This window comes from Heptranchias perlo, chromosome 6 (genome assembly GCF_035084215.1).
Source record: "Heptranchias perlo isolate sHepPer1 chromosome 6, sHepPer1.hap1, whole genome shotgun sequence".
Classification (NCBI taxonomy): Eukaryota; Metazoa; Chordata; class Chondrichthyes; order Hexanchiformes; family Hexanchidae; genus Heptranchias; species Heptranchias perlo.
The window spans coordinates 46947364-47056813 of record NC_090330.1 but is presented as its reverse complement, the minus strand read 5'-3'; the positions used below and the strand labels follow the sequence as shown (position 1 = coordinate 47056813).

The 109450-nt window shown below is 41.0% G+C and overlaps 2 protein-coding genes and 1 long non-coding RNA gene across 3 annotated transcripts in view; 1 reads left to right on the top strand and 2 right to left on the bottom strand.

Annotated features, from left to right (window-relative positions):
• Positions 1-6405, bottom strand: part of txndc9 (thioredoxin domain containing 9) — a 13844-nt gene extending 7439 nt beyond the window's left edge. The window contains exons 1-2 of the mRNA XM_067986241.1: positions 6298-6405; positions 316-537 (exon numbers count right to left, since the gene is read on the bottom strand). Of these exons, the coding sequence (XP_067842342.1) occupies positions 316-504 (189 nt within the window). The 5' untranslated portion in view covers positions 505-537; positions 6298-6405. The remainder of the gene's footprint in view (positions 1-315; positions 538-6297) is intronic.
• Positions 6406-14003: 7598 nt separating this feature from the next.
• Positions 14004-107961, top strand: eif5b (eukaryotic translation initiation factor 5B). The gene is made up of 24 exons (XM_067986239.1): positions 14004-14137; positions 20018-20122; positions 20222-20315; positions 25599-26244; positions 29517-29731; positions 39053-39203; positions 40180-40284; positions 51859-51951; positions 55008-55079; positions 55349-55665; positions 56776-56883; positions 63467-63577; positions 63768-63835; positions 65681-65822; positions 73444-73575; positions 75045-75227; positions 77602-77763; positions 80215-80346; positions 81705-81836; positions 81930-82006; positions 86981-87145; positions 87654-87792; positions 87996-88157; positions 107197-107961. Exons 1-24 carry the CDS (start codon positions 14103-14105, stop codon positions 107302-107304), a joined length of 3654 nt encoding a protein of 1217 aa, XP_067842340.1. The 5' UTR covers positions 14004-14102; the 3' UTR covers positions 107305-107961.
• On the bottom strand, positions 86787-99397 carry LOC137322969 (uncharacterized). The gene is made up of 3 exons (XR_010963263.1): positions 99172-99397; positions 97019-97118; positions 86787-89942 (listed from the first exon to the last, which is right to left on the bottom strand). It is a non-coding gene; the product is annotated as an uncharacterized lncRNA (long non-coding RNA).
• Positions 107962-109450: the final 1489 nt, after the last annotated feature.

Sequence of the window (109450 nt, the reverse complement as noted above, 5' to 3'; positions counted from 1 at the left end):
AAATAAATCAGTAGTTTAAAAACTGAAATGTTCACTGTCAAGAGTTTTTAATACTTTAGTTTATATTTCAATAGCTATTTGATGAACTCAGGAAAAAGAATCTAATCAAGAATAGATTTTAATTTAAAAAGTCACTTCCTCCCCTAGTCAGCATACAGCATAACTCATTAATGCATGCAAGAAAAAGCAGCCCTCCACCACCACAATCAAATTAATGTAAAACTTCTTTAGTACTACAAAATAGTATTCCGATTTGCTAATATGGTGCTATTTGGTACCAATACATGGATGTGTTTGCTTAGTGAAAATTTTCACCTGTTTCTGATGCTGTGCTTTTTTCATTGATTCAAGCCTCTTTTCTCGGAGTTGCTCCAGTTCATCTGTATCCATCTTTTCATATTTTTCAATCTCTGTATCCAGATGTTGTTCAACTATTTCTGTTGTCTGCAGCATTTGATGCTCAAGGACCTTACTGAGCATAGCCACTGAGGGGTTACTTGCCATACTTGTGAATTAGGAGTACACTGTCCACAATTCCTAAAAGGAAAAAACAGCCAGGCATATTTGTTTAAACAAAAATTAAGCATATTACAATAGTACTGTTTACATTTATTACTGTCTAGTAACAGTATGTCCCCAAAATTAGGTAGCATTTTTCTAATTCCACAGATCCTCATTAACAATTCCAACCATCTAATTAAAAGACTTCTGTATAGTGCACATTAAAAATGTTTAGTGCACAAAAAAATCTATCACACACATTATTCTGATTGATTCTCAGGCAATTTAAGCAAATTAACAACATTAACTTCAATATCTCTGCACATCTATGAAAATAATTTCCTTCCTTCCCCCAGGCCAGATCTTTCAGTGGGCATACTGGTTCCCCTTCAGCCTTTACCATTCCTATTTTCTTCATTTGATTTGTTCCACCCTCAACTGCTCCATTTTAAAAAATTCTTCCCTCCTTTAACTGCTGTTCTTTCTTTCTTTATTTATTTATTTCCAGTGGGGCTGCCCTCCCCCATTGAGTGGTGGTACTTGTTCTCTGCTGCTGTTCTTCCATTGAGTACTGCCAGGAAAAATACCTCAAAAAAGGAACTACTAAAAGGGCAAATTAAAAAAAAAAGACTGAGGCAACAAACAAAAGGGTTAATCTCTTTTAAAATCTAGTGTTAATTGCTATTAGCTTAAGTAAAATTAACTGTTTAAGTTAAATTTTAAACTTTAAATTTTTAAGTTTCTGTCAGGCTTAAGCAGAGACAAACAAGCAGCTCTCCAGTAGTTAGTTAATTAGTTAGCTTGATTAAACTGGTTCCTGAAACATTAGCAGTGCAGTGTTGACTTATCTGAGTCACAAACAGTATAAATACAGGGGCCTGTGAGTGCAATTGGCACTGAGTGCAGCGGGCACAGAGTGATCAACTTGAGAGTTCGGTAAATGTGGGAGTTGGGGAAGGAGGTGCTCCTTTGCTTTTCCTAACTTTTTCCACAAAGCGGTGGCGGCGGACCTGAGCAGCAGCAGACCGAGGCCTGAGAGTGGGGATAAAAGCAGCAGCGGACCTGCAACAAGAGGAAACTGCAGTTTGACCTCACAGGTGAGGCAGGCAAATGATTGGTAGTGTCACATAACTACATTTTAAAAACTAACCTTAATTTTATAAACTAAACGTGGTAAATAATTGGATTAACACTAAACTAATTAATTAACTAAAATAATGGGAGAACAGGCGATGTGTTGCTGCTGCAATATGTGGACGTTTTTGTCCAGGGCAACTACATCTGCAGTAAGTGTCTGCAGCTTGAGGAACTTCGGCTCAGAGTTGAGGAGCTGGAGTCCGAGCTGTGGACATTGCGAGACATCAGGGAGGGAGAAAGCTACCTGGACATTTTGTTCCAGGAGGCAGCCACATCCTTTAGAATTGACACATGGTCATGGACAGAAGGGAGTGACTGCGAGTGAGGCAGGTACGAGGATCCAAGAGGTAGTATTCCCTGCACTTGTCCAATAGATTCGTGGTTCTTGCAACCCTTGTGGACAAGTGCGGGGACGATGAGCACTTTGGTACAGGAAGCTGTTCAAGTTGGGGGAGTAAAAAGGAAGGTGGTTGTAGTAGGCGACAGTATAGTTAACGGAGACAGACACTGTTCTCTGCAACCAGGAGCATGAGTCCCGAAGGCTATGTTGCCAGGGTTAAGGACATCTCCTCCGGGCTGGAGAAGAATTTGGAGTGGGAGGGACAGGATCCAGTTGTAATGGTCCACATAGGTACCAACCTTATATAAGGTATTGGTGAGACCGCACCTGGAATACTGCATACAGTTTTGGTGTCCATACTGAAGAAGACATACTTGCTCTCGAGGCAGTACAAAGAAGGTTCACTCGGTTAATCCCGGGGAAGAGGGGGTGGACATATGAGGAGAGGTTGAGTAGATTGGGACTCTACTCATTGGAGTTCAGAAGAATGAGAGGCGATCTTATTGAAACATATAAGATTGTGAAGGGGCTTGATCGGGTGGATGCAGTAAGGATGTTCCCAAGGATGGGTGAAACTAGAACTGGGGGCATAATCTTAGAATAAGGGGCTGCTCTTTCAAAACTGAGATGAGGAGAAACTTCTTCACTCAGAGGGTGGTAGGTCTGTGGAATTTGCTGCCCCAGGAAGCTGTGGAAGCTACATCATTAAATAAATTTAAAACAGAAATAGACAGTTTCCTAGAAGTAAAGGGAATTAGGGGTTACGGGGAGCGGGCAGGAAATTGGACATGAATTTAGATTTGTGGTTAGGATCAGATCAGCCATGATCTCATTGAACGGCGGAGCAGGCTCGAGGGGCCGATTGGCCTACTCCTGCTCCTATTTCTTATGTTCTTATAACGACATAGGTCGGACTAAGAAAAAGGTTCTGCTGAGAGTTTGAGCAGTTAGGGACTAAATTTAAAAAGCAGAATTACAAAAGGTAATAATCTCTGGATTATTACCTGAGCCACGAGCAAATTGGCATAGGGATCAATAGGATCAGGGAGATGAATGTGTGGCTCAAAGATTGGTGTAAGGATAACCAGATTGTGTCAGGAAGGGACAGAGTGCACCAACAAATTGGGTCCAGGTAAGAAAAAAATGGTAATAAGACAAATAGGGCCATAGTACAAAAAAAAGTTAAGATATCTAAAAATGTTAAAGACAAATCTAAAGGCACGGTATCTGAATGCAAGAAGCATTCATAATAAAGTAGATGAATTAACAGCACAGATAGATGTAAATGGATAAGATATAATTGCGATTACAGAGACATGGCTGCAGGGTGACCAAGGCTAGGAGCTGAATGTCCAAGGGTATTTGATATTTAGGAAGGACAGGCAAAAAGGAAAAGGAGGTTGGGGTGGTGTTAGTAAAGGATAAAATCAGAGCAATAGGGAGAAAGGATATTGGCTCAGAAAATCAAGATGTAGAATCAGTCTGGGTGGAGTTAAGAAGCACCACAGGGTTGAAAACACTGGTGGGAGTTGTCTCTAGGCCTCCAAACAGTGAGGAGGAATTAAAGGAAATTATCAGTAAAAAAAAGTGCTGGAGAAATTAATGGGACTGAAAGCCAATAAACCCCCAGGGGCTGATAATCTGCATCCCAGAGTACTAAGAGGTAGCCATGGAAACAGTGGATGCATTGGTTGTCATCTACCAAAATTCTATAGATTATGAACAGTTCCTGCAGATTGGAGGATGGCAAATGTAACCCCACTTTTTTTTTAAAAAAGGAAGAAAACAGGGAACTACAGACCAGTTAGTCTAACATCAGTAGTAGGGAAAATGCTAGAGTCAATTATAAAGGATGTGATAACAGGATAATTAGAAGATATTAACAGGATGAGACAAAGTCAACATGGATTTATGAAAGGGAAATAGTGTTTGACAAACCTACAGGAGTTTTTTTTGAGCATGTAACTGGTACAATAGGTAAGGGAGAACCAGTGGATGTGGTGTATTTAGATATTCAGAAGGCCTTTGGTAAAGTCCCACATAAGAGGTTAGTGTGCAAAATTAAAGCACAAGGGATTGGGGATAATATACTGGCATGGATTGAAAATTGATTAATAGACAGGAAACAGAGAGTAGGAATAAATGGGTCTTTTTCAGGGTGGCAGGTGGTGACTAGTGGGGTACCGCAGGGATCAGTACTTGGGCCCCAGCTTTTCACAAAATATATCAATGATTTGGATGAGGGAACCAAATGTAATGGTTCCAAATCTGCTGACAACAAAACTAGGTGGGATCGTGAGTTGTGAGGAGGATGCAAAGAGGCTTCAAGGCGATTTAGACAAGTTGAGTGAGTGGACAAATACAGTATAATGTGGATAAATGTGAAGTTATCCACTTCAGAAGGAAGAAGAAAGGCAGAGTATTATTTAAATGGTGATAGATTGGGAAATGTTGAAGGGACCTGGGTGTCCTTGTACACCAGGTACAGCAAGCAGTTATGAAGGCAAATGGTATTTTGGCCTTCATTGCAAGAGGATGTGAGTACAGGAGCAAGGATGTCTTACTACAGGTATACAGGGCCTTGGTGAGACCAACCTGTAGTGCAGTGCAGTTTTGGTCTCCTTACCTAAGAAAAGATATACTTGCCATAGAGGGAGTGCAGTGAAGGTTCACCAAACTGATTCTTGGCATGGCAGGACTATCGTATGAGGAGAGATTGGGTCGATAAGGTCTGTATTCACTAGAGTTTAGAAGAATGAGAGGAGATCTCATTGAAACGTATAAAATTCTAACAGGGCTAGACAGACTGGATGCAGGATGTTTCCCCCAGCTGGGGGCTCTAGAACAAGGGGTCACAGTCTCAGGATACAGGGTAGGACATTTAGGACTGAGATGAGGAGAAATTTCTTCACTCAGAGGGTGGTGAACCTGTGGAATTCTCTACCACAGAAAGCTGTGGAGGCCAAGTCACTAAATATATTTAAGAAGGAGATAGATTTCTAGACACAAAAGGCATCATGGGGTATGGGGAGAGCGCAGGAATATGGTATTGAGGTAGAGGATCAGCCTTGATCATATTGAATGGTGGAGCAGGCTCAAAGGGCTGAATGGCTTACTCCAGCTCCTATTTTCTATGTTTCTATAAGGAGGAAAAATTTTTTTTCCCAACACTCAACTTTCAGACTACTCCATTTTTCTTTCACATTTTTACCATGACAGGATGACCTGTTACAAAACACTCAAAGCCTCCTTCACTAATTAGAAAAAACACTAATTAGAAAAAACACTAAAGGCTTCAACACTAAAGCCACTATTTTTCCATGACACTCAAATTTTAGGTTCAATATACACTAATCAAAATGGATAGATTGTATTTTAGGTTCACATGGATCTACAATATTTTAAAAGGAAGTTCAAATTTTACCAAAAGCTAGGATTTTGATTTAAATTTAAGATATGGGGGTTCTTTCCATTATTTGTGTGGATTCTTGACATTTCCCCCCACATTGCAGGGGTGAGATACTAATTAATCATGGAATAACCCATAATAAATGTGCCAATAGACTTGAAGCCTAGTGAAGTCCGGAGGAAAAAAACTAAGTTAAATTAGTCTGTTAATATTTTAAAAGCAGTATCTCAACCAGAACTGCAACTATCAAAGCATATTCCTACTCTTGCCGTATCCATACCAACCTGATGTGCTCATTTTAGTAACCACACCCATATCTGGAAACGCATGGAAGTGAATTTAGACACTATTAAATCCGATGAGTCCAAAGCAGCATCAGGGGCAAAACTAATTGTTTGAAAGATGCGGCGTTAAAACCGCATCCTATATAGCCCCGTGACACGGGCTGTGCTGTACAAGTTACGGAAAGTTCAGATTGTAACTATCAGATTATGGTTCGAGGTATAACCCCGCATTACTAATATTAAACGAATGAGAATTTGTCACTGGTCACTTCTACTACTGCCTCAGGGGAGGGAGGCACCTAACCCTCGGTGCGACGGAGAACCGTTTGATGGGCTGGGTTGTAATGGGAGCGTTTCCGTGGGCACCGTGAACTGAATATCGTTCACGGCGCCCACGATGACGTTTCAACTGCCATCGCTCCGACCTCTCCAAGCTCAGCCTTCGCCTCGCAGCGGCCCGCGGCCTACGCCTCCCCCCCCCGCTCTAACGTGTCGAGAAGTTTCAAACCGCGCCCGCTCAGTACAGGCCTCAGCCCCAAAACACAAAACCCCCCCGCTCTCTACACATAAACACACCGGCCACACTTCTCATCGCCGGCTCTCAGCTGCCCTGGCTCGCTACTTACGCTGCTTTACTCCAACCGCTTCCACTTCTTCCTGCGTCACAACTGCGAGCGGGTCTGTGTGCGGGTTAAAGGTCACTCTCGCTCCTAACAATAGCTGGAGGATCGGGTCAGACAGGAATAAAGCGCCGCAGGAGGGGGCGGAGTGCGCTCGATATCCGTCCTTTAGTATTATCTTTTATATTTGTGTCCGAATCTCTACCGCCGGCAATTTATTTCAGCAGTACATTTTTTTGGTATTTTATTATTTGTGACTTTTTTTAAAAAAAAGGTGGAGTTAACGCCATAATTACCAAGTCCGCCCCTTTCTCAGTCTATGGTAATTTCCGTTTCTCCTGCAAAAAAAAATCTGGTGACACGTTTGAAATGCTGCCCTTAAAGGGGGACTATTACCTCATAGTGTAAAATAGCTTAGTACAAGTAGATATGTGAAATTTTAAGTAATATTTTCCTTTCCACACCCATGCACGAATTTATTGTTGGCTAGTCCGGGGTGTGGTGTGGTGAAGCGATTATCATTGAGCGGATAAAGTAACATTTTTCAGTTAATAGAAAACGCCTATAATTTTTGAAGCCGACACGAAAAAAAACTTAAACAAGGCAAATTAGACGTTTTGCCGGTTGTATTTATTATGCAGGTTGTATTTGTTACACATGCTTCTTGGCCTGAAGTGTACTCCGGCTGTATGTCAATGATTATTCTGAAGAATGATAATAAGGAAAAGATCATTCGAGGCTGTTTTTGAAAACCTTAAAGGATTGAAATTTGAAAAAAAAATAGGTGATCCGAATATATTGTGTCCAATAACATTTGAAGAGAAAACATAGGCTAATGTTTTGGGTAAAAATCCTTTACAATTGGAAATAAGGCAAACAAGCCACTCTGCAAGAATGAACAAAATGAAGATGGGAAGGAATAACAAGTAAACCTAGAAAAAACTTGGAAAAATGCTGTTGATCAAGTCATGCATAGATATAACAGACCTCAGGCTGTTCTTCCTTCTCTTGTGATCTGTAGCCACACAGCATCTTTGAGGAAATTAAAGTTCAATACCTTGTTGAGATACAGGAGAGCAGGACAGAAGTGGCGGAGGGGTATGGTCATGAAACAGATTTTGTATTTGATTTTAATTGCATTGGAGAAGGTCATCAGTGGGCCACTGAGACAGTGAAATGTCTTGACTCCCCTGGGACATCACTTTCTTCCAAAGCTGAACAAATCAGCAAGAAATTGTCAGTGCTGAACAAGGCCTTCCATTCCTCAGTAGTGTTAACACTAGGACAATCGATAAAATGGGCAGTCAAAGAGATGATCAGATTCTTTCCAGATGCCAGGGCACCCATCTTGACTCCAGTGATGTTTGATTCATCAATGATCATGTTAAAGGCACTCTCTCCCACATCTGCTACCAATGTTTCTTGCAGATTCAATCAATATATTTTCTTTAGGGCAAGTTGATAAGGTGGTTAAGAAAGCATATGGCTTTGTAAATAGGTGCATTGAATACAAAAACAAGGAAGTCATGTTAAACCATTACAAATCACTGGTTAGGCCTCAGCTAGAGTATTGAGTATAATTCTAGGCACCCCACTTTAGGAATGATGTCAAGGCCTTGGAGAGGGTACAGAGGAGGTTTACCAGGATGATACCAAGGATGAGGGACTTCTGTTATGTGGAGAGATTGGAGAAGCTGGGATGGTCCTCCTTAGAGCAGAGAAGGTTAAGGAGAGACCTAGTAGAGGTATTCAAAATAATGAGGGGTTTTGATGGAAGCAGGGAGAAACTGTTTCTTCTGGCAAGTGGGTCGGTAACCAGGGGTCATAGATTTAAAATAATTGGCAAAAGAACTAGAGGGGAAATGAGAAACTTTTTCACAGAGACGGTTGTTAAGATCTGGAATGCACTACCTGAAAAGGAGGTGGAATCAGATTCCATAGGAACTTTCAAAAGACAATCGGACATGTACTTGAAGAGGACTAATTTGCAGGATTATGGGGAAAAAGCTGTGGGGTGGGACTAAATTTTACAGTGTAAGAATATGGTTTAAAACTAGGAATAGTCAAGTGTCCCATCGCACATAGCACCCCAGATATTTAACAAGAGAGCGACGTTGAAGGTGGGGGGGGGCATGGTTCATCATCTGCTGTGTAAGCTGTCCTTGTTTTCACAGAGAACAGCAGGGAGGATTAACCTTCTCTGATCTAAGGAGGACCATCTCAGCTTCTCCAATCTCTCCACATAACAGAAGTCCCTCATCCCTGGTATCATCCTGGTAAACCTCCTCTGTACCCTCTCCAAGGCCTTGACATCATTCCTAAAGTGTGAAGTCAATATTTTATAGAATAGATAACATTAATGTCAGAAAGTGGTCTACATCAAAACAAGAGATGAGGTAACCAAAGACCTATGCATTCCTCAGAGGAACAAACAGCTGGTAAACAGAGATGAAGGTTGAGGTCATTAGTTACGCTACCTAAAACAGCTTATCTTGAGTTGCCAATGTGGTGTCAGCATGGTGGGATGACTTATGACTGGTAGATAAGGCCAGAGATGCTTACGTACAGAATGTAGCAGCCGAATAGTATAAAGATAGGGCATGTTCCTTTCCAAAGGTTGGAGCTCTCGAGAGGACAGTCGGAGGTCCATAGCTACAGGCAGCCTATGGAGGCCAAGTCTGATTGTCTTGGGTCCGCGGGAACCAGGTTGTATTACTTGCTTGTCATATATTATAATCTGAAGACAGTTGTATTATAACTATACTGTTGTGAATCGTTGTATTAAAGCTTGTTGTTTAATAACCACTCGTGCCCGAATCATGAGGAAAGTTATTGTTGAAGGAATATTGTTGAAACAACTCTTTTGTTGCGACAGTAACAGGAAAATCTGCCAACAGACAGCTCTTTCAAAGAGCTGGCACAGGCACGCCGGGCCAAATAGCCTCCTTCTGTGCTGTAAAATTCTATGATTCTATCTTGCACTTTGTACAATGCAATTTTAATTTTTGGAGAACTGTTTCATGCTTGCTGAGGAATGACATCAGGCAAGCTAAATGGTCAAAGGTAATATTTAGCATTTTTGTAATTTAAACTTCTGATGTAGTGGGCATCAGAACATAGCAATATGCTATGTGGTGTTCTTATTGCTGAATACTCTGGGATGATTGATACTTCTTTGTCTTTGCATGGTCTGGCAAGTCCTTTTCTCAAGCTTGGAGAGTCAATGTATACACCCTGCAAAATAGTTCTCTGGGGATGGTCAGCAATCAAGTTGAAGCAAAGAATAAGAAATTTGAACAATTTCTCACAAGCACTACTTCAATTTCAGACACACAAATATTCTACTCCTTATAGGATATTCCACCAAGTCAAAAAGTAAAATTTAAGTCACAATAGCAATCAACATTTATTATTCCAATGTTCAAAATGTTCGCAGAACACCTAATGAAGGACATCTTAAAAGTGGGAGCAAGTTACTGGGACATTGGGCTTAAACCTACACTACTAAGGTTCAATATTATAAATATATAGGTAATTCAACTCTACAGGAAAAAAATGTCTTTCACTAGTTGGCAAGTTCTACACTAAACTCTACAGAAAAATTACAAATGAAAATTATAAAATAGGCTGTTGGCAGTGGTTAGTTTCAGAAGTTTTGACACGTTTATCCTGATATTTATTACCAGTGGATTATTTACTAAGTTATACGCTCAGTATCAATATTACTATCAAATATTCTTTTATACTATTAAATTTTCTTGCTAAAATCAAGATAATTTTGATTTACATTTTTTTATAACTCTCCTTTGAACTGAACACACCTTTCCATACAGGTACATATTTCTGCTTGTACTGAGGTCCAAATGTTGCAGTATGCATCAGGGCATGTTGGAATTCATACAGAAAAAGATAGGTTTCCTATCTTGTAAGGTCTTATTCAATCTTCCAATGATCTGCATCCTCCCATTAATGTAAGATTATACTGTCACCTGCTGAATCTGTATTGAACATGTAGTTTGGGCAATTCACCTTTTGTATCAAACATGTATCTGATGATTGTTAACCAATGTATTGCTGTTATCACACCTGAACCTTGACTCATTGTACCACAGGTATTGGTGATATGTACCTTTTGCTACCCTTCTATGAACACCTTTATCCCTTTAGTACTAATTAAGCAAGTATATAGTAATTAACCACATAAGTTAAAATTGGCCAAGCTTTGCAAAAACCCTTAGAAATCCTTTAATAAAAAATATAAAACTGCAAGCACAGCACATAAGCTGCAACCATAGATACATTAACAAGTCACTCAGTCATACTCATGAGATAAGAACCTAACTATCCATATGAGACAATAAAACCTTAGAGTCAGCAGCCTGGGACCTAGACAGAAGTATAAGATAATAGACCTAGAAGTTGATGAAGGTGGCCTTAAGAGAAACACAACAGGAATATATGGGGGGCCAGCCTCGTGGGAATGGTGGTAACTGGTGATTGGTCAATCAAAGGAGTATGGCATTGGTGGGGCTACTCCATCATCCCCTGTCCATCAAAGGAAGAGATAGGAGTAGGCTGACTCATCATCCTTTGTCTGAAAGATGCTCAATCGGCCACCAGGTCTTTTGGAAAGATCCCAATAGGGTTAAACACCTACGTCAGTAACAGCCCCTGTGCCTGTCCTCAAAAGTGGCATAAAAGAGAGACCCCTTGCGAGAGTCAGGTTGTAGGGGACACGGATGGGAGTAAGGGTTGACCCTGGAATGAAACCAGGCATGCCTGAGGAGAGAATCCAGATCCGACAGGGTCAGAGGCCTACAGCGGAAACTTTGCCCCTAGCAAGGGGGCAGGAAGAAACGAGGAAACCCCAGGTGGGGTAAGGCCAAGAGCTTTCAGCAGTATCGACGGAAGAGATCCCAGGCGGAGTGACTGTCAAGACTCCTGTGCGAAATGGGCACGCCCTGTACCCAGGACGAATGATATGTCTCTTGTTATGTACTACTAATTACAGCTTAAGCACGCATAGTGCTGAACCTTGTGTGAAACTTAATAAAACTCCACTGTACCATATTGGTGTCACATCGATTATTGGCAGAGGGGTAAAGTTACCCAACAAAAATTTCCAGACATCTTGCATAAAGTGAACACCAATAGATATCCATTTAATGAGCTGAGCACAAAGGGGTTGTGAAGAACCAAAATAGCAGCAATGTGATCTTAAGCAGGACTGGAGTTTAGACTTCTAACAAATGCTGTAGGTATAGTCAGCCTGGACTCAGCGGTAGCACTCTCACCTCTGAGTCAGAAGGTTGGGTTCAAGCCCCACTCCAGAGATGAGCACATAATCTAGGTTGGTACTTCAGTGCAGTACTGAGGGAAAGCTACACTGTTGGAAATGCCGTCTTTTAGATGAGATGTTAAACAGAGGTCCTAACTGCCCTCTCATTAAGACGGAAAAGATCCCATGGCATTATTCGAAGAATAGCAGGAGAGTTATCCCCAGTGTCCTGGCCAACATTTATTCCTCAGCCAACACCAAAAACAGATGATGTGGTGATTTATTTAATTGCTATTTGTGGGACCTTGCTGTGCACAAATTAACTGCCATGTTTCATACATTACAACAGTGACTTCACTTCAAAAGTACTTCATAGAATCATAGAAAGGTTACAGCACAGAAGGAGGCCATTTGGTCCATCGAGTCTGCACCGGCTCTATGCAAGAGCAATCCAGCTGGTCCCAGTCCCACTCCCTCGCCCTATCCCCGTAGCCCTGCAAATTTTTTCCTTTCAAGTACTTATCCAGTTCCCTTTTGAAGGCCATGATTTAATTTGCCTTCACCACCCCCTCAGGCAGTACATTCCAGATCCTAACCACTCGCTGTATAAAAAAAGTTTTTGCTCATGTCACCTTTGTTTCTTTTGCCAATCACCTTAAATCTATGTCCTCTGGTTCTTGACCCTTCTGCCAATGGGAACAGTTTCTATCTACTCTGTCTAAATCCTTCAGGATTTTGAATACCTCTATCAAATCTCCTTGCAAACGTCTCTATTCCAAGAAGAACAACCCCAGCTTCTCCAGTCTATCCACTTAACTGAAGTCCCTCATTCCTGGAATCATTCTAGCAAATCACTTCTGCACCTTCTCTAAGGCCTTCACATCTTTCCTAAAGTGCGGTGCCCAGAACTGGACGCAATACTCCAGTTGTGGCTGAACCAGTGTTTCATAAAGGTTCATCATGACTTCCATACTTTTGTACTCTATGCCTCCACTTATAAAGCCCAGGATCCCGTATGCTGCTTTAACCGCTTTTTTAACCTGCCCGGCCACCTTCAACGATTTGTACACATATACCTCCAGATCTCTCTGTTCCTGTACCCCTTTTAGAATTGTGCCCTCTAGTTTATATTGCCACTCCTCGTTCTTCCTACCAAAACATATCACTTCGCATTTTTCTGCATTAAATTTCATCTGCCACATGTCCGCCCATGCCACCACTCTGCCTATATCCTCTTGAAGTCTATCACTAGCCTCCTCACTGTTTTCTACCCTTCCAAGTTTAGTGTCATCTGCAAATTTTGAAATTGTGCCCGGTACACCCAAGTCCAAGTCATTAATATATATAAAGAAAAGCAGTGGTCCCAGCACCAAACCCTGGGAAACACCACTGTACACCTCCCTCCAGTCCGAAAAACAACCGTTCACCACTACTCTATGTTTCCTGTCCCTTAGCCAATTCTGTATCCATGTTGCTACTGCCCTCTTTAGTCCATGGGCCGCAATCTTGATGACAAGCCTACTATGCGGCACTTTAATCAAACGCCTTTTAAAAGTCCATATACACCACATCAACTGCGTTGCCCTCATCTACCCTCTCTGTAACCTCATACTTAATTGACTATAAAGCATGATGTGGAGATGCCGGTGATGGACTGGGGTTGACAATTGTAAACAATTTTACAACACCAAGTTATAGTCCAGCAATTTTATTTAAAATAAAATTGCTGGACTATAACTTGGTGTTGTAAAATTGTTTACGACTATAAAGCAGGTTGTGAAAGTTGCTATAAAAATGCAAACTTTTTCTTTCTTTTATTCTAGAACATGACATCACACAAGATAGGGACTATTAATAATAATTTGTAATAAATTGTGGAACAAAGATTTTCCACTTAAGTGTTATATCAATCAATGAATGTCCAACTGGAACTGATTTGAACTATCTACTACTGACTGTGGGAGACCCTATTCTAACGACTGTCAGTTGGAACGATTCTATCTCTCCCTTTCTTAAAAGATGTGGAGATGCCGGTGATGGACTGGGGTGGACAAATGTAAGGAATCTTACAACACCAGGTTATAGTCCAACAAATTTATTTTAAAATCACAAGCTTTCGGAGATTATCCCCTTCGTCAGATGAACTGACGAAGGAGATTCATCTGACGAAGGAGATAATCTCCGAAAGCTTGTGATTTTAAAATAAATTTGTTGGACTATAACCTGGTGTTGTAAGATTCCTTACATTTTTCTTAAAAGAATTAGCATAATAAAATAGGATTTGAAACAGCATTTTTTTCTCTCTCCAGCTTGAGTCCCGTCTGTCTTACATCACTTCTTTCTTCCCCTCCCGCTTCTTCCGCCAGAATGATTGACACGTCGTACCGACAGGTGGAGGTTGCCGTTGCAACCAATCAGAATTCTGGTCTCGGTGTGTGTCATCACGTCGGTGCGCAGGCGCAGACTTACGCAACTACCATATGTCTGAAAGAGATTTTAAAAAGTGACAGAGTGAGAAAACAGTGCGAAAAAGATGGGAAAGAAACAGAAAAACAAGAGCGAGGACAAGTGAGTGTTGAGCCGTCAACAGTCCCGTTTATTCGCAGTAGAGAAGACAGGCTGTCCAAGAGGGAGGAAGCATGTTGCTAAAGCTGTTGACTCTCTAGGCCGCTGCCTGACCTGCTGGGTGCTGGTGCTCGAGTGCAGAGAAGCCCATGTTCCTAGAACGAACGTGACGCAAGAGCGGCAGGCTGGCGTGCCTCTGATTGTGGTTAACGTTACTTCGTTCTGTGGAAATGGAAGAATTCCAGGCTCTCTCCTCACCTCGCTCTCTCTGACCGTCATTTACATTTTCTAATGGACCTGATGATTATAGATTTAGGATTTTGCTTCCACAGATGACATCCATCCAGTATAGAGTGGTAATTTTAGAAGTGGATGTACTGTACATAATGTGAGTTTTTCCCCTAGGGGCATCAGGGGCCATACACCTCCCCAGAAAATGTTTCTTTTGACACTTCATTTGGTGCATTTTGAAGCAGACTTTATATATAAGTCTGCATCACAACTGATTTTATGTAGGTTAACACCTCTGTTAAAGTAACAGACAAAGAAATGTTATATGAGCACATTAGATGTTCACCCACTAATGTTGCCAACAGTAATTTCTAGGCTCTGGTCTTAAAATTACATGCAACCAAAAAGTAGGCCTCCAGAAATAAAAAGTTGGTTCACTATGTATACCCTTCACTATACCCAAGCATATATCAATTGCCACATCTTTAGGGGGAGTAAAAGTAAATGTGTAATTAGATTTTCCTTTTTTCTGAATCTTGACCACATTTCAGTTTTCCTTTCAATGAAAGGGATGTAAAATCTGTGAGGATTACTGATTGGGTCTTTCATCACCCAGTTTCCAGAAGTGAGACTATTAGAAGAAGTACAGGTATTTCTGTTTGGTGAAGCTTGACTTTTACAAGTGCAGTTTTGATTATTCTACAGTTGTAGTATATTTAACCTTATGTTCACTCTGACTGTACCTGTACTATTTAGTAAAACCATGGGAAAATATTTTGCTCTATGTTAAGAGGTTCCAGTATTAATCAAATTCACATTAGTGATATGTGATTGGGCAGGAATGACCCAGCACACCTTGTGATCCACATGTGGCACTTAAGTGCAGTTTCTTGCACCTATCATACATTCAATTCTGATGTGAAAAATATAAATTAGCCACCAAAAAGCCGACCATTTTCTTCCATTCTGATCTAGTTAAAAATTGAATTAATCACAGTATCAAATAGTTAATTTTAGTCATAATATATCTGGCAGCAGGGCCTACAGTGTGCATTTTAAACAAACTGGTCATACAGCAAACTATATGACATTGTCACGACCATCACGAGCACAAACCCACGGTATGCCTCCAATTTCTTTAACAGAAAAGAAAACAAATACTGTTACTCAGAATGGAGGTATTGCTCAGATTTTATGAAACATGCTGTCACCAAAACAGAGAGTGAATGAGAGACCAAAGAGAGATGGGCAGTGAGAAAGATAGTAATATGGTGTGTGTGTGTGTGAGAGAAAAGGAATGAGAGACTGAAGAAAGGGCAGTGAAAAAGACTGTCCATGTGTGATACATGTAGAGGGAGAGATGAGGAAACCTGAAGCAGGAGAGAAGGAGGGGGTGCATGAAAGAACAATCTGGATTTCAAAAAACAAAGCATATCAAATGTGCTAAGTTTAAAAAAAAAAGTTTTTTTGTGCTGGTTGTAGTTTACAGTAACATTATTGAACTTGCTAGTATATATCGTGTTTAAAACTTGTGGCTTTTTGGAAGGGGGTAATTTCTTTTTCTGGCTATTGAGCTTTGAAAATTATGCTGCTCATGATGGGGTATTCTTGTAATTTTCCTCTTAAAGTTTGGTGAATAATTTTGTTCTTGTCTCCACAACAATTGACACTACTTAATGGGGGTATGATTAACACAATTTATTTATGTTGGGTTTCTAATCTCCAGTTTTGTGTTTTCATGTTTACCTGTGGTAACAAATTGTTTTGTGGACAAATTTATGAAGACTAATTTAGTTCAGAGGACAAAGCTTTAAGCAACAGCTATTTTTGTGTGTGTGTTGGTGGAATGAACTACAGTATCAGAGAGAGCGAGCTATGGGAATAGGGCAGGAAAGTGGAGTTGAGGTAGAAATTCAGCCATGGTCTTATTGAATGGTGGAGCAGGCTTGAGGGGCCGTATGGCCTACTCCTGCTCCTATTCCTTATGTTTTTATGGTGGAGTTTCTGCTGCTGCTGCCTTTGCCTTTTTGGAAACCAATATCTCTGCGACTGTATCCTTTTCAGATTTTCAATTATAATCTTTTAAAATTGTAACTATTGTAGAATGAGGCATTAAGGAATTACTAGGGGTCAACTGTGGCTCAGTGGTAGGACCCTTGTTTCTGAGTCAGAAGGTTATGGGTTCAAGTCCCACTCTAGAGACTTGAGCACAAATCTTGGCTGACCCTTCAGTACAGTACTGAGGGAATGCTGCACTGTCAGAGGTGCCATGTTTCAGATGAGAGGTTAATCCTAGGCTCCTGTCTGCCCTCCAAGATGGATGTAAAAGATCCAATGGCACTATATGAAGAAGAGCAGGGGATTTCCCCCGGGTGTCCTGGTCAATATTTACCCCTCAATCAACATCACTAAAACAGATTATTTGACATTATCTCATTACTATTTGTGGAACCTTGCTGCGCACATATTGGCTGCCATGTTTCCTTCATTACAACAGTGACTATACTTAAGAAAAGAGTACTTCGTTGGCTGTAAGCTCTTCAGTAGTGGTAGATAGGGGAAGGGAAGAGGATTGCAGCTGAGCCTTGCTCTGACCATACATGCAGTTTTCAGCTTGGGTCATTGGATAGCATTCAGGAGTGAAAATCCCAGCTGATATTGCTGCTCCTTACCTAGGGGTGTTGAGGCCAATTGTAGTGATCCTGCTGATACCCTGATTGAGATCTGGAGCCTTTCTGATCTGTACGTTTTAATTTCAGATAAGGCAATAAATTAACCAACATGGCTATGAGGGGAGCTGATGCATTGTTTATATATTGTCACTTCTAAACTAAAGCACTTGGCAATTCTTGCACAAATTACAGTCAGATGTTTTGTGAAGCAGGTTCTTTCAAACTTGTGATCATTAATAGTCTGCTAGAATCCACTTTTAGGTGAAAACCAGAATTGCCTCTGATCAGCTACACTGGAAAGTAGAATAAACAGGGGCTGGGTGGAGGGAGTACATCAGAGTGGTGTTTGTCCTTATTGTGATAAATTCCTTTGATTAGTTGTCCATCTATGAAGCACAGAGTGGAAGTAATGTGCTTCCTCTAAGAAAGAGTGAAAAATGTGCAAGTTATCCCATGCTATTCTCCTGCTCTTTGTTACCATTTATTAATATTGGCAATAGCCTGGGAGCTCCTGACCTTCATTTTGGTTGCAAAATGATGTCTTTTATGCAGGTTGGGTAGTGAAAGAGGAGACATTGCATAGTGCCCCTCATGTAAAAGTAAATACGAACAATGACGGACAGGAGAAAACCCTCTAGTCCACCCAGCCTGTCCCAAAATGTTTCAGAGTACATAACAAAGAGGGTTCTGAGCAGGAAAAAGGAGGAAAAATTTTACAGGGGAGGGGAGGCCAAAGGTGTAGCCGAAGAGAAAGTTATTTGGGAGGCTTCGCAAGTTATGGAGAGAAATGGCAAGACAAAATGGTTTTGGGAGAGAATTCCAGAGGGATGTAGTGACAAAAGAATAGCTTCCAAGAAATGGGTAATGGAAGAGCCATCCATTGTCAAAGGAGTGGAGGATGCATGGGGTGGGGACATATAGCTGGAAAAGATTGCTCAGATAAGGCAGAGCAAGAGCAGGCTATACTAGATTTACTAATGAGTAATGACTGAGAATTAGTTAATCTAACAATAGGGAACATTTATCTAACAGTGATCATAATATGCTCGAATTCAATGTTAGGTTTGAAAAGGAGAAACAGTTACCAAGATTCTAGATTTTGGTACAGCAAACTTTAACAGGACAGCAAAGTGGTCAAAACTGTTATCAGGTAAAACTACTGATGACCAGTGGGAGGCGTTTAAAAAAGAATTTAGCTTAATACAGGACCAGTATATACCCCTAAGTGGCGAGAGCACTACTTACCAAATAAAACAGCCATGATTGACAAAGAGGTGAGAGATAACATAAAACTAAAGGAAAGAGCATACAAAAGTACAAAGAATAATGTAGATCCAGGGGACTGGGAGAGACATGAAGCACAGCAAAGGAAGATAAAAAAGATGCAAAAAGGGTATACGAAAAGAAACTTGTGAAGGATATAAAGATTAATACAAAAAGTTTTTACAATTATATTAGAAGAAAAAGGGTATTGTGGGCCCTTTAAAAACAGATGCGGGTAATATTGTAAATGAAAATAAAGAAATGGCAGACTTGTTGAATAATTACTTTGTGTCAAGGCTTCATAGTAGAGCAAGAGGATAATATGCCTGATATTCCAGGGAAACTAATAATGAATCAAGAACTGGAACTCACTAAAGTTGATGTAAGCAAGAAAACGGTATTAGAAAAAATAATGGCACTAAAGACTGACAAATCCCCAAGACCTGATGATTTCCACCCCAGGGTTTTAAAGGAAGTAGATGAGAAAATTGCAGATGCTTTAGCCATAATCTTCCGAAGTGCACTTGATTCAGGAATTGTCCCTTTAGATTGGAAAATTGCAAATGTAACTCTGTTATATAAGAACTTGACAGAAACCAGGAAATTATAGACCTGTTGGTCTAACATCTAGTTGTGGGGAAGTTATTGGAATCTATAATGAAGGAAAGGGTGACTGAGCACTAGGAGAAATTTGAGCTGATTAGAGAGAGCAGGGTAGATCATGTTTAACTAACTTAATTGAATTATTTGAGGAAGTAACTAAGTAGCTAACAGGGGAATGTCTATGGATGTAGTTTATATGGACTTCCAGAAGGCATTCGATAAGGTTCCACATAAGAGACTTAGCTAAAATTAAAGCTCGTGGAATTGAAGGCAAATTATTTATCTGATTGGGCAGTAGAAGATAGAGAGTAGGGATAATGGGTATGTACTCTAATTGGAAGGAAGTGACTAGTGGTGTCCCACAAGAGTCTGTGCTGGGGCCTCAACTACTCACTATGTATTAATGACTTAGTATTACATGCAAACAATATTAGATTCAATACAATATTACAGACACTATTACAGTCTCATAGCTATAGATTTTAATAAAATAGATAAGTCTCTATGTCGGTAAAAAGATCATCTGACCCTCTAATACAGTTTTGTCAATTGCCTTTAATGTATGATAATATCTTAACTCCATACCTTTATTTGGTGTATGGTAGTACATACTGGGTATAGGATGATCACTTACGTGTTCTGTATGGCTCATGTATGTCTGTCTTGTTGCTTTGTCTTAGGCTTTCAAATTAAATCTGCAGCTATGCTGCACTGGTAATGACAAAGCCAATTTTAATTTCCTAACCCTGCTAATTGGCATGGTGGCTGTACAAATGTTGTAAATTTCCTACATGAAGTATTTTGCCAGGTACAAATATCTTAAAGCTCCCTTATGATTATGCATTCTGGTATTGTCTTCTGTGAGATGCATATAATTCTATGTAGAGATATGTTGCTTCATTGCTTCAGAGTAGTAATATTTCATATTACCGTGTAAAGCAAATTGTAATAATTGGTATAAGAAACATTAAAAGTACATAAATAGCACATAAGACTTAATATGGATTACACCATTACACCCATCAAGAATAGGAGATCAGATCATGTTGCAATGCCTCTTAATAGTGGCAGACTGTGACTCTTAAAAAAATTCTATATGTATTTTTGTTCCTAGTGCCAAGGATGATATTGACATTGATGCATTGGCAGCAGAGATTGAGGGAGCTGGAGCTCCCAAACCTAAAGCAGGAGGCAAAAAGAAGAAAAAGAAAGAATTTGAGTAAATATTCATTTGGATTTTCTTTTGGGTTTGGTTTTGTTCTTGTGATTTTTACCTATGTACAAAATGGTTGATTTTCTGTTTATTCTCAAATTCCAGGGAAGATGATATACTGAAAGAACTTGAAGAGCTTTCTTTAGAGAACCAAGGAACAAAGGATCATAAAGAAGCAGCTAAATCTTCAGCAGCAAAAGTAAAGGTTTAGTTTTCTAGTTTTGCAGTTTTGATTGACTTTTGCCCTGAAGTAAACAATTATTATACAAATTGTGTGTACAAGAATATAAGAAATAGGAGCAGGAGTAGACTGTACGGCCCCTTGAGCCTCCTCCGCCATTCAATCAGATCATGGCTGATCTTCGACCTCAACTCCACTTCCCCATATCCCTTGATTCCCCTAGAGTCCAAAAATTTATCCATCTCAGCCTTGAATATATTCAATGACTCAGCATCCACAGCCCTCTGGGGTAGAGAATTCCAAAGATTCACAACCCTGAGTGAAGAAATTCTTCCTCATCTCAGTCTTGAATAGCCGACCCCGTATCCTGTGGTTATGCCCCCTAGTTCTAGACTCTCCAGCCAGGGGAAACAATCTCTCAGCATCTAACCTGTCATGCCCCCTCATAATCTTATATGTTTCAATGATGCCACCTCTCATTCTTCTAAACTCCAAAGAGTATAGGTCCGTTCCACTCAACCTCTCTTCATAGGATAACCCTCTCATCCCTGGACTTAATCTAGTAAACCTTAGTTGTACCATCTCTAAGGCAAGTATATCCTTCCTTAGATAAGGAGACCAAAACTGTACGCAGTACTCCAGGTGAGGTCTCACCAATGCCCTGTACAATTGTAGTAAGACTTCCTTATTCTTGTACTCCAACCCCTATGTAATAAAGGCCAATATGCCATTTGCCTTCCTGATTGCTTCTTGTACCTGCATACTAACTTTTTGTGTTTCTTGTACGAGGGCGCCCTAGTCTCTCTGAACACCAACATTTAATAGTTCCTCACCATTTAAAAAATATTCTGCTTTTCTATTCTTCCTACCAAAGTGAATAACCTCACATTTCCCCACATTATACTCCATCTGCCACCTTCTTGCCCACTCACTTAACCTGTCTATAGCCCTTTGCAGACTCTTTGCGTCCTCCTCACATCTTACTTTCCTACCTAGCTTTGTATCGTCAGCAAACATGTATACATTACACTCGGTCCCTTCATCTAAGTCATTAATATAGATTGTAAATAGCTGAGGCCTAAGCACCGATCCTTGCGACACCCCACTAGTTACAGCCGGCCAACCTGAGAATGACCAGTTTATCCCTACTCTGTTTTCTGCCTTTTTAATCAGTCCTCTATCCATGCTAATATATTACCTCCAACCCCGTGAGCCCTTACCTTGTGTAACAACCTTTTATGTGGTACCTTATCGAATGCCTTTTGAAAATCCAAATGTACTACATCCACTGGTTCTTCTTTGTCTACCCTGCTAGTTACATCCTCAAAAAAATTTCAATAAATTTGTCAAACACAATTTCCCTTTCATAAAACCATGTTGACTCTGCCTAAACATATTATGATTTTCTAAGTGCCCTGTTACCACTTCCTTAATAATGGATTCAAGCATTTTCCTGACGACTGATTTCAGGCTAACTGGCCTGTAGTTCCTTGTTTTCTCTCTCCCTCCCTTCTTGAATAGTGGGGTAACATTTGCTACCTTCCAATCCACTGGGACCATTCCAGAATGGAGAGAATTTTGTATAAGCTGCACGGCTATTTTTGTTCTAGAAAAATGACATTTTGTACGTTGCCTGAGCTGAGTTTCCGATCACACATCCTGTTCCTCACAAAGATCACTTCCATCTCTGTAGCATCACTCCGCCCCGCCTCAGCTTGCTGCTGAAACCCTCGTCCGTGCTTTTGTTACCTCTAGACTCGACTATTCCAATGCTCTCCTTGCCAGCCTCCCATCTTCCATGCTTCGTAAACTTGAGCTTATCCAAATCTCTGCTGTCTATATTCTAACCATGATGTGGAGATGCCGGTGATGGACTGGGGTTGACAATTGTAAACAATTTTACAACACCAAGTTATAGTCCAGCAATTTTATTTTAAATTCACAAGCTTTCGGAGATTCTCTCCTTCCTCAGGTAAATGTTCAGGATCTCCTTGAAGCCTACGCATTTATACATATTGAATAATACATGGTGTTTACAGACTGCCCCTACAACTACAATATATTCTAACCCGCAGCCAATCACTTTGTGCTTGCTGACCTACATTGGAGTCTGGTCCACCAACACCTCAATTTTAAAATTCTCACTCCTTCAGACTTATAACCCTCCAAGAACTTTGCATTCCCCCAGCACTGGCCTTCTCTCTGCTGTTGTCCAGGGAGATATTGTAGCTTGCAGAAAAGGTGCAACCAGAAGTTTAAAAAAATAGTAGACATGACTGGGAAATTTGGTAATGGTGAGGATTTGTGAGCAAGGAGGTAGGAAAGTTGAAGCAGTATGTAAAGTGTAGATTCTGCCAAAGTGGCAGAATTGTCAGGAAAATGGGATGTTGCAACAATGGAGTTGCTTTATATATGCTGTATTTGTACTTCTAATAAAGGCTAAAATTAATTTATGTACTAGATTTTACAATAATCTACAATCGCAATTTGCCTTAATGAATCAAGGATTTTGTTTTACTGGACCTTAGCCACAATACTAAAAAGCACTGGAAGCCACTCTTTCAATGGCCTTTCTACCACTCTTCCATTCTCTTTCATTCACTCATTCATAGGAACAGGAATATGCCATTCAGCCCCTCGAGCCTGTTTTGCCATTCACTGAGATCATGGCTGGTCTGTATCCTAACTCCATCCACCTGCCTTGGCTTCATGATCCCTTAATACCCTTGGCATTCGATCATGCATCATTCTCTGTCAACACAATTTTAGTCCCAAATACACTTTTTTAATAAAACTATTATATTTGACATTTAAATGTCATATGTTATATATCAGATTAGATGGTACATAATAAAACTTAATTGGTGTATATGACCCTACATAATGGAGTTATGAGTCTGAGGAGAGTACTTTTTTGTCGAAGTACTCCCCATTATATTATATGAAAAACTATAGAAATCAGTAGAAATTTTTAAAAATATCAATTTCCTTGCATTGACCCCCAAAGTAAGCTTCTCTCTTTGCTCGTTCTAGGGGTAACTTCAGTTATGGAGGGCATTCCAAAGTGTCTCCATTGTGGGGGTAGGGGGGTACAACTTCAAACCAGCCTGGGATTTACTCTGGAACTGCCCAACCCTGGGAAATCATATATAGTCTGAGAATGAAGTATTTTGGGATAAAAGTTTTGAATAATCCACATTCCTGTTTTCCTCCAAGATTCTTAATTCAGGAGGAACATGTATAAAACCTTGATGTATAGCTTGTTCTGATAACCATCCTACTTTTTAAGTGCTGACTAGCTTGGTTTGTGTCCACTTTGGAATATCTGTACACATTTGCAAAGGTCAGATAGTGAGCTTTAGTGATAATCCCAGTCCTGCATAAAATTGGTTTATCATCTTTCTGTGCTAGCAAGGTGAGTTTAGTCTCTATATGGTTTAAAAATTGTTAAAGTTTCTTTTTTAACCATTTTGATTTGCAAGCTGCACTCTAGGTAAAGTAATGAAGCTTCATTATACTCTGAGCTTCAGTTTTTTAAAAAAAAATGACAAGTGTAGATAAGGGTAATGTAGTAGATTTAATATATTTGGATTTTCAAAAGGCTTTCGATAAGGTACCTCATAATAGACTCATGACTAAGGTCAGAGCATGTAGAGTCAGGGGACAAGTAGCAGAACGAAAAGCAAGCTGGCTACAAAACAAAAGAGAGTAGGGATTAAAGGTAGTTACTCAGACTGGCAAAAGGTGGGACGTGGTGTCCCACAAGGATCGGTGCTGGGACCGCTGTTGTTCATCATTTACATAAACTATTTGGACTCTGGAATCGGAAGTACAATTTCAAAATTTACAGACAACACCAAATTGAGGGGGAGGTGGTTATAGTTAATACTGAGAAGGACTGTGACAAAATACAGTAAGACAATAATAAACTTGCAGAATGGGTGTGTAATTAGCAAATTAATTTCAATATAGATAAGTGTGAGGTGGTGCATTTTGGTAGGAAGAATAAGGAGGCCACATACTCCTTGGAAAATAAGAGTCTAAATGATAGAATCATAGAAGTTTACAACATGGAAACAGGCCCTTCAGCCCAACATGTCCATGTCGCCCAGTTTATACCACTAAGCTAGTCCCAATTGCCTGCACTTGGCCCATATCCCTCTATACCCTTCTTACCCATGTAACTGTCCAAATGCTTTTTAAAAGACAAAATTGTACCCGCCTCTACTACTGCCTCTGGCAGCTCGTTCCAGACACTCACCACCCTTTGAGTGAAAAAATTGCCCCTCTGGACCCTTTTGTATCTCTCCCCTCTCACCTTAAATCTATGCCCCCTCGTTATAGACTCCCCTACCTTTGGGAAAAGATTTTGACTATCTACCTTATCTATGCCCCTCATTATTTTATAGACTTCTATAAGATCACCCCTAAACCTCCTACTCTCCAGGGAAAAAAGTCTCAGTCTATCCAACCTCTCCCTATAAGTCAAACCATCAAGTCCCGGTAGCATCCTAGTAAATCTTTTCTGCACTCTTTCTAGTTTAATGATGTAGAGGAGCATAGGAATCTGGGGATATAGTTACGCAAATCACTAAAAATAGCGATGCAGGTTAATAAGGCCATTTTTAAAAAAAAAAAGCAAACAAAGCACTGGGGTTCATTTCTGCAGGGATTGAATTGGAAAGAAGGGAAGTTATGTTAAACTTTTATATAGAACCTTGGTTAGACCACACTCTGAGTACAGTGAACAGTCCTGGTCTCCATTTTATAAAATGGATATAGAGGCAACGGAGAAGGTGCAAAAAAAATTTACTAGGATGATACCAGAACTGAGAGGTTATACCCATCATGAATGATTGAACAGGCTGGGGCTCTTTTCTCTAATAAATCCAGTAGGGAATTCAGGAGAATCTTCTTTACACAGAGAGTGGTTAGAATGTGGAACTCGCTACCACAAGGAGTGGTTGAGGCAACTAGCATAAATGCATTTAAGGGGAAGCTAGATAAACACATGAGGGAGAAAGGAATAGAAGAATATGTTGATGGGGTTAGATGAAGAAGGATGGGAGGAGGCTCGCGTGGAGCATAAACACTGGTATGGACATGTTGGGCCGAATGGCTTGTTTCTATGTTGTACATTCTATGTAATGATATTTCGCATTTAAAACCTATGCCATCCCAGCATTTGACCCTTGCTGCTAAATCAAATGAGAGAAGTTAAATAGAGCTGAGCAGAGTTTACAATTTCCCTTCTTCTAGTAGGATGAGTATGTGACATTATTCAAACTTTTATTTTAACAGAAAGAAGAAAAAGATAATGAATCTGAACCAGTCAATAAAAAGCAAGATAGGAAGAAAAAGAGTCTGAAAGCCCAAAAACCTAGTTTTGAAGATGATGAAATGGAAGATGAAGAGTTTGGAGTACCAAAAGCCAAAGGTCCGAAGCAAAAATCTGATCCATCTGATGAAGATGTAACGGGTGAGAAGGCTAAAGGGAAGAACCAGAGATTGCTGCAGAAGCTAGAGCCTTCAGAAGATGAGGAAGTCGAAACTAAAAATCATCAAGCAAATTCACTCAAAGACAGTGATGAAGAATCTGATGAGTTTCCTCAAATCACAAAGGATAAAAAAAATCAAAAAGGTAATCAGCCCAGGAAAGGTGGAAGTGATGATGAGGATGAAGGAGATTCCACATTCAAATTAAAAACAGCTGCACAAAAGAAAGCAGAAAAGAAAGAACGAGAGCGCAAGAAACGTGAGGAGGAAAAGGCTAAACTTCGTAAGCAGAAAGAAAAGGATGACTCTGAGCGACACAAAAAGGAAAAGGAGCAGGAAACTAAACCTCAGAAAGATGAAACTGAAGTTGCTTCTAAAACTGAACCTGAGAAAACAGATGTTACTCTAGCTGCTGAAGTTAAAGAAGTTGAGGATACTGCAGGGGCTGAAGGTAGGTTTTTTTTTTGTGGCTGATTGACTATTTTCCTGTTAAGTGCGCTATTAAAAGGAGTGCAAGAATGTTTCAAGTTGATCAGTTTTGTTTAATTTGTCTGTCTCCACTTCTCTGTGGGAGGTAATAGCCCTATTCTCTTATCTTGTATGATTTTAGAAAGTATCAAGTGAAGAAATATGGCTGTCATACTGCATCACCACCTGCAACATCTTCAGTTTATCAAAACTAAAAACTTTCAAAGCAGTTGTCTGTAAATTGCATTTATTTTGACAGATCAAACTTTTCCATTTATATAACTCGTACAACATCTCCTGTTCCAGAGTCTCCCTGAGTCATGACACTATCTGTCAGGGAGACTAGATGTACAACCTGTTCCAAGGCCTTTGAGCGTCACTGAAACCAGCAAGCGTGGTCTTGAATGACAAAAACTGCTTTTGCTTTCCTTCCCTATCGCCCGCAGCAATATGGCTGAGATCAATAATACGGCCTGTGGAGGAGCGCTAATGCGTGCTTTCACTATCAGTTTGGTTTAATAAGCTGCCTTGTGTTGCCTTTATGTAACGTATCTGCCGGAAGTGTTATGTTTTCTGTTGCACTCAACAAATACAATCCAAGCAGATAGGTAAATCTTTAAAAAAAAATGCAATAGAGTTGGATCAAGGAGAATTTCATCAATCTTTCTTCTGCAATAACCTATTTCAAAGCAGTAAGTACAGTGTACTGGTGTTTTTGGTGCTTAGTGGAAATGTCTGAACTATATTTACCCCATACCTCTTAAACTGTTGGCCAAATTTCTACATTCACTTGTACATTGAAAATCGCTTATCATTTTGGTTTTTAGATTGTTCAAATATGAAATAATATAACAAAGATAACTGGCCAAATATATCATTTAAGAAGTTGAAAATATTATTCAGCATACAGTGTTTAAACATTTGGTGGCGAAAAGGATGATTGTGCTATTACGGAAGGATGTGATCTTTCATCTTGTTCAGAATAGAAAAATAATTAAGGTTTTAGAATGCCTAGCCCATAAATGCTTAAGGTAAAGAATGAGCGTTAGCTTTATGTTGGACAATGTTGAGCAGCAATTGAGTGAGGTGAGGTGAATAAGGATCAAATAGATATCTAGAGAGAAAGAATTGCTGAGCCATCTTGGTAAAGAGTTGTGGGGGTGAACAGTGGTAGTCATTATAAAGTGTTCAATGATGTGTTTGGAGGGGATGGAGAATGTTTCATTTTTATGTAGATAATGGAGTAGAGTTTCTGCATTGGGTGCAATTAGAAATTTGTGCTTGAAATTGGGCTGCTTAAGTTACGGTTCAAGTTTCCGCTAAATTTAATTTGCATAGTCACAAATGTAAAATCTCCCATGAACCAGCACAATCGGGCAGAGTAATGGAACGTAATCATTTTTGTTTGTTTGCATTTTAAAAAAAATTCCTTGATGTATTTAAAAGTGGTAATCTGGTGCACTTTTAGTAATACAGCTGAAAATGGGTTTATCAGCAAAAATAAGCATTTTTAATATGGGTGTCCAGTCCTTCACGAGTGTAATCTGGTTTTAAATCACTGAAAATGACTTTTTAAAAAAAAAACCTATACTGAACCATTTAATAGTTTCATTGGTATACATTAGTTAGTTTCTTAGTAAATTAAATATTTTTTGGTATGAAAAAAACGTTCAAAATGTGCCTACTAGTGCCTGTGCGCCTAAGAAAATGAGCGCAATTTGAAGAACCTTTCCCAACCAGCGGAATCTCACAGTTTTGACCTGGGGGCATGCACAGTTCTGTGGGCGGGACCTGATTCGGGCAAATTGAATCTTGAACCAGCGTTAAAAAATCGTGGAAAACACGAACGTAAGTGGTTTTGGACATAATTCACTTAAGTTTAAAATTCCGCCCAGATTGTGCTGATATAACCAGCGCAAACTCTACACCAATATGTGGTTGAATTATGTTATTTGAGAACTGGCATTTATACTTCATGTTTGCCTTGTCTTCCACATGTTCCATTTTGCCATTTGAAAAAGAAATTATCAAAAAGGTAGACCATTGTAATGATAGGGGACCAATCAATTTATTCTTTCCATCCTTTCCAGATGACCCGCGTATGAAGATGTCTTAACCTTTTTATAGTTTATCTTCCGTGCTGTCACTCACAAGTAAAAGAAAAATAAAATTTGTGTATATGCATGTCTCTCTTCATTCCCCGTCTTTTCAGGTTTATTATTGTAGGAGGAGAAGTAGCCTCCAGAGCCCTTGGCATTGGGTCATTAATGGGAGCCTTGAGATTGGGAAAGAGTGATAAGGCTTCAAAGAGGGCATAGGAAGCTGGGATCACTATAGCAGCATGGAGAGTACAGCCCCAACTAAACTTCATCTGGTTGTAAAAAATTTGGGGAACGAAAAGAAAAAATAAACAGTAGCAAGACAGTGTGATTATTTTTTTATTCCTGTAGCAAACACCTGCACAGACACAATGGACTCACTTTTTCATCTGTGCTGCAAACTTCTATGGTTAGAAGATGACATGCTGCCATTTCAGAATCAAATTAATCCTCTGTGGCAGACTTGGTAATCCAATACCTGATCTAAGCAAGGTTTCAGTACTTCAGGACACTGTTAATGATTGATCAACCATCTGGCTCACTGATGGAAACTGGAGAGGTAGACTGAGGTCTGGCATTCTTCTCACTGTGCTCCTGATAATTCTAAAAGCTAATGCTTTAATAGGTAGTGTGACCCTGGCTAGACAAGCATTTGGAAGATTGTCAGTGTTCTGTGCTGAGTTGGTTGCATGGTTTTAGCTGGTTAAACTCTAAAAGTACTTCTAAACATGAGGAGCCTTAAGGTCTTGGCTGTGCCAAGTTGAACCTACTCTCCCTGAACTTGGGTAAGTGGGTATGTCACTAGGGTGCGCGCTCCATATTAGACAAGCAGAAACTCTACTCGTGTGAATTGGTTTGGAGATGTGATTGGTTTCTGCATGTGTAAGACACCCAGTTGATCCAAAATATTTTTTAGGGGCATGTAATTAGGATGAGGACTTTTCTGTATTTTTGAAGAAATTTATTTTGCTAAAATGCCTTTTTTGGTAGAATGTGATTTGGGGGGAAAATGAAATTGGTGAGAGAGGTTTGGCATAATATTTTCTACTTTCATTGTCTTTTTTAATTGGTCTCTTTTTAATGTGTAAAGATAATGGTGGGCTAAGGGGTTATTGATGAGGACTTCAGAATGGTGACCACTGTTTATAATTTGCAGGTGAAGAAAATGATGGGGAGAAAAAGAAAAAAGACAAAAAGAAGAAGAAAGAAAAAGATGAAAAAGAGAAGAAGAAAGCAGGTCCCAGTAAAGCTACAGTAAAAGCTATGCAAGAAGCACTTGCAAGATTGAAAGAAGAGGAGGAAAGGCAAAAACGAGAGGAGGAAGAACGTTTACAACGGTTGGAAGAACTGGAAGCCAAACGCTTGGAACAAGTATGCTGTTTGTTCATTAATTATGTGACTGATCAGAGTTTTTTTTTGCTGAAAGGCAGGGTGGGAAGAGGATGGGTAATTAAGACATGCTGTATATTGGCTGTGCTCACAATGACAGATCAACATGAGAAAGAGAGAGACTCGCATTTATATATTGCTTTAGAACGTCTCTCAAATATCCCAAAGTATTTTACCTATGATTAAATTGAAGATAATTGGACAAATGCAACTGCTATTTTGTTCAAAGCATAATGAAGTGAATAACCAGTTAATAACCAGTTTTGGTGGTATTAGCTGAGGGAGGTTGAATGTGATGGTATTCTCATGTCATTGCTGCTCGTCCTTCTGGGTGATAGAGGTCGCAGGGAGTGGGGTGCAGTTGAAGTAACTTTTTGGTTAGTTGCTGCAATGTATCCAGTTGATCATGACATACTGCAGTTACAGTGTGGAGGGGGTGGATATGACGTCCATTGGCAGGGGCACCATTTATGTGAACTGCTCTATCCTGAAAGGTATTAAGCTTCTTGGGTGTTATTGCAGCTGCACCTATCTAAGCAAGTGGTGAGTATTCCATTGTGCTCCTGACTCAGCCTTACAGATGGTGAGGGGCTCTGAGAGGTCATGGAGCACGCCACTTGTTGCAGAGTACCCAGTCTCTGTCCTGCTCTTGTAGCCATGGTGGTGCTATGGTTAGTCCATTTTAGCTTTTTGGTCAATGCTGACCCCCAAGATGTTGATGGTGGAGGACTTAACAATGGTGTGGTGCCTTTCAAGATAAAAGGGAAATGCCTAGGCTTTCTCTTGTTCAAGGTTGTCATTACCTGGCACTTCTGTGGTGTGAATGTTAGCTGCCACATGTTTGCCCAAGTATGCATGTTATCTAGGTGCTGCATGGGCTACTTCATTATCAAAGGAGTTGTGAATGGAGCTTAACACTGGCGTTGTGACTGCTGGAAGGTCATTGGTCAAGCAGGTGAAGATGATTAAACCAAGGACGTTTCACTGAGGAACTCTTGAAGTTCTATCCTTTGGTTTGTGAAAGTGTTGTTATGTAGGCAAACACAGCAGCCATTTTGCACAGCAAGATACCACGAAGAGCACTGAAATGAATGACTAGTTTAATTGTTTTGGATGATGGTAGTTGAGGGTGGAATACTGGTCAGGACACCAGAAGAACTTGCTGCTCTTTTCAAATAGTGCAAAGCATCTTAACAACTGCCTGAACCGCTGAAACAGGCGGACAAGGCACGATTTAACACCTCTTCTGAAGGATAGTACTGTAGACAATGCAGCACTCAAACCTTGGGTGATCAATCCCATTTATCACTCGAGTTGCTCTTTGTGCTCTCCCCAGGCCGGTATGGCCACCACTTTGGTCCGGTGTCCGCTGCTGGACACAATGCTCAAGCTGGGGCAATACCAGTGCTTTATATATTAATTATGACTCCCTGGGACTTGTGCTCTACTTCTTGAGCTATGCATCCTAAGATCCTTTTTAATCACTGACTCATATATTCAATAGTTCATTGAGATATGGACAGGTTCCCATGGATTGGAGGGAGGCCCTTTTGGCACCATTATTTATGGAAGAGAGAAATTGTACCACAGAAATTATAGACCCACAAGTTTGAGGTCAGTTGTTGAAAGCATTATACAGGATATGATTTTATGAATTATAGAGTTTGATAGTTATTAGGAAAACCTAAAATAATAGCCTGATTTAAGGAAGTGACTAAGATGGTAGATACTTGAATTTCCAAAAAAAGTTAGTGGATAAAATTAGATCATTTATGATATTCGATAATATTACGTTGGATAGGTTGCGATCCCATTAATGGTAGTGGATCTGTATGGGGTGTGCTCGTGAGCGGAGTTCCACAATGCTTCATGTTGGGCCTGTTGCTGTCCGTCACTTTCCATGATGACTTGGTTGAGGGCATTAATAGAACCATTCTTGAATTCATAGATGACTCAAATACATAGTGGTGAGAAATTTATTTCAAATCAAGGCAGCATTTGACCGAGTTTGGCACCAAGGAGCCCAAGTAAAGTTGAAGTCAGTGGTAATCGCAGACAAATCTCCAGTGGCTGGAGTCATACCTAGCACAAAGGAAGATTGTAGTGGTTGTTGGAGGCCAATCATCTCAGTCCCAAGACATTGCTGCAGGAGTTCCTTAGGGCAGTATCCTAGGCCCAACCACCTTCAGCTGCTTCATCAATGACCTTCCCTCCATCATAAGGTCAGAAATGGGGATGTTCGCTGATGAATGCACAGTGCTCAGTTCCATTCTCAACCCCTCAGATAATGAAGTAGTCCATGCCCGCATGCAGCAAGACCTGGACAACATCCAGGCTTGGGCTGATAAGTGGCAAGTAACATTCGCACCAGACAAGTGCCAGGCAATGACCATCTCCAACAAGAGAGAGTCTAACCACCTCCCCTTGACACTCAACAGCATTACCAGCGCTGAATCCCCCACCAACAACATCCTGGGGGTCACCATTGACTTGGAAATATATCACCGTTCCTTCATCGTTGTTGGGTCAAAATCCTGGAACTCCCTACCTAACAGCACTGTGGGAGAACCTTCACCACACGGACTGCAGCGGTTCAAGAAGGCGGCTCACCACCACCTTCTCAAGGGCAATTAGGGATGGGCAATAAATGCTGGCCTTGCCAGCGTTTCCTACATCCCATGAACGAATTAAAAAAAAAAAATAGGCTTCTGGCTGATCTGGATGAGTTTGTAGAATGACCCTGTATGTGGCAGGGATCCTTTAATGAGGACAAATATATTGTCATGTGCTTGCAGTTGGAGAATCTCCAGCCATTTCAATACCATTCAGGTTACCCTTTAAGGATCACAGATCAAGAAAGGGACTAGGGGGTAATTATTGATTACCCATTAGGGGCGCACAAACAATATGCGGTTACTATTGGGAAGCAGATGGGGCTTTGGATTGTATAGCTACGGCCACTGAGTATGAAACAAAGAGCACTATACTTAGACTTTGGTTTGTTTTTATTCGCTCATGGGATGTGGGCGTCGCTGGCAAGGCCAGCATTTATTGCCCATCCCTAATCACCCTTGAGAAGGTGGTGGTGAGCCACCTTCTTGAACCGCTGCAGTCTGTGTGGTGAAGGTACTCCCACAGCGCTGTTAGGTAGGGAGTTCCAGGATTTTGACCCAGCGATATATTTTCAAGTCGGGATGGTGTGTGACTTGGAGGGGAACGTGCAGGTGGTGGTGTTCCCATGTGCCTGCTGCCTTCGTCCTTCCAGGTGGTAGAGGTCGTGGATTTGGGAGGTGCTGTCAAAGAAGTCTTGCCAACTTGCTGCAGTGCATCCTGTGGATGGTACACACTGCAGCCACCGTGCGCCGGTGGTGAAGGGAGTGAATGTTTAGGGTGGTGATGGGATGCCAATCAAGCGGGCTGCTTTGTCCTGGATGGTGTCGAGCTTCTTGAGTGTTGTTGGAGCTGCACTCATCCAGGCAAGTGGAGAGTATTCCATCACACTGCTGCCTTGTAGATGGTGGAAAGGCTTTGGGGAGTCAGGAGATGAGTCACTTGCTGCAGAATACCTAGCCTCTGATCTGCTGTTGTAGCCACAGTATTTATGCGGCTGGTCCAGTTAAGTTTCTGGTCATTGGTGACTCCCAGGATGTTGATGGTGGGGGATTTGGCGATGGTAATGCTGTTGAATGTCAAGGGGAGGTGGTTAGACTCTCTTTTCTTGGAAATGGTGATTGCCTGGCACTTGTCTGGCACGAATGTTACTTGCCACTTATCAGCCCAAGCCTGGATGTTGTCCAGGTCTTGCTGCATGCGGGCATGGACTATGTCATTATCTGAGGGGTTGCGAATGGAACTGAACACTGTGCAATCATCAGCGAACATCCCCACTCCTGACCTTATGATGGAGGGAAGGTCATTGATGAAGATGGTTGGGCCTGGGACACTGCCCTAAGGAACTCCTGCAGCAATGTCCTGGGGCTGAGATGATTGGCCTCCAACAACCACTACCATCTTCCTTTGTGCTAGGTGCGACTCCAGCCATTGGAGAGTTTTCCCCCTGATTCCCATTGACTTCAATTTTACTAGGGCTCCTTGGTGCCACACTCGGTCAAATGCTGCCTTGACGTCAAGGGCAGTCACTCTCACCTCACCTCTGGAATTCAGCTCTTTTGTCCATGTTCGTACACTGTGAAGGATATTAAGCTCAGGAGATGGTGCAGAGGAGGGCACCCAGAATTATACTGAGCCTAAGAGCTCTTAGTTATGAAGCGAGGGTCCATTAAATTTAGAGAAACAAAGCCTTAGAAGGGACATAACTAAAGTTTTTAAAATGACAGGATTAGACTCTGATGTTAGAAAGGTTATTTTAGATGGAAAGGGACAGTAGGACTAGATGTCTTGTGTCATCTTCTGAAACGAATATCTAAACATGATGGGTATGTTGCCGTTTAAAAGGGAACAAGGTGGCACCCTGAATGAAGAGGATATTTCCACTTAGAGTTGTAAGTAGTTAGGATCATGAGAACTTATGGAGCCTGGAGTTGCTAGTAGCTGAGGATTTATGGTAACAGCAGTTTCCTGGAACTTTGCTTGATTGCCTTAGGGAGTCGAAGAGAAATCTTCCATCTTTTTCTGAATTGGCCACAGGCTTCTTTGCCACTCCCAGGAGATTGCTTCATGGATCACTTTGTAGTTGCACCCTGTGTGGATGGGGCTGGCTTGATGGGCTAAAGGATCTTTTTCCACCCTCCTTTTCATATGTTCCTATATTAAATGTACAGAGTTCTCCTGGTCAGCTTACAGAATTTTAGTAGATTGTTTTGAGCAGGATCTACCACCTGTAAATCCAAGTTGTTACTTTTAAATCATTCTGTTGCTTCACCATTACCTCTTTCAGGATATTTTCTATTTTCCCAACTACTGATTCCAAGCTCACACTTCTATCAATCCCTGGGTTCCTATCCCACTGTTCCTTTTTGTAAATTGGCACCACATTTGCGTCTGTCCGCTTCCTAGCTTCTGCTTTTAGTGATTTCCTTAAGTTATCTGTCAAGACATGACCAGTTTATTGGCCAGTTTATTTAAAACTCTGGAAGTACACCATGGGACACAGAGCAAAAAAGTAAACTTTTATAATGAGAATTAGATTTTGGGGAGGGAAGAGCAAACAAAGTTACTTGCATCTTAAATGGGTTTTGTAAAGTAGTAGATAAAATGTAACACATACATATTTGTGAGACCTGTATCTCTATCTGTAACTGCATAATATTTTTACCTCCTGTCAGTCATGTGATGTATTGCTTCATAAATTTGTTTTAGTACTGTGATGGGCAAGCTGTAGTGGAAACAAAGGGCCCGATATTAGGAGGGAGGTGGGTTGGCAGCGGGGGGGTCGACTGGGAGCCTGGGTAACGCGCCCAATGAAATCGGTGGGTTTGGCACGCGATCGTAAATAAATTGAAGCCACTTACCTTGGCTTCCGGGTTTCGCGCTGGAAGGCTACACAGTGGGTGGACTGCGCACCCGCATCACAGGCTGTCAGCTGGAGGAGCCCTATTTAAAGGGGCAGTACTCCACTGACGCTGCAGAAAATAGGCAAAATTACAGCATGGAGCAGCCCAGGGGGAAGGCTGCTCCCAGGTTTAATGATGCCTCACTCCAGGTATCATTGGATGGGGTGAGGAGGAGGAGGAGGGAGATCTTCCACCCGGCGGACGGGAGGAAGTAGCCTGGCTCGAGGTGGCAGAGGAGGTCACCAGCACCACCAACATAATCACGCACCTGCATACAATGCAGGAGGCGCTTCAATGACCTAATCAGGTCAGCCGAAGTGAGTACTCTTACTCATTCCCCTACACTCCGTCTGCCACCACCCCACATCTCGTTCTGCACTGCCAACACTACTCTATCACATCCACTGAACCCTCATCCTCATCTTACCTGCACTTCCTCACCTCCCCAGTACTCATCCCACCACTACCACTCAACCCAATCCTCATACAATCTCATGGCGCTCTCATACTCACCTTCTGATGCATCTCTTTCACGGCCAGCCTCACCCCACCTGCCACTACTTGTGCTGCAGCCACAGGGCATGCATCAAGTATGTGTAGAAGGAAGCGTAAGGCAAACATGTCGTGAGCATGAAGGGGATGCACAAGGGTGTTTGAGGGTTTGTCATGGTTTTTACTTATATTTGATTTCTGATCAACTCACATTACATATTATATTGTCACCACTACTGCCATGTCTTGGCCATTCTTGACTGGCTTGTGCAGTAAGGCCCTTTCATGAGCACGCTTGATGCCACCCATTGGGTCACCCTACAGTGGGTGTATGTGTAGTTGCACGACTACTTTGTGTAGGTGCCTGTTGCGCAGCACTGTGTTGTGCAGCTCCACGTGGCGGAGGTGGATGGCGTGCCTGGCGAGGTTGGTGATGTTGCTCGTCCTCCAATGGAGTGATGAATGCAGCTATGGAAATTCCCCCCCATCCTGACGGTGTGAGTGTAAGGGGGTCCGCAAAGTAGGTAAATGTGTTTGGACAGCAGAGTTTAGGGTATGATGTAATAATTTTGAGTGTGGAGACAAGTGTGGCAGGCAAAACTTTGTCTGAGGTGACAGAGTGCCCTGCTGCAATGAATGAGGTATTCCCCCCAACTGTCGGAATCCTCTGCATCTCCCAATGGTTTCTGACTGAAACACGACTGCAACAATGTGGAGTGTTTACCACAGCATGGGAAACATGCTGAGGAGAGTCCAAAATCACATCCCTGCTAAAATCTCTTCCCAATCAGGCCTTTCAACGACCTCGAGTACCTCCCTAGCTATCTAAACTGTCATCCCGCCGGCTTTAATTGCTGGTGGGAGTCTCGCATGTGGGGGCTGCGCGTGCACCGATTTGCGTCATTGGAGAACCCGGAAGTGGACGGGTTGTAGCCGGGCTCCGGACCCGCTCCGGGATTCCCCAATTTTAGGAACCCCCCGCCACGAACGCACCCGCTCGGCCATCCTAAAATTGACCCCAAAGACTGCACTCCATGTCCTGGAATAACCATGAGCGATGCTAAGAACTGTTAGTTGGTGATGTGATCTATCATGATAGGTTTCTCAACTAGCGAAACAAACTCTTAACAGTTGGTTTAAAGTAGTCAAACCTTATGTGTGCAGCTTTAAAGTATCGTCACTTTTTTTGATGGAAGAGGGAGAAAGAAGGAGGAGGATATTGTATCCTGTTTATGTTACAAAGTAAGTAGTAGTTAACTTCCCTCCCCCCCCCCCCCCCCCCTCCCCAACTCATCCCTCCCACGCACATGTAAATGGCACCAAAATTTGGATTCCATTTATTTGAGATTTCACATTGTATAAGTTTATTCTTAGGGGCACTCTTGCGTGTATGGTCTTTCCATTAGTAGAAATTGATTAATTACATATACTAATAGATCTTCCGTGGCGTTGTTTTTGGTAAGTCCAGGGTCTGGAATACAGTTTCTGATGCCTACCATGGTCCCCTTTGCAACTGTAATACAATGCTCTAATACAATAAATTTACTGAAGCAATATATCACATGGTAGACACGATTTCAAAATACTATGCACCTTGTTTTTACTGAACAATGAAGGCCACATAGTTATAATATTTTTAGTACTATTTACCTACCACTTTACAAAACCTGCTTAAGATGCAAGTAACTTTGTTCTTCCCTTCCCAAACCTCTTTCTGGTTATTTACAGTATATTTTTTTTAAAAAGTACTCAAATTCCCACAGTGCACTTGTTTAATATTGTTTATACCTATCTCTCTCCTGCACGCTCGTTCTCCCCCTCTTCCATTATCGTTCTTGTTCTTGCTCTCGCGTAAGCACACAATTTATAAAGGAGAGCTACAAATCTACAGCAACCAGGCCCCAGTTGCAGCTTCATAAGAACATAAGAAATAAGAGTGGGAGTAGGCCATACAGCTCCTCGAGCCTGCTCTGCCATTCAGTAAGATCATGGCTGATCTTCTACTTCAACTCCACTTTCCTGCCCTATTTTCAAATTCAAAGTTCCAGTCCCCAGACAGATGGGCCGGCCTGTGAGCAGGTAAATTCTTGCAGGCATTTCTAACATTAAATATCCAATTTTGTGGGTTACTTTAGTGTTTTTACTTCAGAATTGTCTATATTTTGTATATTACAAATATTATCTTTTAGCTGTATACACATTTATGAAGAAAAAAAAATGGTGGCCCAACACACAGAAGTTATTTGAACAATTTGATCGGTTATTTGATTTTGTGGTACTTGTCAATGCATGAATAGAGGCTTTGAAAAGAATTGAGGAATTACTTTGGTTTTCTGCTGGTTACTTGTTCCTGACAGAACTTTTTGCTACTGTTGATTAATTGAAATTTAGCCAATCAGATATTTGATTGGTAACTTGAACCAAGTTTTCTCCTCAGACTTGTGATGCTTTAAGATGTGATAACTTTGAAGCACTTTAGGTATGATGCCTTTCGAAGGGATGACACTGCAGACACGTGCAACTTTTAATTATATAGATGCCTTGGTATGTCTCTAAAGAACTTGTGCAGAGATACTTTGAATTACCAGGGTGTGTGACCCTCTCTTGCAATCATATAAGTAATAATAAGTGGGGGGAAATCAATTAAACAAATGAAATCTCTAGACACAGGAAAAATATATGAATATGAAAGTAAAATGAGGAGGACGAGAACTGCAAAAAGTTGGGTACAGGGTGGTGATATTCTGAAATTTTGGAGTGTATGTCATCAGATGTGTACCAATTGAAATATTAAAAAAAAATCTTGGGCAGTGAAAATAACTTCCTGTAACGCATTTCCCAGCTAAAAAACTGAGCATGTGGCCTACCCTCAGATCTGCCAATAATGCTTCTGAGCTTATAGCTGGGAGATATGTGAGAGTAGTCCTGGTTAGAATTTTCAGAATTTGCCGTGGTTAGTTTCGTCCATTGGTACATCTGAGGTTGAAAATGTGGCTTGTGGAAAATCTTGGATTAAACCTCTGTTTAGCACTGCACAACCTTTTGGATCATTCCATTAATAATTGAGGTGATTAACTTGAGCTAAATTTTGGATAGTTTGAAAATCTAAGTCAAAGTAATGGACTGGAGTATATAGTTATGACAAGTAGATATTTTGAAGTAACCTTTATAAACTGACTGACCATACAGTGACCTTGACATATCTTGAGAGTTCTGTGTTTTCGTTACATTGAACCAAGTGTGAATGGATTGCGAGTAAACATTTTGCTAAATATGCCAAAATGTCTTGAATTTGCAGGAGAAACTAGAACAGGAACGCAAAGAAAAAAAGAAACAAAAAGAAAAAGAAAGAAAAGAGCGTTTGAAGAAGGAGGGCAAGCTGTTGACAAAAGCCCAGAAAGATGCCAAAGCAAGAGCTGAGGCTACGCTTGAACTACTTCGTGCTCAGGGTATGGATGAAGTTGAAATATCTATTTAAATGAAGGATTTTTATAGTATTAAGGTATCTGGGGTATATGCTTCAGCAATGGACGTACTTTGTGGCTATTGCAGATAAAACCCACAGGAGACTTTGGAACAGCTGGTAGAACAGTACACCTTTCAGTGTTGATGCCACTGAAAGTGCTAAGCCTCCTTATTACTACAGTTGTGATGGTAATTCAAATATCCTCCTCATAACTGCACTTTATTGAGACCTAAATAACTCAATACATGATTGCAATGGAATTTGCACACCTTTATGAATGGCAGACCATCAGAGGTTGCTGCTGCAACCTGCTTACCAGTAGAATTAGTGGAATTTGTGAAATGTCAGCAAGGATGGGAAGAGCCACGAGGCTGATCCCTAATGCCAAAGATCTCAGTTATCAAGAAAGACTGGAGAAAGTTGGGCTTTTCACCCTAGAAAGGATGTATCTGACAGGTGATCTTATAAAGGTACATAAGATATTTTAAGGGAATGGAAAAGGCAAATCCAGAATTTTACTTTAAATTGCAAGTATAGGGCAAGGTTCAAACTAATAGGTAAATTTTAGGACAGATTTCAGGAAATTTTTCTTCACAGTGATCAACGTATAGAATAGACTTCCAATTGAAGTAGTGGAGGTGAAAGTTCTGGAAGCATTTAAGAAACAGTTGCAGGCTGCAAGGTGGGAACTGTAGCATCTTACTGGATGAATGAATTTATGTGTGTCGAATTCTCATCTGTAACTCTCTCATTATGCTAAGCAGAGCATTTTGACAAGTTGGCTATATTGCTTCACGAATGCCATTCTCCTGATTCACAGAAAAGTGTAGCTTTTTAAAACAAAAGGGTGCAGAATGCTGTAGACTACAGAATACAATAGCTTACAATGACTTAAGTGATGGAAAATGAATTGAAAAAACTATGGTACTGAATTGCATATTTTCACCTTGGTTTCACAGGTGTTGATGTGCCATCCAAGGATTCAATGCCAAAGAAACGACCAATCTATGATACCAGAAAAAAGAAAAAGCAGCAAGAGAACAAAGAAGAGGAAAGCAAAGAAGGTGAGTGCTTTGTGTCTAGTTAACTGCATCAATCTAAAATCTTTTGTTATTGGATCACTAAGCTACTTTTGTAAATCTGATGCATTCAGCAATGTGCATATTAACTTTTTGTAGTGGGTCCCAACACCAGCTACAAGCATTTAGTAAATGTTAATTAAGTTAAAGATATGTAGTTGACACAAAGGGCCCGATTTTACCAGGGATGCGGGTTCCCGGCGGATGGGCAAGCGGGCGCGTTGGTAACGTGCCCGGTGAAATTAGTGGGTTTCCTGCGCGATCGCAGCAGGCAAACACTAATTGGATTCACTTACCTGCTCCTCCGGGTTCCCCGCTGCTGATCTGCGCGTCGGGCGGGCTGCGCATGCGCAGTAAGATCTGTCAGCTGGAGGTGCTCTATTTAAAGGGGCAGTCCTCCACTGACAGATGCTGCAACAAATAGCAAAAATTACAGCATGGAGCAGCCCAGGGGGAAGGCTACTCCCAGTTTAATGATGCCTCACCCCAGGTATCAATACATGGGGTGAGGAGGAGGGGGAGGACAGAGATCTTCCACCCGGCGGGCGGGAGGAAGCGGCCCGCCTCCGCCACCAGGAAGGCCTGGCTCGAGGTGGCAGAGGGGGTCACCTGCGCCACCAACATATCGCCCACCTGCATACAGCGCAGGAGGCGGTCCAATGACCTAAGTAGGTCAGCCAAAGTGAGTACACGTAGTCTTTCCCCTACACTCCGTCTGCCACATCACTGCCCCCACCCCACATCTCCTTCGGCACTGCCAACACTACTCTGTCACATCACCCCTCATAACCACTCAAACCCCATCCTCATCTTACCTGCACCTACTCACCTCGCCAGTACTCACCCCGCCACTACCACGCAACCCAATCCTCATACAATCTCATGGCTCTATCCCATACTCACCCTCTCATGCATCTCTCTCACGGCCAGCCTCACTCAACCTGCCACCACCTGTGCTGCAGCCACAGGGCATGCATCACATATGTGCAGTAGGCAGCGTAAGGCAAACGTGTCGTGAGCATGAAGGGGATGCACAAGGGTGTTTGAGGGTTTGTCATGGTTGTTACTTCTATTGAATTTCAGAACAACTCACATCACACATTATATTGGCACCACTACTGCCATGTCTTCTCCAATCCTGTCCGGTTTGTGCAATAATGCCCGCTCCTGGGTATCACTGAGGATGCACCACTGATGCCACCCATTGTGTCACTGCAGAGTGGGTGTAGGTGTATTTGCAGGGCTCTTCTGCGCAGATGACTGAGAGACATCGGCGATGTCCCCGGTTGCACCCTGGAAGGCTGTGGAGGAGAAGTTCGGGAGGGCAGTGGTGACTTTGACAGCGACAGGTAGGAAGATGGTGCACGGGCCAGCCAGGAGCAGTTCGGCATGAAAGAGGCTGCAGATGTCCACGGCTACATGTCGAGTGACTCTGAGCCTCCGTGTGCACTGCTGCTCAGAGAGGTCCAGGAGGCTGAGCCTCGGTCTGTGGAACGTGTGGCGAGGGTAGTGCCCTCTGCGACGCATCTCTCTCTGCGGTTGCCCTCCCTCCTGCTGTACAGGTGGATGTGTCACAGCACTCTGTTGTGGAGCTCCACGTGTCAGAGGTGGATGGCGAGGCTGGTGATGCTGTTTGCCCTCCGAGGAGGTCATGACTGCAGCTACGGCGGCCCCCATCCGCAAGATGTACATCTGAGGGGGTCTGCAAGGTAGGTACATGTCTCCGGACCCCAGGGTAAGTGTGCAGGTTGGTGACTTTGACCGTCAGGAGGAGGGTGGTGGAGGCCAAACTTTGTCCCAAGTGACAGAGTGGCCTCCTGCAATGGGTGAGGGTCTCCCCCGCCCCCCCCACCTGTCAAATGGACCTTTGCAGCTGCCACAGGCTGACAGCTGCAACACGTCCATTTGATTTGGGAGTGTTTCCCCCAGTGTGGGAAACAGTCCCATGTTGATCCAAAATCTCACACAGTCCCTTAATCAGGTCAGTCAATGACCTGAAATAGCTAAGTAAATACTCTCCAGTGGCATCCCGCTGGCTTTAATTGCCTGCGGGATTCCCACCAGCGGGGGCAGCGCGCTCATGCCGGCGCGTCCGCGGGGAACCCGGAAGTGGGCGGGATCCGGTCGGGATCCTGGATTTCGCAATTTTCGAGGCCCCCCCCCCCGCTGAGAACGCACCCGATAGCGGGTGCTAAAATCGGGCCCAAGAGTACACATACCACACAGCAATTGTTCCTGAGAGTCGAGAACACCTCAAGTTATGGAAGATAGGTGATGGGTTGCTGTAATTAATACTGTATCAGTTATGGCAGTCTCCTTGATTGCCTTCGGGTGTCAGCGAGGAGTTTTCCTGAATTTTTTCCCCTAAATTGTGTTTTTTGTGTATTTCAGGCGACTGAGAGATGGTGGGGTGGTATGGGGGGTTGACATGTAGGCTATGTCTGGATGGGATTAGTTGGACTAGGCTAGATGGATTAGTTGGGCTTTTCCTGTCCCGTTTATAGGTTAGTAACTTGATTTCTTTCAAGTATAAAATTCTAATCTCTCATTTTAGATCTAATAAGGAAAATCTGCTTAAAAATTGATGGCCTGGATTTTCCTTAGTGGCAAATGAATGGTGCCCATCGCTTGTTAGACTTGTACTTGCCCATAAACTTTTCTTGTTTTTTTTCACGGCATGTTCCTCTCATTGGGCGCTGAATGCAAAATGGCACCCTCTACACTGCAGCTTGGGTCCTGTGTGAACCGGGCAAGCAACTGTCTATCCCTTTAACCAATCAGATTGAAGTATGTTATTAAGCAGCGTAGAGTCAGAACCAGGACGTGTAAGTTAGAATAGTGAATTCAATGTTAAATCAGGTACAGAATGCGAAATGAGAGGGTAAGAAATATTGAAGTAAGAGGCAGAGATAAGAGACAGATGTCCAACAACAATTAAAATATGAAGGAATGAGACTCCGCACTTGTAAAAGTTAATTTTCAGTGTCAGAGAGGTTGCTTGGCAGTCATTAAGACGTATCACGCCGTTAATTGTTCTTAGACTTAAATGACTTGATGTTTCGTTTTTTTGGCGAGATTAGTTCATATCCATCAGGTCAGTACAGGAACTTCATGCCATTCCATTCATTTAAAGGTGAGTCAGCCGGTGAGATGCCATTCTCTCACAACTTACGGCGGAGCAGGGCATCTGGTAGAGGAATTTCCGGATTTCCGCGTTTAACTACATGTGGAATTTGCTGTACCATTGGCACTGAAATAACGGTGAGTGCTGTTAGCCTCGCCGTTATTTTTGCAGCAAAATCCGGCCCATTACGTTTTGTCTATCAACATTCTTAAATTTAAAAATTTCTTGAGGCAACAAATCAAATTCAGACATCCAAAATAAAGAAATTTCATACCATTTGTATGAGTCGAATCTGAACTCAGTAAACAAATATGGTAAAAATCTACTCTGGGGATCAAAAATGAGTTATATAACCACAGCTTTCTCTCTTAATGTTGGGGAAATTGACATGTGAAAGGAATTCATTGGTTTTCAAGATACAATACAAGTAAATGAGAAACACTACAAATGCTGAAAATCTGCAGGGAAAAAAAGAGAAAATGGAGCAGGTACACAGAATTGTCAGCATCTGTAAAAGGGAAAAGACAGTTCATGTTTCATGTGTAAATCCTTTGTCAGAACTGCAAGAAAAGCAAGCCCCGTAATATGGCTAAATAAATTGAACGGATGTGGTGGAGAGCACGGCAGGTAAAAGCCGTGAATTAGGACTGCTAACTCCTGTCACACAGGAGTTAATAGTTTAAATTAACAGAAAATAGCTTTTTTGAAAAGCTGGAAAGAGGTGAAAACTGGTGATGTAGGAAGATTATCTCGAGGCAATGAAAAGGCATTAAAGAAAAAGCACTAGCGTTTACATACTCCTTTCATGACCGTACGATTTCCCAAAGCACTTCAGTCATTGAAGTACTTTTGAGTTGTGGTCACTTTTGTAATGTAGGGAAACGTCTCAACCAATTTGTGCACAGCAAAGTACTACAAACAGCAATGAGATAAATGACCAGATAACCTGTTTTAGTAATGTTGGTTGAAAGATAATTGTTGGCCAGGATACCAGGAGAACTCTAAATCAAAGCTGGCAATCTGAAATAAAAACAGAAAATACTGGCAAAGCTCAGCAAGTGAGACAGCATCTGTGGAGAAAGAAACAGAGTTAATATTTCAGGTCGATGACCTTGCGTCTTTGAAAGGTCGTGGACGAAAGGCCTTCGACCTGAAATGTTAACTCTGTTTCTTTCTCCACAGATGCTGCCTCACGTGCTGAGCTTTTCCAGCATTTTCTGTTTTTATACCAGGAGAACTCCTCTGCTCTTCTATTGGTGCCATGGGATAATTTATGTCCACTTGAGAAGGCAGAAGGCGCCTCGGTTTAACATCTCAGCCAAAAGACTGCATGTTCGACAGTGCAGCGTTCCTTAAGTACTACACTGAAGTGTCAGCCCAGATTACATTCTCAATCTTCTGGAATGAGACTTGAACCCACAACCTACTGACTCAGAGGCATGGCTGTTTCCACTGAGCCAAGACTGAAAGTTGAACAAGGTGTGAAAATAGATGAAGAAGCTGGTGAAAAAGCATGGGAAAGAAAAGAAAAAAATCCCTCAAACAGAGGCTATGTAAGTGGAAGGAGATGGGAGAGACAATTGGTGAAATAAAAAGAAAAAAAAAGCAGCAAATGTTAGAAATCTAATAAAACAGAAAATGCTAAAAACACATAGTAGGTCCCACAGCACTTAAAAGTGGAGAAGACATGCCCATGTCCCCAGTGCAGACACTCTGTCAGAACCATTCTGATGAAGGGTCGACTCAAGGCCTGAATCTGCAACCTGCTTCTCCCAACCCCAGATGCCAATTGACGTGGTGCGTCTGCAGCACCTCATACTTTTGGGTATGTTAGGGGATGGCTAAGGTCTGAAGTTGCCAAAGCCAATGTTCTTATCTCCTGGGCACTCTGCAGTCTTCAGGTCAACTACCCTTTCCTTCCACCAATGCTGTGCATCACCAGCAGCCCCTCTTACTGGGAAAAAAAAATTGTGCGTGAGGAGGGGCAGGTAACTATGGCCTAAACTTACTCATACGAATGTAAGAAATAGGAGCAGGAGTAGGCCTCTCGAGCCTGCTCCGCCATTCGTTAAGATCATGGCTGATCTTCGACCTCAACTCCCCAAATCCCTTGATTCCCTTAGAGTCCAAAAATCTATCGCTCTCAGCCGTGAATAAACTCAACAACTGAGCATCCACAGACCTCCGGGGTAGAGAATTCCATAGATTCACAACCCTCTGTGTGAAGAAATTCCTCCTCATCTCAGTCCTAAATGGCCGACCTCTTGAGACTATGCCCCCTCGTTCTAGACTCTCCAGCCAGGGGAGACAACCTCTCAGCATCTACCCTGTCAAACCCTCTCAGAAACATTTATGTTTCAATGAGATCACCTCTCTTTCTTCTAAACTCCAGAGAGTATGGGCCCATTTTACTCAATATCTCTTCATAGGACAACCCTCTCATCCCAGGAATCAATCTAGTGAACCTTCGTTGCACCACCTCTAAGGCAAGTATATCCTTCCTTACGTAAGGAGACCAAAGCTGTGCTCCAAGTGTGCTGTCACCATAGCCCTGTACAATTGCAGCAAGACTTCCTACTCTTGTAATCCAACCCCCTTGCACTAAAGGCCAACATACCATTTGCCTTCTTAATTGCTTGTTGTACCTACATGTTAACTTTGTGTTTCGCGTACAAGGACAACCAAATCCCTCTAATCACCAACGTTTAATAGTTTCTCACCATTTAAAGAATATTCTGTTTTTCAGTTCTTCCTACCAAAGTGAATAACCACACATTTCCACACTTCTTGCCTGCTCGCTTAATCTGATAATATCCCTTTGAGACTCTTTGCGACCTACCTAGCTTTGTATCATCAGCAAACTTGGATACATTACACTCAGTCCTTCATCTAAGTCATTAATGTAAATTGTAAATAGCTGAGGCCCCATCACCGATCCTTGCGGCACCCCACTAGTTACAGCCTGCCAACTTGAAAATGACCAATTTGTTCCTACTCTCTGTTGTCTGTCCATTATCCAATCCTCTATCCATGCTAATATGTTACCCCCAACCCCATGAGCCCTTATTTTGTGTGGTACCTTACCGAATGCCTTTTGAAAATCCAAATATACTACATCCACTGGTTCCCCTTTATCTACCCTACTAGTTACATCCTCAAAAAACACTAGTAGTTTTGTCATACACTATATCCCTTTCATAAAATCATGTTGACTCTGCCTAATCATATGACTTTCTAAGTGCACTGTTACCACATCCTTAATAATGGATTCCAGCATTTTCCTGACGACTGATGTCAGACTTACTTGCCTGTAGATCCCTGTTTTCTCTCTTCCCCCTTTCTTGAATAGTGGTGTTACATTTGCTACCTTCCAATTCACTGGGACCCTTCTAGAATCGAAGGAATTTTGTAAGATCAAAACCAATGCATCCACCATCTTTGCAGCCACCTCTTTTAGGAACCCTAGGATGTAGGCCCTCAGGTCAAGGGGAAATCAATGTTCTCATCTTTCTCCTCAGCACTCTGCAGCCCTTAGGTCTGAGCATTCAGTGACATAGGTATATATGTGTCTGGTGAAGTAATTGGTATGTAGAAGGCAGGAATGCCTGTGTCCATTGTGGTATACATAGTGCTTGGCCAAAGTGCGCGTAGAGTATTTGACTTGAATGGATGTAAAGGAAGTAGGAGTTTCAGTATCCATGGTGCTAGATGCTGAGAGGCTATTTTCCCTGGCTTGGAGAGTCTAGAACTAGGGGGCATAGTCTCAGGATAAAGAGTTGGCGATTTAGGACTGAGATGAGGAGAAATTTCTTCACTCAGGGTTGTGAATCGTTGGAATTCTCTACCCCAGAGGGCTGTGGATGCTGAGTTGTTGAGTATGTTCAAGGCTGAGATCAATAGATTTTTAGACTCTAAGGGAATCAAGGGATATGGGGATTGGGCGGGAAAGTAGAGTTGAGGTCGAAGATCAGCCATGATCTTATTGAATGGCGGAGTGGGCTCGAGGGGCCCACTCCTGCTCCTATTTCTTATGTTCTTATGCTTGATGTTGAGTAGTTATTTTGCAAGGAAATCGTAGCCACTTTAAAGGAGAGAAGGCTGGGGCTGGAAAAAAAAATGCCAGAATTGATGCAGTTGGTTGTGCTGTATGCTGACTGTTGTTCAGAGATAGAGGCTTCACCAGCCAGACTGTTCGGAGGCAGGGGATCTACTTTAAAAACTGAGCACAAGAAGTGTGCGGAGTGCCAGCAAGTCACTTGCAATGTGCCACTGCTGCCTTGGCAGTATGAGCTGAGCAGGATTGGAAGAGGCCACTGACCCGAAATGGTGGACCATGTAGAGGCAGATGAACAGTATGGATCTTGTAGTACAATCCAAGATCATTCCATCTTGGTTTCGTGATCCGTTCAACAGGTGCACCCAATCTTGCCTGACAACAGTTTCACATTTCATTCATGATATGATGGCTTTGTGTCTTGCCTGCGGTGAGCTGCAGGCCCAAGTTGCCACACAGGGTGATGATATAGTGGCAGTGGAGACTTGGCACAAACAAAGGTAGGAATGGGAACTTAACATTCCTGGCTACAATGTATTCAAGAGAAATAGGGAAGGGAAAAATGGAGGGGGTGGCATTATTGATCAAAGATATTGTTACAGCCCTGGAAAGAGATGGTTCAAAGATAGAATCTATTTGGTTAGAATTACAGAACAGAATTAAGGAGCAGAAGAAGAGCTGTTACGCTGCTGGATGTATACTGTAGACCACCAAACAGAGGGAAGGAGATAGAGGAGCAAATCTGCAAGCAGATTTCAGAAAGATATAAAAACAATGGAGTCGCGGTAATGGGGGACTTCAATTATCCCAGTGTAGACTGGGAATAAACAGTGTAAAGGGTGGTATTCCTGAAATGTGTACAAGAGAACTTCTTGATCATCCATGAGATCTGATTCCAGCCCAATGAGGAGGGAAGCAGTGCTGGATCTAGTTCTGTGAAATGATATTGTGATCGCTGTTTCCCAAATGCTCTCCCACTGAAACATACTCCACTTGCCCTACTTCATTTCGCAGAACTAGATCCAGCAGGAATGTACAAGGAACAATCTAAGGTGAAGATACTCAACTGGAAGAGAGATAATTTCAGTGAATTGAAAAGGGATCTGGCCTAGGTGGGTTGGAAACCAAGATTGGCAGGTGGTTAAAAAAATAAATGAGCAATTGGAGGCCTTCAAGGAGGAGATCATAGAATCATAGAAGTTACAACATGGAAACAGGCCCTTCGGCCCAACATGTCCATGTCGCCCAGTTTATACCACTAAGCTAGTCCCAATTGCCTGCACTTGGCCCATATCCCTCTATACCCATCTTACCCATGTAACTGTCCAAATGCTTTTTAAAAGACAAAATTGTACCCGCCTCCACTACTGCCTCTGGCAGCTCATTCCAGACACTCACCACCCTTTGAGTGAAAAAATTGCCCCTCTGGACCCTTTTGTATCTCTCCCCTCTCACCTTAAATCTATGTCCCCTCGTTATAGACTCCCCTACCTTTGGGAAAAGATTTTGACTATCTACCTTATCAATGCCCCTCACTATTTTGTAGACTTCTATAAGATCACCCCTTAACCTCCTACTCTCCAGGGAAAAAAGTCCCAATCTATCTAACCTCTCCCTATAAGTCAAACCATCAAGTCCCGGTAGCATCCTAGTAAATCTTTGCTGCACTCTTTCTAGTTTAATAATACCCTTTCTATAATAGGGTGACCAGAACTGTACACAGTATTCCAAGTGTGGCTTTACTAATGTCTTGTACAACTTCAACAAGACATCTCAACTCCTGTATTCAGTGTTCTGACCAATGAAACCAAGCATGCCGAATGCCTTCTTCACCACCCTATCCACCTGTGACTCCACTTTCAAGGAGCTATGAACCTGTACTCCTAGATCTCTTTGTTCTATAACTCTCCCCAATGCCCTACCATTAACGGAGTAGGTCCTGGCCCGATTCGATCTACCAAAATGCATCACCTCACATTTATCTAAATTAAACTCCATCTGCCATTCATCGGCCCACTGGCCCAATTTATCAAGATCCCGTTGCAATCCTAGATAACCTTCTTCACTGTCCACAATGCCACCAATCTTGAGGAAAAGGAAGCGTCTAAAGTTAGAATTCCTTGGATGACTAAAGAAATTGAGATTTAAGTAAAACACAGAAAGAAGGCTTATGATAAATGTCAGGTTCATAATACAGTAGAGAATCAAACAGAATACAGACAGTGCAGAGGAGAACTGAAAAAGGAAATAGAGAGGCAAGGAGAGTATATGAGAAAAGATTACCGGGTAACATAAAAGGAACACAGTCTTTTATAAACATATAAATAGTAAAAGGATTGTCAAAGGAAGAATGGGACTGATTAGAGACCAAAAAGGAAATTGTCTTATGGAGGCAGAGCACATGGCTGAGGTACTAAATGAGAATTTTGCATCTGTCTTCACAAAAGAGGAGGTTACTGCCAATGTTACAGTAAAGGAGGAGAGGGTAGAGAAATTAAATAGGATAAAAACAGATAACGATACTTAAAAGGTTGGCAGCACTCAAAGTAGAAATGTCACCTGGTCCGGATGGAATGCATCCTCGGTTACTGAGGGAAGTAAGGGTGGAAATAATGGAGACTCTAGCCGCAATCTTTCCATCCTCCTTGGACGTGGGAGTGATGCCAGAGGACTGGAGGGTTGCAAATGTTGTACCCCTGTTCAAAAAGGGGGAGAGGGATAAATCCCGTAACTACAGGCCAGTCAGTCTAACATAGGTGGTGGGCAATCTTCTACTAGAGACCGTAATCCAGGACAAAATTAATTGTCAGTTGGAAAAACATGGGTTAATAAATGACAGCCAATGTGGATTTGTTAAAGGCAAATCGTCTGACAAACTTGATTTGAGTTCTTCGACGAAATAACAGAGAAGGTTGAAGAAGGTAGTGCAGTTGATATGTATATTGTCTTTCAAAAGGTGTTTGATAAAGTGCCGCATAATCGACTTGTTAGCAAAATTGAGTCACATGGGATTAAAGGGGTAGTGGCAGCGTGAGTATGAAATTGGTGAAGAGATAGAAAGCGGAGTAGTGGATGGGTGTTTTCAGACTGGAGAGAAGTCTACAGTGGTGTCCCCCAGGGGTTGGTATTGGGACCACAGCTCTTTTTGGTGTATATTAATGACTGAACTTGGTTATAGGGGGCATAATTTCAAAGTTTGCAAATGACACAAAACTTGGAAATGTGTAAAAAGTGAGGAGGATAGTAGCAGACTTCAGGAGGACATGGACAAACTGGTGAAATGGGCAGACACATGGCAGATGAAATTTAATGCAGAGAAATGTGAAGTGATGCATTTTGGGTGGAAGAATGAAGAGAGGCAGTAAAAACGAAATGGTACAATTTTAAAGGAGGTGCAGGAACAGAGAGTTGATACGGCTTTTTTTTAAAAAGCGCATGGGATTCTGGGCTTTACTAATAGAGGCACAGAGTAGAAAAGCAAGGAAGTTATGCTAAACCTTTTATAAATCACTGGTTAGGCCTCAGCTAAAACTGATAAGATTTTTTTTCAAAAGGTGTTCTCTTCCCTTTTTCTTGTATCTCCCATGCCACACACAAAACCTCGAAGATTGGGTGATCTGCTTCCAGACCTTCACAAATGCAACTTGGCAACTGAGCACTGGAAAGTGCACAACAGGAGCCACAAGAATCTCCCGTCGCTATGGACAAACTACTGGCCATATATTCAGTATTTTGCCATATTAGGACTGCAGTCGATTGTACCTGATCATGCCATGATACAGCACCAGACAACTATCCGTCCCTTGTTTTTATTTCTTAAGTCAGGCATATGCATAATTCTTTTTATTTCCACAAGATGGAATTTCTTTATACTTTCATTTAAAGTCTTTTTTAAATAGTTATCCTAGGCACTGAGTTGCAATTTGGAACAAATCTTTATTGGCTGATTTATAGAATTGTATCTGCCTTCATTGTTTTTTAATCTACATGACCGATCTAGACTTTTTTTAACCAACTGCACTTGGTTAAATCATCCTTTTTTCTCATGCTATACACCATTTCTCAAGAGTGGAAGTAAGTGATTAGGACTTTGCCATTGAATCAGACACTCAGGTACATTGTTCTGTTTGAGAACTTATCAGCATATTCTTGCTTTGTCTGTGGAAGTGCATTGTCTTGCCACTGAGTGAAATCATAAAGTGATGCTCAGTATTAATAAGAAAGCTATATTAATTTGTAAAAGGTGATCTTGAAGTGGAACAAATGTTTCTTTGCTTATTTACCTGGAAGTCCCAGCGTTACAGGTTATCATTTGTTTCAAATGCTCTGGTTTCCTGGCCCAACAAAATGCAAAATATAATGGTATTTCATCAATTTACAGAGGCTTTGGATGTCAGCCCAACCCCAGTACTTGTAGAGCTTGAAGAACTAGAGGTGACTGAGGCACAAGAAGTGGCTCCAAAACCCATACCAGGTTAGTAATTTCATTTGTGTCTTTTGTGGGAAACATTGCAACCTGTTATGAATTTGGGTTTGCTGTAGATAGCTCAACAACAACAACTTGCATTTATATAGCTCCTTTAACCTAGTAAAACGTCCCGAGGCACTTCATATGAGCGTTATTAATCAAAATTTGACACTGAGCCACATGAGGAGATGTTAGGACAGGTGACCGAAAGCTTGGTCAGAGAGGTAGGTTTTAAGGAGCGTCTTAGGATTCGGTGATGTAAGTTGCTCCCATAAGCAGTTTGAGTGTCTTGCTTTTATGGGAGTTGATTCTTACTGCCCTATACCTACTCGTACAATAGAGAGGCCCGCGGCAATAACAGTAGAAATCTCGCGATCTAGATATCTGTCTCCTATGGCATGCGTATTTTTTCAGTATCCCCATTGGGATGAGGCAAAGTTTGGTTTGATTTGCAAGCTGCTTTATTCCGCAATAAGGTGAAGTGTACAGAGCTCCAGATATGATCAGTCATTTAGTCCAACTGGTGCAACTTATAGTTGCGTAATAATTAAAAAAAAACTACACAACACTATCCCACTTCAGTGAGTTTTCTTAGTTAACTCAAATAGAATAATCTCTCTGCATCCTGTCCTGCAACCCAGGGCAGAATCTCTTTCTTCCCTGTAGCCTTTAATAACCTTCTCACAGCACTTTGCTGTCTGGCTTTTTGGTAACTGAGTTCCTTTTTTAAGAAGCCTTACTCTAGTTTCAGCTTTTAGTCAAAAGGGACTGCCCCTCCCACCCCCATAAGCAAAGCCCACCAGCCTGACTTGGCAATGACCTCTTCTGAGTTCGATTGATTGGGGTTGACACAGCAGTAATGAGTGCGGCCAGTCGCTGGAATATTAAATTAACTTTAATTGTTTCCAGGATGTTGGGTTCAGATACTCCATCTGAAATCCAATACCATCTACCATCCTTGCTGTCCTGTAAATTTAGCCTCTTCAAAGGAAGCTTTAACTTAGAAAGGCGCATTTTAAAATAACTCTCATATCTAGATCTTTACCAGGGAAAAATGATCAAAAAATCCAGAAACATGATGCTTGTTTTCATTGAAAAGCACTGTGGCATATATTCAGAAAATTGTAGATCTTTCAATGCAGTATGTTGAAAAAATAGGGTACAAAAGGAAGAAATTGATGAAAATCAAGTTAAATTCTTGTATATTCTACTGACAAAATTAGGAATACAGTAAATGTAATTTGCGTTTAGCATCCAAATTCTAGGTTGCACTCGGACTTTTAGAAAAATACTTCCTATTTATCTGAATAGCCTGGTTCTCAAATTAGGTCATCCAGATTATATATATATATATATATATGAGTTTTTTTTAGATTAATCTAATCTAGTACTGTCTTTAAACACTGTTAAGGCAGATTGCTGTTGGTCTTTTGAATGAAAGTGCTAAAGGCATTTGGGTTTTGGGAAACTTATCCAAGGGATCATCTCGTTATGCATTTGCTCTGTGCATTAATTGTCCTATTAGGATTGCAGCTTCTTTATTTGAATGGTTTCATGTCACTCTGGGGGAGTGCCTTCTATTGACTCTACTTTTTGCCTTGGCTATTGAGCTGCTGGCTGCCAGCATTTAATCATTCTAGGGATTTGCATAGTGGACCAAGAATATAAAATATTTCTGTATGTTGTTAGTATTTTATGTCTGTCTGGTTTCCAGCTCTATCTCCCTTTGTCCTGGAGTGTATTTTGTATATTGGTTGTCTGCCAGGCTACAAAATTGGTTATGTAAATCAGGGGCCAGGGTCTTTCCATAAGGCTTTACCCTATGGTTTGGCTATCTTTCTTATTGTGCTGGATTGGTGCATGTTTCCTTCTCTCTTTTTTCTTTCTCCTCTCTTTTCTTTCCTTCCTCCCTTCCGGCTCTCTTTTCCCCCGCCCTCTTTGGCCCATTGTGTCATCCTCTGCTTTATATATTTCAACATTTTGTCCTTAAAAGCTGCAATAGTTTCTGCCTTTGCCCCTCGTGGCAAAGCATTCCATACTCCGACAACCTTCTGTGTAAAGAAATTTCTTGTAACATCTATCCTCAGTCTCTTGTTAATTTTGAATTGACGATCCCGCATCACTGCCTCCCTAACCAAGGGAAATAGTCCCTCCCTATTCACTCTATCAAAACTTTTATACCGTTTCTGTTTTGAAATTTGCTCACTTACTGGATGGTGACTGTCCAATCTGACCTGTCACTTTTAACAAGGTGACTGTTGGTTTGTTGGTTTGTTTGTTGGTTTTTAAAATCTCCAGATCAGCATTTCCTTTCCACGCCACATTTCCAGGATAGTGTTGATGCTGTAGTTCTTTTTGATTGGTTTAGAAGATGGGTTAGTTTCATAATTTATTTATTACTCCTAGATATGCTGAGCTTGGACTTCGCTATAATATCCTCCATAATTGCCTGCCAACACTATCAAGAGTCACAATTGAATATTGGCCACTTAGGCTAGGCACTGGAGGGAGACTGGGCACCTGTGCAACTGTATCCTAGTCAGGAAATGTATGAGTTCAGTAAAGGGAGGGGGAGAAAACTGGAAAGGAAAATTTAGTCTCATTGTTTAACATTTCCCACAGCAATTCTGTTTGCTGAACAATTTATTCATAAATTTTTGGGGGGAATTTGCACGTACAGGAGAGTGAAATTAAGGTATTTTAGTTTAACTGACATTCCCTTAAGTTTAAAAAATCTCTTATTTGATGGTGTACCTCAAAGGCCTTTCGTTATTTACATGATACTTTGTCATTCACATCTAAAGAAAATATTGCAATGTAATTCCATGTAGAATTTGGAATTTTCATAAATTTATTTACCTTTCTAAAAATAACCAAGCTTAATAGCTTTAAATTCTATAGTTTACAGTGAAGTGCATGTGTTTTTTGTATAATAGTGCATGTCTTATATTTCCCAAGGGCTAAATTCTACTCCTAAAACTACTTCTGATATGTATTAAGACATATATTTCTAATTTAAAGTTGAATACTTAGAAGCTTATGTTTGAAATCTTGTTTCAAAGTACCTGAAGAAAAAAATGATGGTGATCTTGATGATTGGGAAGCTATGGCAAGTGATCATGAACAAGAAAAAGGTGAGTATCTGCTGCATTTCTCCCACCCCAAAGGCTTTAAAATGAATTCAGAGTATGATTATATCTATTGTAAGTCTGTTACTCTGGAATGAAATTCTGCTAAACCAGTTCCTTTCTTTCCCTCTTAAAATTTAAAACTTACACATTTAAACCAGGTATTTGCCAGACATGTTTCAGATTATTCTTTTCACCAGTTGTTATACCTGTTAATTTTTTTCAGTTAAGACATTTCCTTGGCTAATACTGTTAATTTGAAAAATCTTTGACAGAAGTGAAAACTGTCCACATTGAAGTAAAAGAGGAGGAGGAAGAAGAGGAGGAAGAGGAAGAAGAGGAGGAGGAGGAAGAGGAAGAAGAGAGTGAAGAAGATGGAGCAAGTGAGGAGAGTGACAATGAGGAGGAAGAGAAGGGTTTTGATGAAACTAGGACAGCATCACAGAAAGTGGATAAAGAACCTGAAGTGGTAAAGAGTGAAAAAACAAAACTGACAAAAGAATTTAGCTCAGATTCTGAACTTGAATCCGATTCAGATGATGGCCGAACAAAAGAAGAACGAATTTACGATGAAGCAAAGCGACGTATTGAGGTATCACTTCTGCTTAAAAGTAACTCCCATCTGACATTCTAATGCCTTGAAAGCCGTCCATGAGCAGACAAGTCCACAGGGCTGATAATATATTGTTGCATGGAAGTTTTCTGCCGTGGCCTTAATGAAGCCTGGGAAATCTATATGCACTCTCAAATTGTTTATTCATTTTCCAACCTTTAGCTATGATCAGAATCTTAACTATAATTTTTCATTTTTGTTTCCAATTTTCTTCAAGTCTTCTCCCCTTACTTCCTCTTAAAGATGGTGATTGTTGCTAGCTACAGTTCCATCGATAATTCCTTAGTACCAATTGGTTATCCTTCATTTGTGATGCTGTACAGACACTTGTTTGAATTTTCAACCATTGATGTCGTCACAATAGAGCCTCACCCACTATTTATACTTACAATTCTCGTTGGAAGGAATGGATGGATGATGATCAGGCATGCTAACCCAGTGATATAAAAAGTATTTGGAGCTCCTCTGCCTCTATCCTGGCTGAGATTGGCTAACTCAACACACACCAGGAATTGAACCCGGGAGCTTCCATGGGACTCAACACAGTACTTTTACCCATTAAGCCATTGGGACAGCCTCTTCCCTGTTTTCTATTTAGTAGCAATAGAAGTACTACTAACCAAGTCAATAATATTTTGAATAGCAGCTTGTCGATTTGAAGATGATCTAATGTAAATACTATACAGGGAAGCTACTTGCTGTGGTGGGGGAATCTAGAACTAGGATATAATAAAATTAGAGCTAGGCAATTTAGGAGTTAAATCAGGATTCACTTTTTCACACAAGAGATAGTGGAAATCTGGAACTCTTCCCCCAAAAGGCTGTAGATGCTGGATCAATTAAAATTTTCAAGACTGAGATTGATAGATTTTTGTTGAATGAGGGTATCAAGGTAAATGAAGCTGAGGTATAGATCAGCCATAATCTAATTGAATGGCAGAACAGGCTCGAGGGGCAAAATGACTTATTCCTATTCCTATGTTCCTATAGTTAATTTTAATATGAAATTGTATTTTTATATGCTTAACTCAGTGCATTGGTTATGTTGATTGCATTCTGTTTTTGAAAATATCTTGTGTGCTTTCTCAGAAACGCAGAGCAGAAAACATCATGAATGTAAACACTGAAAAACTACGAGCACCAGTTATTTGTGTTCTTGGACATGTAGACACAGGGAAAACCAAAATTTTGGATAAGGTATGTAAAATGAATTCTGCAAGTTTTTGCAGAATAGGCACAAATGAATACGTGAACCACAAACTCAAGTAGAATGACTGACGTGTTGATCTCCCTTGGCACTGCACACATGGAGTCAAGACCAGCTGTTGTCTTCAGGTAAAGTGGGGTTAGATAGTGAGGGTTAATTGGACCAGGCATACAGACGTAATTCAGTTCCCATTTTAAAATCATACATTCTGTCCTTATTTTGATATACTTTTTTATTATTGTTAATAGTTATTTGGGAAAAATTGCAGGAATTTGAGAAGTTGAGTTGGTTGCAGCACAAGAGTTTCTCTGTGATGGCTGCAGGGTGTAATTACAGCGTGATAAGTTTGCATAGGCAGTTTCTATTATTAATATGGACAAATTAATTTATAATGAAAAAAGTTGAGACAGGAAGTGTGCCCAAATGTAACATTTTGCAATATAGGTAGATGTATATCTCCCATGGCCTTGCTTATGATTAGTTGTAGAAAATAGTACGTCTTTTAGCTGTATTTGTTGTAACAGGCTGAGAGAGGTTGCAGCGCCATCTCTGAAGCAAGTAAGAACAACAGGTGTTGCCGTTACACCATTACCCATTGATTTCAATGTACAGGTGGCATGACAGTCTAGTATACAAAATCCTTAAGTTGGTAGGTATCTGTCTAAATTGTGGGGTTGCTTATGGTGAGCCTGAACATACACTTTTATAACAATAGGGTTTTTAAGCCATGTAGGCGACAACAATGTTACTGCTTTACAGTGAATTAATGTCAAATTCTATTGTTAAATTGTATTCTGGGATTTTTATTGGTGCTTTGGGGATTGAATTCCACAACTCTTCCATTATTCTGTGAAAACCATAAATGGCTAGCTATATTTTTTTTATCCCATATCAATTTTAAAGTTCAGAATAGACAGCAAAATGATTACATAGGATTATTTACTTCAAAGGTTAGCAGTGCTCTAAGTTGAAAAGTCTCTCTGTCTGGATGGGATGCATTCTTGTTTGCTGAGGGAATTGTGGGTGGAAATAATGGAAGCTCTGGCTGCAATCTTTCAATCCTCCTTGGATATGGGAGTGATGCTAGAGGACTGGAGGGTTGCAAATGTTACACCCCTGTACAAAAATGGGGAGAGGGATAAACCTGGTAACTACAGGCCAGTCAGTCCAACATAGATGGTGGGGGAAAGTTCTAAAGACCATAATCTGGGACAAAATTAATTGTCACTTGGAAAAACACTGGTTAATAAATGACAGCCAACGCGGATTTGTTAAAGGCAAATCATGTCTGATAAACTGGATTTATTTCATCAAAGAATTCAAGGAGAGGGTTAATAAAGGTAGTGCAGTTGATGTTATGCATATGGACTTTCAAAAGGCATTTGATGAAGCGCCACATAATAGACCTGTTGGCAAAATTGAAGCCCATGGGATTAAAGTGGCAGTGGCAGCATGAATAAGAAATTGGCTAAGAGATGGAAAGCAGGGGTCGGTATTAAGGCCACTGTTCTTTTTGATATATATTAACGACCTGGACTTGGGTATAGGTGGCATAATTGCAAAATTTGCAAATGACACAAAACTTGGAAATGTAGTAAACAGTGAGGAGGATAGTAGCAGGCTTCAGGAGGACATAGACAAACTGGTAAAATGGGAAGGCATATAGCAGATCAAATTTAATGCACACGTGTGATATGATGCATTTTGAGATGAGTATGAGGAGAGCCAATATACACTAAATGGTACAAATTTAAAGGGGGTGCAGAAACAGAGAGCAGGACAAGTTGATAAGGCTTTTATTTAAAAAAAAGCATACAGGATCCTTGGATTTTTTAACAGTCACAAGAGTACAAAAGCAAGGAAGTTATGCTAAACCTTTATAAATTACTAGTTAGACCTCAGCTGGAGTATTTCGTCCAAGAAGCTGGGGTTAACGTTTCAGGCTGATGACCTTTCGTCAGAACCAGGAGATGTTACAGATGGACAGCTTATTAGGAGGAACGGAGGCAGGGAAAATGGTGCAGGGAGAAAAAGAGAATGGTCTTTGCTTGACTGGAGGACAGGAGGTGATTAAATGACAGAAGTGATAATGGTATGACAAAAGGAGGCAATAATGAGAGAAAAAAAAATGTATCTGAGCCCCAGAGGATGTGTAAATGATTACAACAGAATAGCAGAGGGGGAGGGAAGTATGGAAAATCTGGCAAAGTAGAGAAGGCTTCTGTGACCTGGGAGTATGGTGGAAGAAAAAGGCCGGTGACACCAGGAGTGCAAACCCCCACCCTCCCACACCTGGCCATGTACCAGTAGGGGCTCCCCATCCCAAGCACCAGCCCACAACCTCCCACATTCCCAAAAGTGCTGGTGCACCCAACCTACATTACTAACACCTGCCAATGGGAGCGGTGGTTAAGATCTAAAGTTGTTAGTCAATGTTAAGGCCAGAGTGCTATAAAGTCCTCAAGCTTTCGTTGAGCTTCATTGGAACAGTGTTGGATGCCAAGGAAAAAACGGTCAGACTGGGACAGAGAATTGAAGTGGAAAGCAACTATAAGCTTAGGGTCGCATGCAGACAAGAACAAAGGTGTTCAGCAAAGCGATCACTCAATCTACGTTTGGTCTCCCCAATGTAGAGGTGACCGCATCGTGAGCAACGAATACAGTATACTAAGTTGAAAGATGTACAAGTAAATCATTGTCTCTCCTCAGAGGAGTGTTTGGGGCCCTTGATAGTGGTATGGGAGCCGGTTAAAAAGCAGTGTTGCACCTCCTGTGCTTGCATAGGAAGATGCCGGTGCAGGAGAACAGGTGTTGGGGGTGATAGACGAGTTGTCCAGGGTGTCGAGGAGGGAATGGTCATTTTGGAATGCTGAAAGGGAAGGGAAAGATGTGTTTGGTGGTGCAATCCCATTGGAGGTGGTGGAAATAGCAGAGGATGATCTGTTGAATGCGAAGCGTGGTAGGGTGGAAGGTGAGGACAAAGAGGACCCTATCGTGATTCTGGGGTGGAAGAGAAGGGGTTAGGGCAGAAGTTAGGAAATGGTTCAGACATGGCCAAAGGCCCAGTCTACCACAGTGGAGCGGATCTTTGGCTGAGGAGAAAGGAATACATTCTTCCTTCCATGCTTTAGTGTGGAAAGTGGCATCATCAGAGCAGATGGAACAGAAAGGAGAAACTGGGAGAAGAGAATTAAGTCCTTACAGGAATCGGAGTGGAGTGGGAAGAAGTGTAATTGAAATAGCTGTGGGAGTTGGTGTGCTTGTAGTGGATATCAGTGGACAGTCTATCTCCGGAGATGGAGATGGATTCTTCTCTTCCTCGACTTCTCTGAGATGGGCCACATAAAGGGAGAGGTGGAAGTTAGAAGCAAAATTAATGAAATTCTCCAGCTTGGGGCAAGAATAGGAAGTAGCACCGACACACTCATCTATGTATTGAAAGAAAAGGTTAGGGAGGGGATCCGAGTAGGATTGGAACAAAGAATGCTCAACGTATCCTACCTAGGACCCATGCGGGTTCCCATAGAGACACCTTTTATTTGGCAGAAGAGAGAGAAGTTAAAGAGAAAGTTGTTCAGTGTGAGGTAGAGGACGACGGTGGTGGTGGAGGCTGGTTGGGCCGCTGTTCAAGGAAGAAGCAGAGAGCCGCAGGCTAGTGGGGGATGGAGGTGTAGAGGGACTGAACTTGCATAGTGAAAAGTAGACCTTTAGGGCCAGGAAACTGGAATTGGTTAAAGTGGCAGAGGGCACCAGAAGAGTCACAGCTGCAGGTTGGTAAGGGGAAAAGAAATGGAGCTGAAATGGGAGGAAATAAGTTCCATGGGGCAGGAGCAGTCTGAAATGATAAGTCTACCGGGATGGTCCTGTTTATGGATCTTGAGGAGTTAGAAGTAGGTTGTGTGGGGTTGCGGAACTTCAAGGTTGGAAGCTACGGACGAGGTGGGGGAAGATCTCCGGGGGAAGTAGAAGGAGTTGTCAGAGAGTTGGTGTTTAGCCTCCACAAGGTTAGATGTGTTTCACCATAGTAACAACACATTTCTTGTCAACAGGTTTGATAATGATGTTAGTGTTGGAACTGAGAGAACAGAGTTCTACAAGTTCAGAGATAGATTTGAGTAAGTGGGGGGAGCGGAGAAACTGACACAGCTGATGTCATGCCGACAGTTCTCAATGAAAAGATGGAGTTTGCTCCCTTCTAACCAGTTCTTAATTCAATTTGCTATCCTCCCCCCCCCCCCCCCCCCCCCTAATTTCAAACCCCATAAACTTCTCCTTTGTGGAACCTTGTGATCAAAGGCTTTCTGAACATCCATGTACAGCACATCTGCATTTTCCCAATCCACCATATTCATCACTTCTTCAAAGAACTCTTATCAGCACATCTTTGTCGAGCACGATCTTCCTTTCAAAAATCTGTGCTGACTGCTTCGAATTTTCAAAAGTTTTCCTGACCACAGATGTTAAACTAATTAGCCAGTAATTACCCAGGTTAGCTCTATCTCTCTTTTTGAAAAAGGATGTTATGTCGGCCAGCCTTCCGGCACACCTCCACTCTAGAATCCTGAAATATAATTTCTGCTACTTCTCCCATTTCCCTCCGGATCCTTACATGTATCTCATTGGCTCCTTGCAATTTGTTCTCCTTTAGCTTAACTAACTTCCCTAATACTCGATTTATTATAATATCTTTCATCTTGTTTTTAACCAATTGAGAATTTACCCCCTGCCCAATATCCCTCTCTTTTGTAAACACTAATGTGAAGTATTTGTTAATTGCTGCAAATTTCTACTTATCATCTACTAACTCACTAAAATCTTCTCTCTGTAGTCCCACCATACATTTAACAATTTATATGATGAGCAAGATGTCCCAGTTGGAGTTAGGTATCTGATATTTAGTAGTAGTATTAAGGGGAGTGGGGTTTAGCTGCACTGGGGGTGACCCCGCACTTGGCTAGCATTGGTAGCACTGGGGGATGGCCCTGGCTTTGGCACCACTGGGGTTGGTGTGCTGGTGTTTAGCAGCGCTGTGGTGGGGCTGCTCTGGTTTGGCAGCATGGCGGTATCCATTCCTCTATCATCACTGGAGAGGGAACCTGTGGTTGGGTGGAACTTGATTGTCTCTGTCGCTGTCCCTCTGGGGCGCTCGCATTCGGGGTCTGGCTCTCACGCTCTCTCCCTGCTTTCAAAATTCAACTGATTTGATTTTTAAAAAGAGTTAAGACACCATGGCCAAGGTTTTCTGCCTCCCCTTGCCAAGTTTTCAGCAGACCTGAGGTAGGAGAAGGCAGAAAGCAACTTGGGGACACGCTGCGATGCATCCCCACCGCTTTCCAATGGATGGTCTGGTTGGGGGGGAAATTGTGCTTGATCATATGTGGATTAGTTAATGGTAAAGACATGTGAACACTGCCTCTATTATGTATCCCACAATTTGCACTCTTTGCAGGGGCTACCTATTAGATTTCAGCATTCAAAGCTTGGGCGGAGAGGGCAAAGTTTGAACAGGGTTTGTGTAAGTGCAATGATGCACAGGCCCCAACATCAGAAGGAGACATTTAAAGCTAAATAAAATTGTTTCAAATGGGCAGCTGCCGAGGCCTGCTGGAACAAGTCTTCTCCCCCCTTCTCATACTTGTATAATCCCTAGCTGAGTCAAGGGAGTTACTCCTGTAAATAACCCAGGGACAGGAAATATGGCTATGGTTAGCCAGGCATCTCCAGGGTGGGTTGAAGTCCTGCTCTGCTGAAGATGCATTCCAACCTGGGGGTGGAGTACACAAAGCTAGGCCTTTGTCTATGTCTTTCTTGACTTAATGAGGTTTACAGAGTATAATTCGAACACCGACTAACATTACAACAGCTGCGTAATTTGTAGTTTGTCGTTTTTTTCACTGATTTGTTTTCTCTCTGTCTTGCACATATGCACGCACACAAACACAGCCTCGCTGCTTTGAAAAGAAACACTCCACATAAATTTTAGCTGACTTTTCTAAAAACAATCAAATAGATTTTTGTTAGCTTGCTTCTATCTGTCTGTACTATTTAGCTAGCATAAATCCTATTGATGCACCCAGAGAAATTGTGCACACTGCATTCTTGGACTGCAGGACCTGCCTTAAGCTAAGAGCTATTGCTTTGGACAGAAATATCCAGTCCAAGCACAAGCTTTTGGAAGAGGCTGAGGCCTTCAAGTAAAAACTTTAATGAAGGTATGAAAACACAAAGACAATTCAGTAGGTAAATTTATTTGTTGTTGTGAAATATGTAATTATTTGAATTTTTTTCCCATTATTTTGTTTATAACCTTATTTTGGACATTAGAATTACAGTTACTGAGAGAGGAAATGGCAGCCAAAATTTTTTTGAAAAGGTATTTTCAGTCACTTGATTGGTTCATCAATGCACATTGGTAAAATGTTGACCTGATCACTATGGAGTATTTCCATGATAAATGTTGACACAGGAAGTAAGGTTTGTAGACAGGAAGTGCGAGCATATGCAAAATTTTTCATGTGACACATGGAGGTATATAGTCTTTTTATGTATGTTATCTGATTTTGTTGCACACAGCTACGTCATACTCATGTACAGGATGGTGAAGCAGGTGGTATAACCCAGCAGATCGGTGCAACCAACGTCCCGCTGGAAACCATCAAGGAGCAAACTAAGATGGTGAAAAATGTAAGTATAGAATCTTGCAGCACAGAAGAAGGCCCATTCGGCCCGTCTGTATACAAAGATGAACAAGTTAGAACAGATTTCTTTTGTCGTATTAATGGAAATAGCTATGTATGCAATCTCCAATTTGTCTGTAAATGAGTATTCATAAAACAATATTTAAAATAATTACACTTTGATAATTCTGTTTTAGTTTGAGAATGATGACATTAAAATTCCAGGAATGCTGATCATTGATACGCCAGGTCACGAATCTTTCAGGTAAATATTTTTGTTCTTTAAAACTGTGTCATGTGATTGGAAAAACCCAATGAAAGTAACACAAAAAATGACTGAGTAATGGGGCACGCATTTCAAAACTGTACCAATTTTCTGAATGCATTTGTGTTTGGCACCAGAAGGGGGAAGAAATCCCAACTGAAACTGGTAACACTGTTTGAACACAAACAAAGATTCTATATTAAACAATGAAGTTTAAAAAAAAACTCCTGTTGCATACTAAATAGTGTTTGTTTTAGTATACAATACAGCCAAATGCTAACTATGCTATATCTACATAAATGTATGCAATGAAACCTGTTCAGTTGAACCACTCAAGAGAAATTTAATAACTGAATTCGAGATATGCCCTCTGCTCTTTCCGTAAATAGCTCAGTCATCAAACTCTTTTTTGATGATTACCCTGCAAATTGTGTTTTCTTCCTCTCCCCAAGCTAAAGATAAGTTGTGGCTATCTGTCAATATTTTTCCAATCTGATACAGTACTTAAGTCAAGTTTAGTTGAAGTCTAAAGTGTGGTCTAAAATTGACAAGCATAGGATCCATATCGTGATACTTGGGCAAATTGCTAAACTGCAGCTCTTCAGTTACTCCCTGTAAAATCTCCTCTCCACTCTTGCTAATAAGATTCATTTGCATTGCACAGCTGATCAATCAGTTATCTGCTTACTCATGGTTGTCCCATGTTCTTTCTGAATATTCACCTGCGTCATTTTGTAGGAACATCTTTGGGATGAAGTGTTCAATACCTGTGTAAGTTTCACACAACTGCTGTATATCGAATAACTGACTTATTTTGGTGTGTCTCAAACATTTTGGTTAAATAAGATTTTACTGTACTTGCCACTGGAGTTTATTTTTAATTGCTTTTTTCTCCAGTTTCACTGCCTATTCGCCTGATTAACATCTTTAGCCTCTAATGACCTCACCTTTCCAGAACACCATGATAATCAACCCATCGCATTCATATAGCAAACAATATTGTATGACTCCAGATATTGTGGGGTAAATTTTAACGGGGAGCCGGGAAGAGGGGCGGGGGAATTCCTGACTTGAAACCCGGAAGTATGGGTTTCCCAGACGTCCTTACGATTTTGACATAAGGACGTCTTTCAATTTTTTTTCCTATAGGTTTCCCACCCGACAGCGGGCCAGAGTGACAGGCTGGCTGGTAGTCGGACGGGAGAGCATCTTGGGATTGGCTGCCGGCAGTTAAGTCTTAGATTGGGGGTGAAGGGGGGGTTGGTCATCGGGGGTCATCATGGGGCTCAGTCATGGGGAGGTCGAACACTGAGGGGGAGATTGTAGGTGGGGTGGGGTCGGGGAGGTTCGGAGATCGTGGGGGGTGGGGGGGTCGGAGGGTCGGAGATTGTTGGGGCTGGGGTTGGCTGATCGCATGTGTGGGATCGTGGCAGGTAAGCTTGTTTGGCCTGGAGAAAACATTCCTGCTCCTCCTGGCCCACAGGCAGTGCAATAAAGGCACTTACCTGCTGATCCTGGCCTTCTCGCCTCCTCTTACATGGCGTGAAGCAGAAGGTTTTAGGAATCTCGGCCCTCAAGAGTTAAGAATAAAAAAACTATTAAAATGGAGGCCTGCTGCCTCCTTGAATGATTTCATTGACTGACCCGGCTCCGTTAAAACCGGAAGTGGGCGAGTTGGGGTTGGGTTTACTTTTTACGATTTTTACCTTCCCACCCACCCCCAACCCACCTGTTCATGGGGTTAAAATTTACCCCTGTATCTCTGTTGTGTTGCAAGCTTCTAACTTAAATTGGAGGTATCTATATTGAAGAAATGTTTATTTTGCTATTTTTTCCCCCTTGCAGTAACTTAAGAAATAGAGGAAGTTCTCTCTGTGATATTGCCATCCTTGTGGTTGATATCATGCATGGATTGGAGCCACAGACCATAGAATCCATTAACCTGCTGAAAACGAAAAAATGCCCCTTTATTGTTGCACTTAATAAGGTGAGTAATGGTTTTAATTTAAGTAACATTGTAAGATTAAACTACTACTTTTATGAATGAGTTGTAAAGAAAAATGAGATCAAATGCTAATTTCAGTTTGCAACTTATTTTTGTGCCATATCTGATTTCAGTCCAGTTCATCTCATTGAATGGAAAGATGAAATTAGCAGGGAAGGCAGAATTTCCATTCCATTTTAAAATTCTCATCCTTGTTTTCAAATTCCTCTATGGCCTCGGCCCTCTATCTCTGTAACCTCCTCCAGCCCCACAACCCCCCGAGATCTCTGTGCTCCTCCAATTCTGTCCTCTTACGCATCCCCGATTTTCATCGCTCCACTTTTGGCAGCCGTGCCTTCAGCTGCCTTGGTCCTAAGCTCTTGAATTCCCTCCCTAAACCTCTCCGCACCTCTACCTCTCTTTCCTCCTTTAAGGATACTCCTTAAAACCTACCTCTTTGACCTGTCCTAATATCGCCTTAGGTGACCGTGTGTCAAATTTTGTTTGATAACACTCATGTGAAGCGCCTTAGGACGTTTTACTACGTTAAAGGCGCTATATAAATGCAAGTTATTGTTGCATGCAATACTTGAACTCCATTACTAACTTGGTTTAGATTCAATTTTGTATAATTTTTTTTTGTTTTTGATTGTATTTTGTAAGGAAGGGCCTATTTACGTGTTTTGTAATGTTTTTGTTTCATACTCCTGATTTCATGTGTTATTTGAAAGTTTATAGAAAAAGAAAACTTGCACTTGTATAGCACCATATCACATCACCAAAACACTTTACAACCAATGAAATACTTTTAAAGTGCATTCACTGTTGTAGTGTAGGCAAATGCAGCAGCCAATTTGCACACAGCAAGGTCCCATGAATGGTAAATGCATGACCAGATAATCTTTTTTGTGAAGTTGATCAAGGGATGGATGAATGTTCGCTAGGACACTGGAACATCTACTCTCCTTTTGAATAGCGCTCTTCAATTCACCTGAGCAGGCAGATGGAACCTTGGTTCAACATTTCATCCTAGAGACAGCAGCTCTGTCAGTACAGCATTCCCTCAGTACTACACTGAATTGTCAGCTTAAATTATGTGCTCAAATCCTGGAATTGGAACTTTAATTCACAACCGTCTGACTTGGGCAAAAGTTCCAGCAACTGAACCAAATGACACTTTGTTTTAGGACCTAATTTTAACATAAGCATGGTGAGTGCATATAATTTTGTTCAGCCAAATCTCTTCAATTGTGAGATATGTACTCTATAGATCTGTAAATATTTAGACTCCTACTACTTTAATTGGCCATTGTGTGACCCAGACCACAAACCAGACAAATAAAGGAATCCAACTTTTGACTACACATTAACGATGAAGGCTTCTTATTAACCATCTATAATTCCCTCCCCCTTCCTTCTTTAGGTCCCTCTAATACCATATCCACATATACCCCAGCCTAGGGCAACAGTGGATTTTGCCCCAGACCTATGCCAGGTCGATTTGCATCTGGAATGTATCAATATAATCCAGAGCAACTATACAACTTTGGGTCATTTTTTTCTTTTTCTTATCTCCGCCAGGCATTTTCCCACCGCTGCCACTGGTGGGAAAATGCCTGGCGTCGGTTCCCCACCTCCCTTGATAGGTGACCACACATTGCAGCTTTAGTATACAGTGCTATCCAAATATTTTAGTGACCCATTATTAAATAGCATCTCTACTGGAATTGACACTCAGTTCATATTAACAGCAAATTTTGATTAAAGCAGCTATTTGGACGTTTAAGAAGTATCCTAAATAGACTGAAATTAATCAACTTCATATAAAATGATATGTTTTTGCATCTTGAAAGTGTAAGATGATTGAGGTGTTTGTGCTGAATAAAATGTGTGACATGCCATACATCTCTGTAACCTGTTCTGTAATGTTTAAAGTATTCAAAATAAATGCAATTTGCTGTCATGTACACTTCCAAACAATTTGCCATCTTATGGCATGTCATCAAAGCTATATTTATGACTACTTAGTTTTGTCTTGACCGCAATACCTTTACCATTTGCCCTAGGGAAAAAAACTACCCCCAAATTCATTCACTAACTTCCTCTTTGGCCCTCAACCCGACATTGCTGCCGCTATTTTTCTGCTAAACAACTCCCTCACTTCTGCCTTTGATATTCATAGCCCCACCAAGTCCCTCACCATCTCTCATCCTCCTCATTTACCCTGACACAGGTCACACATTTACACTCAAGTCTGAAGGCTGCAGACTTGAGTGCATCTGGTGCCCAAGCGCACTGTCAAACTTAGCTGGATCACTTGAACATCACTAGCTTCTCTCTTCTTGCTCAATTTCACCTATTACTTCAATATATACTTGGAGGCAAGATCAACCCACATCTCCTTTTCTCTTTGACAAAACACCTACTCAAACCCCCTTCCCTTACCTTTCCACACTCGTCTATAACATTGTGTGAGGAGCTCATGGATTTCTTCGTCTCAAACGATTTGAGGTGATACGACAGTCTTGGGCCACCACCAACCACGTCCCAAACCTTTACTCATCCTAAGCTTGATTCCCTATCGCTTTGCAGCTTCCCTGCCATATCTCTCCCCTTATTCTCTCCATGCTCTTCCTCTGAGGAGAAATCAGTGCCCCATTGATGCCCAGTGCACTCAACTACCTTTCCTGGCCCCATTGCTCACCTTTGAAGCCTAGCCATAAACTGTCCATCCCCTCCAACTATTTTTCACTGTACTTCACTTCTCCCTCAACTCTGTTTGAATCCTTTCAGTTTCTTTCTTGCTGTGCTATCTCGGCCTTTGAGATGAAAAAAATCCATGAGCCCTTCGCACTTGATGCTAGAGGTGAGAATGGGAAGGGCAAGAGAAGGGCAATTGATTAGGTGTTTTGTCAAAGAGAAAAGGCGACTTGGGTTGCTCTTGCCCTCTTGGAATATCCTGGCGTAATGGGAGAAATTGACCAAAAAGAGGTAAATGTAATAATGTTCAAATGGTCCAGCTACATTTGGCAATGGATGACAAGACTGCTTGGGTGCCAGATGCAGCCTTCTGACCTATGGGAGTGAAATGGGAGCTGTATAGCACTTAGAGCGCCCTGATCAAAACACCAGTGATATTCACTTTTATTAAGACCATGGTGCTTTATCCATTCTTGGCTTCCTTGACATCTCTGTAGCATTTGATACAATCCTCCCACACTGCTTCCCTTCTGGGATCAACCTCAATGGGACTACAATCGGTTGGCTTCGCTCCTTCCTTGCACAATACAGCCAGTGCTTTTCCAGAGATGGCTTCTTCTGCAGCCCCTGTGCAGTTACCTCCGGAGTTTTCCCAAGGATTCACCTTTAGCTCCTTCCTCTTCCTCATCCTCATCTGTATGCTTCCCCTCAGTGACAGCATATGTACACATGGGATCAGCTTCCACATATGTGCTTAACAATACCCAGTTCTACTTCTCCACTTCTCTTGCCCCACAACCGTCTCCGTGCTGTCAGACTGCTTGTCTGTCATCAAGTCGTGGAAAAGTGAGAATTTCCTCTAGTTGAACGTTGAGAAGACCAAAGCCATTGTTTGTGGCCTCTGCTTAAAAACTCCACAACCTTGTTATGGACTCCATCCTCTTCCTGGTTACTCACTGAGGCTGATCCAGACTACAGGTAACCTTGACATTCTGTTTAAACCAGAGCTGAGCTTCAAACCCCATATCCTATCTCCAACCAAAATCACTTGCTTCTACCTTTTCAACATTGCCTGTCTCCACCACACCTTACTCCCACTACTGCCAAAACCTTTCATCATCCCTACACTTGACTTCTCCAATATTCTTCTTGTCAGCTTCCTAAGCACCACCCTCCATAAAGATGTGAATACATAGCTGCTTGGTTTAAGTGATAGCAATCTCATATCTTAAGTCAGTAGGTTGTGGCCTCAAGTCCTGCAACCAGGACTGGATAGTAAATTGTGTAGATGGGAGCTGGAAGTTACAAAGGGACGTGAACTCCATCTACCATAGTTTTGCCCATGCACTTAGTCTGACCAACGTGGGGAAGTGAGAGGTCATCCACTTTTGATCTGAGAAAGCTAAATCAGAATATGTTCTTAATGGTGAGAGACCAGGAGCAAAGGGATTTAGGTGTCCATGTGCACAAATTACTGAAAGCTAATGCACAGGTGCAAACAGGAATCCAAAAGGCTAATGGAATGTTTGCCTTTATCTCAATGGAGTTGAAATTCAAAAGTGAGCAAGTGATGCTTGAGTTGTGCAGAGACCTGATCAGACTCCATCTGGAGTACTGCGTACCACACTTCAGGAAAGATATTGGCCTTGGAGGGGCTACAGTGCAGATTCACCAGAATAACACTTGAGCTTAAAAGGATGCACTATAAGGACAGGTTGTATAAACTTGGCTTATATTCCCTTGAGTTTAGAAGGTTGAGGGGTGATCTAATTGAGGTGTTCAAAATAATAAAGGGATTTGATAGGGTATATACAGAGAAGCTATTTCCTCTGGTGGGGGAATCCAGAACACAAGGGCATAATCTTAAAATTAGAGCTAGATCATTTTGGAGTGAAATCAGGAAGTACTTTTTCACACACACAGTAGTGGAAATCTGAAACTCACTCCCCAAAAGGCCGTGGATGCTGGGTCAATTGAAAATTTCAAGACTGAGATTGATCGATTTATGCTGGGTAAAGGTATCAAAGGGTATGGAGCAAAGACAAGTAAATGGAATTGAGATACAGATCAGCCATGATCTAATTGAATGGTGGGCAGAACATGCTTGAGGGACTGAATGGTCCACTCCTGTTCCTATATAATGTGAGTTCTTTCCTTCCTGGTTTATCTCATGCTTGTAAACAGAGAGGAAGAAAAAGGCAATTGTGCATTTATATCATGGTTCCAGCATCTTTCTGTTGCAACTTGCTTTTTTTCTATTTTATCAGTGTTGTTATGGTTCCTCTGAATTTTCTCATTTTAGTTGCAAAGCAAAGATGTGTCTTGTATACTGTTCCTCAACCCAACATTCCCACTGTGTAGAAATAGATTAATTGCTTTCCTCTTTTACCTTTTCTGTCTTCCTGGCACCCTCTTACTTGTAAACAGAGCAGAAGAAATCAGTAATGGTCAGTGCATCTCTGAACTTTAATCACTTGTTCCTTCTTGGTGGCAAAGATTCTATCCTGAAATAATAGAATTTTACAGGACAGAAAGAGGCCAAATGGTCCATCACACCTGTGCCAGCTCTGGGAGACCTGTCCACTCAGTCCGATTGCCCTGCCCATTTAAATTTTTATTTTTCAAATGTTTATCTATTTCCTTTTAAAAGCTATTACACATTCTACTTCCATCACTGTTTCTGGTAGGGCATTCCTTGTCCTAAGAACCTTCTGCGTTTTAACAAAAAATTATCATAGCATCTCCCCATATTCTTTTGGTCTTTAAATTTATACAATTTAGCGACTTACCAGTGGAAATAGTTTTTCCTATTTACCGTATCAAAACCCCCATCAGAACCCCCAGTTCTCCCTTTGACTTTCTCTGTTCTAGTCTGTCCTCATAAGTAAGACTTCTTTCTTGGTATCATCTTACTAATTCCCTTTTACCCCTCATCGGCTTTGACATGCTTTTTAAAGTAAGGCACCCAAAACTGGACACAATATTCTAACTGCAGCATAAGCAATGATTAGTATAGATTTGGCTTTACCTTTTCTCTTTTGTACTCTGGTCCTGATTTATGAAACCTACGATCTCAAGATTTTTTTTCCCCACTTTATCAACTTGTCCTCCCCCTTTTAAAAATGTGTATATCTGAACCTTAAGTACCTCACTCTCCTTTTAATGTTTTACCATTCAGCATATATTTACTCTCAAGCTTTCTTGTTCAGAATGCAAATTTTGATATTGTGCTCCCATGCCCAAACCTAGATCATTTTATGTGCCTGTATATTGCAAACAGCAGTTGTGCTTTCACTTACCTTTGTGTGGGGGGGGTTACCACTGTTTACATCCCTCCAGCCTAAAAATAAAATCTATTAACTACTGCTCTCTGTTTTCATTCCTTTGGATAACTTCCTAACATTGCTGCCACATTCCTTTTAATACAGTATGCATTAATTTTATCAACATGTTTCTTATGAGCCACATTATCAAAGGCCTTTAGAAAATCCATACACACATCTACTGTGCTTCCTTTAATATAATTGTTTCCTCAAAGAACTCTATATTAAATTTGTCTGACATGACTTGCCTTTTACAAATCTGTGCTGGTTGTCTTTAATTGACCCATCACTTTCTAAGTGAGAATTTTATCCATATATTATGGCCCCTACTCACTGCCGATGTTGGGTTGACTGGTCTGTAGATATTTGGTTAATCCCTTTATCCCTTCTTGAACAGCGACGTTGGATTGGCAGCACTCCAGTCCTTTGGCAGAAATGCTTTATCTAAGGATGTTTGAAAAGTTGTGGTCAGAACCTCTGCTATTTCCTCTCTGATTTCCCTTGGCATTCTAAGATACATGCCAACACAGCATATATTTACTCTCAAGCTTTCTTGTTCAGAATGCAAATTTTGATATTGTGCTCCCATGCCCAAACCTAGATCATTTTATGTGCCTGTATATTCACTGAGTTCCACCACATTTTTCAGTACTGCTTCCTTAATTAGTTATCCTATCAAATTGCTCCACTTCCTGTTTTTATGCCCTTTTATTCCTACCGTCTACCGTCACAGTTTTATATAAAAACCTATGCAAAATACTCATTTAGTCTTTCTGCCATTCCTTCATCCTCCATTAGAATTCATTTTCATCTCTATTTAGCCCTACTTTTTAAGTATTCTTTTACTTTTTATGTCTATAAAATCCTTTACTGTTTCCATTTCTTCCTTGCACTATTTCTTCCTTGCACTATTTCTTCCTTGCACTATTTCTTCCTTGCACTATTTCTTCCTTGCACTATTTCTTCCTTGCACTATTTCTTCATACCCCCTTAGCCTTCCTAATTACTCTCTTTTGGTTCTCCTCCATATTATCTACGCTCCACTTCATTTTCTTTTGTTTGTTTAATTCTTTTTAAAGTTGAATTTTAATTTTAATTTCTCTACTCATCCAAGGAACTTAAGCTTTTGCTGCATCCCCTTTACTTCTTGCAGGAATATGCCGATCACCTCCTGTTTGAAAGTTTCCCCATTGTTCACTCTTAACTGACAATTTTTCTTTTCAATTTATCTGGGCTAGTTCTACATACTCTTTCTCTTCCTTACATCCCATTCATTCATTACAAAGTATCCTACCCATCACATTAGTACTTCCACAGTCAGGAAGTGGAAGTGACATGAAAGTGAACCTATTTTGTCTGTTGCTGCACTATATTTTGTGTGAGCTGAGAGGTCAATTTGCAGGTGAGTGACAACTCAGCACACCCACATGCAGATATCTAATATCTAACCATAGCAGGATATCACTGCATCTCAAATTCAAAACAACATTTTTTTTGGCAGATCATAAGTATTCTACCACTAATAATACTAAATGTGGGCATGTGGCTCTATTACAATTGAATATGTACTTCATTTCTGCAAGTATTTTTTTTTACTTCAGATTGACCGGTTGTATGATTGGAAGAAAAGTCCGGATACGGATGTAGTTGCCACATTAAAGAAGCAGAAAAAGAACACAAAAGATGAATTTGACGAGAGAGCCAAATCCACTATTGTGGAATTTGCACAACAGGTTTTGAGCCTTTCTCTGTTATGTATCTTTTATAAACAAAGTCTGGGAAAAAAAATGACATTTCAGTTCAGTGTTTTTTGAAATTAAGAATTTGTTGTCTGAAGAGTTGTTTTCCTGCATGATGCTTGCTGTTCAACACCTTGTGCCAGTTGGCTTTGTATTGTTTGAGACTGTTATAAGAAGGAGCTGAATTTCTTCTAAATTGATAGCATTTTTAAAAGGGAAACATTACGTTCTTTGTAATTTAAAAAAAAACTGCAACAACATTGAGCTCTCAATGACGAAAAAAGGCCATTTTGTGATTTTCTACTGCGTCGTTTGCCTCGTGAAAGTTGAGTGGGCGGGAATATATGGATATATAGTGGTGACTGATTTGGAAAACTATTACACTATTTCAGAGCAGTATTTGCTGTTTGACCACCTCATAATAAAGAATTAATTTTAGAAACTTACCTAATTGATACTTACATTGGAGCACCAACATGCAGCAACAGAGTAGAGGGATACACGTGGCACCACATAGCAATGAGGAAAATCTGAGTGGAATTTTTTAGTAGGCTGCTGTGGTATGCTTCACTTGTGGCCACCTGAAGAGTGGGAGCAGTGTGGGAAGTGTGAGATCTCCATTTGGGAGATTGTTTGGGGGGGGGGGTTAAAGGGATTTCATATCCTTTTTTTCCAAAAACATTCTGAGCAACATTTCACATGTGGTTAAGTGTTTGTTGAAACTGAATATAGATCATCCATCCCAACATGTAATTTCTGTAGTGGTGTTGTAATGTCTATTTTAAAGGGAGGAAAAGTGCAATGTGAACTTAAAAAAAAAAGTTCGTTCTGCTGCCAAACTCCAGGATCATGTCGAGTATTGCAAAATGTGAAACCTCAGGAGCCCATCCCATCCCAAAAGAAATTGAGATTAAAATGGATCACATAGGTGGAGGATGCATTGCAGCAACTGACCAAGCTTACTTCAACAGCTCCTCCCAATCCCTTGACCTCTATCACTGAGGACAAGAGCAGCATTGGCATGGGAACACTATCATCTCCGAGTTCCCCCTAAATCACACACTATCCTTACTTGGACGTGCATTGCCATTCCTCCTTCATCGTTGGTCTAAATTCTGAAATTCCCTACCTAACAGCATTGTGAGAACCAAAACTGCAGAGGTTCAAGAAGGTGCCCACCACCACCTCGGAGCAACTGGGGATAGGAAATAAATGCGGCCTTCAGTGTTCTCCATGTCCTGAGAATGAATTTTTAAAAAAAAGAACCAGCATATCCTTCAATTCAGTGAGCAATGCCAGGAGCTCCACTAATATTTAAATATTTGATTGTCATCTGTGTGTCTACTTGAATGACTACTGTAGTTATTAAGGTGAAGTGATTCTTTCCTAACGACTAAACTATTTTATAGGGTATATATTTATCTGTGAATTACTAATGGATAACATGCATCACTTTTTCTTAGGGTCTGAATGCTGCTTTATTCTTTGAAAACAAGGATCCGCGTACATTTGTGTCATTGATACCTACATCAGCTCACACTGGAGATGGTATGGGAAATCTTATTGCACTGCTGGTGGAGCTGACACAGACTATGCTTGCTAAGAGACTAGCTTATTCTCTGGAACTAAGAGCGCAAGTTATGGAGGTATGCATGCAAGATCTACTGTAAATTTAGAAGAATAAGCTCATGTAATTTACAGCTTAGCCTAGAAAATATTGTGTAGTAATATATTTCTAAATTTAGCTTTAAGTCAGGAAAAATACTGTAATTAATAAAGCAATGCCCTTCCTTTGCTGGCTTATTTATAGGAGGTGAAGCTTCAGACAGCCCTCTAGTACCTTGATGTAGTGGCCATTCATCATCTGTAAGCCTAGGAAGTGAGTTTGCAGACTACTGGCTTTGTGGCATCACAACCAAACATGATCCTGCCCTCTCATGGTCTCTGTCAACAAACATATGGACATTTTGTAGCAGGGGGTCACTGGGTAGCAATCCGGTGTAGAAACCCTGTTTTTCCCCCCATTTTCCCACATCCCTCCCCTTGCTTAGCCTAGTGATATTGAGACCAATTGTAGTGTTCCCACCATTGCCCTAGCTAAGCCACCATAGACCACGGATTGAACCTGCAGTCTTCCTGGTCTGCATGACATAGTAACACACACTGGGCCTTCAGGAGAAAATAAAATAAAATAAAATAAGCCGCAAAGTGAAGGGGTGACTATCAACAGGTGTCAGCCTTGGCCCAGTGGTAGCACCCTCACCTCTGAGTCAGAAGGTTGTGGGTTCAAGCCCCATTCCAGAGCCTTGAGCAGATAATCTGGGCAGACTTAAACGTACTACTGAGGGAATACTCCACTGTTGGAACTGCCATCATTCGGATCAAGCGTTGAATTGAGACCCAGCTTCCCACCTTGGGTGGATATAAAAGATTGCTTGGTGCTATTTGGAGAAGAGCAGGGAAATTCTCCCGATGTCCTGGCCAACATTTTTCCCTCAACCAACATCACTGAAACAGGTTATCTGGTCAATTATTTAATTGCTGTTTGTGAGACCTTGCTATGTGCAAATTGGCTGAGGTGTTTTCCTACATTACAGCAGTGACTACAATTCAATGGTATTTGAAGCATTTTGGGACATCCTGAGATCATGAAAGGCAAAATGTAAATGCTTGTTCTTTATTTTCTTGTGTGGGAAACTCTTATGTTTAGTCACCAGTAGACATCCATTTTATGTTATTCCTGCATGAAAAACTCTAAGTTGTTAGTTTCAGTTATCCAGGTATTTTATCCAGCAAAAGTTAACATTCACCTTACTTAATTGTCCCTCCAAGGCAGTTAGTGAAGGTTAACAGTTAAATGGAAATATTCACTCTTTTTCCCTGGAAACTTGAAATAAAGTTGACTGATGGGAACTAGATGTTGGAGTGCTCTGTTTATTAATTCATACTTGTTCTGAAAACGTAACAAAATTATGCAAACAAATCTGAATCTTTAGTAGATATATCTTGCAGGTTCTGAGAAATTTGAGCATGGGTAATATGTAGATTCTATTTGCTTACAAATTTGGATCATGCTTTAGAAATTCTCTTGCGTACTGCAGTGCTGGCCACTCTTGTTTGCAGTCTGATCATCTTGCGTTTAGGGGTGTGCCCGTACTACACACTTTCTAACTATGTGACCCAGGCATGTAACAATAGGACCCCTTTGTGATCTGAACTGGATATTTGTGCATTCGCAAGTGTTCCCACATGCACCTCTCCAATCTTTTTGAAAGTGCACTAAGACAACACTTACTAAGAAGGGGCCATATATGAATTGTTAAGCTGTTTTATTTCTCTGACAGCAAGTAAATATACAAAATAAAAGTTATGATCAGACTACTCTTTTAATTAGTATAATATGTCATTGTATAATAATACATAATAACAAATACGCAACGCTTCATCATGTCAGTGAGTCGTCTTGATTTAAACAAATTTACTTCTCACTAGCTTAGTGAGTCTGGGCAAAAGTCTGTCTTAGCAGCTTTTTGTGTAAAAACAGTGTGCGTTTCTGTCCCTATTTTTGTCTCCGTGTTCATAACCAAGAGTGGTGGACTTGTGCTGGACAACCCCCACCAAGTGACTGGGAGCAGGGATTTCCCAACACGATGGGTGTAAGGTGCTTATCAATTTTTGAGATGGGCAACAAATTGCTTATTGTTTTCAGAAAGAGAAAAATAATCAGCCAGTGTTCCTTCTGATCATTATTCATCAACATTTGATGAAAAATGTACATGTGTGGACACTGGGGGAAGTTTTCTCTGTTCACTACATGTAGTGAAATCGTAAACGTGCTAAGAAAGAAAGTAAATTTGCATTTATATAGTGCCATATCACATCTTCAGGACATTCTAAAGTACTTCCTATCTAAAGAATTACTTTCTGAAGTGTAGTCATTGTGTAGACAAACGTGACCGTGTATGTGTGCACCGCAAATTCTCTCAAACTTGTGTCTTTAGCCTGGGTGTTTTTTTTCAGGTAAAAGCACTTCCTGGAATGGGAACGACTATTGATGTGATTCTAATCAATGGTAATATGAAGGAAGGAGATACTATTATTGTCCCTGGAGTTGAAGGTCCTATAGTTACACAGATCAGAGGTCTCCTATTACCACCACCCCTCAAAGAATTGAGAGTAAAGGTATGGAAAAGAACGCTATGATTTAAAAAAAAATGTTGATGTTTTACCTGCTATATTTGTGTGTAGTATTATAGTAAAACTTAGTTATGTGGCTCTTGTATATTAAAGGTTTTATGATCGCATTGTGCCACCACTAAGTTATAGCGATGTGTCTCTATCCCAACATTAACTCAGCTCTCAACTCACCAAATTTCACATCGTATCTTTTCAAAATCTGGACTTTCTCTTGTCAGATATCTAATTAATAAAAGAAGCATTTGGTTGGACTCGTTAATTGCATACATACAAATTGATGTGATGAGGAAAATATTTACAGCATACAGTTTTAGTAACAATGCCGCAAAAGGGAATTATGTGCATTGGTCATGATGGGGAGAAGAGCTGCAAGAATAACCCCAAATCTAAAGATGAGCTATGAAGAAATAGAGAATATTAAGTTCCAATGTCCATTGTAAAGAGTTAAGGGGATCCTCATTGAGGTATATAAAATATTAAATGGAATAGATAAATTGAACCCAGATTAATACATCAAAGTCTGGTCAGCAGGACAAGAGAATTTAAACTTAATGAAAAGTATATTTTAAATGAGTATATATTAGAAAAAGTATTAACTCAGAAGGTGCAAAACATTTAGAATAATCTACCAGCTAAAACAGTAGAATCAAAGACGTGATAATCAAAATGCAGCTAGCAGAGTCACTTGGAGTACTAGATGGATGAAATTTGGTGGGTCAAAGGGCCTATTCCTGTCCTTGGCTTTATGCTTTCATTTCACTTGCTGAATATTTAAGAATGGCAACTTAAAAATTAATGCAATTAACAATGCAAAACTGATTGTTTTTAAAGCCAGGTTGTAATGTATGCTGAGAATATAGTATGTCATGCAGGACCATGCTGTTTTAGTGCAAATTTTTTCTTTAAATGTTTCTGGTGAAATATTATTTAGCAGAAGAGATGTACTCATTATAGTGGATTAAATTTGCCCCCCTCTCTCAGTTTTAGTTGTAACAGTTAACCCTGGAATACAGAAGTTTAATATGTTAAAAGCTGGTTGTAGGGGTACATTGCTTCATTTATCAAGAACGGGAAAGAAATCCATTCAAAGCAAATGAATTCAATAACATTTTTTCGGTCGGGAGGGGAAAAGGGTAACCTCAACCAACCAAAATGTATTAAGTCATAATATTACACTGGTGTTATATATGACTCAAGATTAGAGCAATAGATTGGAAAGTAGTTTTATGCTGGCACTTTGTAGCTCTGACTGTTAGATTAATTTTTTGAGTGCAAGCTCGTTATCTCAGAACATTTGACAGAATGCATTGTGTTGGTTTTACAACTAACTCATTCAGAAAAATGTTATTACAGGAATAATTGATGTCTTGAATATTTGACTAAACAATAAGCAAATGAGAATTGAAACTGAAATTGAGCTTCCTTGTTGGCTCTACTGAGTTTGCTGACCTCAGCCTGGTTAGTAATAGACCTGCTACAATTAGCCCTGGGTTAGGAAGAAGAAAATCAGATGCCATTACTCTTCTTGATCATTACTATCCAACAATCCCATCTGGAAGTGCACGTTTGGTTAATTTGACTAGCATTGTTTTTACGAGGAAGCCTCAGAATTTTTTTTTTCATTTCATGGGATGTGGGTGTCGCTGGGAAGGCCAGTATTTATTGCCCATCCCTAGTTGCCCTTGAGAAGGTGGTGGTGGTGAGTTGCCTTCTTGAACCACTACAGTCCGTGTGGTGAAGGTTCTCCCACGGTACTGTTAGGTAGGGAGTTCCAGGATTTCGACGATGAAGGAATGGCGATATATTTCCAAGTCGGGATGGTGTGTGACTTGGAGGGGAATGTGCAGGTGGTGTTGTTCCCATGTGCCTGCTGCCCTTGTCCTTCTAGGTGGTAGAGGTGGTGGGTTTGGGAGGTGTTGTCGAAGAAGCCTTGGCGAGTTGCTGCAGTGCATCTTCTGGATGGTACACACTGCAGCCACAGTGTGCCGGTGGTGAAGCGAATGAATGTTTAGGGTAGTGGATGGGGTGCCAATCAAGCGGGCTGCTTTGTCTTGGATGGTGTCGAGCTTCTTGAATGTTGTTGAAGCTGCACTCATCCAGACAAGTGAAGAGTATTCCATCGCACTCCTGACTTGTGCCTTGTAGTTGGTGGAAAGGCTTCGGGGAGTCAGGAGGTGAGTCACTTGCCACAAAATACTCAGCCTCTGACCTGCTCTTGCAGCCACAGTATTTATGTGGCTGGTCCAGTTAAGTTTCTGGTCGATGGTGACCCCCAGGATGTTGATGGTGGGGGATTCGGTGATGGTAATGCTGTTGAATGTCAAGGGGAGGTGGTTAGACTCTCTCATGTTGGAGATGATCATTGTCTGGCACGAATGTCATATAATAAACTGTAGATTTTACAATGATATTGATGTGTATATTTTTTTTCCTCAGAATCCGTATGAGAAACAAAAGGAAGTCTGGGCTGCACAAGGTGTGAAAATTCTTGCTAAAGATCTGGAGAAATCTCTTGCTGGTTTACCACTGCTAATAGCCCACAAGGATGATGAAATTCCAGTGCTAAAGGTTTGAATTTGGTTATCTGAAAAAACTACTGGTACATATTTTAAACTTAATCTAGTAAAATTTAAGAACTGCTGAAATCTCTTCAGAATCTTGCACACTAATTTTGTTTCAGTTTTGTTGACGTATTATAGCATTTAAAGCTCCTGTGTGTATGTAAAATGAAAAATCTTACACCTAGTACGTGGCAAAGTGTCCATCACACTTGCACAAGTCATTGTTAAATAACAATGCTGATTGCCTCAAATATTACTAAACAGCTAGGAAAGCTGCCAATCAGTAAGCAGATAGGAATGTTGCTGATGAACAATAATGAGACCACAAAAAAACTGCCAATTTTAAGCAGGAAAAGGGAAACCAATAAAATGGCTCAAATTATTTTTGAGTGTTTTCAGCTGCAATCTTAGTTTATCAGCGGTCGAAGGTTGCAATGCTGAAAATAAAATTTCTGAAGTAATAAAAACATTAAAAAAATTAAAACAAAGTCAATAAATGCACCCACATAATGTTCTCTTGTGTTTGGAAATCTCTGCAACATTTTACTCCACAATGTGCGTGCGCTCGCATGCTCTCTTTTTTAAAAAAAAAAAAAAAATTCTGATTCTTTAAAGTAAAACTTTCCCACAGATAAAGCATTCTGATTGGAAATCAGATTGGAGGAGGTAATCTCTCAGAACCGCTGCCTCGGCAGCTGGCTGCTACCCTGTATTAAAGTAACAACCAATGTTTAGTTTACTTTTATTGATCTTGCTTATTGAGCTTCTTGAGCGTTCTGTTTGGTAACTACTGGACATTGTGCAGAACAAGATGTGTAATTGCACTAAATGAGCTGCAATTTTTTTTATTCATCTTACAAATTATGAGCTTATTTTAAAATTAAACGCTACCTGAAGGAAAACCATAAACAAGCCCCCACTTGATTCAGTGGTTTTAATTTTAAAATTCAGTACCCTGTTCCCCAGTGCCTGCTGTGCTTCAAGTCGTGTTCTTTCTTCAAATGAAACCAGTAAAATGACTAGTTCCATTTTAGCCTTAGCTCGAATGTAAGAACCATAAATTCTTTTTTTTACTTTGCAAAATGCTACTTTTTTGATAGAGGGTCATCTTGTGAGCACTTTGTTCTGCATTGAAGCTGGTGTGTAATTAGGAATAAACTTGCACAACCATTGTAGTACAAGTTTTAGGAGAAACTAGATGCAATAAATAGAGGTAGTGTATTTGGAAAGATCCGTATTTTCTTAATTTTAATTATAGTTGCCGGCTTTTATCTTTAAAAGTCACATTACACATTCAATGTAGATATAAAATTTCAAAATGTGACTAGCATGTAATTTGGTGCCCTGCCATACTACTGTTAACAGGATGAGCTAGAGCAGGAACTGAAGCAAACCCTGAATTCTATTAAACTGGAGGAGAAGGGCGTTTATGTACAAGCCTCTACGTTGGGCTCTTTGGAGGCACTCCTAGAATATCTCCGGACATCAAGTGTGCCAGTAAGTTTCAGAACTTGAAATCTTTTATGTTTTCTGCTTTGATTTAACTTCAATAATTATAAAACTGGATCTGTGTATTTCTTTCTTTCTTAGTATGCTGGAATTAACATTGGACCTGTCCATAAGAAAGATGTGATGAAATCTTCAGCTATGCTTGAGCATGATCCTCAGTAAGTGCCAAACAGTGTTGTTGCAATAATCCAGACATGTTTTTTTTTATAAAAACTTTTGTGTCATGTTGATTTCTTTAAAGTATAGAGCAAAATTCTGAACATTGGTACCTCTCACTATCATTTTTCTGCAGTTGAAAACATTCTTTTTTTTAATATAAAGGAGGTGACCTCCAGAGTTCCGGTGACATTATTTCAGAAATCCAAAGCTCAGATTGTTATGGTTTTTATGTGCTACCTGTCTTTTCAAATATTCTTTACACTCAATTTTTTCTGGCTCTCATACCTTATACCTCTCAAAGGAGAGTTCAATCTCCCAATGCCTTCAAATGTGTTTTCCCTAGCCGTACTATCTAAGTGAACCTTCGGTAAAGCACCCAGGATAATGAACAGAAAACCCTGGTTTGTCAATTATTTTTAAGTGACTGGAGATATTCTTATGCCTCTAAGATTTATCTTCAGTCCTCAATAAATGATAGAACATCACATCATATCTCATTGTAGTTTAAAAGTATTAAGCAAATTTATTAAATAAATAAGTGAATATATAACACTTTATTCCTTTCTGGCCTGCTAAACACGTGAAAACTGGCTCTCTTGCCTGCATGTACCGTTTTACATCTTAATGCACCATACAGACTCTGGCCCTACCACGAAACCTGACTCCCTCCTCCATGAGCTATTCATAGTGGCAATGCCAAAAGAATTTTGCACCATTGAAATCTCATCTACTAACTCCATACTTCAACAAGACTTCAAGAAAGTCTCTTCGTCCTCCCGGCCACCTTCTTTCCTCTTTTTCATTCCCCTCCCCCATTCACTCATGCACCGTAACAGAAATCAAAGTATGCACAAAGGGCAGATTGACATTTTAAAAATGTCTGTTAGACCTTCATTAGGTGCAGCAAAATCTGTTAAAGTAAGAGAACAGTGCATGGAAGTAGTGAGTCCTCATTTGATCACCATTCTCTTGGGATCCCAAATTAAGTGTAAAGTGCCTGTAATCTTCAATGGTAAAATCCATTATGCCCACCTTAGTTTTGATGCCAATGTCAATTGTGTATATCCCAATGGTACAATGCATTTGGGGGTGTTACAAATAAAATGTATTTGGCTAGACTTCTGGTGTATTATGCCAACAAATAATGGCTGTTGTATGCAAACAAGCCTTTCACCTGTCAACTTGGCAGTTTCAGAAATGTTTCATGGGGAGAGAGTGACAGGAGAGATGGAATAGGGAAGGCAGAATTTTTTTCTCCCATTGATGTGTCCTCTACAAAGTACCAATTAGTGGAATATTGGCGCAACTGAACTACTGAATATATGGGATGAATAGCATTAGTACTGAGTTTTGCAATGGCATGTTCTGAATAGAAAAATGGAACCTGCCTAGTACAGTTTCCCACAATACTGTGTCCTGCAGTTTTGGTCTAGTGTTAATTCATCGTCATAGAAATTACAACATAGAAGGAGGCCACTCAGCCCATCCATAGCTATGCTGTTGCTAGTTCTTCAACTGGAACTATCTACTCTAATTACATATTCCTACCCTTTCTCTGTGCCCTTTTATGGTTTCCCTTTTTAAATACCTATCCAATTCTATTTTAAATTATGCAATAATATCTGCCTCAAGAACCACATGAGATTGAGCATTCCATATCCTAATGATGTGAAAATAAATCTAATTTCTGCATTCATTCTCAGTGATAATCTGTACTCCTTTGTTACTAATTTTCCAACCAACAGAAACAATATTTCAATGTTAACCCTCTCAGAACCTTTCATAATTTTGAAAATCTCTATTAGGTTTCCCATTACCTCTTGGTTCTAGTAAGAAAAGTCTCAACTTTTCAAACCTTTCTTCATAACTTTAACCTCAGATTCCTGGTATGATTCTAATCGATCTTCACTGTGCCCTTTCCAGTTTTCTAATGTGCTTTCCTATAGCAGGGTGCCCAAAGTGCACGTAGTACTCGAACTGTGGCCTAATCAATGTCTTGTACAAATTCAGCATCACGCTCTCTTATATTCAGTGCCTTGATGTGTAAAGCCGAGTGGCAGTGGTTGTTGGAGGCCTATCGTCTCAGCCCCAGGACATTGCTCCAGGAGTTCCTCAGGGCAGTGTCCTAGGCCCAACCATCTTCAGCTACTTCATCAGTGACCTTCCTTCCATCGTAAGGTCAGAAATGGGGATGTTCGCTGATGATTGTACAGTGTTCAGTTCCATTCGCAACCCCTCAGATAATGAAGCAGTCCGTGCCCGCATGCAGCAAGACCTGAACAACATCCAGGCTTGGGCTGATAAATGGCAAGTAACATTCGTGCCAGGCAATGACTATCTCCAACAAAAGAGAATCTAACCACCTCCCCGTAACATTAAACTGCATTACCATTGCCGAATCCCCCACCATCAACATCCTGGGGGTCACCATTGACCAGAAACTTAACTGGACCAGCCACATAAATACTGTGGCTACAAGAGCGGGTCAGAGGCTGGGTATTCTGCAGCGAGTGACTCACCTCCTGACTCCCCAAAGCCTTTCCACCATCTACAAGGCACAAGTCAGGAGTGTGATGGAATACTCTCCACTTGCCTGGATGAATGCAGCTCCAACAACACTCAAGAAGCGTGACACCATCCAGGACAAAACAGCCCGCTTGATTTGCACCCCATCCACCACCCTAAACATTCACTCCCTCCACCACCGGCGCACAGTGGCTGCAGTGTGTACCATCTACAGGATGCACTGCAGCAACTCGCCAAGGCTTCTTCGACAGCACCTCCCAAACCCACGACCTCTACCACCTAGGAGAACAAGGGCAGCAGGCACATGTGAACAACACCACCTGCACGTTCCCTTCCAAGCCACACCATCCCGACTTGGAAATATATCGCTGTTCCTTCATCGTCGCTGGGTCAAAATCCTGGAACGCCCTACCCAACAGCACTGTGGGAGAACCTTCACCACACGGACTGCAGCGGTTCAAGAAGGCGGCTCACCACCACCTTCTCAAGGGCAATTAGGGATGGGCAATAAATGCTGGACTTGCTAGCGACGCCTACATCCCATGAACGAATAAAATAAAATCTATTTCGCATTTTTGTGACCTTTTCTACCTGCAGTTTTACTTTTAAAGATCTATCCCTACATATCTCTGTTCCTCCACTCTGTTGAGAGTCTTGCCATTTAGGGTATTACTTCTTTTCACTTTGTCAAATTGTTCTATTACACCTTTTTCTGCATTCAACTAGATCTGCTTCCTACTTGCCTTCTTTGCTAAAGTGTTTGTCTTCTTGCATTCTTCCTCACAGTTTACCATGGCCCCTAGTTTGGTGTCATTAGCAAACTGTATCATTCCTTTCTTATTCAGATCATTTATATAAATGGAAACCATTACCCACATTCTGCATAATAGATGGTACTTTATACAAAAATGTGAACAAAATAAATATTTGCAGTGCCACAGTTATTTTGATGTCATCTGTCATGACTTTTTATTGTAGCAAGATCTAGTGGAATTGTTACTAACTCAATTTGTTATGTGCTCAGTCCTTTGTTACTAGTCTATTAAGTTTTATGTTGGCTTGCAGAATTTTCATTCTTGCTATATCCTGTGAATTAACAGACTGCATTAGTATGTAACCAACTTCTTGCATTTTTAATTGAAATTAAGGATATTCTTTAATATGAGGCATTGTCAGTAGTTCCTGTAAAGTTCTCCAGGTTGTTTAAATAAATGCAATAATTTGTGTCATTTTATTTTTTCCTTGTAATTCCTCAAGATATTCAGGAATTCTGAAGAATCCTGTCCTAACACCCCTCCTTATATATTTTTTCTATAGTGCAGATACATGTTATCAAAGGATTATCAAATCCTGTTATTCACTTAATGAATTTCAGTTTTGTAAAGGAGGCCTCCCATACACCTTGCAAGGCTTTATCTTGACTCTGAATTGTCAATCAAATCAAATCATTCAACTGGCGACAGTTACAGAGGCCCAATACTTTAGTTATCACTTGACCATATTCCTCAATAATGTTCCCTGAGGAGTTGACCATCCTAACTACAATTTCTTAAATGGATGGCACCATTAACCTGTCAACTATCTCACAGCTGCACGACCTATGGTGGTCAGTGCAGCCATCTAAAAGAAAGTCTGTTTTTTTCCCCTGTCCTTGCTTTTCATTTCACTGGAAACAAAACTTCTAGCAGAAACTTACTTAACAGACAAAAGCTAAAAGTTAATATAAAGAATTAACGCTTTCCTTCCAGTCAGGTATGATTAGATACATTAGAATTTGGCCTCCTATTAATCTCCCAACCAATTACACACAAAGACATATAAACACAAGCAAGTACAATTGAAGCTGTACATACAGTTGGTGAAACCTTATTTGGGGGCATTGAGTTCAGTTTTGGAATCGCATCATAGGAAGGATATACTGATTTTGGAGGAAGTCCATTGATATTTCATCATGATGTCTGGGAGGAAGGGATTTAGCTTTGCTGAGAGACTGGATAAACTTGAGTTGGATTCCCTAATGATGTGGTTAAGGGGAATTTGAGTTTTTAAAATAATGAAGAAAATTAACTAGATAGCTAGGGAAAGACTCTTCGCTCTAGTAGGGGAATTCTAAATATGGAGACATAATCTTAGATTTAAAGCAAAGTTGGTTTAAAAACAACCTTCTAGGTTTCTTTTCCCCACACAAACAGTTAGAAATTGTGAAACACACTGTCCAGAAGGCCAAAGAAATAGAATCAATTGAGGTGTTTAATAGAGAAGTAAGGGTACAGACGGATATGGAGAGAAGGCAGAAAATAGAGCAGCCATGGCTAACAAAATGGTGGAGCTGGCTCAACGATGTCTATAGTAAATTTACTAAATTTGTACTCTGCAACAATATCTGCTGATATGCAATACTAAATAATGTATTGGTCTAAGGTAACTGTTCTGTATCCAACTTGTAGGTATTCAGTCATTCTTGCTTTTGATGTGAAGATTGAACGAGATTCCCAAGAGCTTGCTGACACACTTGGAGTCAGGATCTTCAGTGCAGAAATTATCTATCATTTATTTGATGCTTTTACAAAATACAGACAAGATTACAAGAAACAAAAGCAAGAAGAATTCAAGTGAGTTCAAGACTGTTACATATTACACTGAAAGTTGTGATATTATGAAAACAATAAAGACTATTTTGTAGGCTTATGCAGGCATTGCCTTTTTCTCTCTCCAAAAATTGCACAGACTTTTGTAAACTAGCTTTTAATGATGGCTTTTATAGTGACAGGAGCTTTCTTGTTTAAAAAAAAGGGCTGTAAGTCGCATGTTCTTTTACCAGGGTGTTTGCTGTTTTGTATAAGTGCGGTCATAAATTATTAAAACATAATTAATTATAATCTGCAACTATAGCTCCTCCAGACATAGACTTCATTGAAATGAAACAGCAGTAGGTAAGTCCTCACAAGGGAGGACAGGTTGTTGGCCGCGAAGTGAGATACTGAGTTAATTATATTATAAGTTTTGAATGCATGAGAATTTTCCGTATGAAAAATTAGTTGTAAAGACCTAACCTCCTAGCTCGCGCTCTCTCTCGCTCTTCCACATATTTAAATATCAGAACTTTTCTCCCCTTTTTAGGCATATAGCCGTTTTTCCTTCAAAACTACGAATTATCCCTCAGTTCATTTTTAATTCTCGTGATCCAATTGTAATGGGAGTTACTGTGGAAGCTGGCCTTCTGAAACAAGGCACCCCAATGTGTGTTCCTTCAAAAAATGTAAGTTTACAGAAGTCTCACATCTTCATACGTTTTCTACTGACAATGAAAGAATGCTTTTTCATATTTGTATTTTTTGAAGGTTTTTTTTAAGAATGAATTTTGTGTACAAATTTCAATTTCTTAGCATTTATAAACCTACCTATCTTGGTTCCAATAAGTAGACTACTCATGGAAGTTAATTCTTATTTGCCCTTTTCCAGTTTGTTGATGTTGGAATTGTTACGAGTATTGAAGTGAATCACAAACAAGTTGATGTTGCCCGGAAAGGTCAAGAGGTCTGTATTAAAATAGAACCCATACCTGGAGAATCACCAAAAATGTATGGACGGCACTTTGAAGCTACAGACTTCCTTGTCAGTAAGGTATGATTTTTGCTTTGTATAAGATAGGCAGTGAGCGTGTTTGCCTTTCATTGTATGCAAATCTTTTCCACAACTTTAAAGCTGCTATTCAGGAAGGTTTCCCTAAATAGTCCTAAAGCATGGACAGAAAATCTATGTATTGCTAGTTGTATTGTATAACTAGGAGGGGAATGAGGAAAGTACTCAATTTAATTCTAGTGGTGGCCACTAGGATTAATAATTGATAGCATGGTTGTCAAAGCGCTGTAGTTATCCTGCATGGATGCATATCTGAATGGACCTAATCATTCAATGAGGGGGGAAATGATAGCTCACTACATCTATTTTAGAAACTTCTAAGCTGCAACAGAGACATGTGATTAGCTCCCATACTGTAGAAGAAATCGGCTTGCCCCTCCCCTCACCATCCATTCTTTTTTTCCTGTCGACAGTAACAACTCATTGTTACTGTGCACCATGATAAGTTCTACAGTCTATCTCTTTTTGGAACTAATTGACTTTGCTTATGGCTACAATTCTGAACAATATTGTATCCTCCCTTTTAATTGAGTAGGTTTTCCTTTTCAGAGGCAATGCCTCTCATAAGCTGGGGTTTTCATCTTGACAGTTGGTAGAAATTGTCTGCATAACACTGGAGCAGTATAGATCGTGATTTGTAGTATTAACACTACTGTTTGACAGATTGAATTACTCAAAAAAAAGTTACTAATCGTTGCATTTAAAACAAAAAGTTATCAAGGCCATGTTGCAGAATCAGAACTGCTGAGCTGCAGCCCTTGGTGGTTTGTTCTCCTGGAAGAGATTCTTCCTATATGCTATATTTTGCTTCTATTTCCTTGCATTCCAAGAATCTTGCAGACTATTTGAGAAGAAACAATGCTTTATTTGTCAAACACCTTGGTTTTGGATTTGTCAGAGCTGAGTGTCAACCATCCATTGTTTTCCCTAGATCTGTTTTCTCAAATGGAAGAGCCAGGAGTCTTCAATTGGCGGTTGAGTGGGGCAGCCACTCAGTCAAGGGTTTTCCAACACCCAGGAGACATTTGTCATTTTAAGCACATCATAATGAAAATAAGATTTGTTTTCTGATGTGGGGATCATTTCTCACACAGTTAAATTATTTTAATTTATTTATAGTCTTTACTTGCGTGAGGCTTCATACTGAGCTCCATCTGGGGCCATTGTAGCATATCGCCTCTCCAGAAGGGAAAGTTTTGGGAAGCATCACTGAGTATTGATTCCTGAAGGATGGAAAATTCAACCTTTAGTACTATCCTGGTATTTTAATTATGTTTGCTGCAATTATTTAAAAGGTTTGATTTTTCTTCTTCCATATCTTGCAATACAGGAGTACATCCTAGCTTCATAGGTTCTGGGGAAGTCACATGTTGAGCATACACATAAAATATCATGACATTGCAGACAGACTGTGTTTGATATGGCCTCCTACTCCTGTGTTGTACAAAACCACAGAACTTATGCCATTGTGCCAGTTTTTCTCCAGATAAAGATTCTTTGCTCTTCACCTTAGGTTTCTCTTTGCTAAAGTTCAGGACAAAGTTCACAGGTTCACTACAAGAGTAGGTTAGATTAGGGAAACCAGAGTTTTGAACATTCTGTTGTTTAAACTGGCCTGTTCATGTTTTTGGTTTTGTTTTAGAGGTTTTCCAGGAGTCTAAGGTATCGTCACCAGGTGGTGAACGTCCAGAAAATATACTAGGCTGTCTTTTTCAGCACAGATGAGGGAGGCCATTCGGCCAATCTAGCTCATCCTTCCGTAGAAACCTACACAAAGATAAGTACAGAAAATACAAAAAGAAACTCTGCTCTTTAGGTTAGTTGATAACACCAACAATCAATTCTGTGCTCCCTAGAGAGTTATATAAAGAGCAAATATTTCATATAAGCATACAAGAGGCTAAGACACAAATTGAAATTCAGCACAGGGAGTGTAGCTGCACTGTGGTTGTATGGTGCATTCTTCAACACAGACCCATGCAAAACATTGCCTGTATCAAAACAAATTTAGTGTCTCCATAGTTGGCACAGCATGTAGGCACTACCATAGGCTTTAAATACTGTGCAACAATCTATAATCCATTCACAAACACTGGTATTCATAATTGTATAAGATGCTTGCTGGCCAAATGTACCGTAATTTGCCAAATGTACCTCTGGTTTACAAAGTGCACTCGTAAGGAATAGCTGCACTCTTTCCCCCAACATTTAGACAAGCACAAGTCTATGAAATATAGTCATGGCCAGCTAAATGCATAGTACTGGTGAAACACTGCCACCGCACAGCGCTGAGGACTCGAAACTTACAGGGATTCCGTGCAGGACAGGGGCTCAATGTCAGAATACACCCAATCCCTCCAGTGAGATAACAGTTTAGTAATGGAGAAGTCCCCTCAGCAGGGACCCTTCAGTTCACAGGTTCCATCACTGCCAGTAAGGTATGCTGAAACAACCCCAGTGACAGTTGGTACTCCTTCAGGGATAGTAGAACCAAAATATAAATATCCACCTAAAGAATATTGGGTGGCTTCCCAAACCATAACCCAGGAAAGTATCTCCAGATGAGTCTGGTGTTGTATTCCTAGCCCACCACTGAGAGGAATGGGTAGTCCTCCCTCTGAGACATACAAACAGGGTCTTTCTTGAGAAAACCGAGATGGTTTTGGTGCATTTTCCTGAGCAGTATGCAGAGGTATCAGACTACATTGCACAACTGATTTGACTTCCTGAGCAAGATGATCATTGACTTGGCGGAATCAATAAGAGCCATGCTGCCATCCGTAGCAAGGCAGACTAGAGCCCTAGAGCCAACGGAGTCTCTAAGGTTGGATTTAGCACATCCTCATCTACATCCAGAGGATTGAGAACAGGATTTCCCCTGGGTGGAGAAGGAGAAAGATGGCAACGAATTGTAGAGTGTGCATTATTAGACCAAAGCTGAAAATGCACAGGCTTTTTAAAGTCATCCAAAATTTCTATGTGCCATCATCAGGGGCTTTCATCCCTAGAGTGGAACCCTTTGGATTTGAAACTGCATAGACAGTTTTCATGTGATTACTCTTGGCTGCCATCCCGATGGCCTATGGTCACAAAGATCTGGGCTGATATAGTAAATTATCAATGTCTCTAAAATCGACCAAGCATAGAAGGTTTACTGTGACTTGAGGGAACTTCAATGGAGTACAACAGTGGAAAATGCAGTGCCTGTACTTCAGGTCTTCTCCCACCACAGGAAATACACTACACAAGCAACGAGCTACTTGCCTTGCAACCAAGAGTCAAACCAAATGGATGCACTTGAGCAATGCTGCTCCTGAGTGCTCATCTTGCACTTCGGCTGCATCTCTGACCATCTTCCACATCTGCACTGACCCCTTGGATTTTACCCATCACTCTCCTCTGGCTCCCCAGAATTCACTGCTCTTGGTCCTTGGGTTTCATCCCACTGCAGCTCGTTCCTCTGCTGGTCCACTGGATCCGCTGGTATGTACCAACACGTAACAGGTCACTGCACACTGTCACCGGACCAGTGCATGAGCTGATACTCTACCCTTATTACGGCTCCTGGATCCATCCCCTCTCCAATAATGACTCCGAACTTGAATATTAGTCAGTGACTATTCTAAGCTGACTCCATGCTGTCTGTGTGGACTTCATCTCACCACAGCCCCCTCAGACTTTAACTTTGGAACGTTTTATATTATCGTCTCCTTCTCCTCTCTTGCCAATCTTCCCACCTAACGTGCCTGTCGGGGACTAAATTCAGCAGCTTCTGCTGGCAGATTAACAATCATGACCTCATTGTGGATGGTCGTATTGACATCCTGACTTCGACCAAAATTTAGCTCAAGGGTGTTGACACTTTCCCTTTATTGGTGCTTATACTTCCTGCCACCTTCCCTGCTCAAACTGCCATGATGGCAGCATGGCCCTTATCACCGTGGCCTCTCCACCTCTGGCACATCTCCTCCTTTGAGCACCTCACTCTGGTCCACCCTGCTCCCCTTTAAAATCCTTATGATCATCTGTGCCGCTACTCCCCCCCCCCCCCCCCCCCCCCCGCCCTGTATTTTTCAGAAGAAAGAAAGAACTTGCATTTATAGAATGCCTTTCACAGCCTCCAAGTATCCCGAAGTGCTTTACTGTCAATTAAATACTTTTGAAGTGTAGTCACTGTTGTAATGTAGGAAACAAGGCAGCCAATTTTGCGCACAAAGTTCCCACAAATAGCAATGAGATGATGACCAGATAATCTGTGATGTTGGTTTGAAGGTGGCAGGACAAGTTGATATGGCTGTTTTTTTAAAAAAAAGCATACGGGATCCCGCACTTTATAAATAGGGGCATAAGAGTACAAAAGCAAGGAATTAATGCTAAACTTTTATAAATCACTGGATAGGCCTCAGCTGGAGTATTGTGTCCAATTCTGGGCACTGCACATCAGGAAGGATATCAAGGCCTTGGAGAGGGTGCAGAGGAGATTTGCTAGAATGATAGCAGGGATGACGGACTTCAGTTATGTGGAGAGACTGGAGAAGCTGGGATTGTTCTCCTTAGAGCAAAGAAGGTTAAGGGGAGATTTAATAGAAGCGTTCAAAATCATGAAGGATTTTGATAGAGTAAATAAGGAGAACCTATTTCCACTAGCAGGAGGGTTGATAACCAGAGGGTACAGATTTAAGGTAATTGGCCAAAGAACCAGAGGGGAGATGAGAGTTTTTTACACAGCGCGTTATGATGATCTGGAATGCACTGCCTGAAAGGGTGGTGGAAGCTGATTCAATAGTAACTTTCAAAAGGGAATTGGATAAATACTTGAAAAGGAAAAAATTGCAGGGCTATGGGGAAAGAGCAGGGGAGTAGGACAAAATTGGATAGCTGTTTCAAAGAGCTGGCACAGGCACCAAATGTGCCAAATGATCTCCTTCTGTGCTATATCATTCTATGGTTGAGGCATAAATATTGGCTAGGATACTGGGGAGAACTTCCCTGCTCTTCGAATAATACCAGGGGATCCTTTACATCCACCTGAGAGGGCAGATGGGATCTCGGTTTAACATCTGAAAGACAGCATCTCCAACAGTGCAGCACTAGGTGTCAGCCGTGGGATTTGAACCCACGACCTTCAGGCTCAAAAGGCGAGAGTGCTAACATGGAGCCAAGGCTTATACAAAAGATATCTTCCCTTCTTTCCTTCATCCTCTGCACCAAGCAGTGCTTGGTGATTTCAATTTCTATTTCAACTTTCCTCGCCTCCTCTCTTCTGAATTCACTGCCTTTCCTAAAACTCTACTTCCATATAAACTCTGTTGCTCATATTCACAGCCACCTCCTTGACTGTGCCATCTTCTCTGGCCTCGCCCGTGGTTTCGATCACCAACAAGGCCATTTCTGACTACTTCCTTTATATACCTTACCATCAAATCACCCTACCCTTTTCAACCCCACTTCTTTCTGTATCTGCCCCTGGTTTTTAAAAAAACTCTCCCCGTTTCCTTTTGTATCTGCCCTGGGTTTAAAAAAACTCTCCCCAAGTCATTTACAACCATGCACGCAAACTCTCAATTGCCTGGCCTTTGGCCCTCCATTGCTATGATACTACTGCATGAGTTGATTTGCTAAACTGCTCCCCCTCCTCCACTTTTATGCCCTCATTCCCAGCAAAACCTTCATTTCCTTTGGTACGGCCTTCATCAGACGCAAACTTGAGTGTACCTGATGCAAAACTAGCTTAGTTATTCAGCAGATAACTGTTCAGCCATTCATCGCCAGATCTGCCTCAAGCTCATAAAGCAATTCTGAACCTCACTGTCCTCTGCCAAAACTCCCCCATACTCTAGGATCATCCTAGAGGGCTAAAATAATCCAGCCTCCTTTTTTCCACTACCAACTAGCTCCTTAAAGCTCCTCCGGCAAAGGTCCCGGCAGATTGGAAAACTGCTAATGTATTTAAAAAGGGTAGTAGGCAGAAGGCTGGAAATTATAGACCAGTTAGCCTAACATCTGTGGTGGGTAAAATTTTGGAGTCTATTATTAAGGCGACAGTAGCGGAATATTTGGATAAACATAATTTAATAGGACAAAGTCAGCATGGCTTTACGAAGGGGAAGTCATGTCTGACAAATTTGCTTGAGTTCTTTGAGGACATAACGTACAGGGTGGATAAAGGGGAACCAGTGGACGTAGTGTATTTAGACTTCCAGAAGGCATTCGACAAGGTGCCACATAAAAGATTATTGCTCAAGATAAAGAATCACTGGATTGGGGGTAATATTCTGGCATGGGTGGAGGATTGGTTATCTAACAGGAAGCAGAGAGTTGGGATAAATGGTTCATTCTCGGACTGGCAACCAGTAGCCAGTGGTGTTCCGCAGGGGTCGGTACTGGGTCCCCAACTCTTTACAATCTATATTAACGATTTGGAGGAGGGGACCGAGTGTAACATATCAAAGTTTGCAGATGATACAAAGATGGGAGGGAAAGTAGAGAGTGAGGAGGACATAAAAAACCTACAAGGGGATATAGACAGGCTGGGTGAGTGGGCGGAGATTTGGCAGATGCAATGCAATATTGGAAAATGTGAGGTTATGCACTTCGGCAGGAAAAATCAGAGAGCAAGTTATTATCTTAATGGCAAGAAACTGGAAAGTACTGCAGTACAAAGGGATCTGGGGGTCCTAGTGCAAGAAAATCAAAAAGTTAGTATGCAGGTGCAGCAGGTGATCAAGAAGGCCAACGGAATGTTGGCGTTTATTGCTCGGGGGATAGAATATAAAAACAGGGAGGTATTGCTGCAGTTATATAAGGTATTGGTGAGACTGCACCTGGAATACTGCATACAGTTTTGGTGTCCATACTTAAGAAAAGACATACTTGCTCTCGAGGCAGTACAAAGAAGGTTCACTCGGTTAATCCCGGGGATGAGGGGGTGGACATATGAGGAGAGGTTGAGTAGATTGGGACTCTACTCATTGGAGTTCAGAAGAATGAGAGGCGATCTTATTGAAACATATAAGATTGTGAAGGGGCTTGATCGGGTGGATGCGGTAAGGATGTTCCCAAGGATGGGTGAAACTAGAACTAGGGGGCATAATCTTAGAATAAGGGGCTGCTCTTTCAAAACTGAGATGAGGAGAAACTTCTTCACTCAGAGGGTGGTAGGTCTGTGGAATTTGCTGCCCCAGGAAGCTGTGGAAGCTACATCATTGTATAAATTTAAGACAGAAATAGACAGTTTCCTAGAAGTAAAGGGAATTAGGGGTTACGGGGAGCGGGCAGGAAATTGGACATGAATTTAGATTTGAGGTTAGGATCAGATTAGCCATGATCTTATTGAATGGCGGAGCAGGCTCGAAGAGCCGATTGGCCTACTCCTGCTCCTATTTCTTATGTTCTCCTTGCCCCTTCCACCCCCACCTCGAACAACATGTGCGAGGAACTCATGAGTTTCTTCATCACAAAGATACAGCTGCCTCTCCTGCTTCTATCTCTTCCTCAGCCACCAACCTTCTCCCACCCCCCTCCTGCCTTAGACTTGAATTCGTGTCTCTCTTTAGTTTCTCCCATATCTTCTCCTCCCCCCCCCCCCCCCCCCCCCCCCAGTGTGCTCTCCAAGCTAATTTCGGTCCATGAGACCTACCTCCTGCTACCTCAATTCCATTCCCACTATATTCCTGACCACCCAACTTCCCTTCTTGGCCTCTATGGCGGCTGAGATTGTAAGTGCTTCCTTTTCCACGGGCACTGTTCCACTCATTCAAAACCGCCTTCTCAAAACCCCACCAACCTCTGTTCACCTTAACTACTGCCCATTTTCAACCTCCCTTTTCAAGGTTCTTGAGCTTGTTGTTGTCTCCTGGATCCATGCCCATCCCTCGAACAGCTCTCTACTTGAATCACTGCAATCAGGTTTCCACACCTCCCACAGCATTAAAGAGGTCCGAACCAAAGTTATGAATGACATTTCCTGTGACTGTGACCCTTATGCGTTATTCCTCCTCTGCCTTTCTGCAGCCTTTTACACGGTCGTTCATACAGTCGTCTGCCAGTGCTCCTCCTCTGTTGTCCAGTATGGCGGGATTACCCTTGCTTGGTTCCACTCGGTGTCTCATCCTTCATCCTCCATGAACTTCAGCTTATGCAAAACTCTGCTACCTGTATCTTATCCTGCAACAAATCCCATTCGCCCATCACCACTGTCCTTATTGATCTACATTGGCTCTAACACGTCAAATTCTGATCCCGTGTTTAAACCCCACCATGGCCTCACCCCTTCCTATCTCTGTAACCTCTTTCCTCCTCTAGTCCGATGTTCATTTTTTCCTTATGTTTCTGTAAAGAGCCTTGGGATGGGTTTCTATGTTAAAGGCATTATATAAATGTAAGTTGTTGATTTTACTGATGTGGGTCTAATGAAATTAGGTACAAGGTAATTGAGCAGGTTTTGTTCACCAAAGGAGCAAACAGCTGCAGGCAATCAGTAAAGCAGATCAGAGCATTTTCCAGTGTCAATTGCTGCAGCTGATCATGAATGAAATACAGACTCTATATTGGAGCAGTTGATTATACTTTGGACTTGATTTTCAGTATATTACTCCACTGACTAGCATAGTTGCTTTTGGCATTGCTCCCATGAGAGATACAACGGCAGATATGCAACTACCATTCATTGGGTAAGGTATTTTTGGAAGCAGGTTAAGGAACTGTTGCAATCTTAAAAAAAAACAGCAGAACAAGGGTGTTATGCAGGACTTGCTAAGAAAAGCTGGATTGCTTTTATGGGCCTCCCCTCTCCTCGAGCATATCTGGTTGGTGCCAAAGCTTAGAGCCCTCCGGGTTCTTACCCTAGAATGTCCTCCTGTGGATCCAGACAACAGCAGTTCTTGCACCAGTGACTCGCTGGATATTCTCCTCCCCCCAAGAACAGTGTGCAGAAATTTCCACCTGTATAGGGAAACATCACTTAACAACAATTTGCATTTATATAGCACTATTAATGTAGTGGAACGTCCCAAGGCACTTCACAGGAGCGATTATGAAACAAAATTTGACACCGAGCCACATGAGATATTAGAATAGCTGACCAAAATCTTGGTCAAAGAGGTGGGTTTTAAGGAGCGCTTTAAAGGAGGAGAGAGGGGTAGAGGTTTAGGGAGGAAATTCCAGAGCTTAGGGCCTAAGCAGCTGAAGGCACGGCCGCCAATGGTGGAGCGAAGAAAATCGGGGATGTGCAAGAGGCCAGAATTGGAGGAAATCAGAGCTCTCAGAGGATAAAATGGCTGGAGGAGGTTACAGAGATAGGGAGGGCCGAGGCCGTGAAGGGATATGAACACGAGTAGAGAATTTTAAATTGGAGGCTTTGGGGGGGCTGGGAGCCAACGCAAGTCAGTGAGCACATAGGTAATGGATAAGCGGGAAACTTCCAACGATGCTCCTATGTAGCAATATTAAGTACGCATCTTTATATGTACCAGATAAATCATCCACTGGGCACACTGATCGTGCAACCACCTTGAATTTCTCTTTTAGGAGTTAGGTTAGGGCCCGGGGGTCCATGATAGGTAGAGTCTTTGTGGACCATGAAAAGTCTGGAGTAGAAACATGTTCCCTCCAAATAGGGGCTAACTTTTTCTCTCACCTCTGATAACAACGCTGCTACTGCAATGGAGTACCACAAGTTGTCTGGTTGATTCATATCACAGAATTTGGGATGTGTGCTTGTGAAATAAAAAGGCTTGCATTAATATAGTGTCTAATGAATTATCTTGAATTACAGCTGCTGTTATATAGGCAAACATGTCAATTTAAGCACAGCAAGGTCCCAAAAGCTGTTTTTGCTTGTTTTGCTTTGAGGAGGAATGTTTGCCAGGACACTGGGAGATAAACCTGCTCTTTGAGTAGTGACACGTGCTCTTCTACATCCAACTGAATCAGTGTAACGGACAGATGTCTCATCTGAAAGGCGGCACCTTGGACAATGCGGCACTCCCTTAAAGTGTCAGTTTAGTTTATAGGCTCAAGTTCTGGAATGGGGTTTGAAGCCATAGTCTGGTGTCTTGTATCCCCACTCCCTTTGGGTGAATGGTGCTAAGCTCTTGAATTCCCTTCCTAAACCTCTCTGCTTTTCTTCTTGCTTTTTCTTTTTCTTCAAGGGGAAATGTTATCAGCACAAGTATTCCTTCAGCCTTTCCTCAGCACCTTGGTTTTTGAGAAAATGTCTGTCTATGATCATAAGGCATCTCAGGATGCAGAATTTATATATCTGTACCTGAACAATTGCATATCAAAGCCCATTACTTAAGTCTGCAAGCATACTCTGCAACAGCTACTCTACAGACCAAGTGCTTGGATTTGCAGTCAATTATGAAAAATCCCAGCTGCATTCCATGCAGAATGTTTTTCTGCCTTTAGACCAATTTACACTACTCTGATAGGAGATATCCTCTACAGGGACAGTTATGGATCCTAGCAGAAGGCTATGTAAAAAGTTTAGGTCTGATTGCATTCATCTTTGTAGTTCTCAATACCTGACTTTTTATTTAACAACATCAGTTAAATTTGTTTAGCCAGTGGCCCCCTTACAGAGTTTCCCTTTCCCAGCCTAGTCTCATCCCTGGGCAGGACAGGAGGACAATATACTGTATGGGGTAACCTCTTGTATCGGCCTTCCCTTCAGTTTACAGTGGTAACAGATGCATCACTAATGGGCCATCTGGAGGAAGTGGGCTCGGGGCAAGTGGGCAATGGAGCAGTCTACCTGGCGTATCAATTAATTGGAACTAGGGCCATAATGTGGGGCTAATTGTTGCGTGTATGGCCGACAACACTACTGTGGTCTACAACAAATGAGGGGCAGAGAAACTCACTTCCTCTCCTTTTGTCAAAATTGTGTCTTACTATTACACAAGTTTGCGGTTCATGGGATCGCTTTCTCAGCTCAGCATTTAGCTTGGATAGACACACAGCGGCAGTCGTTCTCAGTCATCTCACAACTTACCCTCACGAGCAGCCATCCGGCGGTAGTTCAGGGCATTTTCAGTGTGTGGGCATAGATCTTTTGCCTCTTGACAACTATTAACTCCCCTGTTTCTGCTCAAGGATAGAGGCCGTGTCAGTGTGGAGATTGGACGTTTTCCTGGATTCAAAGCTTTCTGTATGCATTTCCTCTGTTTCCTTTGACCTGTTAAAGATACACGCAGAAGAGGAAAAGCCCTTTTGGTAACCCCTTACTGGCCCAATTTCTCTTTTATAAAAAAAAGACACCATAGAAGCTTTCATAGGACCATAGGAAGTCTTTTAGGAAGCCATAAATTCTGTACCAGTCATCTTTTCTCATTAGAAAGGATGACCCTAAAATGTATATGTAATGGACAAATTTGTAACAAAATGAGCAGAGCATTTTTCAGTCTGCAGAGTTAGCTGCCATGGACCTAAAAATGCATTCTTTCATATATGGATAATATATTGCACCAAAAGCATTCTAGGTTTAAGATAGTCAGGCATGTTACAGGAAGAAAATTTTTCATTCAAATTGATGTCAGTGTCCATTGTTCCTGAAATGTTCATGTGTAAATGACAGTTTTCCTTCAGCTGAAGTACCTTAAAATCTGTTCAGATTTATCTAATTTCTACTCCCTCTCAAAGTTCTTGAAAGATGATATATGTTCTGAGTATATTGGGACAGCTACAGTTCTTCTTCAATCAAGAAATACAAGAATTTGGAACAGGCACAAAATCTACCCTTTATAATTTCAGATATCTCTCAGCAAGGAGTCCTTGCTACTGGATTCCTTCACAATGATGCAATTCAATTGCTTCAGTCTCTGTGTACAAAATTAAAATGCAATGGTAGTAGCAGGTCCTGTGGTTGATGGTATAATTAGGTTTGTGCTTCTGGATTCAGAAGTCTTTAAACTATTACAGTTAAATCTTTTCACAGTGTTTCTCAAAGAAAATACTGCTCTGGTAAATAGAGATTAATTAGGACTCAGATGTTGTTCTAAGAAGGTGGTCTTGGGGCAATTATCTTAGAGACTGGTTTTACAGATTATCCCCTCCTACAAAATAGTCTGTTACCCAGATTCTTCCCTCACTAGTTTGGAGGCCTTGTCTGAGTGAAAGTTTAATTACAAAGATCAGGATTGCAATTTAAGCAGTGTGGTTAGACCTTTTTAAGATCATGAATTTTGACCAGGCAGTGATGTTCTGGACAGATAACACTACAGGGTTTTGTTACACAGACAAACTAGATTGGATTCTCTTTGCAGAAATGCACTGAAAATTTGCCAGCTGTTCTTTCCCACAATTCGCTGGGGTGCAAAATATCTGTACAGATACACTGAGAAAGGAGAAGACGAACAGTCACAAATAAACCATCCATCTGGATACAGTGTGTATACTCTTTAACAGAGAGCATTATGATGAATGTCATGGTAGTCTTCCAGAACAAAAGATGAGTTACTTGTGTGGCAGAAATTGAATGGAATGATGTCACCGTTGACAGACTTTCAAGTTTTATCGGAAGGAATGTTTTTTGGTCCATAAATTCTGTGGATAAATCTGGTGGGAGACTGGTGGAAACCCCCAGAGAAACTGCATAAATGGCCGTTTTCAGTTGTTCGCACTATTTGGAACCAATGGAACCTATGTTGGATTTCAAAATCTTTATGCATTCTTCAGTCACCTACTTCATCTGCCCCATTTCCCTTCATCACAAAGACTATCCACAAGATCCATTATTGTTCCAGGGAAAACTTGGTTGTTCAATGTTCTGGAGTTCAGGTCCAGCTCCCTTGATGGCTTGGTTCTTGAGAGAGTAATTTATTGATGAAAAATGTTCTTGGGTCTTCTTAAGTATTCTGCTGCCATTAAAGTAATTTTTTGGTATTGAGACAACTCTCAATCCTTTAGATTGTGATATTTTGTATTCTATTTACAATCTTTGCTTCCTAAAGCTCTGGCTCAAAGTTTATGGGTTCATTTGATGGCCTTTGTAGCTTGTCAGTCACACTTCTGGAAGACTCTGTGATAGAACACCCAGTATTTGGGATGTTCATATTACAGCCTACAGAGCATATCAAGCCCACAAGCACTAGGGATCTGGTCCATGAAGTTCAGTTGCTCACTTCTATTTCCACTTGTATTTCTTACTTGCTGGTTTATCCTATTTGAATTTCTTGGGAGGTTTGGAAAGAGCTGTTCTTGGCTCATTTGCCTTATTCAGTGGATTGATCCTAAACCATAACCAGATCTGCTCATCTCTGCAGCTTGAAATATATGCAAATATGCAAGCCATCTGCAATTTAAAATAATGAACCAACCTGAGTGCAAATTAAGATAAAGAAAACAGACCCATTTGGTCTCTGGATTTTTCAGACATTATCTGATCTCTAATTAAACAAAATAAGCAATTTGCATTTTCCAACAAGTGCCCACCTCTTCTACTACTTTGGTGGTATTTTGCATATCAACATAAGAACGTAAGAAATAGGAGCAGTTGTAGGCCACACGGCCCCTCGAGCCTACTCCGCCATTCAATAAGATCATGGCTGATCTTCTACCTCAACTCCGCTTTCTCGCCTGATCCCTTGATTCCCTTAGTGTCCAAAAATCTATCAATCTCAGTCTTGAATATACTCAAAGTCTGAGCCTCCACAGCCCTCTGGGGTAGAGAATTCCAAACATTCACAACCCTCTGAGTGATTTTTTTTTTTCCTTATCTCAGTCCTAAATGGCTGACCCCTTATCTTGAGACTATGACCCTTAGTTCTAGACTCTCCAGCCAAGGGCAACAGCCTCTCAGCATCTACCCTGTCAAGCCCTCTTAGAATTTTATATATTTCAATGAGATCACCTCTCATTCTTCTAAATACCAGAGAATATGGGCCTATTCTACTCAATTTCTCCTCATAGGACAACCCTTTCATCCCAGGAATCAATTTAGTGAACCTCCGTTGCACTCCCTCTAAGGCAAATATATCCTTCCTTGGGTAAGGAGACCAAAACTGTACACAGTACTCTAGGTATGGTCTCACCAGAGCCCTACATAATTATGCAAGACCTCCTTACTCTTGTACTCCAACCCCCTTGCAATAAAGGCTGACATACCATTTGCCTTCCTAATTGCTTGCTGTACCTGCATGTTAACTTTCTGTGATTTGTGTACAAGGACACCCAAATCCCTCTACCAACATTTCTTAGTCTCAACTTTTAAAAGATAATCTGCTTTTCTATTCTTCCTACCAAAGTGGCTAATTTCACATTTCCCCACATTATACTTCATCTGCCACCTTCTCGCCCACTCATTTAACCTGTCCATATCCCTTTGCAGTCTCTTTGCATCCTCCTCACAGCTTACTTTCCCGCCTAGCTTTGTATCGTCAGTAAACCTGGATACATAACACTCGGTCCCTTCATCTAATTCATTGATATATATTGTAAACAGCTGAGGCCCAAGCACTGACCTTTGCGGCACCTCATTAGTTACAACTTGCCAACCTGAAAATGACATGTTTCTTCCTATTCTTTGTTTTCTGTCTGTAAATCAATCCTCAATCCATGCTAATATATTACCCCCAATCCCATGAGTCCTAATCTTGTGTAACAGCCTCTTGTGTGGCAGCTTATCGAATCCCTTTTGAAAATCCAAATGTACTACATCCACTGGTTCTCCCTTATTTACTCTGCTAGTTACACCTTCAAAAAAAAACTCTTAATAGATTTGTCAAACATGATTTTCCTTTCATAAAACCATGTTGACTCTGCATAATCATATTATGATTTTCTAAGTGCCCTATTACTATATTTCTTTAAATGTTCGCCATTGCTTACCTACCTTCATGTCTTTTAATCTAATTTCCCAATCTACCTTAGCCAACTCTTCCCCAGAGGATCCTTAACTATAAGATTACTAATTAACCCAGTCTCATTACACAATACTAGATCTAAAATAGCCTGTTCCCAAGTTGGTTCCTCGACATATTGTTCTAGGAAACCGCCTCGAATTAATTCCATGAACTCGTCCTCCAAACTACTTTTGCCAATTTGGTTTGCCCAGTCTATATGAAGATTAAAGTCCCGCATGATTATTGCATTACCCTTGTTACATACGCCTCTAATTTTCCAATACATACTCTATAACTTATGGGGCCTGTAAACTACTCCCACCAGTGTTTTCTGCCCTTGTTATTTCTTAACTCCATCCATATGAATTCTACATCTTGATTTTCTGAGCTAAATCCTTTCTTGCTACTGCCTCTGTCTCATCCTTTATTATGAAGGCTATCCTCTCTCCTTTTCCATTTTGCCTATCATTTCTAAAAGTCAAGTACCTTGCAATATTTAGTTCCCTACCTTGGTCACCCTACAACCACGTCTCAGTAATGGCTACTAGATCAAACCCGTTTATCTCTTCTTGTGCCATTAATTCATTTATCTTGTTACGAATGCTTTGTGCATTCAGATATAGAGCCGTAGAATCATAGAAAGGTTGCAGCAGGGAAGGAGGCCATTCGGCCCATCAAGTCCATGCCGGCTCTGAGAGAGCAATCCAGCTAGTCCCATTCCCCCACCCTATCCCCGTAGCCTTGCAATTTTTTTCCCTTTCAAGTACTTATCCAGTTCCCTTTTGAAAGCCACGATTGAATCTGCCTCCATCACCCCCTTGGGCAGTGCATTCCAGATTCTAACCACTCGCTGCATAAAAAAGTTTTTCCTCATGTCACCTTTTGCCAATCACCTTAAATCTATGTCCTCTGGTTTTTGACCCCCCAATGGGAACAGTTTCTCTCTATTCTGTCTAGACCCTTCATGATTTTAAATACCTCTATCAAATCTCTTCTCAATCTTCTCTGTTCCAAGGAGAACCCCAGCTTCTCCAGTCTATCTACATAACTAAAGTCCCTCATCCCTGGAATCATTCTAGTAAATCTTTTCTGCACCCTCTCTAAGGCCTTCACATCTTTCCTAAAGTGCGTTGCCCAGAACTGGATACAATACTCCAGTTGTGGTCGAACCAGTGTTTTATAAAGGTTCATCATGACTTCCTTGCTTTCGTACTCCATGCCTCTATTTATAAAGCCCAGGATCCCGTATGCTTTTTTTAACTGCTTTCTCAACCTGCCCTGCCACTTTCAACGACTTGTGCACATATACCCCCAGATCTCTCTGTAATTGTGCACTCTAGTTTATATTGCCTCACCTCGTTCTTCCTACCGAAATGCATCACTTCGCATTTTTCTGCGTTAAATTTCATCTGCCACCTGTCCGCCCATTCCACCAACTTGTCTTTAATTTTAACTTTTTACTATTTTTCCCTGATGTGACCTTAGTCACTAATGCCCTATTACCTTTGTTAAACTCTCTGTCCCTTCCTGTGACACTGCTTGTTTTTATCCACATCGCTACTCTATAGCCTTAACTTTTCTTTTTAGACTTATAAATTTACCCTTACCTGAACCCTCACCCCACCTCTTAAAAGCCCTATCTACCGCCCTAGTAATTAGATTCGCCAGGACTCAGGTCCCAGCCCAGTTTGAGTTGAGCCCGTACCAATGGAACAGCTCCCTCTTTCCCCAGTCTTGGTGACAGTGCCCCTTGAATTGAAACCCCTGCTTCCCACACCACTCTTTCAGTCATGCATTTAACCATCTAATCTGTTTATCCCTATGCCAATTTGCATGTGGCTCAGGTAGTAATCCAGAGATTATTACCTTTTGAGGTTCTGCTTTTTAATTTGGACCCTAGCTCCTCAAACTCCCTCAGCAGAATCTCATTCTTAGTTCTACCTATGTCGCTGGTTCCTACATGGACGACGACAACTGGATCCTCCCCCTCCTGCTTCAAGTTCTTCTCCAGCCGCGAGGAGATGTCCTTAACCCTGGCACCGGGCAGGCAGCACAACCTTTGGGACTCCCGGTCGCGGCTGCAGAGAACATTATCTATCCCCCTGACTATACTATCCCCGAACACTACCACATTCCTTTTTGCTTGCCCCCACTTGAATGGCCTCCTGTACCATGGTGCCGTGGTCGATTTGCCCACCCTCCCTGCAGTCTTTGTTCACATCCACACAGGTCGCAAGTACCTCATACCTGTTGGACAAGGTCAAAGGCTGAGGCTCCTCCACCACTCCATCTAAAGAAATGAAGGAAAATATTGCCTATCTCTTGGTACACCTTTCTCATCCTTTAGTTATTTCAGTTAATCATCAGTTGCTTGCTTAAAGGGATGTGGATTAATTTAGTGGATGCACTAATGAATGGCAATTTGATTTTAGTGTAAATGAACAATAGGCTTTGCATTTTAGAATAGGATCTATGAAATGTATACACAATGAAATGTTCATATTTCATAGTTGCTATTCCAAGATGCTATACCTATTGTTTATTTACATTGAAATCCATTAGCAAAGGTTTAAAAGAAAATGAATTTGGATGTGATTACTGACTAGTCATGGACTGTGTTCGGTTAATGTGAAGCTGTTAAGAACAATGTTAATAAAGTGCTAGGATGCAGCTCAAGGAGATTTGATTATAAGTCAAAGCAAGTTATTGTAGCCTTGTCTAGAGAATTGGTGAGGCTATATTTAGAATATCATGTGCAATTGTGAACACTCTGCCTTCAAGAGGTCATTAATGCCTTCAAGAAGATTGAGAGAAGAGCAGAAAAAATCACTTCCTGCATTAGGCTCTGAATCATGAGAAGACACTAGAAATGGGAAGTAATTTCTCTCCCCTTTTGCCAGAGTAGTAGTTATGTAGAAGAAACTTTGAATGAAAGCAGTGTTATTTCAAGGAAGAACTGGATAAATATCCAGATAGGAATAGGTTGTAGGAATAAGTACTGTACAAACAGAAGTAATTAAATGCTCCACAGAACAAGATGGTTCCAGGAAATTAATTGGTATGTAAACTGGTTTTAACTTGGATCTGAATTTAGATCTTGTTTCTAGTGGGGGAAAAAAAGTAATTGCATCCTTCCCAAATGTGGAATCTTGCTTCATGTAGTAATTACCAATAATAAATGAATGACATATACTTTGAGTGTCTAATGAGAATCAACAGCCTAATGGTTAAATCCGTCAAACGCATAGCTCTAGACTTGTTTGTTTTTTTCTCAATTTAATTAAACTACTAACTCTAAGCAAAGAATCTAGAAAATACAGCAAGTTCTGTCAGCATCTGAAAGAGAAAAGACAGAATAATATTTTAGATTGACACATTTCATGAGAACTGTTGTACACCACTTTTATACTGAGTACAACTGAGGGAGGTAAAACTGACTCTATTGGGGGTGATTTTAACCCCCAAGAATAGGTGGGTTGGGGGCGGGTGGGAGTTGAAACTAGTTGTTTTTTAGGTTGCAACCGCAACCCAGCTTTATTTCCAGGTTTAACGTTGGCGCAGAAAAGTACAGGCTTCCCACTGGGAATGCCGAGTCCAAAAATATTGCAGTTGCAACCCAAAAAAACAACTATTTTCAACTCCCACCCGCATCCAATCCACCCGTTCTTGGGGTTTAAAATCACCCCCTATGGATCCAATCTAGTATAAACAAGCTTGGGCCTTACTCCTACCCGCATCATAGACCCACAAAAATGTGAATTTGGAATTCTACCATCAGGTAAGTAATGTAAATGCAGGGAGCTGGTTCTGTGCATTTGCTTTCTGTGGACTTCATGGAAAAGCAGAGTCCAACACACCTATGGGAACTAGTCAAATGTAAAAGTGGGAGAGCAGTGCACGGACATCACTCCTGAAACTAAGTGCAAATACAAAACCCCCAGATTGGCAGGAAAGCTCTTTAACATAAATCAAAACTAAGCAGGGGAGGGGAGAATATCAGATAAAAGTCAAGGGTACAGAAATGCTAACTACCTTTTTTTTTTAAAAAAGGCACAATTTGCTCAAAATAACTGCAGTTTTTGTCTTTGGTAATCTACAAACAGTCAATTATATGTTTGATGTTCAATCTTTTATTGTACCATATGTGGCCTAATGAATTGTAACATTTTGCATTACAGATCAGTCGACAGTCCATTGATGCCTTGAAAGACTGGTTCAGAGATGAGATGCAGAAGTCTGATTGGCAGCTCATTATGGAACTGAAGAAAGTATTTGAAATTATCTAACTAATGCAGTTTGTTTTCACTTCAAAACTTCAGCAAAGGGAGGACTGAGTGTGATTTGAGGTCTGTGCTTGAACAGGACCTATTAATAAGCCACGCTGGACTGCTGAGAGTCAGAACCCAGAGTAAAAAGTGGTTATAGCTAGTAAACGTTTTCCATGACAAACCAAAACTCTTACACTGGTTTGACAGTGATCAGTTTTACATATTCCTACAATTCTCAATGTGCCTGTTTTTTTTTTCTTCCCCTCCCTTTTCCCCCCAGTACTGGCTGCTATTTTAAAATTTTCCCTTTCCATTACACGGAACTTGCAAACAGCGCTCCCCGATTCTAATTTTAACTGTATGAAATAATGAATAAAGTGTTTGAATCCTGTGTGCTACAGTGCAGAAGCAGTGTACAGCCTTTTTGACAAATAATTTTGGGTATAGAGAATTTTCCTCTGTTCCAGGAGCTGCTTTTCTCAGCTACTTCATGACGCATACCCTGCTTTTGTGCCTATGAACTTTTATAGAGAATTAGGTAATAGGAGAATTCCACCTGCATTGTGAGAAAAATAACATAGAGCAGCCTTTTATTGCTTGTACAGTTGATGGTTGTGTGACCCAGACTGTAAACTTTCAAAGCTGAAATCACAAATAAAGCTGAAGATGATGAGATTTGTATTTGATACTTTATCTTTCTAAAACCAACTATAATCAATAGGTAGAGGCACAAAACAGTGGCTATTTCATAATGATGAAGGAAGGTCCTAAATGCCTGAGCAGAAGCATGCATGGGAAAAATAAGCACAATGCTCTTGTGCTTAACAAAAGAATGACCAGATTAGTTGCTGCTGTTCGAAAGGTTTTATTGCGCAAAACTCCACATCTCCACCTCCATCTTCCTTTCATGAAGGCATTAACTCCTTTATGGTTCTTTAAGCATCATTCACACTCTGGTACTTCTCTCAAGTGGCCATTCTTCATGTTTGAAACCAGGCAGTGCATATTCTACTATGGGCACTATCACAGCTGAGTTCAATCCTATCCTCATGACAACACATTTCCAGAGGGACTGCAGGATAGTGGTCAGAAGCAGGAACTCTGGCTAACTCCCCTCTTTCTTATCCTAGAGGTGCTGAAACCAATTGTAGCCCTGAATTTATTGCGTTAAATGTCTCAAATCATTGGCAGATATATTGACTTTGGCCAAAGGTGGTGAATAGTGAATATTAGAGATACAAATGTAGGTTGCATTTGCCATTACTAGTGCTTGCAATTCCACTTGTTTTTGTGTTTCTCTTCTTGCCGCATTCAAATTTGAATAATGTATGGTTTTGAGCTAATTAAACATTTTGGTGTTCATTTGGTCTTTATTTTCATTGCATCGGACTTACTTTTTAAAAAAGCAATGAAACATTAGTTACCCAAGGCTTTGGATGTCATAACATTTTTATGATCCTGGCATTTTGTGATGGCACATTATGGAATGAAAAGCATGCAATGTGACATTTGGGGGCAAGACTATCTGTTAATTGGAAGTGGGAACAGTTGAAAGTGACTGATGGACTCCTTCCACAACTTTCTCTTCTGCCAGATTGATTAAAGAGTGGCACTGATTATGTCTATAGGCTGGACTTTCCTGCCTTTTCAATTGAGGATGAATTACTTAGATGTGATGAATTAAGCTGGAATAAATGTGTTGACTTTTATTGCTAATTTGAGACACTTAATATCATCTGTAATTTCCATTGCTTTATGCCATCTTCTTTCACTGCTCTATACTAATTTCTCTCCCGTTCTTTCCTCGATTCTCCCATCTATTTTCCCCCATCTTTTACTCATTGTTTTTCTATCCTGTGCTTTATTTTATTTTTTATTTGATCAAAAATTCAGTCTGAAAACTATCTTCAAATTCAATAGGAATGCTGTAACGACTGTGTCAATCAGTCATTCCATGTCTGGAACAGAAATTTTTCTATTTTAGAAGCTTAAACAATAAGTTAGTGCCTCGAACAGCAGTTGAAGCTGTAATTGAATAGTAATAATGGATTCTACTTGTACAAAAGGAATCGATATTAAGAATTCTACCTCTAGTCTTTATCTTCAGATTGATCTATCTATTCTCTATTTGTCCCTGCAAAACCAGTGGCTATACATTATTCTC

Bases quoted from the DNA above. Each gene is read 5' to 3' on its own strand.
- eif5b (XM_067986239.1), top strand. From the start codon at position 14,103: ATGGGAAAGAAACAGAAAAACAAGAGCGAGGACAA. The intron at 39,204-40,179 runs GTATGGATGAAG...TTGGTTTCACAG, and splicing joins TGAACTACTTCGTGCTCAGG to GTGTTGATGTGCCATCCAAG. The intron at 56,884-63,466 runs GTATGTAAAATG...TGTTGCACACAG, and splicing joins AAACCAAAATTTTGGATAAG to CTACGTCATACTCATGTACA.